Consider the following 143,368-nt stretch of genomic DNA (forward strand, 5'->3'; position numbering starts at 1 on the left):
ACTCCCGACCAGGTCCATGAAAACGCGTCGGCAAGAAGTGTGGAAAACACATGCCTGCGGTGGGACAACTGTGAAAAGAAAACAAGATGATGCCGTGATAACATGATGAGCCCACCGATGATAGCATGATGAAACTTTCCACCATATTCTGATGCCCCCAGTTCTGCTAAACGAATAATGAACGGCTCATGAAAATCGACTGCACCTTCTCGCTCTGTGGCAGTGACGCAGCCGAGGAGGGTTTTTTTAGGGACAATTCGGCAGTTATGTCCATAAGTCCTCTAAAACAGGAAAATAGGTCCCTGTTCAGCAAATGTTCGCCTGGCCGACTCGAGACCCCTTGTCGGCACATGACCTCCTGTTGAGCAATGTGAACCCCTGACCGACCCAGGGCCGCTCATTTTTTAAGGGGTGTCCCTGGTTCATCCCTCATCCCTGCTTGGGAAATGACCTCCAGTACTCAGATCGACACGGCACCAACTGTAGGGTGTTGGTGATCTCCGGCCGAAATAAGGACCCACATTGTGCCAGGGGTAGCCAAATGGTTTGAGAGGCACTGTAACCCTCACTGGAGGTCACAGAGTCACGGTCGATTTCTTAATGTGGCCTGCAGACAGCATTTCGGGCTCTTCGACCACCCAGGCAGACTCATGGCCTTTGGTTCCAAGTGGTCTTTTGGCCCCCTTCTCGCCTCTTCGAACACGGCCCCTGGACAACTGGGGGCTTTTGCGGTCACAGTGTCCCCTGTTAAGCACTGTGGGCCCTGGCTGACATATAGGCTTCTCGTTGTTTCAGGCAAATCGGGAGTCTAGCCCTGGCCCTGCTTGCTCCTGGAATATGAGTCGTCAGGGCTCAGACCAACATGGAGCCAACTGTTCGGCGCTGGTGACCTCTATCACAGTCCGCAATGTCTCGGGGCTTGCAGTCGCTACAAGAGGCCCTCTGGCTGTCATTCTTCGCGCCCTTCAGCACTCCAATCCCTTCATTGAATTAAAGGCCCCTTCATTGTCTTATGAGCTTTAATTGTCTAAGGGGCACTTCATTGCCTCGGAGGCCATTCATTGCCTTAGGGCCCTTCATTGCCCTGGGGGTCCTTCATTGCCTTAGGGGCCCTTCGGTGCTTCAGGGGACCTTCAATGCCTTAGGGGCGCGTCATTGCCCTAGGGGCCCTTACTGTTTTACGGCTGATTGATTAACGGGCACAGGTTAATATAACTTGCGGGCCCCGCCCTCGTCCCTGCCTGAGAAATGAGCCTTCAGGCCCAGACTACCACGGAGCTGACTGTTCCGTATTTGTTAAGGTTAAGGTTTTGTCCCGTATTTGTTAAGGCATCTGTAAGGACGTTTCCTTCCATTTGCAAGGTCCTTTCATTCCATTCAGACCGGCGATCACCGGTTATTCCCGGTTTTACTGGCCCGTTACACCGTCGCGCCCGGCAGCGTCCTATATTTCTCTTACGTCAGCTGTGCGGAAATCAAGGTCGTGAGAGCTCAGCTGATTTTTACTGACACTAGTTGGCAGTGAGAGCAGGCAATCAAGGGCTCTGCACCTAGCGTATATTTAGGAAACTCACAATTTACAATAAAAATTGACCTTAAAAAATATTTTTTGGATTTAAAACATTTAATTTATTTATAAAATAATTTTTTTGGAAAGAAATATTCAAAAAATTACCTCAAATGACCGTAAATTTAGTTTTAATATGGATATCGTTAGCATATTTTAGGATCACCGATATCCGACCGTGCTAGCTAACGTCTGCGCACGCACAGCACGGTGGTCCGAAGCTGTGGGGGCGGGCAGTGCTCAGCGTCGCGTTGCGTGGGGGGGCGCGTTCGCCGCGGGTTGTGTATAGTTCTCATCCGCTGATAAAACTGGCGGCGGCGAGTTCTCTCATTGGTATATTGGTTAGCCAGGACTGGAAATCGTGAGACTGAGCGGTGTCCAGTTTGTGTGGATCATCATTCTCATCATTTACCTGTAAAAGTTGACGTCAAGATGAGGGTCACAAGGTGTCTGAGGAACGTGAAGCAGATGTTAGAGTACTACTCAGGGTTTAACCCATCACCGTTATCCATCAAGCAATTTATTGACTTCGGTAAGAATTCTCAGCTGTCCGTGCAGAGATAAGCTACTGTCCTCTGGGCTCAGACTTCTAGTATGGTCAAAGCACATGTTTGCTGACGAGTCAATCAAATTTTGTATGCTGTAAAGATGATTTTTGTGCACTATGCATGTTTAAAGCAAGGTGTTCTCCTTTGTCTTCACCTGTAAAACGCATGGTGTTTCTGCACTTAGCATACATTCTCAGCACCTGTTTTGGAAGTATCTATGGAATGTTTTAAATCAAATATGGTGTGATGGTAAGTCCTGCTTTGATCACTTTTCCTGCAGGAAAAACAGCCACAGAACAGCAGAGTTTTATGTTTCTGCGGCAAGAAGTTCCTGTGCGCCTGGCCAACATCATGCGTGAGATCCAGCTACTGCCAGAAAGTCTTCTGTTACAACCTTCTTGCCGCATGGTTTGCGACTGGTACATGCAGAGCTTTGATGAAATTCTGGTGTTTGAGAAGATGGATCCACCTAATTCCACAGTACTTGATGAGTAAGTGTCTTTCATATGCAGGGATGTACATTAATCATGGTTTATCATTGTAATAATCTTGGCATAGTGACACATGCACAATGATGGCAAACCTAGGAAATTTAATGGAGCCAAGACCTGTTTCATTCCACTTAACTCTTGTCCTAAGATGTCATCCAACTTCCTTTGCATGTGCCCACCTATGTATCTTAAAAGACCATTTCAAATATGTTGCATGAATGTCCTTAGAATCAGAGCACATGCCAAGCAGAGCCTGTCGCTTGTACCCTGGCCCATCTCTCACTTTTGCCACCACTCTAGTCCAACAGATAATTTCAAATTGTGAAGTTGATGCAGCTATGTAGTCTTCATCAAAACATGGCCTTTGCAATATCAGTCATAACAGTCAGTCATCATGCACCACAACCTGTAATTTGGATGTAAGACCAGCTGTTAAAGAAAATGTTTCACATTTAAAAGTATTGAAGCGAGCATGAAATGTTATTAAACAAGCTCACTTATAACTATTGGTATGCATTTAAGGTGGAAAAGACTGACATAGACAACACAATTATCTGTTTAAAAAATGTGCTCCTCAATGTGTCATGGTTTGATTGCATCATTGTCCTTTGCACAACATTGGTTGAGAGCCAGTGGATGGCAGTGATATCTCAAAATCATGTTCACAAATCAGATGAAGACTGATGATCCCTCAACAATGATATTTTTCTCCTGGTCCTGATTGCTGTGTGGCTTATGGAATGACAAGATTTGAATGACATTATCATGAGGTCATGAATGCAAAGGTGACTTTGAAATACTCTCCTGGCTATACCTTTTCCATTTTCATGGGTGTGCTGCCCAGAAACTAGAGGGGCTTAGGTCTTAAGAAGGGCAGGATTGTGAACAGCATCAAAAGATTTTAAGATGGCCATTTCAGTTCAAAACCTGATATGAATGTTGAATGCTTCCTTTGGGTAGGTAAATAAATTGTATTTGCATCAGAGCACCTTAAAAAAACTTAGATATGTACTTAAGCATCACAATGGCCACACAGTCAACCATTTGTTAAGTGTCTTCCTGACTGAGGATGTGTGTGTCATTGGGGCTTTACAACACACACAGCTGCTGAAGCTACATGATGTCAGCTGCTGCTTACGCTGCTAGGAAGGGCAACGGCACTGGGATTCAAATCTGAAACCTCTGGTTTATTTTACTTGCAGCACAGGCATTACTCTGTTGGCATCCATGCAGTGTGAAAATTATTGGCTATGGCAATGTGTCTGAATTAATGTTCAATTAATTATGAAAACAGGTACCTGAGCAGGAGTTCCCAAATCAGTTTGTACAGTGGCAAGAACAAATTCCTTTGTGCTCTCACTAAAAATTTAAATTTCTCGGAACAGCTCGTTAGCAAAGGCTGTTATCAACATTGTATTGGCTCAGCTTGCTTTGCTGCTTGGTGGCAGATTAATTTGGCTGCTCCTTGCTGTAGCTTAGTTAGTGAAAGTAAAACATGTTAATACTCTGGATGCTTTTGACAGCTTCTGTGACACCCTGGTCAAGATCCGGAACCGCCACAGCAGTGTCGTGCAAACAATGGCAGAGGGCGTGATCGAAATGAAGCAGAGCGTCAAAGTTGACACATCCACTGAAAACAACATCCAATACTTCCTGGACAGGTTCTACATGAGCCGCATCAGCATTCGGATGCTGATCAACCAGCACAGTGAGTGGGCATTGGTCTCTGAGTGTTGTTCTGCACTTGCCTTCAGTTTGAGGTTGATGCTGACCTTCGCACCCATGCTGTTGGAAAAGTGTATTCAGGAAAAGGCCATGGCACAGTTTGAATCCTCCACAGCACTGGGAACACGTTTTTTACACGCATTTTGTTTGGTCCGTAGGTGATGAAGATCCATGACATCAAATACGTGCCATAAGAATAAGTCTGTGTTTGTCATGCCTCCTTTTTTGGCCCAACCATCCTGCAGATAAATCAAGCTATAGTTTGATTTACACAGCACATGTCAGAAAGCGACAGACACCTGTCACTGGCGCACAGTTGCCAAGTGCCACGGCAGTTTACATTATGTTCTGAGATGTGTCGTTCCGCTGCGACGTCCGTGTGCACGGCTTGTGTCTGTTTCCAGCGCTGCTGTTCGAAAAACAAGCCAGTAAGAAAAACCAAGAGCAGGTCGGCTGCATCGACCCGTACTGCGAGGTAGTGACGGTGATCGAGGACGCGGCGGCCAACGCACGCTTCCTCTGCGACCGCTACTACCTGGCCTCGCCCGAGATCAAGATCTCCGAGGCGAACGGTGAGTGGCCGCGCTCGCCGCCCCACACTGCGGCTCGGGCGACAGAGGTGAGCCGGGGGCGGTTCGTGGCCGTGGCCGCCGATCGCGTGCTCTGCCCCCCCCCCCCCCCCCTCCCGCTCGCGGGGAGCGCCGAAGTCGCCTCTCGCCCCCGTGGACAGGAGAGCGCCGTGTCGCCAGTGTCTCCGGCGCGCCGGCCGCGAGCCCTTCTTTGGGGTGTGGTAGGGGTGACAGCGGTGCAGGGGTCTCGCTGTCTGAGCGACGGACCGGAGATAGGTAAGCAGCAAGCGGAGCTCCACGCGTGTTGCGCCTCCGCTCTGAGCCGCGGACCGGAAGTAAGTAAGCGGCAGGCGGGGCTCCGCGCGTGTTCCGCTTCCGCTCTGAACCGCGGACCGGAAGTAAATAAGCGGCAGGCGGAGCTATACGCATGTTGCGCCTCCGCTGTGAGCCGCGGACCGGAAGTAAGTAAGCGGCAGACGGAGCTCCACGAGTTCCGCTTCCGCTCTGAACCGCGGACTGGAAGTAAGTAAGCGGCAGGCGGAGCTCCACGCGTGTTGCGCCTCCGGGGCGTGGACAGTCCTCCACAGTGCATCAGTCATCCCGTGGTCTGACTTAAGAGACGGACACTGGCCTTGGAACAAAATGTGAGATGTCGCTGGTGGGTACCATCTGCGCCTCGTAGATCTTACTTCATGTCCGTGCATGTTCTTCGGCCTGTGTTGTATTGTTCGTGGTGATTTTGCTTGCATTATTACTCTCCCACATTTAGCGAGCATGAACTCATAAGCAAACAGTGCATGTACTCGTGCTGGAATGGCACTATACGATTATGCTGCTAAAATGAACGTACTTAAAAAGAAGTCATCCAATAAAATCAATGTTTTTGTTACTGTATCCATGGAAAATGGGTAGGCTGGTTTGCATCGAACTAGACGGTTTATTCGTGCCGAATCGATCTCATTATCTCTATTTGCTTAACCTCAGTAGCCTGGTTTCGAGCAAAGATCTCCTTTTTCGCGTGTTTTGACTTGGCTAAGCTGAACTTCACATTTGTTAACCCATTCTGCGTCACTGCCATGGGATGAACATGGTTGAAAATTGTGGATACCACCTCGACATGAAATATGTTTCTCTGGGAGACCCGAGCGATCAACTCACCAGTCTCATTTAGCTCCGGATGGATAATCGTCATTTTCACAGCTTTGCACGTTCCACCGAGACAAACGGCTGTTCAAGGAGTCGAAGAAAGCGGGAGATCTGTTATAGGCGGGGCCACTGGGAGACCCTGGGAGGCAAGGTGTGACCTGACCAGAGCATGCTGACGAAAATTAATTTTCTGGCTAAGTCGAGAGCACTGCCCCTTAAATTGTACGTGGTCAGTAATAATTCAAGATTTGGCTAAATGCACTTCTCTAATTGCAGTATTATGCCATTTTTCCTGGGCTGATTTTTCTTCATAACAGGACGTTAACAAAATGTAATTGTTTCTTATACGCATGAGCACTGAGCGAGAGCTCACTGGTCATCTGCTTTTGGTCTCGTGGAAGTCAGCATGCAAATTGATTGGGTTTTCATTTTTTACCTTTGCACACCTGCAATCTTCAACATATTTGTTATTGATGTACTTATCCACATTTTTATACCACATATCACATATTTATAGCGTTACAGCATTGATTGGCTTAGCTTGACGTCATGTGCTTCAAAACCGTTCTGGTTCAACCAAAAGCTGGATGTGGTCTCGAACATCTCTGAGCAGCAGCGGTGCGATCGCTCTGTCCGGTACTAGCAGAAAGTTTTTAACTGGTCATCGCTAACTGGTATAGTGAGGACTTTTCAGCATTTGCTGTGTGCACTTAAATGAGCTTAGGGCGTGTGCTCAGCAATGCGGGTAGACGGACCAGTGAACCCAGATGGTTCGGAGTTCCAGAGCTTAGGGAGTGTGCTCAGCAATGTGGGTAGACGGACCGGTGAACCGAGATGGTTCGGAGTTCCAGTTGCTAGAATAACTAAATGATACCGTACAGAATGACATGCACTTAAATCGCGTCACGTGGTATACATTAGACACGAGCTTACCTTGGCTACTATACACGCTGTCGTCAGAGAGGTAGGCAGCGAAGCCAACGCCATCGGACAGGATCAGGAACCGAATTATCACATCAAGTTTCCTGGCTGGCGCTATAAACGGATTCGAAGTTCTCCACCTCTCTGTTTAGCGGAAGATGTATCAAAGTAGAGACTATTGCGCCCGTTTCACGGATATGTGTAGCTTCCACTTTCTATCCTCAGTTTCTTCGGTGGTTGTCAATCATGCAAGAATAGTGTATGTTCGGACTTGTGCCGGGTGACTGATCTGCATCACTGATTATAGTAGAAATTTTTTGCGTCCTGGTGAGAAGCAAAGACGAATTTACTGAACGGCCTTACAAAACTAGTTCGCACTGCAGGCTCCAGTGCAAAGGAGGAAACATGATTTCAGTTTGCGGCTTTCGCATGGCGGCTTTCTTGAGTCAGCTCGCATGTTCAACTGCCCATGCTACAGACTCTTGTTGTCGACAAAAGCCCGGTAGTGCGTGAAAATGGGCCGAATCATTGCCTGAGCAATGTGTTCACATCCGAATTTTGAACGCATAGTGCGTAAGAAACAACCACAAAATGGTGCCAACTAAAAAGTTCTTCGAGTGATTCAGTTGTGGCTCGCTTCAATTCGAATCGCTGAGTCACTCACTAAAAAAAAAACAACCAAAACTGTCGTGCCATTCCCTATCCCTCTAAACCCCAAAAGCACTGAAAGGCAGCACTGCGTCGCTGGGGCCCTGCTCGCCCCTGTATTCGTGCCACACTGGTGAGCGGTCCCGCGGGCCGGCGTGGCTCCCGCGCCGGCCAGTGGACCGCTCACCGTCGCTGGGGCCCTGCTCGCCCCTGCGTTAGTGTCACGCTGGTGAGCGGTCCCGCGGGCCGGCGTGGCTCCCGCGCCGGCCGGTGGACAGAGCCGTGCGCCGCTAACCCGGCGGCCCTGGTCTTCCATGGTGGCGCGCAGCGGTGGCGGCCGAGCCCAACCCCAGCGGCGCCGCGGGTGAGTGGCGGCCGCGGCAGGCCTCGGCAGGCCGGCCTACACCCCGAATGCCGCGCGCAGGCCCCCAGGCGCCGCGGCGACCGCGGTGCTGAGGCAGGAACGCCTGCCGCTTTGGATGCTGCGGTTATGTGTGTGCGCGTGTGTGTGTTTGTATGTGCTGTGGACCCTCCGGTCGCCGTCTTCTCAAAGAGAAGTTAGAACCTACTCGTTTTGGTATTCTTGCGGCATGATGATAAGGGCTTTAAACCAATTTGTTTTACTGAATTGCTGTATTCCTCAGTGACGCACAAATAACAACAGGGCACGTTTTTACTCATTTCCGTTTCACATGCTTTCATTAGTCACTTTAAAACCGCTCAAATGATGCATTCCGTGAAAACAGGCTCCTGGACGCAGTAGGCTGGGTTTCTGGCGTCAGAGCGTGGTACGATCATGGGTACCTTGGACGTGTTGCTTGTAGCTGGGGACCGCGGGCACTGCGCGACTGCAGGCTGCCCCTGCGCATCATGTGTGGCCACAATAGAGGGCCCAAGGGTGGCGCGCTTTTGTCGCTAGATTTCTCTGAGGTGGTCTGTGTGGCTACACCCGCTCGTGACGCCTTGCGTGTGGTCGTTTCCGTCGAGGTCAGTGGCGGCCTGCCCGCTGGGTCGTTCCGAGCCGCGGGGTGGGTGCGCCAGCGCTTGCTCACGCTTCGGTGCCGGCCCGTCTGCGTGCAGGCGGCGGTAAGAGCGCGCCCATCCAGCTGGTGTACGTGCCGTCCCATCTGTACCATATCTTGTTCGAGCTGCTGAAGAACGCCATGCGCGCTGTGGTGGAGCACCATCCGGACACGGGGGACTTCCCGCCCATCGAGCTGCTCGTGGCCAACGGACATGAGGACCTCACCATCAAGGTTAGTCACGTGATCAGCGGTCACGGGGTGGGCGTCTCAGCTGGCTCGGCCACTTCACGCCCGCCGGGGCTGAGTGGTGCACTCTGCACACCTCACTGGGTGCACCCTGCACTCCCAAGTAGTCACACGTCTTCTGACGCGTGGGGTTGCGAAATGACTCACCTAGTCATGGTGCTATTGGGTTAAGTCATTCATTCATTATGTAGCACTATTGGTCATTAGTCATGAGGTTCCAGTGGAGCTCATCGCAAAGCGTGCTTGAGGAAACTGCATGTGGCCGGGTTCGTTAGTCTCCGGACTGCTGGCAGCCAGCGGGCTCCCCGCGCGCAGTGCAGTAGTCTGTTCCGGACGGTCCTCATGGGCATTGTCATTCGCGCATCATACTGTCCGCGGTCTCGCCGACCGCGGCCGTCGCCAAGCAGCGGTGCTGCTGGGCTATGGACGACGCTGGCTTTTGAAATCATGCGTGAAATGAAAATTGTGTACTGACACTGTCTGTACACACTACACATGCTCATGCCTCAGTACACATGCTCAAACGCTGCCAGCCATGGGCGTATATTTCTTCTGTCTCACACCCAGTCGCTTGCCGTTGACTTTAGTTACACATCCGTTGCACTACCATCCAAGCTTTCTTCGCTTTTTGCACATCATGGATACGAAACACATCATATGCAACTCCATTAACAGTAAGTGTACGGAGTTTGGCACGTCAGTTTACTCTGCGCCCTTGAATGAAGATGATTGGGCCAGCAGTTTTTCGCTCGCGATGGTTTCCGGAAGGCCACGGCGGCGCAGTTCTGGAAACCAAGTACATCCATAATAAACACCACTTGGTGGAAGCTGTTCCTGCTGGAAGAAAGATTCCTGGACTCTGTCGTGGCGTTGTTTCCGTGTAGTTTATTCAGCAGCCACGCCATCACCATGGGCCGACCGGTAGCTGTACATAATTTATTGACCGCGTTCCACGCTCGACGACATGCCGTTTGCATGGCGATTACCGTGATAGCCGAGCCGATAAGTGGACAGCTGGCGCGCTGGTGCTGTGCTGGCGCTGCCCTCGGCGCCGCTGCTGGCGACAGCGACCGTTACACTACAAAAGCTGCCAACAGCAAACACGCCATGGCTCGACGTCGGCGCGGCGTGCCCTGCACCGTCAACACGTCTGCGGATAACACGCCCGCACGATGGGACCTCTGCATTCTGGTCTTCTGCGCTGCGTTATACTCGCACGACAACACTGCGGCGGGTGTAACTTACGCGACGTTACTCCCTGAGAGAACGCCTCCGGGACCAGAGTTTGTGCTCAGTCAAACTTTTCAGGGAAAGCTTTTACGCGATATTAGTCCTACATGGCGAGCATGCCGAGGACAAGTTGGCCATGCCATATTAGTTATGCTCACACAACTTCCAGTGAGAACAATTGCCTACAAAACCACAGACTTAAGTTTGTGCGCGACTCGAGCACTACGGATAAGAATTCTACGTGACGTCACTGCTGTGCATCAAAACTGCCACAGACAAGCCTTCCACGGCCGAAACTTGTGCCTGGTATGGCCACAAAAGTGCGTGGGAAGAAGTACAGAGGAATGCTAATCTTGCTGATCACAGAGCAAGATGAAATTTAGGCGAGACAAATGTTGCGGGCTGAGATGAATTTAGATGAATTTAGTGAGGCAGTGTGATGCGGGGATGGGACCAGGCCGCGTTGCGTTACGTAAGGTTAGACGGAGTTGGTTGACTGTCCCTCCCACGTTACGTTAGGTCAGTTGGGGTTAGTTGGCTGTCACCTCCAAGCCCTTGTCTCGTCATCGCTTGCAGTATAAAGAACTGGCCCATTCTCTTTGAACGTAAACTTACCTAAACAGGTGACCATTCCGTTGTTGAAGGAATCTGGTGCGGATTGGACAAGAGGCAATTTTTCATGGGTCACATTTGAAGTATTTCGCGCGGCAGTATGTAGGTTGCAATGATCCATGGTCTCGTTACCACTGAGGCGCTTGCCATCAGCCATCTGCTCGCGTGTTCGGCTGACTGACAGCCGGGGCAGCACCAGTACTGGCGTCGAGAGAGCAATCTTTGGATACCGGCCCGGCCCATCGGTCTATCATGACTCATATGAATGCGGCGCTTTACGTGGTATATATATATATATATATATATATATATATATATATATACATATATATGTATATAAGTTTACGTGATATGGAGAAAGTCGTTATTGGCTGTCCCATTTGACCAAGCCTTGAAACATTGTGGTTGCAGTCTACCGCGTCTGTCGCAGAATCTGCCCAGAGGCGTATACAATTATGGGGAGGAAGCGGGGAGCGAGCCAGCACACTAGCACGAACCCATGTCATAGGGAATGTGGGCCCACGCACCGGGGAAAAAAACAGGAGTGAAGAATGTCCAAAGGGTGCCCAATTTCATACCGTGTACCGCATCACACGGAATTATAACTATCATGATGCTGAGGAAAAGACAGGGGAACTTTGTACCTGTCTGCAGCTGCTGCTGTCCCCCAGAGTCTCATGAGAGCGCCCCCCCCCCCCCCCGGGCGAGTCTTTTGACCCGTCTGCAGCTGCCGCTGTCCCTCAAAGTCCATGAAAGCTCCCCTCGAGGGCGAGTCTTCTGACCCGTCTGCAGCTGCTGCCGTCCCTCAGAGGGCCCCGTGAGGGCTCCGTTCGAGGGCGAGTCTTCTGACCCGTCTGCAGCCGCTGCTGTCCCTCAGAGAGTCCCGTGAGGGCTCCCCTCCAGGGCGAGTCTTCTGACCCGTCTGCAGCTGCTGCTGTCCCTCAGAGAGTCCCGTGAGGGCTCCCCTGGAGGGCGAGTCTTCTGACCCGTCTGTAGCTGCTGCTGTCCCTCAGAGAGCCCCGTGAGGGCTCCCCTCCAGGGCGAGTCTTCTGACCCGTCTGCAGCTGCTGCTGTCCCTCAGAGAGTCCCGTGAGGGCTCCCCTCCAGGGCGAGTCTTCTGACCCGTCTGCAGCTGCTGCTGTCCCTCAGAGAGTCCCGTGAGGGCTCCCTGCGAGGGCGAGTCTTCTGACCCGTCTGTAGCAGCTGCTGTCCCTCAGAGTCCCGTGAGGGCTCCCCTGGAGGGCGAGTCTTCGGACCCGTCTGCAGTTGCTGCTGTCCCTCAGAGAGCCTCATGAGGGCTCCCTTTGAGGGCGAGTCTCCTCCGTACGGAAACAAAAGCGCATAAGCGTGTGACTTACACGATTATGAAAGCGGATGTGACGATACTAACAGTATGTTTGGTTAGGTCAGACCAGGCCAGGTCATACTAGGTCGTGACAGGTCTGCCTTGTTAAAATGATATGGGGTTAGGATGGGGCGGAAGTTTTAAGTGCAGCAGTTGTGGTTTGTCGTGTAGATGTTTTGCCCGTATCGCTTCTGTCGTGACTAAATTTTGGCCCTGCAAATTTTGCAGTGAAAGTAATGTCATGTCATAATTTAGTCCGTGACTCGTCTGATGTGTGGCTGATATTGCGGATGCATTTTTTGTCAGTCGTGCACCGTCACGTGCCTGTCCGTGACAGGTTTGCTGTGTAGGGGTGGTGCCTCGCATCAATATAGTTCTGTGGTAAACAGGGATAGATTACCTTTGTATGTAGCAATCACGTCCTCAAGTCTCATCTCGTAAGAGTTTGGGGCGCAGATATTCAGCTTGTGTATGTAGAAGCATGGTCGAGTGGAAGTTTTTCTCGTAGTAGTTTTGTGGTGCTGAAGCAGTGTCACGTGGCAGGAACGTCTGTAACAGCAATATAGAAGCTTTTTTCGAAGCCGTTTTGTCCGTGGCAGGCGCGGAATGCCCGGCGGCGGCGTCCGCGACCTTGTCGGGACACGCCTCCGCCTGGCGGCCAGGCGCTATGCTTGAGATGGATGGTTGGTGGTGGGTGATGTTTATCATTTGTACCCTTCCTGGCCATGACCTTCTGTGAGATGAGGAAACATGCCGGGTCTGCGCCATGTTAAGTGATAGGTTGTTTAGATCTCGCTGGAAATGTGGAAAGAAAGGAAGGACTCTGATGCAAGCAGTGCGCCATAAGCACCACTGCCATGTTGCCTGAATACATTCCTGTGGCATAACTCATCTATGCCGGGCTTTGTCATATCTCGAACGGTAAAATCGGCGTATGCCGGCTTGTCAGCTTATTGTCTTGGGAGAAAAGATGAATCAGTAAGCGAGAAAAGCTTTAGCTCAGAATGAGGTGGCGCAGTGAAACGCAATGCATAAAAACACATATATGTATATATATATATATATATATATATATATATATATATATATATATAGATATATATATATATATATATATATATATGTATGTATATATATATATATATGTATATATATATATATATATATATATATATATATCTATATCTATATATCTATATATCTATATATCTATATATGTGTATATCGGCATATATATATATATATATATATATATATATATATACATATGTGTGTGCGGAGGCACTGTAGGCATGAGAGTGGCTCCATGTACGCGATCACGTCCACACACTTTTCTTGTTTTGGCACCAGGGCTGCCAGACTTATGTATCTTTGACCATATGCCTTATCTTTGGCCATTCTCCAGACGTTTGGCCTAAAGATTGCCAATTCCACCTTTTAGAGATATGTAACTTATTTTTGTTTGTGTTTTTCCTTCGGGTATGCTATTCTGTGATTCTGCTATACATGTATTGTGTGATTGCTTATTGCTTTGTGATATCCATTTGAAAGTACACACGGAGCTGCAAACGTCAATAGTGACGTCGTATATTGGGTTTAATTTCTGCACTTAAAAACGATGACAGCAAAATTTCTGGAGTGCGCCACTTAATTCGTGACCGGTTGAGGGAAGATCGGATCCGACCTCCATCCTCCGTTTTGTAGCATTGATTGCAACCGTTGAATGGGGCAACCAAACTTACAGTGCCTGTAAAGTTACGAATTTGACGCGCTTAGACCGCATAACCAGCCTTGGTTCACCCAAGTCATGGAATGATGATGTGATTACGGTACTTACACGCAAATCTAATGTAAAGTTCCACGTCTTCCGAATGTGGTCTGAGGATCTCGGACGATCATCGCAGTAGAAATAAAAGTAGAATGACATACCTTCTTTAGATATTCGAATGCTTAGAAAGTTAGGCCATACTGGGCGGAACAATATACTTTATCTGGAATAGCCAGGAAAACCAAAGTCACAGATGATGTCTTTGTGCTAAGGGCACTGGTCGCATTAGAAATCGCTTGGAAAAGCTAGGTTATTTGGCTTAAAGCTGCCCTTCTTCTCACACCTGGCTGGTCTTTTTGACCTATTCTGATGGCTTGTTTGGCTCCTTACATCCACACAAATATGATAGCACTGTTGGGCACGCCTGGCAGGCTTGCGTCATACGTCATCGCATATCCCTCGTTGGCAATGTCAACAGCATTTCGTCACCCTGTTTCCGTCGCGCTACGTGAGCGGTAGTGCTGGCAGCCCTGGCGGTAAGATGGGCCGACTCGGCATCCGGCCACGACCGGCCGCCTGTCGGGCAGCCGTGCGGAGGGGTCGGCGGGCTGCTAGCCCGCTGCACCTGAATGCCGGCGGAAGCCTTCGACATGTGGGAGCCGCAATTATGCCAAGTCTCAGACTATGCAAACAGGGTGTCATTGTAGTTGACCTCTGCGGATGACACTGATGGTTTTAGGGGAACGCACCAACTAGCGCTCTAGGGACGAGATTCGCTATTTTGGGCAGTCTTCAAAGAAGTAGCATCGTCGATGCCGGCAGGGGAGTGCACAGTGCCTCGATGGGAGGGGGGAGGGGCACACGTCCACCGCCTCCATTGGCGACGCCCCCGTGCACAGGCATTTGAGAGGTTAAGACTAAGCCAGGGTTATTTCGGCTGTCAGCGGACGGCTTGGCAACACCCTGAAGTCGTGTGCTGCGGTCATCAAAAACGACCGCCGTCTGAAGGTCAGATTGGGCTGCCATCTGAAGGTCAGATTGGGCCAGCTTTGGCAGGGCATCCGCCGGCGGACGGAGCCGTTCCAGGAGCGCCCGCTGGTGTCTTCTGCTTCCGAAACGTCCTGGTATACAAACATTGTTACAACACGGGCTCCGATGCCCTGAAGTGGAAGTGGCATGAGAAACACGCTAGATACCCAAGCAGCTTTCGTTAAAGGCAAGCCAATTTCAGATATTTTAAAAATCTGCTATTGACGCCTGATTTATGGGTCCGTTACCAAGTTTCCGGACGTGATAATCGTCTTTTTGCTAAGTGAATATGGAAGATTTAAGTGGGTGATGGTACATTTTTATTCAGCTAATGACCCCAAGCTGTCAAAGTTAGTAGATCTGGAATTTTATGACCAATAGTAGATTCCAGAATTATTAAGGTGCTCCTGAGATATACTTGTTAACATGCATTTTAAGACAATGCCTTAAAAATCACATACTTTTTTAGCTTACGGGAGCATATGATGTTGCGTTCCCCGTCTCATTTTTGCCGCGTGGGGCTCGGCCCTGCCCACGGCGCGTCGATGTTTGCCTGGGACACGCTCGCCGCAAGTCAGCGCACTGTTCGCGCGCGGAGCCAGCGCCCTGGTGCCAGCGCTTGGAGGCGCAGGCAAGGCGCAGCAGTGGTCGCATCAAGGACCTGGGGTCATCGCGACGGCATGCCGATGACATCGCCCGGGGCTTATCAACGATGCCTCGATTGTTTCCTGGTCAAGGGCTGGCTGGAAGGTTTTGCGCGGTGGGCGCAGCAGAAGCAGCAGACTATTTGGGCCGTGTCTGCTTCTTTCCGCACACTTGTTGCTCCTGTGCGTAATCGTGCCCAGTGCAGCTGTAGCCGCGATGTATGTGCGCTCGGGCATATACTTTTTTTACCTACAGCTGTCAGTGGAAATGCTGCTCCGGTTTTTGCAAGTGTCTGTGTTTTATGGGTAAGGACAGGAGGCTGCGCAAACAAGTGTTTCGCCCATCTGAGAGACATCTGGCCTGCCAGGACACTTGTAGATGTTCTGGCAAGCAACGTTTCATATACTATACACACACACACACACACACACACACACACACACACACACACACACACACACACACACACACACACACACACACACACACACACACACACACACACACACATGCACGCACGCACGCACGCACGCACGCACGCACGCACGCACGCACGCACGCACGCACGCACGCACGCACGCACATATATATATATATATGTATATATATATACACATATGTATATATATATATATGATATTTTGATTCCCCATAGAAGGCAATGTGAGCTATTCTCTCAGCACATAGACTTAGCTACTTGGCTCCTAGTGAAGTCTGTAGAAATGGTATATAAGGTGCTCTATGTCTAGCGCAAGCCTTTGTTAGTTGCGTCTGTCAGTGGAACAGTGAGCACATGTGGCGGGATGCATCGTCATTACCACGCCTTTTCACCGATTGCTAATTCCAAACACGGTTGCGGAAGTCCGGTTTGGTCTGCCCCTGTGCTGGTAAGCCTGGTTCTGGACGCTGTCGGAGTGACAACACCCGCGGCGGTGCACCCTGTGACGGCGCTCCTCCACCGCCAGGTGTCGGACCAGGGCGGCGGTGTGCCGCGCAGCGTCAGCGACCTGCTCTTCCAGTACATGTATTCCACGGCGCCCAAGCCGTCCGTGGCCGGTGACGCCCCGCCGCTGGCAGGTAAGCCGCGCCGTCGGACCGCCGCCGTCCCCGTCCGTGGTCGGTGACGCCCCGCCGCTGGCAGATAAGCCACGCCGTCGCTACGCCGCCGTCCCCGTCCGTGGTCGGTGACGCCCCGCCGCTGGCAGGTAAGCCGCGCCGTCGGACCGCCGCCGTCCCCGTCCGTGGCCGGTGACGCCTCGCCGCTGGCAGGTAAGCCGCGCCGTCGGACCGCCGCTGTCCCCGTCCGTGGTCGGTGACGCCCCGCCGCTGGCAGATAAGCCACGCCGTCGCTACGCCGCCGTCCCCGTCCGTGGTCGGTGACGCCCCGCCGCTGGCAGGTAAGCCGCGCCGTCGGACCGCCGCCGTCCCCGTCCGTGGCCGGTGACGCCTCGCCGCTGGCAGATAAGCCACGCCGTCGGACCGCCGCCGTCCCCGTCCGTGGTCGGTGACGCCCCGCCGCTGGCAGGTAAGCCGCGCCGTCGGACCGCCGCCGTCCCCGTCCGTAGTCGGCACAGGACCACACTGGCTGCTGGGCGTGCGCGGGTCCACGTCCCCCGGCCACGTAGCGTGAGCTCGCGACAACAACGGAAACCGCTGAAAACGCGATATTGGCTGTCTGCTACTGGCAGCCAGCTGGTGTCTGTGTTACTTTTAATCTAGCATTTGAACACCTCTTTTCCCAGAAGAAACCGTGAATTGCTGCTAGGGGGTGTGCCCAGGTAGACTGCGTGGAGGGAACTGCGTAACTTAATATTGGCAGTTGTAACCATGATAGCGCATCAAACCGGATGGCTTTGGTGTGATGCTGTTTTTTGGGACATATGTTCCAGTAATGTGTGGAATAGAAATAAAATATGATGTGCGCCTTGAGTCAAACATGGCAAAGTGCTGCTTTTCAGACTTTTTCATGTTGGGGAAAATAATGTGTCAATATATGGGAAGGTTGGAAGCATCTAAATGCATTGTGGTCTGTTGTCTGACTGCAAGTGTTACTCACACTCAGCTGTTGATCATTGTCTGAATTTGAGGGCTTCATATTGTTTTTTTCGTGCTCCATCGGACTGTATGGTCCTTAGATCCATGGAATTGTAGTGTTGTTAGATTTACACCTAAAATAGTCGGAAACGGACTGAGCGCCCAGGCCAGCGAAGACATCAAAAACCGGAAAGGTTGTATTGGAATGACGTGATGTGATAACAAAGGCCGATTATCATAATGCAATCAAGATGTCACATGACAAAGAGTCAAGGTTTAACCTGAACGCTAAATATCGCCCAAGCTTATGTGCTCTATTTCACCACGCCACTAGACACGCGCAAGCATGAGCGTCCAGTAATTCGCACCACGGCCGGAACGTTTTCCCGCGCTTCGGACGAAATCAGTTGAATTTATTGTTGATAACATGAGGTATTTTTCCAAGTTACGGGGTACTTTTTTGACGTGTGTGCGGCAGCATCAACGTTTAAAAGAGAATGAGTAAGAGTGCCGTGTAAACTAAAAATGTAAACGTTTGTATAAATATTGCTCGTTAGAACGGCAGTTAACTGATCAACGCCACTTGTGTTTTGTGTGGGGGCGCAAATAACCATTGCCGTTGACACTCCCTTAAACCCCACGAACTTAACTGAGCACGCCATTCGTGGACGCGGTTCGCGGCTGAAAATGAGTGCTGATGCGGAGGGAAGTGGTTAGCTCGTACGTGCTTTGGGCACTTCCATGTTTTACGTTACGCGTGCAGGGAGAGGGGGCGCTGGAGCGTAGCCAAAGCATAGCACGGGAGAGGGCGGGGAGGCCTGCGAAGGTTGGACAGCGCATTGTTACGCTCGGGTGTGGTTTCAAATCATGCCTTGGTCTTACATAATGTTTTGCAACCACAAAGGCGGATACTATCGGGTGTTTGTAGTAAGTAATATGTCCATCTTCGTTTTGCACCTCTAGCTTAGGGGTCAAGCGGACGCTTCACTCAGCGTAACCAGGGGGAAGAGGGTTTTCATCCAGCATAACCAGTCCATGGCCAAGGGAGGGAGGTTGGAAGTGGTCAAAATGTGTAACATTCATGGATGGTTCCTGTCTTTTGTTTTTGGGGTACGCGCAATGTATGGCAAATGCTTGCCGTGGAGATAAATTCTCAGTATTTTCCCCATGCAATCAATTTTTTGCTGTAGTTAACGTTGAGGTCCGTTGAGTTTTGTGCTGTAATTAACGTTGAGGTCCGTGCTGTGCATTTGAGAGAGCTTGACATGTTTTGTCATTGGTTACTTCATGCTAAGAGAGGACTGCACTTTCGAGTGAGTTTCTTTTTGTGATTGTCATTGTGTGAATCAAAACAAATGTATGATTTAGAACAAAGGTGGCCCATGAAGACCACTTATATGCAGGTTGAATGTGTATCATAATATTGTTCGGAATGGTGCAACGAATGCTGGCCAACATGGAGTAACCGCGATCCAGAGATTGCGGGGAACAAAAATGGAGACAAACGTTGAGGTCGATATATGTTGAGCGAGCTCAAAATATGTTGAAGACAGCGTAGAGCGCAGGACACTTAACCAGTAAGGATCGGCACGCTATGTTGGTTGGCGACCCAGAAACTGCGCTTGATTATTGGTGTGGTCAGATGGCTAACTGATACCTGGTCATGATTTGGTTCGGCGGGCACGGGGCGGCCATGTGACGGCATTTCCAGGCAATTGGCACGTTAACGTCTTCTACGTCTAGCAAGTGCGCTTTTCACAAAGCTACCCCTGCAAAACATTTGATAAAATGAAAAAAAGATCTTAACAATTGCCAGATTGCGAAATACGTTTTGTCTGCGGACGATGATTGGGAAGCGATGATGGATGACGTTTGATATTTTGACATTTGGCAAGATGCATGTGCCCGAAGTCCTCTCATTGATAAGCCCCATGCCGTTCGGAAAGTTTGTAGCGAACGCTTCTCTATCCGCGACATCCACGCACGAAGGGTTTTCGAAGTCGGTTCGTCTTTCGCTGTGTTGTTGACGAAGAGGCGTCGGTATGTGGGTGACTAGACCACCATAGTTTGAAAGGGGTGTGTTTGAATCCATTCCTGATTGCGCTATCATCTTCGGCCCTATAGAGATACGTTGGTTCAGAAATTTTGTTTTCAATGTTCCAGACCTTAGATATGAATTCAGAATGAATTCAGCGCCTCAGATTTGTGGAATGGTCCCACCAAGCAAGCTCTTGGCATCACCTATTGATTGCTTAGAGCAAACACTTGAGCCAATTGATGTCTCTGAAACCTCAGAAGGCATATTCAAGGCCCCGACAACATGTTGTCTCCAGCTTTCCTTGGGCCAACGGCACAATGTCTGTCTGGGCAGATGCAACCAAAGCACATATTTTGACTTGTTTCTGAAGTGTAGGCAAGTTTATTTTTGCTGATAGGCGAAAGGCGAACGAAAAGGGGACTAATATCAGAGGTGTATTAAATTTTTCGTCCTTTGAGAAACATACTTAAAGCTTTGATGTCGATGCATGATGTACATGTTGACATCATTTACGAAATGTGTTGTTCTGTATGTCGCAATTTCAGAACCTTGTTCTCAATTTTCAAAGGACATAACCTGTTCGTAGGCACTGCAAATGGGTGCCGGTAGCGCAATGTTCTCGCTGGGCGTTGGGGGAAACATGAATACGTGGTAGAAGCTTTGTTCCTCCCACGGTGCTCGCCGTCCCGTTAGGAGTAGAGGCACGCGACACCAACAGCTGTCTCCGCTGCTGAGCGCGTGGTAAGTCCCCAATGACAAGAAACACTGCTAGACTTGTCTGATTCACCGGTGAGCTCGGTCACGCTTACATGGCAGACGTGGCCGCGATCTGTTGTATACTGTGCTACGGAGAGTCCTGCACGGGGCGGAGTCAGCGTTCCAACTACCGGGCCATTAGGCCTGCATCACAGCCGGCGGAAGAGTGTTTGGCAGCTATGAGCACCGATACGGAATGAGCCCACTTTTATTGAGAAACCTACTTTTTTATTTTGCATTCTATCCACGGCACGAGTTCCCGTTCCCTCCGTGTTCCGCCGCCACCGCGGCCATCGGCCCCATATGGTTCCATGACAGTTGCTTTGTTTTGTCATAGATGCAGAAATGGGGCGTAATGGAAAGACGAAGCGGTAAAAGTGGCGCTGTTTGATATGATTTTGCCATTGCGGGAAAAGTGACTGCACTTTTTAACTTCACCGACGGAGCACAGTCCCGCGCGTGTGCCATGCTGAAGCACTAGATTCCTAAATCCTGTTTTTGTTTTTGCCTGTAGGCATGCAAGGATCAAGGTTCCCCATCCGCGTTCCCAGTGTTGCCATCCGCCCCACGCGGAATGTGCGTGAGCCGGGCCGGCCGGCTGACGCAGCGCGGAACGCGTGCCAGAGCGGCGGTCTGGTCGGGCACCCGGCCCAGCGGTGCCGACGTCAGCTGTCACAGCTGCCGTGCCTCCGCGGCTGGTGACGAAAACGGCGCACCAAACATCGACCGAGGCGTATTTTCGCTATGGTGGCGCCACTGCAACACGCTTCGATTAAGATTATTTTGATCTGATTATTTCATTTCTATTTGTGTCTCAATCGATAACAGGGAGCATATTCACATATTTAAGCTTTACGTAAGCATGCACTCGGTGACAGTTCCCTGTTGGATGTTATGATATATGAGAGTAACCCAGTTTGTTCATGTTTCCCATGACGACAAATTGGCCCCGCGAATTTCCTATGTCACTGCCCATGTCCGCCAACAGGCATAACTAGTTACGACGTTAATGACTGACAGTGCGTGGACAGGCATGCTGTCATTGGTAAAATGCATCCCAGTTGCATCATTTGCCGTGAAAGAAAGTGAACAGTGTCCAGTGCGGAGAGGTAATGCGAAGAGATCAGCAGCTTCACCTGACCTGCTGGAGCGGAAGGTGTTGCGGGAGGTGCCAACGCCACTATATTTAGATACACAACACAGGAAGCATGGACGGTGTCGCGGTTGAACTCAGACTCGTTGTCGACGGCTCTGGTGCCCCTGCTCTGTTGGCTGGCGAGGGTTGAACTCAGACTCGTTGTCGACGGCTCTGGTGCTCCTGCTCTGTTGGCTGGCAAGGGTTGAACTGAGACTCGTTGTCGACGGCTCTGGTGCTCCTGCTCTGTTGGCTGGCGAGGGTTGAACTGAGACTCGTTGTCGACAGCTCTGGTGCTCCTGCTCTGTTGGCTGACGAGGGTTGAACTCAGACTCGTTGTCGACGGCTCTGGCGCTCCTGCTCTGTTGGCTGGCGAGAGTTGAACTCAGACTCGTTGTCGACGGCTCTGGTGCTACTGCTCTGTTGGCTGGCGAGGGTTGAACTGAGACTCGTTGTCGACGGCTCTGGTGCTCCTGCTCTGTTGGCTGGCGAGAGTTGAACTCAGACTCGTTATCTACGGCTCTGGTGCTCCTGCTCTGTTGGCTGGCAAGGGTTGAACTCAGACCCGTTGTCGACGGCTCTGGTGCTCCTGCTCTGTTGGCTGGCGAGGGTTGAAGTCAGACTCGTTGTCGACGGCTCTGGTGCTCCTGCTCTGTTGGCTGACGAGGGTTGAACTCAGACTCGTTGTCGACGGCTCTGGTGCTCCTGCTCTGTTGGCTGGCGAGGGTTGAACTCAGACTCGTTGTCTACGGCTCTGGTGCTCCTGCTCTGTTGGCTGGCGAGGGTTGAACTCAGACTCGTTGTCGACGGCTCTGGTGCTCCTGCTCTGTTGGCTGGCGAGGGTTGAAGTCAGACTCGTTGTCGACCGCTCTGGTGCTCCTGCTCTGTTGGCTGGCGAGGCTGACGATCGTTTGTTTATGCTGCGTTATGCGGGTAGGTGACCTCTGGCGTGCGTTCCAGGCGGTACACTCGCCTACACACACGGCGCAGTGCGCTTCACTTTTCACTTTTTGGGTCTGGCTCCGCTGCCGGGAGCCGAAATCAGGTCATAAAAACGCCCCAAAAACGGACGGGTTCATGATGGGCGCTGAAACGCGAGCGACCGGCTGTACCCATGAAAACAGAATTAGTCTCGAGGCTTCAAACTTTTTGATTGGATGGTATCCTGGGACCAAAGCCCACGTTGAGCAGTGGCGGTAGGTCAGCCCTGGTTTCACTGTTTGATCGTGAAGCTCCAGGTCAACGGTATAATTTTGTGGCCAGGTTTTAACGCGCTGCAATCCTTGGCACTTTCCGTTCCACCCTCTTACGTCATCTGACCTTAAGCGCTCCCGCTAGTACCGGTCACAGATCATCCCAGTCAGGGCCAAATCACGAGCACTTTACCCACCCACCGCGGTTTAGCGAATTCGAAAATAAAGGTATCTGTCGCTTCGTTCTGTATCTTTTGGACCGAAAGCCAGCCACCCCTTTTAAGAACAACTTTGCCTGTCTAGAATCAAAGTGTGATTGAAACAGGTGCTAGGCACGCCTGATTTGATTAATTCGGGTGACAAGGAGTGCTAGTTTAGTGTACGTTGACTTCCGTTTGGCAGCAAACTTGGGTCAAATGGTCTTTACGTTCCGATCTCACTGTACGCAACATTTTTCGTACCTTAACGTCATTCCGGGATCAACTGGCGAAGGTTCCACATCTGTCCTTCGTCTGGGCGTGCGTGATGAATATTTTCCTCCCAACGTGAGCTAATGGCTGTTGTCGTCATGCGTTGGGATGCACCGCCACGACCCCACTGAAATAATACGGATGGCTGTTGGCGGGCGAAGACTGTCGGCCTCCCCGCTGTGCTGAAGTTGATCCCTGTTGGCAGGCTATGGGTACGGCTTGCCCCTGTCTCGGCTGTACGCCCGCTATTTCCAAGGTGACCTGATCGTCAACTCGTACGAGGGCTACGGAACGGACGCCATCATTTACCTCAAGGTGCTGTCACGCTTGCTGCAGTTTTTGTGTCATGAAGGATTTGACACTAACTCGAATGGATTCCAATTTCTGTGGGAGGCTGATGACAGTGAACTAATCTGTGGTTTGGGACATCAGCTCTGTTACAGTAAACAGCTTAGGTGGAACTGTTGTGTTGAAACTCCTAAACTTCTGCAGCTCCATTCCGAACAGTGGCGGTTGGCTCGAGATGTAACGATTCGGCTTTGGCTTGTTTACTGATGACTAAGCAAAACTCACTGTGCAAATATTACGGCGTCTTGCTGCGCTATTTACGTCAACTGGTCATTGGTACGAGCGCGCATGGTGTCTTAAGGACATCTGATGGTGCGCTGATCTCTTCCGTGTCTTGATGTGCCTTATGTGTGCGCTATAGCGCCATTTCGAAAGCATTTCCTCGTAATTGGTCCTGGAGGACGGAGAAGCGGCGATGGCTAATGGGTGCAACGAAATCTTTGTGTTCTATTTCTTCTCGAGCACATTGTATGTGTTGCCACTGCGTCGTTTATTTTGCGGGCTGTTTTTCGTCAATGCGCCGGATGCTGTTGATGTGGCGGAGTTTCGGTCTAATTCGGGGCCACTCACCAACAGGCCCTGGCCAAGGACGCCAACGAGGTGTTGCCAGTGTTCAACAAGTCCTGCGAGCGTCACTACCAGAGCACGCAGCGCGCGCCCGACTGGTCGTCGCACGTGATCGGTGCCAACTCGGGGGGCGCCGGCGTCCGCAACCTCCGCACCTGGTCGGCCGGAGCGCATTGACGTCATGGTCCTAGCGAGCTGCTGATGTCACGGCCCTAGTGAGACGCTGGCGTCACTGACCTAGTGAACCGCTGACGTCGCGGTCCAAGTGAGCCACTGACGTCACTGTCGTAGTAAGCCGCTGGTGTCACGGCCCTAGTGAGCCACCGATGTCGCGGCTCTAGTGAGCCGCTGACATCACGGCCCTAGTGAACCGCTGACGTCACGGCCCTAGTGAGCCGCTGACATCACGGCCCTAGTGAACCGCTGACGTCACGGCCCTAGTGAACCGCTGACGTCGCGGCCCTAATGAGCCACTGACGTCACGGTCCTAGTGAGGCGCTGACGTCACGGCCCTAGTGAGCATATGACGTCCCCCGGACGGAGAGCCGGGACGCTGCGACTGCGGCTGCGGCTGGGGGGCGGCGGGACGTCTGGCCGCCGTAGCCAGGTGTGGGTCAGCCGGCGCCTCCTGGCGTGCCAGGGGCAGACCTGGTGTGGGGTGCGGACGGTGTGCGGGACAGCGGTGGAGTGTTGGGTGACCTCGGACGGCACGGCGGGACCGGCTGGCTGCTTGCGGCCGGCCGGACCGATGCCGGTAACGCGCCAAACGCAAGCCACGAGCGGAACAGCTGGCGGGGCTCGTGGAGAGGCCAGCTGGCCCGCACCCGAGAGGCGCCAGTTTTTCCTGGGCCAGTGTAGGCGGCGTCATCTTGTGCTACTGTGGTGACGTCAGAGTAGGTCAAGTTTTGTGTTGCCGAGTGGTTATTGATGTCGTTAGCTGAGGCATTGTCTCACGTTGTATAGTGAACACGGAGTACAAACTACTTCTGGACAGACCATAGGCGCTGTAATCTCGGCTCGCAAAAGACGTGCGAACAGGGTCAGTATTAGAGGAGAGCTCGTGCCCTGCTGTGGTCTGTTCATCACAAAACAGCGGTGTTACGGTCGCTGAAAGGCGACAAGTACCATTGGACAGGGCTAGTGGTAGATATCGTTACGTGGTGGTGGGCAGTGACCTGGAGCTCATGTACACGCCGCGGCATTGGGCAAGTGCTTATGTCGTGCAGTGGCAATGTTCTGTTGCGATACGGTAACGTCCCAGGCAGGACAGTCAGGATCATGTTCTCGCTCGATTTGGTTTTATTGTGTAAAGGGAAACCACTCGAACCTCCTCATGAAACATAGTCAGTTGTGTCCCTTCGTCGATTCGCTGTGTCGTATTCGCGGAGTTCTTGTGCTTCAGTGTCTGTTAGAGGGATGAGGAAAAACGATGGTTTGCTTGTCTTTGCATTGTGAAGCTATCGCTTGTAAAATTGCCAGACCTTTTCGAATGATCACTGTCAGAACATCAACTGCATCAAATCAAGTGCTTGTACTACAATTACGGGGCTCATTTTGAATTGAATGCTGCCGTGAGATTACTGCTTGGTTAAGCAAATGTTGCTGGCTACTTTCTATGGTGATTTGCTGCAGAAGCCCCAAAGCTGCCTTACATAATTTAACGAAACTTGGAATTGATTTCTCCCCACAAAAATGTGCGAACAATCATTGTAGCAAGTCGCTTTGGATGCCGAAGTACGGAATGTGTTTCATTGGAGTGCTTATCTAAATTTACATTGCTGATGGTTAGTGGCTATCTGAGGTTATGGTGACATCTCTATATTGTTGACGCAGATGTGCGGGCTTCCGGCGGCCTCCTGGGAAAGTTTTTTATTGTCAGCTCGGTTGGCCTTCAGTATTTACTAGGTTTGAGATGCGTTTTTTTATTTAAGGAAACTTTTAGTGCAAGAGGTGTATTTTTGCAGGGACGCGAAATGCATTTGACTGATATATAGTATACGACATGGTCCTAACGGCGAGTGTTCGATGGAAGTGCCTTGAGGCTATGTATTCGTAAATACCACTTCGATAATAGTGATACCCAACCTGAGGCCATGTACTTCTCTCATAGGTATTTTCTGAACTATCTTCACAAGGTTGTATCCTGTGCCATCTTTTTACCCCGCAAAGTGGTCACCATCGTGGAATTGCTTTTCGATGCTGGTGCTGTGAACGACATGGCTGACAAAACGAGGTGGCCGTATTACATTTGCGGGATGTGGCGGTGAACATTATGATGGGGCAGGGTGTTTGGAGAAGGCCACATTGTGACACACTGACTAGCAATGCAGATGACGTGTTTTCTTCCGTGTTATGTGTACAAGCTGTGTTACAATAAATATGAAATGTGAAATAGCTGCTGAAGTGGACGCTGGCCGATTTGCTCCATGGCATAGCACGATTACTTCAACGAAGCCTGTACAGGCCGACACCAAATGCAAGAGGCGTGTTTCCGCAACGGGTCATGATAAATTTGGTGCATACCCTGCTGGCTAATGAAAGATATCACTTATTTTCCGTCGCATCATTATCGACTCAGATTGTTTTTTTGTAGCACGGAACATGTCGACTCGTGATGACCTTATCGGCAATGGAAACAGAATCAGTGCGACCATGCATAGGACTTCCTCGAGCCTGCCACGGGAAGCATGAGTTCATGAGTTCGAAAATATCCAACACGGGCCCTCGAGGCATCCATATAAGATCCCGTGCCGAAGGGCTTCCCCGAAGTAAACACCAGGACTCCTATGGCCAGTGGCAAAGGCAGAGGGGCACAGGGGCCACGTGCGTCCCCCTGGGCTCCGAGTGTATATTCGGGAACCTCGGGACCTTCCATTAAGGGCCTAATTCGAGGCCAGAAAGGCCTACCGGAGATCGCCCCAGCGTCTGTCAGGGCCCTACAGCGCCTGGCAGTGGGCCCTGTGTTGGCAAGGGGCTACGAGTTGTCCAGAGGCAATGTTCGGGGAGGCCCGAAGAGCCTGCCCACTGAGACGATCAAAGGCAACGAAGGCACGAAGAGTTGGTCTTCCTGAGGGTACGAAGGGCCAGAGTCTTATTAAGAGGCCTCGGCCCATGGGGACGGGCCCTCAAATGACAGAGAGTCCTTTGCGCCGGTCGAGGACCCCCTGGGTCGATAAGCGCCTATATGTTGGTCAGGCAACCACATGAAGGTGCGGTGGTGGTGCCGTATTGGTACAGTACCGCACAGTCGGCTCCATGTCGGTAAAGGTCTAAGGGCTCACTTCCCAAGCAGCTAAAAAGCTGGGGCCAGCAGTTTACACTGGTCGGGGCCTCTGTATCTGTCTGGGACCGACAGTGTCTAGCTGGGGCTCAGTATTCGCAAGGGATCCCGAACCGACCAACGGCAGTGCTCGATGGGCTCGAAGAGGGGGCCCGGACAACTCGCCGGAGCCGACGGCAAAGGCCCGGTTGGAGGGCATAAAGCCTCGAAGGGCTGGCTGCAAGTCACGTGGAGAATCGCGGCTCGTGGGCCGTGACCTGAAATATCCCTTAGAGGGCCTCTTGCACCGTCTGAGGACCCCCTGAGACTGTGCGAATGTCTATGTCGGCCAGAGACCATCGAACCCGAACAGCTAGCTCCCTGTGTCATTCTGAACCCTGAGGGCACATTTTCCGAGCAGACGCAAGGACGGGGGCAACGATTTGCATCGGCATGGGGTCCTTGAAGCAATGATCGAGTCCCTGTGTCGATCAGGGGCCCACGGTGCCTAAGAGGGGCTCATGCGACGGCTGGTGGACCCGAGTCGATTGCGGGCCTTATTTGAGGATGTACAAAGAGGAGCCGAAGGGCCCTTCGGAACCAAAGATCAAGGGCCAAATTGGTAGGCTGAAGGGCCTGAAGAGCTGGCGGTGGGTCACATCAGGGACGACCCCACATCCCACCCGCAAAGCCGTGACCTCAAATGTCAGGGAGCCTCTTGCAGCGATTGAGGACACCTAGTACGGTGCGGGCCTCTTTTTTGGACAGAGACCACCAACACCGAACAGCCGGGTTCGTGTTGGTCTGAGCCCTGGGAGTGCATCTCCCAAGCACGAGCAAATCCGGACACGTGATTTGCATTAGTCAGGGTCACTAACCAATGAGGGCCCACATGCCTAACATGGGTTCCTGTGTCGGCAAGTGGACTGAGCCGCCAGGAGCCGTTTTCGCGGGGTCCAAAGAGGGGCCTGAAGGCCCTTGGGACCAAATATCACGGACCAGATTGGACTCGGGCCCGACCCCCCAATCTGTCGTGCGGTGACCTAAAATGTCAGAGGGCTTCTGTTGGGGCCTTCTTATCAGGCTCCTCTATGCCTATTGTATAGGGCCTCGACATGGAGCCAAATAGTCGGCTCCGCGCCCATTTGAGACCTTGGGCGCCCATTTCCCCAGCAAGAACAAGGCTGGAACCCGCGATTTGCAATGTTCGTGGTCCATGATAAAATGAGAGGTCCCTGCGTCCGTCAGGGACCACAGTCCTAAACGGGGTACGGTGGCGGTAGATGACTCCGAGCTGGCCAGGAGCCTTGTTTAAGGGACCCGAACAGGGGTCGAAAGGTATTCGATACTAGAGGTCAAGAGACCTATTACCCACTTTCACTGCTTGCTCTCGTTCCGTCCCACTGATCGCAAACAAAAAGCAGAGCGTCGACAAATATGGCGCAACCGCGACGGTTGACTCGCCGTTGCTTGCGTTGCTTCAGTTCTTGCTTCGGTCTGAGGATCCTAAACCGTTATCATATACGGATGGCCTGATTGTCGAAGCCTAGATATAGTTATTATATTGCGTTCGCCACACCCAGGGTTTTACTGGCTGTACGCAAGGCACTAGGTGCAAGAAAAGCTGTGTAGACTGCACAGGGAAGGGCTCTGAGGTAACGCGAAGCTGCTGAAGCTATGGTGAGTCGGTATACCGTGATTAACGAGAACTGATATAAAACTTCCCTGATAGCCTTGTTTAAGTAAATACTATAGTCACTGCTTAGTCACACACCAGACAGTGCCAGAGCTGACTGTTAGTCTTGTTTTGGATAGGTTTGCTTACATAATTTTGGAAGTGGAAACTCTTGGTGAGACCCTTTTGTTGGAAGATCATAACAACTTGTTTATTTTGTAAATCAAAGTGCCAGTTTGTTTTTTCTGCTTCAGAGTACAAAAACGGATGCTTTTCTGAACATGTGGAGTATATAGCAGCAGGATTGTAATAATGGCCTGACAGCAACAATATGCAATGTCAGCATTCATGCATGATGTCCTAGAAATCTCGCTGTGATTTACCAATGATCATCAGCTGACATTCAACCAGTAACCACACTTGTGTGGGGGTTGGTCTAGGGCCTTTGTGGCAAGCTATATTGTATCATGGATGTCCCCAAGCACCCAATTTGATAACTTGGCACCAACAAAGCCACAGGCAAGACACTGATTTAGAAGGTTGTTGTGCCAAAGCCAGTTTTGAAGTCCATTGTGTAAATGCATCACCATAGGGTTAATATTCAGCACTTTTCAAAGTGGGGTGCTGGGTGCTCTTGGCTGATTGTAATACCCAAGCACTGGCCAAAGGCTATATTGGTAGCACTGGAATATGTGGTCAGACCTTCAAATGTCCGTCAGAGAGCCTCTTGAACTGACTGAAGGCACTTTGTAACATTGTGGGCCTTCATGTTGGCTAAAGACTATCAGATCTGATTAATTGGCTCTGTGTCTGTCAGAGGATTGGGGCTCATGTCCCAGGGAGGGACAGCACCTGTGTGCTGATTGGACCCTGAATTAATAAGGGTCTCCCTGTTTCAGTCAGGGGTCCACAGTGCCTAACAGTGGGTCCTGTGCTTGCAAGATGTCCAGGCTGCCCAAAAACACATTTTCTAAACACAGATGGGGTTGGAACCCAGGATATCAGGGAACCTCTCTAATTGGTTCGGGCCTTCTGATACTGAAGGAAGACATGAGTAACTATAATGACAGTCTACAATGAGACATTAGAAGATCCCTGTTTTGAGTCAGGGTCCCAGTGTGGAATGGAATGGGGTCTTCACTTCATTTCACCCAGGGATCAATAATTCAAACTTAGTCCCCATGACAATGACTGGACACCCTGTGCCAGTAAGGGTTTTTTGCATGATTGAGGGCCCCTCACCCTGCATCAATCTGGGACCAAATACCACAGTCAGAAGGTCTCCGATTTCAGGAAGGTGACCAAGATATGATATATCCCTCAATGGGCCTCCAGATCAAACAGGGGGCCCCCAGTCCCACATCACCAAAATGACAGTTGGTAGGTACCCAGATCTGAAACAGCAGGACCCTTTCCTTCAGACTCTGTACTGGGAAAGACAATGTGTCCCCTAGTCATCTCCCACCAGCCCCAATCAGGAAAATGTATGGTGTCTTATTGTTCAGGATCAAAACAAGGTCAGAAATTCATATTGACATCAACTGGCTTAACCTATACCTGCCAAGAGACGTCCATGCTTTTCAGAATCAACATGTGAAACAAATAATATAAAACTAGTATTGGTGATATGTGCTCGTAATCTGCGGGAGCAAAACACCGATGCCTTTCGTTGCCGTCTCCCCGGACCGAGTGGCGTTGGCCGCTGCATCACCAGGCGACGTGCGCCGTGCGCACGAGAACAACCATGCGTCGCGGAATAACACTTCCGGAAACCGTTCGAATCAAAATTAGCACGTTTCAAATGTCAGACTGGGGCGTTTAGTTTATCTGCACAATCGGGTTGTCTGCTCAATGGATTATCAGTCCCAGCAACACCAAAAATAGAAGTCGCGCCATTGGTTCAGGAGTTTATGGTGCTGTAACGGCTAATCCGTTCGCATTATCAATCACAAGATCGCACGGCTGAAATTCACTGTCCGGACTACCCTCGAAGTCTGTCGTTGATTTTACAAAGCGCGCAAAGCTACTTCTTGCCGATGCGTGGTCGTTTTCGTCTGCTCGTTAGCTCCCACCTGGTGCTAGCTGCGGAGTCAACTCTGCGAGACCGTTGGAGACTGCAGCGCTGGACGGTGCGGTTTTTTTTTTTTGCTAAGGGGCCGCCCACTTAGTACGTTGTGCATGAAAGGACAGGTCGCTCAGCGTAACCAGTGCGTAAGCAGGGAGGGGGGCAGTTGAAAAAGACAGAAGATGTGTAACTTTATTCGTGTACAGCTTCTGCTGGCTGGTCCGCACACATGCCCAGAAATGAGTTATCCAGGTTAAAACAGCCGTGAACATTCCCAGACGAAGAAAGGTTGGCCATGTTATTACAAATTTTGGACCACGTTTCAATCGTCAATTTATGGTCGATGCAAACTGCTCCAAATCTCTAGAACCTCGGAAAAAATAGGGTAAAGCCCCTGATTTTAATACTAGAAATTTGAATAGAAAGAGCCCACTGAACCATTGTGAAATGGATAGCGCCGGCTGCTTATTCGATTCAGTCATGCAATACCTATTACCTTTAGTTATTGGCTTGCGTATGAAAGCATGAAAGCATAATTGCAAAATCCAGTGGATTCCGGCCCCTGGGTTAGATCAAATAGGTGGACGAATCAGCGTAACGGACGAGCCGCACTTTTGATGGTCAGGGCTCTGGATTTTAGGCAGGAAGGTAAAAGATGAAAATGAAACGAATAAATTCGGGTTCTCTCCCGGGAAATTAAGTGGGCCATATGCAGGGATTGTGTGGGTGAGCGATCTTTTCACCCGAGTAAGGGCCGTCCATCAACCCGGAGGCGTCCTGATCTTACCAAAATGGGCTACGACCCTGGAAGACAAATATTTCAATGCATTGGGAATACCTATTTGAATGGCTTCCCAGTTTGACGGGCTTGATTTGCTTCAAGTATGGTTGTGCTTTCTTATCATACAATGTATCATATACACCATATACTATCATTTTGTGTATTCTGTGGTAGGTTATGACATCATGTACATGGCGTCAATACTGGACCCGTGTTGTCACGCTGACCACCGCACTGCTTGCCGCGTCTAACTGGCCATAAAAGTAGACTTGGTCTTACAACCAATAGATTTACTTTTACATTGTTGTTTCAGGCCAGGTTCTTCAAGGAACAAGATATTGATGGTGAGGATCCTTTGTGTGCTCGAAAGGTGGTGCTGATTTGTCTTGACCGCAGATCGATGCTGTTGGTTGCTGCTTGTTCTAGAATTTTACTTCTCCAGTTGTGCCGCTTTGCATCTAGGACCCAGTTGTCCAATGTCATTACGTCTTCAAAGTGTGGCGAAATGAACTGAGATAAAGATAGTGCCACTCGAGTAGTTTGAGATTGGCAGCTCCAATGCCAGGGTCTGCACGTTTTGAACCGGCTGTTGTGATCTTACACTGAATGCAGCGTAATCCTTGGTATGAGCCGTTTTTCAGCTGTATAGAATTCAACGAGACAGACATAAACACGATATGCAAGTCAGCTATTAAATTGGCGTACCCATAATTCTCAACCAGGTCGGGGACTCAATCATGTTATCTGGCAGCGTTGATCGAAGCCGTTCCCATGCTATTTCCGTACCTAACCTCCTTTTTCTGTTAGAGTTTCGCGACTGCTTCCACCTGTTCGCTCGGCACGGCCAGATCACGACCATGGACGAGCTGACCGTCATCATGAGGTCCCTGGGAATGTCGCCCACCATAGCCGAGCTGCGCAACTACATGAAAGATAAGGGTAGGTACTGGATAACACGCCAGACTATGATATGTATGGGAAATATCAGAAGGAATGTTATGGTCGGAGTTTTATGGCGCGTCGCTGCAAGTGGTCATTTATTAAGAGTCAAGTTCATGGCAGTGTAGGGCTTAAAAAAACACCTAGAATGTAGTGTTATTAGACCTTCCATTGTATTGTCATCTTGAGAACTGTAATTGCGAGGTCGTCCTAGGTCAATGTCGTGGATTGTGATGACATTTTGGTTTAGGAACGCTTTTACTGCCTTGGTCCTTTTGCCGTCAATGTCGTGGAATGACCTCAGGTGACCCCATATGAGCCCCTGGAAGATAATGATGTCATGATTTGACTTATATCAACTTTATTTTGTGTACGCGTACAAAGCGAATTACAACCTATCAAGTTACGCGTTGACCTGGTTCGACCCAAGTTGGCAGGCCGACATCAAATATTATGTGGAATGATCAGAGCAAGTCTGAAATCATATGTAGCATAGTAATCAGTCTTTAGCAACTTCCTCAAACGCATTCAGTCAGGAATCAGCAGTGGAATTTCTAGCAACCCTTACGCCGTCAGGATGGCGAACCTAGCGAAGTCAAATATGATGATGTATAAGGACAATTATTGTGACCTGGGATCGTGCCTACTTTGTAACATGAAAACAAATAATCGCCGCAGTGTGTCGCTGCACGAATTTGTATCAGGTTGAGGACAGGGATGTTTTGAAATGCGATCCATCCTCGACCGGACCTTAATCTCACTTCACTAATGCTGCATGGCGTTCGATTTCAGGAGGAAAGATGTCTTTTGCGGAGTTCCTCGACATAATGCATCGACACACAAAGCAAGAGAAGATTCCGAAGGAGATCGTGCAGGCGTTCAAAGGGCACGACACTTCTCGCCGGGGTGTGATCTCGGCGCGTAACCTACGCCACATTCCTGCTGCGCTGGGGCGAGTGTCTGAGCCCGCGTGAAGGTGAGTGAAACTGAACCTGACACGTGCGTGATGGGGAAAGATGCTCTTGACGTTGTTGGCAGAAGTTGGACTTCAGTTAGCAGTTTGGAAAGCTTTTGTAAGTGTCGTGCCCTGCCGGACGTTATTTGTTGCACTTTTGCAAGCGCCATTGTCGACTCACAGGTCACGTTTATATCAGTAACTAGAAGCGCCGGTTTGACATTGACCGGATCCCATTAAAGAGAATTTTCGGATCCCATTAAAGGGAATTTTCGACTTTTGAAAATATTGAGGCAGGCATCAGATATTATGACCTAAGCCAATTTACAACTTTTGGCGTGCTTTTAAATGCAAAAGGCCGCTGCGGACAACACAATGTCTATGTTAAGTAGATATGCTGCTCAATACGTCACTGTTGATTGCGTCTTTTACGACATGGATTAAAGGCCCATTGACGTCCGTTATTTCTGGAAATCGTGCTCACGAATGCCATATGTGAACGACCCGACAAATATATTTTTATTTGCCGCGAGCGCCGCATGGCCAATGGAATGGCATGTTTCAATGACGCTATGATGGCGACATGGATGCCTGGATGACCCTGAAATGGTCCTCCTTCAAAAAAAAATGCACTTTTTGGCAGGCATGCATTTAGCTCAGAAACTAGATGGGCTCAGGCTTAAAGAATGGCAGGGCTGTGAACTGCACCGAATGGTGTTCAAGATGGCTATTTCGGTTAAAAACCTCCTACAAGTCTGGCACACACCCTTTAAGCAAAAAGCTTATTTTTGAAAGTATAGCACAACAGCAATGGCGGCAACGCAGATGCTTCATCGATTAGAAAGAACAGCACAGTGTTGTTGTGCCGATGTGTCTGGTGTGACCGGTGCCTCTGCCTCCCTCAGTTGACCAGATCTTCCGCGAGGCCAACATTCAGCCCAACGGGCTCGTCAAGTATGACGACTTCGTCAAGATTGTGTGCGCCCCGGTGCCGGACTACTATTAACTGCTGGACCGTCTTTACTCTTCACCTCTACGCCGTCCACTGGCTCCAAATGCGCAGCCGTCCGACCGGCCAGACGCCAGACATCGCCGGCAGCGAGACGCCCAGACTGCGAAATTGACATGGGGCGGGCCACATCCGGAGATCGATTCCAGACTGAAGTCACTCGGATGAGAGATGTCAACACCAAACCGTCCATGCACCTATACCCGTTTGTCGCCAAAAGATGGTCGGAGCACCGAACGGCGCAGGCAGGCTGTTAAGACAAGCGGGTCCTTGCATCATCCCGTTCATCTGGCAGGCACCGGCAGCAGGGCTTATAGAAACCGACCGTCCTTTAGCCAATTTCGGCCTGTTACTGCGCACGGAGTTGGGCCCGAAGAGCACTAAGAACAGCGTGCACGCGTTGCGATTGGTGTATGTTCTGTTGTCACGGTTGGCGACTGTTTATTGTTACGTCCGTCCTTCAAGTATTTATATTTTTGATGATAATCTACTCACGAGCGTGCTGTCTTTGTTCCTGCAGCAGTGTCATGTGAGTGCTGTCTACGTCGGTACGTGTACCTCAGAGTGCGTGCCGGACCGTTGTTCAATGATAAAACAATGCCTCGTCTGTACGACGCTTACTTAGTCAGGGTCGTAAAAGATCTGTATTATTCCGTCCCAGTCTTCCATGAATAAGTTGTGGTCGCATGCCTGCAGGAATGACACGCCGCCGTATTGCTGGTAATATGTATTCTGTCTTTACGATAGCGCAACCCATTGTGCCGGAGAAAGACCCTCGTGATGTTGCAATGCATTTTCGCGGCACTTGTTGGAAACCGTAGACCTCGCGTATTGTTTATGCAAGCACTGGAGCATTTACACACACGACTGACAGCTGGAATATTATAATACACTTTCTAGCAAGATGCGCGCTTATGTCGAAAGCTGCGAGCGGTGCGATTTTGTTGAACACGCGCCCGGGTGGCCGGTTGAGTGTCCTTCACTCGGGTGGGGGTTCAATTTGCCCCCCCCCCCCCCTGAGATCTCAGAAACTTAGAGAGCTAAAAACACCGAATTCACAGAGTGTGTTTGCTTATGCGTGAACTCACTTGTCAAAGTGCGATTCCTAGGGCATGGCCTTCCAATCAGGTAAGGTCAAACAGGGTCAAACTCCAGTTTGACGTCCAAAGTGCTCCAGAACCTAGATACCTGTTCTAAGCAAAAAACCACTGGTGCTCATTTAAGGTCATTGACATTGTTTGACTTTTCGTAGGCTATGATGACCAGAATCATACCAGACTGCACATAGTTTTGCATGTGATTAAGCGCCAAGGACTAGGTCAGGCAGTATGTTCCTGAAAACAAAATGTTGACCTGGATCATTTCACGTCAGTGACCTACGATCTTTAAGAAGTTCATGGAGGATGTATAGTGCGGTTTCTGTTGATAAATTCGAAATGACCACCAGAAACTACAGTACACGGCAAGCTATGCAGTGATACAACAGGTTGGTTTTGGCCTAGGTTTGGCCGTCCTTATTGACTCTAGGTCAATGGGATTTGTTCATTCAATTGTTACGTTGCCTAAGAAACTATCCTTGAGATTTATGGTTTCGCCAAACACGCCGTTGTTGCACCAGATTGAGAGATTCCCTAGAGATTGTCCGCTGAATCCATGGTCTGACTCTGACCTGCCATAGATCAGCGACCTTACAAGGTACATCTAATTTGTTGACATCCACATGATCCGCCATGCACTTGTCTACAGTTCGGCGCGGTCATGCCGTGCCGTTCGGAAACCATTTCGGAAAAGCCTTCGGGAGGATTCAAATTGACCCCCCCACCCGAGCGCGTGTTAAAGAACGTGCCGTGCAACAGAGAAGTACGCCAAGCGCTCAGACCTTGCCAGCCCATTTTGCCACTCGCGTCATCAGTCCGCAGCGGGATCGACGGGACTGTCCAGCCCTCCCCTCCCCCCCCCCCCCTTCTCCGTCTACAGGCCCTCGTGGTCCATCAGCTGCTCTTGCGAACCCCAACGGTTTGCGGCGCGGGCATCGAGAGTACCATTCTCCAGCGGACCTCCAACCGGCCTGAAACAGCGGGGCATCAGCAGGCCGATGTTCACAGGCAGTTTGCTGTGAACGACGGCAGGGACGCCCCATGATGACATGCCAATTACAGAGAGTGAGCGGCCGGACGACTGAACCGCGGCGGGCTAGAGAATAACAATGCTGAGCTGCCCGGCGCATAGCGAACGAGCGGGGCTGTTCCCGTTCCTGGCTGCACCACCGTCACATGAACCGTGCGTCTGAGCGGCAGGAGCGCATGCATTCATGAGTGAGGTGCACCTGTCTGCAATTAATCGAGGAACTTTTTTCAACCTGCTTGACAACGATGCCATGTCGCGACTACACAAACCTCACTTGATTTCAACGCCCGATTCCGACAACAACAGATCGGGAATAGACGGAGAGTGGGGACGCCGACAGGCCGCACCCTCGCTGAGCGCATTCCGTGTCTGCGGACACTGGACCGGCCGCGTCTGGCGCCGTACCTGTCTGAGGACAACGCGTCGTCACGCTGATTGTAGGCCAGGTTCTCGACCGAGTGGTGGGCGGCCGGGCGGCCGGCCGACAGCCTGCGCGGCAGCCAGGGGACGCGCTGCCGGCGCGCGTACCAGAGTCCAGCGCCGACCAGCGCCACCACCAGCACCAGCACCAGGCAAATGATGCCGAAGACGCCCCAGCCTCCGCCGCCGCCGCCGTCTACTGCAGGCGCAGAGAGCCGCTGGACGCGAGCGCGGCAGGGGACAACGTACCGCCCTGATGGGTACGACAGGGAACAACGTACCGCCCAGACGGATACGACAGGGAACAACGTACCGCCCAGACGGATGCGACAGGGGACAACGCACCGCCCTGACGGATACGGCAGGGGACAACGTACCGCCCAGACGGATACGACAGGGGACAACGTACCGCCCAGACGGATACGACAGGGGACAACGTACCGCCCAGACGGGTACGACAGGGGACAACGCACCGCTCTGACGGATACGGCAGGGGACAACGTACCGCCCAGACGGATACGACAAGGCGCAACGTACCGCCCAGACGGATACGACAGGGGACAACGTACCGCCTTGACGGGTACGACAGCGGACAACTTACCGCCCTGACGGGTAAGACAGGGGACAACATACCGCCCAAACGGATACGACAGGGAACAACGTACCGCCCAGACGGATGCGACAGGGGACAACGCACCGCCCAAACGGATGCGACAGGGAATAGCGCATCGCCCTGACGGATACGACAAGGAACAACGCACCGCCCTGACGGGTACGGCGGGGAACAGCACACCACCCTGACGGGTACGGCGGGAACAGCACACCACCCTGACGGGTACGGCGGGAACAGCGCACCGCCCTGACGGGTACGGCGGGGAACAGCACACCACCCTGACGGATACGGCGGGAATAGCGCACCGCCCTGACGAATACGGCGGGGAACAGCACACCACCCTGACGGGTACGGCGGGAACAGCGCACCGCCCTGACGAATACGGCGGGGAGCAGCGCACCGCCCTGACGGGTACGGCGGGAACAGCGCACCGCCCTGACGGGTACGGCGGGAACAGCGCACCGCCCTGACGGGTACGGTGGGAACAGCGCACCGCCCTGACGAATACAGGCGGGGAACAGCGCACCGCCCTGACGAATACGGCGGGGAACAGCACACCACCCTGACGGGTATGGCGGGAACAGCGCACCGCCCTGACGAATGTGCACCACTCTAGCGGGCACGTTAAGAGCAGCACTCGCCTCTACAGATACGGCACGGCCTCAGCACCACTTGGTACGACGGGCTAATCCGCAGTGTCGTTTGTCAGATACCAGGGGCGCAGCCAACGGAGTGGAGAGGGGTTCAGATTTGTCTTTTTTCGCCATAGATGGCTTCCGACGGAAAGACGAAAATCGGTGAGATGTGCACTAACCAATCCCCCCTCTAAAAAAACTTGCCCGCGCCTCACCAAAAGTTCAGTCACACTACTGGATAACATGGAATAGGAAACTGCATCCTCCATGCAGTGGTGCACACAACACTAAGTTACAAGGAGGACCTCACGATTGGTGCGCCAAGGCCTCTGCACTGCCCGACGCGACAGCGACTTTTCGATCACATCAACGGCGCGGTATGGTCAGGAAAAAAACGCAAGGATGATGCGCCCGCTGCGTCCAGGTATCTCGTCGCGCTGTGCTGTGCCCCACATGACTGGTTATTCGAATATTGGGATTGGAGCCCTTTCGACTAGCAATGATCATTTCAGGGCAATAGGATGAAGGAGACTGGATAACGGTGGGGCAGGACTACACGCGCCTGGGGGACCAGCCCGCCAACCTTAGCCCGCGCAGAGACCTCTCCGCGGGGTATGCGCCGGCCGCCCAGTCCGGGTCCCCCCCCCAGGGGCCTCTCGATCCATTCGTGGCTGGCGCCATGCGCATGCAGCATGCCCCGAACAAGCGAGACGTCGCGAGGATGTGGGATGAAACAAGAAAGAGGATTAGAGGGTCAGGTGTACCTCGCACGCACAAGTGCTAACGACAAGACGACGGTGGAGTCGTCGCATGACGCTGGACAGCCGCTGCAGAGGCCACCATACCAGTTGGCTCGACAGCTAGCGGTGGAGGCGACCTCTCGGACATGTGATGACGGAAGTGGGACGTCACGACGGCGTGCAAGCCACATGACATCACCGTCACCGACATCACGGGCGCGGAGTCTTAGCAGCAGGAAGGGAATACGTCGCTGCGAAGCATCGTAAGCTGAACTATGCATTGCTTTGCCACGACACCAGCCCGTTCGTTTGAGTGCAGAGCACGCATGACAAATGGGGGGGGGGGGGGGCGGGACATTTTTGATTGGCGTGGACGGATCCTGACGGCCGACTTACCGTTCATGAGGGTCCCGGCAATCGCTCCACCGCCGGAGGCCCCCTTTTTGTCTGTAAGCCACGAGCCATGTTTGTGAAGCACTGCCATGCTGCGTTTAAAAAAGGAAATACCACAACGCACAGGGGCAGCTACAAAATATTGATGACAGACACATCATTGCCTGTAGTTTATCCCTCCGTAAACGAAAGCGGCTCAATAGGAACTGAATCACAAACAGTTCTCAAGACTCCCTGTTTCGATAGTCAGACGCAGCTGCACAGCAGTCTAACGGGAACCAGAACACCACGACATGCGATGCGGCCCTCCTCATATCGACACATCCCTGTTTGCTCATGCCGTGGCGGCCGGCTTCCTCACTCACCTGTCATGCAGACAAATGGCAGGCGCTCGCTGCAGTCGACGTTCTCTCAGTCGCCCGCCCGGCTTGCCCACTCACCTGTCATGCAGACAAATGGCAGGCGTTTGCTGCAGTCGACGTTCTCTCAGTCGCCCGCCCGGCTTGCCCACTCACCTGTCATGCCGACAAACGGAAGACGCTTGCTGCAGTCGACGTTCTCTCAGTCGCCCGCCCGGCTTGCCTACTCACCTATCATGCAGGCAAACGGAGGGCGCTTGCTGCAGTCGACGTTCTCCCAGCGGCTGGCCGGCTTCCTCACTCACCTATCATGCAGGCAAACGGAGGGCGCTTGCTGCAGTCGACGTTCTCCCAGCGGCTGGCCGGCTTCCTCACTCACCCGTCATGCAGACAAACGGAAGGTGCTTGCTGCAGTCGACGTTCTCCCAGCGGCTGGCCGGCCTCCTCACTCACCTATCATGCAGACAAACGGAGGGCGCTTGCTGCAGTCGACGTTCTCCCAGCGGCTGGCCGGCCTCCTCACTCACCCGTCATGCAGACAAACGGAAGGTGCTTGCTGCAGTCGACGTTCTCCCAGCGGCCGGCGAAGAGCCGTGACGCCTGCGTGCAGCTGCCAAAGCGCAAGCTGGGGGTGGCGCTGAACCTCGGGTGCGCCAGGTGAGTGCCGTCCGCCCAGACAAATCCTGCAGTCAGAGACGGATGCTGACGGGCCGCGAGACGACCGGGGTGGTGGTCATAGTCCCGACCCCGTCACCCAGCTCTCTCAGCTCCAGTGCCGAGGTCAACGGCAGTGGCCATCAAGCAACACGTTGGAATACAATGCGCGATGACAAATAATTGTATCAGGGTCCGCATTTGGAACTGCGGTGCTTGATTCATTCGCAAAAGACCCATCTGTCTTTGTTCGCGAGTCATTCCTTTTCGCACCCATGACGCCAAAATTTGGAGTGGTGCCATCCGATCACATCGTTACTAGGTCGTTCGGCCACAAGCCACATCCGCGCCGTCATCAGCGTCCTCCCCCCCCCCCCCCCTCCCGCCAGTGGCTTCTGCTGCCTTATTCAGTCCACCTTCATCCAGCTGGTGGCGCAGTCCGATCCAGGTGGCTTGGTACCGCGTCTGGCCGAGCACCAGTCGGCGTACGGCGCGGAAATCGTCCAGCGTGCTGACGACGGCCAGCTGCTGGCCGAGCCGCTCACACCTGCGCCAGTCGGCGGCGGCCGTCAGCGCCGACACCAGAGGCGGCCGCGGCCGCGCGGAAGGGGCAGCGGGAGGGGGCACCTTCAGATGGCGGTCAGAGCTGCCTTCGCAAGAGACGGCGGTGGGTCCCCTGCGACCAGCGGACGGCAGAGCCCAGCCGCCAGGCAGTGCTGACGCTTGTGCGTACTCACCGCAGCACAGGCGGCTGAGCGGCTCATGCGCTGGGCTCATGAGGGCTGGCCTCCGCTTCACATGAAAGAAACTTCCACTGACGCTGCTTTCCGCGAGAACGTTGTCACACTAATGCCCTGGCCAGTTCCCTGTTGCTAAGAATAACCATGGGTTACCGCTGTCGGCGCCGGCTGCGGGCAGTCAGCAGGAACGCAGCAGCGGCGTGAGCAGGCTCTGCCGGACTGCAGTGCGCCGGGCGCCACCCACCTGTCCTTGGCTTCGTTCCAGACGAGGCCGTCTTTCGGCTCGTCGTAAAGCCGGTAGCAGCGGCTGGTGCCGGCCGCCCACTGCCCGTCGGTCGGACAGCCGTCGTTTCGCGGCGTCTCCGCCTCCCTCTCGGGCGCCCACATGCAGACAAACGAGCGCCGGTCGTCGGAGCAGGACTGGTGGCGCCAGAGGCCGGAGCTGGGTAGCAGCACGGCGCAGGTGCTGCGCACCGCCGCCCTCTGGCCGCTCGGGTCCCAGTTCTGGAACTTGGCAGCCCGCGGCCACGGGTGCATCCACTCCATCGTGCCGTACCGCTGCGGGGAGGGACGGAAGAAGGCTGTATAGGAGCGCATCTGAGTCATACCGGAGCTTTCCATTACCAGCCTTGAAATGGTCAGGCAGAATGTCAGCACGGCCGTATTTGCTGTGTTTACAACCCATCAAACGGCAGCGGTGCGTCATGGCTGCTTCAGGTTGGCCGGTCAGTAAAACCTTATTCTGGTCACAGTTCATTTTTAATTCAACAAGAGTGAGTGTTTGTAGGGGTGGGTTTGGGATCAACAGCTATTACTGTCACATATATCGTGCATTGAAAAAATCCTGTTGCGAAGACCCATAAGTGCACCATTCCCGGAGACCGAGTGCAGCCCAGTACATTATAGGCAAATCCTTGTAATGTGCGGCGCAGTGTGGTGATATGACCGCTTCCGTCGGTGAGCCCGGGTCCCTCGGTCAGCTGTCCACTGATCGTCGGGTGAGAGCCAGATGAGCATGGAATCGGGGACGCGAGCTATCAACCACGCCTGCCGCACGTCAACCAGTGTTCCACACTCCGTCGACCGAGCCGCTGGGACGCATTCTCCATCCAGCCCGGCCAAGGACGTCACTCGAAATCAAACCCACGGAACAATGCAAGCTGGAAGATCCTTACGACCATCCGCAACATCGCTTCACCCCCCCCCCCCCCCCCTTGTGACTATAGTTGAGTTTTTGTCACGACAGCAGTGTGCGGCGGCCAGGCTATCATGCCCACCTCGGTGTCACTGAGCCCCAGCCAGTACTGGTCGCGGCCGTCGCGGTACAGCAGCTTGACCAGCTCGGCGTTGTCGAACGCGTCGCCGACGTACGCCAGGCTGCTGTTGTCGGACTGGCAGCTGACGGCGGCGTCGCTCCACGTCATCGCCTGGTGGCTGATCTGCGAGAGACGAGCCGGTCGACTCAGCGGGAGGTCAGTCCCGGGGGAGGGACGAGTCGGAGGCCGGCGGTGGGGCAGCTGCTGGAGGCCGCTCGCAGTCGGGCCGTTCCACGGATGAAGCCGGCCGTCCGAGAGCCATCGGCCGTTCGCACTCAGACACGGAGCCACGCAGAAAATCTGGGAGGGAGGGGGGGAGACGACCGGCGGCCATGACAAGAAAGGACACTAAACGCGTCTGGCTCACCCAGTCCTGTCGGCAGTTCTTCAGCACCGAGCCCTGCGTCTGTCCCGGTCACCTATTGAAGATCGCTGACCCCAAGCCGGTCCCCCCGCCAGTCGCCGCGCCTCTGACGTCGCAAGCCCTCCGCGGTGCTCGCCTGACCGCGGCACGCGCGGAGGCCCGCTCACAGAGCCGCCCGTGACAGCGGCTGCTCACCTTATAGCAGACGCTGCCCACGTCGATGTAGTTGTCGAAGGGCGGCTGGCAAGGCGTTGGCGCGGCGGTGATCGAGTTGTTGGGCGTGGCGGGCCGCTGGCAGACGAAGCTGTACTGGTGCGAGCACTCGACGTCGCTCCACGCGCCCGGCGTGCGGCTCTGCCCGCCGTCCACCACGCCGCACGTTTTGGGACAGCTGGCGCACTGGGGACACGGTGACGGCGCGGTCAGTGGGCCCGGCCGGTGGCGGGGCTGGGGCGCGCTGTCACAGGCCGGAACGGCCCCCAGCGTGGAGGGCTGACCGAAGCACTGACCGAAGGATCGTCGTTCACCCCGGCCAGATCAACACGCAGTTTACGACGCTGGGAGCGCTGACACATTTCTTTCATGACACCGCTTCTTGCTCCGGCCAGACAGCGGGGCAGCTCGCCGCTCCGTGATAGTGGTGCGCGCCCGGTCAGTGGCCCGCACTCGGACACTTACCACGCTGGATGGCTGGCCCGGAGCCCAGGCGGTGAAGTTCAGGGGAGACTCGTCCGTCCAGGAGAGGAACCGGCGCTGGTCCAGCGTCGCGTACGTCAGCCCGATCCACAGGTTGTTGGGTGAGCCCCTCACAGCCGACGTCAAGAAGGCTGCCGACACACGGAAAACATCAGACAGATATCGTAGCCACTAGCTGGGTTCCACTAGGAACGCAACTGATGACCACGAGGGACCGACCACTGACCCTGCTGAACGGGACTGACCACTGACCCTGCTGGACAGGACTGACCATTGACCCTGCTGGACGGGACTGACCACTGACCCTGCTGGACGAGACTGGCAACCGACCCTGCTGAACGGGACCGACCACTGACCCTGCTGAACGGGACTGATCACTGACCCTGTTGGACAGGACTGACCATTGACCCTGCTGGACGGGACTGACCACTGACCATGCTGGAGGCGACTGACCACTGACTCTGCTGAACGGGACTGACCACCGACCCTGCTGAACGGGACCGACCACTGACCCCGGCTGGACAGGACTGACCATTGACCCTGCTGGACGGGACTGACCACTGACCATGCTGGAGGCGACTGACCACTGACTCTGCTGAACGGGACTGACCACCGACCCTGCTGAACGGGACCGACCACTGACCCTGCTGAACGGGACTGACCACTGACCCTGCTGGACAGGACTGACCATTAACCCTGCTGGACGGGACTGACCACTGACCATGCTGGAGGCGACTGACCACTGACTCTGCTGGACGGGACTGACCACTAACCCTGCTGAACGGGACTGACCGCTGACCCTGCTGAACGGGACTGACCACTGACCCTGCTGAACGGGACTGACCACTGACCCTGCTGAACGGGACTGACCACCAACCCTGTAGGACGGGACTGACCGCTGACTCTGCTGGACGAGACTGACCACTAACCCTGCTGGACGGGACTGACCACTGACCCTGCTGAACGGGACTGACCACTGACCTGCTGGACGGGACTGACCACCGACCCTGTAGGATGGGACTGACCGCTGACTCTGCTGGACGAGACTGACCACTAACCCTGCTGGACGGGACTGACCAATGACCCTGCTGAACGGGACTGACCACTGACCCTGCTGGACGAGACTGACCACCGACCCTGCTGGAGGCGACTGACCACTGACTCTGCTGAACGGGACTGGCCGCAGACCCTGCTGAACGGGACTGACCACTGACCCTGCTGGACGGGACTGACCGCTGGACGGGACCGACCACTGACCCTGCTGGACGGGACTGACCGCCGACCCTGCTGGACGGGACTGACCACCGACCCTGCTGGACGGGACTGACCACCGACCCTGTAGGACGGGACTGACCACTGACCCTGCTGGGCGGGATTGACCACTGACCCTGCTGGACGGGACTGACCACTGACCCTTCTGGACGGGACTGACCACTAGCCCTGCTGGACGGGGCTGATCACTGACCCTGCTGGATGGGGTTGGCGATGTTGAGCAGGTCGGCATCGGGCCCCTGACTGCGGCACACGCGTCGCGCGTCCTCCCAGGTCGACAGGTTCTGGTACACCCGCAGGCAGCGGTCCGGGCCGTAGGCGGACCAGTCGGGGGGACAGCTCGAGCGCAGCAGCGGCGGCGGCGGCGGCGGCAGCGCCGGTGCACCGCCCATCATTGGCCGCTCGCACACGTAGTGGTGCGGCGCGTTGCAGTTGACGGTCGACCAGTAGCCGCCGCTGCTGTCCAGCCTTACACAGCTGGCCATGTCTGCCGGTCAGAGTAAGGGGAGGCTCAGCAAACGACGCGCGGTTGTCCACACGTGCAACGATGGCTCAAGACCATAGAGACAGACAGCCTGCCGCCTGTTTGTGGGAGTCTGCTGCGTGCAGCAAAGACTAGCCTGCTCAGCGCCCTCTGCGGCGGCAACATAGAAGGCAGCATCGGCAGCAGGTGTTGCTGGGTTTTCAGTTCTGTTGCCGCAAGAGGCAGGTCTGATTACATTTTCGCAGAAACGAGAGCGTTCTGCTGGTAATAAGTCACGCGACAAGATTCTATATCAGGAGAAAGCTTCGCAAGCTTCTCAGAAGAAGGCTTCGTAAGCTTCTCAGAAAAGAGCTTCGCAGTTGTTCAGATATAACATTTGAACACCCCAAAAGGACTACGGTCGACGGGATTCTAGTCCTAATTCAGCTTAACTATGAACTCATCTGAGCCGTCCTCAGCCAGGCCGGGAATGAGAGGCTCCTGCACAGACCTTGGCCGACGGCGCGTCCGTCTGACGCCCAGTTGGAGTACTGGACGCCAGATCCATCAGTCCAGCGGAACTCGTGCGACGGCCGCAGCCGGTTCAAGCCGATCCACACCGGTTGCGGGACACCTCCCAGCTGTCGACACGGAGGGAGTGCTCAGTCCGCCCCCGAGCTCAGCCAGCGGGATGGGAGAGAGTGGGGGGGGGGGGGGGGGGGGGGGCTGACGGGCGGCCGGGAGTTGACCGGGGAGGTGCTCGGGAACGATGGGATACAGGACGCGGGGCGTTCGTCCAGCGCTGGCCCCTGCGCTGGACGGTCGCTGGCGTCGAGACGACAGTGTAGTGTTTACCGCGCGACACTCGGTGCTGTCAGTCCGGGTGTAGTGTAGGGCAGCTGACACTCGGCGGTGTTGGTCCGGGTGTGGTGTCGGGTGGCCGGCATTCGGCGGTATCGGGCCGGGTATAGTGTAGGGCAGCTGACACTCGGCGGTGTCGGGCCGGGTGTAGTGTAGGGCAGCTGACACTCGGCGGTGTTGGTCCGGGTGTAGTGTAGGGCAGCTGATACTCGGCGGTGTTTGCCCGGGTGTAGTGTAGGGCAGCTGACACTCGGCGGTGTTGGTCCGGGTGTAGAGTCGGGGGGCCGGCACTCGGTGGTGCCGGGCCGGGTGTAGTGTAGGGCAGCTGACACTCGGTGGTGCCGGGCCGGGTGTAGTGTCGGGTGGCCGGCACTCGGCGGTGTCGGGCCGGGTGTAGTGTAGGGCAGCTGACACTCGGCGGTGTCGGGCCGGGTGTGGAGTCGGACAACCAACCCGAGGATGACCAAAGGTCGAGGCAACATGCTTTGAAGCGCTGTCTTTTAGTTGTTATAGCTGGAGTGATTGGGGCTTTGCGAGAGCCCTTCAGACCGCTGACCACCAAGCGATGTCAGTCAGTCACAGAACTCACGTGCTGGACCACAGCGTCATTGAGCTCGAAGCTGGTGATCTTGGCGAGCGTGGCAGAGCGGTTGCGGCAGTCCTGCTGGGCGCGGTGCCAGCTGACTGGCGGGGTGTCGCTGACGACCAGGTAGCAGGTGGCGCCCGAGTGCCACCACCCGTCGGCACCACAGGCCAGCGCTGCATGACAGGCGGCGGCGCACCGGGTCAGACATCACCGGCGCGCACAACGGCCATCGATGGTGCGGCCCACAGGTGGGGCACCTCAAGGCGCTGAGCAAGGGCGGATCAAAGCCAGGCTCTGCCGACCTGTGCTGGCCACAGCGCCCGCACGGCATGGTCACGGCGGACAGCGGGGCGCGAGCGGCGCTGCCGCTCCCTGTGCAGGTTTACCCGACGAGTGCAGCTAATCACGGTGCAGTGTGGAGGCTGACCTGCCGTATCTACGGTGGGAGATACGGGCCGCGACGTCGCCGTCAAGGACCGGGTGCAGGCGAAGGGCTTGACTGATGCGCAGCTCTCCGACGACCAGCCACCCTGCGGAGAGCGGGCCCACACGGCGCTAGGGTCGGAGTCTGTCGCCCGACCAGCCGCATCCGCTGGCGCGACATCCGTGGGTGCGACTGACATTGGCGGCCTTGGGAACGCCGGCCGATAAATAATGCATTTAAAATGTTCTATGTTCCAGTGAATACCATTCACGCTATGATCTCTCAAGGCGGCAACACAGTCGGCCGATGGAAGCACGCAGTAGTCGAGACTTGAGCTCCTACCATGAGAAAAGTGCGCAACTGATCGCTATTCCCTTGTCGTGCCTTCCTGGATGCCGCTCATCCAGCAGGAGTCGAGCTCCGACCCCGTCCCCTCTCGCCCCCGGGCGGGCCTGCCCTCTGAGCCGGCGGACGCGCTGCTCGTACCGTGCGCAGGTTGAGTGTGGCGCAGTTGGTAGATTGGGACGGCTGGCCGGCGGTCCAGGCTGCGAAGCCGGGCGTCGTGCCGTCCTCGCGGCGGAAGGGACTCCGGGATGAGTCGCGCCGCAGGCCCAGCCAGACGGAGCCCGAGTTGTAGCCGTACTGACCGCTGCCGGAGCAGGCGCGGCTCAGTCAGCGGCCGCGATCGACAGACACGCCAGGTGACGTCGCCTATCGGCCCCCTGGGGCTCGGTGGGCGCCGCCTGTTGGCTTGCTGGGGCTCGGTGGGCGCCGCCTGTTGGCTCGCTGGGGCTCGGTGGGCGCCGCCTGTTGGCCCGCTGGGCCTCAGATGACGCGGCGATGAGGTCGTCGATAGAAGCACGCCAAATGAAAAGGTTTTACCAGCTTAAGGGAGATACGCGATTGACTGATCGTGCGGCACCTATTCTAGCGTCAGGTCGAAAGAAGCATTAGTTGGAGTTGCTTTGGTGTACATGTGATCAGAGATTTCGGATCAACCCAGACCAACCCACGATCAGTAGTTTCTTTTCAGCTGACGGAGGGACCTCAGATCCCTCCCCGGCCCCCCAATGGGTGGGCCAAATCAGGAAGAAGCCCTTTTTTGGCGTATTTTGAAGGTGGGCGGCCCCACAACCCCCTCTCATTTTGTGAAACTACGCCCTGGACCCAGGAGTTACCTATACTCACAGAAATGCGTTCTGATCATCCATGCTTGCAAAGGAGCTTAGATGCCCTCCTTGCTGCACACAGAATGCCTCGGCCGCGTCTCGGTTCTTTGGCTCAAGGAACAGCTGAAAGGCGTCGGGAGCGTTAGTAAATTATCCTTAATGAATACTACGGCATGACAATCGACTAGAAGCATGATGTTCGTTCGATTGGCTTGACAGGACGAGGCTGTCGAGGCAACACTTAAATATGTCCCAGTGCATTAAAGATGGCTTGAATCAACCTCAATGTAACGTGTTTTGACATAACTCCTTTCAAGGCACATAGGCGTTCGTTTAGAACCATAAAGCACGTGGCAACACGCACTTCACCATCCGACACGGAGCTGTGTCCACAGGTGACGACATGTCACAGGGGTTGGCGCGCGGAGCCAGCCGGTCCGTCGACGGCCTGGCCGACCGGCCGGCGCGCGGAGCCAGCCGGTCCGTCGGCGGTCTGACCGGCCGGCCGGCGCGCGGAGCCAGCCGGTCCGTCGGCGGTCTGACTGACGGGCCGGCGCGCGGAGCCAGCCGGTCCGTCGGCGGTCTGGCCGACCGGCCGGCGCGCTCAGCGTACGTGATGGCACCTGCCGCCGGCTGAAGCCCAGTTATCGCCGCGACAGGCGGGCGTGGTGGTGGCGGCAGAGCTCGGCGGCCCGACCGGCCCGGCCGGCAGCGTGACGCCGCCCGAACTCTGTGTCGACGTGGTCAGGGGGGTTGTCGTCGTCGGCGGCGGGATGGGCGTGGCCGTGGCGAGGTGCTCCGAGTACACGCCCTTCTCTTCGGTCATGGACGCGTTCATCTGGTGCGCCAGCTCCGCTTCGATGCGGGCCGCGTGCTGGGCGTACCACGAGTAGCTCGGCCGCTGCCGGTCTGGCGTCACCTGGCCGCGAGAGGGTGCCGTTGGCCTCCCAGCGGGTGCGAGCGCTCAGCGGTTCCGCGTCAGAGATGTGACGTCACAGACCTGCTCCTTCAGCCGGACAGCGCACAACACTGTGTTTTGGCTCTGGCAAGCGGGAAAAAGCACACGCCGACCAGTGGAGTCGGGACATCCTAACGGAACGAAGGGCAGTTCGGGTAGCTCGACACACCGCAGAGTTGTACTCTTCACTGACCAGGACGACGTGGACGCGGTCCACCTCGCGCTCGCAGACGTAGGTCATGGAGTTGTCGCAGGCGGACCAGTAAAACAGGCCGTCTTCCGAGGAGAGATACGCACATTGGCGGGGGCCGTTGGTACCTGGAAGATCGCACAGTTGTTCGAGTTGCCCCACGAACCAGTCGAAGTGTTTTTCTTGTCATCTCCAAGAGAGTGCCCGTCGTTGAATAAAAGAGAATACCTGTCGGCTGTCAAAGACAACTAAGACCAGTAAGACACCTTGTGCGGCACTGGACAGACGAACATCCGTGATGTCAGCTGTTTATTCACCGACAAGGTTTATTTTCAACCAAAATAAGTCATATGACGAGGAATCTCCACATCATCGAAATATTGCCGGCCAGTTTCGGGCGGACGCGCTGGTGGCCTGTTGAGTGCGACATGCTCGGTTGGCGGGGCTAATGTCATGCCTTGATATATAGAAATCTAAGAGAGCTAGAGTCACAGGACAGGCAGACCTGTGCATAAACTGTCTTGAGCAAATTTTGAGCTCCCTAGGCCGTGACTTTTGTCTCCAATTAGCCCAAACGAGGTCAAATTCCAGATCGGTGTCTGAAGGGCCGTCGTACCTCATGCAGCCAACTGCGGCCTAGATACCTGTTCTGAGCAAAAAGTCAAAGGTGTTAATTTCAGGTCGGTGACCTTAGTTGAGCTTCCGAAGGCCATGATGATTTGATTATACTGGATGCTATGGTGCTAAAAAACAAAAGGTTGATCGGGGTTGCTTTGGGTGGGTGATTTCTGACCTTCATTAAGTCCGCAATAACATTTCTGTTGACGTCCCCGTGATCAATAAATTTGAAATAAACGTCAAAACTAGTCCGCGAGGCAAGCTCACCAGTAAAAGAGCAGCTTGGTTTTGACCTCGGCTTGACCGGGGTCAAACTGTGTCGTCAATTCGCCATACTTGACACAGGGTCAATGGATTACTTGCGATGCTAAATTTAACTGCACTTGTGTTAAATAAGCTATCTCAAACATGTATGGTTTGGACTAGCACTGCGTTGTTGCATCAGATTGAACGATTCCCTAGACAGTGCCTTGCCTGACAGTTATGGCCTGACTTATTATTACGTTATTCACGTGTATGCGCTAGAGAGTATTCTAATATTTAGAAAAGACGCCATCTGTCTTTGGAACTTGTATTTGACATTGAACCCTCATCTTGGAGGGTTCCAACTGCTAAACAGACGCAAGTTTAAGCGCTGAAAAAATTGATAGCTCACTTTTGGGTGATGAGCTTCTCGTCTGAGCTCGGGTGCGGTTCAATTTCATCTAACCCCAAAGAGTTTTTCCAGAGGCATTTCCAGACGGCGTACCGTAGCCGCGCCAAACTTCGAATAGCTGGAGGGATTTGAATAAGGGATCTTTTGGCATAAAACATCGATATACCTTGTAGGGTCGCTGACCTAACTGGTTGGTCAAAGTCAGGCCCCGGTTGTCATTGAATACCAGTTCTAACCTATCGTTTACTGTGATCCAACAACGGAGCGTTAGACGAAGTTATACATATCTGAGATGGTATGTTAAGCAATGAACCGATCAAGCCTATAATTATAATAAATGTTATTGACCTAGGGTCAATGGAATTGGCGTGAAAGGCATAAAGAACAGACCGAGGTTAAAACTAGCCTGCTTTTTCACTCTAGAGACTGTTCGGTGAGGCAGTTTCCGGCGCTCATTTTGAATATGGACTTTTTAAATGTCAGATTTGGTCACTGATCTAAACTGACTAAGGCCAAGATATTGTTTTATAAACATACCACCTAGCGTAATCACTGACGTTTATATAAATGACAAAATAGGAGCAATCTTGTAGTATTTTGACACCTTGTCCTTCCAAAAAGTCAAACAAGGTCACTGACCTTAATTAACACCATTTACCTTTTGTTTGGAATAGGTACCTAGGTTCACAGAAGTTGTACGCGGAGTTCTGGGGTACTTGAAGCGCCAACCTAGAGTTTGACTTTGTTTGACCTTATTCGACCCCAAAACCTAGGATCTCAAATTTTGCACACGTGGATTCACGTACAGGCCATGCATCCGTGAATTTGGTATATCTAGCTATCTTAGTTTTTGAGACATCAGAGTGGATCAAATCGGCCCCCACCCGAGCAAAAGGCATTCAACCGGCCACTCGGGCGCGTGTTAAACTTGACTTTGACTTTGAAGCTTGATCTTGAGAGGTCAGAACTTGTCAAAGGACGCCATCGTATGTGTTGAAAAACTTGTATGAAAAACCGGAATAGGCCGGTAGCGCTTGGGTGATGTGAGGATCCATGCCATTTTATCTCGAATTTGACTTTCAAAGTCGCGAATGTCGATAAACAGCCATCAGTTTGTTGTTGCTCCAGGATTGACCATACCAAGCGATTCCATTGAAAACGCAGTTTGCCATTAAATAAAACGGAACTTCACGAACGTACAAAACAGGCGATGGAATAGATGACAATCGGATGTGTATTATTCTCAAAGAGCTGAGGGGACGGGGACGAGGTCGTAACCGACAAGGTTGAACTAGCCTACCCTAAAACCTCATTTCTCCCAGCATTTCCGCCTCTGTTAGTTGCGTGCCGCGATCTCTAAGAAATATTGCTAGGCGTTGATTCAAAAATAATTTTGCCGCGGAGGAAGTACAGCATTGCATTTTAAAATGGTATTTGCCTTTACCTAGCACATTGCGATTTACTTGCATCTGCATGCTCATTAAAAGCCGATGTAAAGTTGGAGCCGCGTGAGCGCCCCGCCATGAGCTGGAATCCATAGCAAAGTATATCAGTAACACGGCCTGAGATGATTTACGAAATGGAGCTTCCTCGTCGCTGATCGAATACGGCCCGAGACGCAAAAATTGAATTTTATTTAGAATGGTGTGGCTTGACACCTACAGATGGGAGGCTATGAAAATCGTTTTGTGTACATTGATATAAGGCACCAGTGTCTAAGATTGCAGCTGAATTCGCGTAACCTTAGCAGCTAAGTCAATATCTGTTTTTAAAAAAAAAACCAACGCGAGCAGTGATTTGCCGCGAGTTGGAAGTGTTTTTCCTGGAGCCGGACTTGTTGGGAATAGGAAGGTCACGTTCAGTAAAATGCAAAGCAAGCTTCAGCACGTGTGCCTTCAAAATTACCAGCGCTGCGGGCCGTCGAGTACCTCATGTGCTACACATTGTCAGAGCCCAAAATTTGCCATGGAAGCAGGACCGGACAGCTCACCCATAGCACGGTTTAGTTCTTTCTTCATACTCGTCTTTACACTCTCGCTCATCTGTAAAGCTCTGTTCCCCAGACTCACAATTACGCACAATGCACATCACATACCACATTAATTCACTTTTTCCAAATGTCATCTAGGACAGGCTTGGCATTAACATATGAAGTTGAACAAAATGCTTTATGCCCATGCATTGAGCGCACCGGCACGGAGACGGACGGTGACAGGTGGAAACAATGGACCTAAAAATTGTTTTCGTCGCCACAGAATTATAATACATTCCTTTAGCTTAAGACGGAAATATTAATTTCAAAAAGCCCCCCGGCCGTTCCACACCGCGAAACATACCTATTGCAATCTTGTCCTCCGCGTAGTTGTCGAAGGAGATATTTCTTGAAGTCACGTTGCCGGCTCCTGAGGTTATCTGTATGCCAATCCACCATTCAGTCGGACGGATGGCTGAAACGATGAGACATTTCTATTTACCTGTTCCTGAGGTATTTCGCTGCTTTCCAACACCGTTCGCACGTCTTTACTCGGTTTTAAGCCTTTCGGTCGCTCGGTCTTTCTCTGTCTCTGTGTCTCTGTCTCTGTGCCTCTCTTGCTCTGTGCCTCTCTTGCTCTGTGTCACTGTGTCACTGTGTCTCTGCGTCGCTGTTCCTCCGTGTCTGCCTGTCTGTCTGTCTGTCTGTCTGTCTGTCTGTCTGTCTGTCTGTCTGTCTGTCTGTCTGTCTGTCTGTCTGCCTGTCTGTCTGTCTCCCAAACACACATCACCGGCCCACCAGCAACTTCTTATGCGTGCTATGCTCTTACAACGAACCCACCAACAGGCTTTTCGTGCAATGCCGGTCTCAGCGCTGTGCTCGTTAACCTGTAACCAATGAGGTCTATCCGAGGTGCTGTTATTGCTAGTTGAAAACTTTACCCATCAACAGGCTTTTCGTGCAATGCCGGTCTCAGCGCTGTGCTCGTAAAGTTTCAACGAGTGGAAAACGAAACCAACACAGGAAGGTATTCTGCCCTACTATTAGATTAGACAAAGGCATGCTGCATTTTTCTTGTCTGAATGACCACTGTGGCAGTGGTACCTGTCGTGCTACATCAAGGTCCGTGCATATGCTTGGGACACTTCCCAGTCAAATTGTCGATAAGCTTGTCGATGCACAGCTTAGACGCCTGGCTCTGTCGCCACGAGCTCCGAATCCATGAGAGAGTACCATCGAATCCCATGCACTGTACATCTTCTTCGTCGAGTCTGGATATGCGTCCTTCACAGACTGCTACACACCTCGGGACACCTTCACAGACGGCCGTGCACCTCGGAACACCTTCACAGACTGCCGCACACCTCGGGACACCTCTTTCACAGACTGCCGCACGCCTCGGGACACCTCCTTCACAGACTGCCGCACGCCTCGGGACACCTCCTTCACAGACTGCCGCGCGCCTCGGGACACCTCCTTCACAGACTGCCGCACGCCTCGGGACACCTCCTTCACAGACGGCCGCGCACCTCGGGACACCTTCACAGACGGCGCTATCGGTACGGCGGCCTTGCTCTCCGGCCTCCTGCTCGCTCCTCAGCGCCGCCTGGTGCTTCCGTCGGTCCGGGGAGGTCTGCGCGGCGCGGCGCGGCCGGGTCGCCGGGTCGCCGACTCACCGCTGGCCGGGGACGCCTCGGGCGCCGGCTCGGCATCAGTGAGGGCCGTGGACAGGCTGGAGTACGTCGGCCGGTCGGGGACAAGCAGCAGGCGCGCAGGCGGCCGCCGCACGCGGCTGGAGCGGCGCAGGCTGACCGCCGGCGCCGGCACCTGCAGCGGCTGACCTGGCCGAGGGGCCAGAGCGCCGCGTGACTTCATCGGCGTGTCGGACGCGACGCCGCGGCAGCCGAGCTCGCGGCCGGGATGGGCGGGCGCGGTGCAGTACAGCAGCATGGCTTCCAGCGTCGCGACGATCATGGTGCGGTAGAGGAATTCAGACCCCCCCCCCCCCCCCCCAATATACACGCAACCAAATCCGCCGTCACCCCACTCTGCCGCCATCCTGTCATGCCTGTTGGAACGCACTGGACACAGCGCCGAGCTACGCGGAAAGTGATTACCTGTCAGCTTGCTTCGCCACACATTGCACGCGACACGGTGCCCTTCCAACGCCAAACTGGCGACAGCCTCACCCGGCAGGACGATACGTGAGAAATTGATCCTCGGAAATACCTCTCTCCTCATAACGAGCTCTCACGGCACCATTAGATAACCAGCTTTCTAGAAGGACGCCCTTCCAGTATCCCATGCAGTCGAGCACCCAATGACCCGTGAGGAGCCCGCATCTCTATAAAACGCACTCCTACAGAGCAGATCGCTCCCAGCCCGCGCGTGTAGCCATTCCGACAGCGCAGTCCATCTTTACGTCGAACGAAGCACCGCGTGGACTACAGACGCATCGTGCGCGGATAGAGGTCCGTTCGTCCGAGAATGACAATCGACAACAGATCGAGCGCCGTTTCTGCTAGACTGCAAACCAAACGCAAACGAAAAGAATGTTACGGACAGTCAAACGCGATGTTCGATGCGCACAGACGTGTGCAGTTGGTACACTCAAGTGGTACGTCCGTTGGATATCACGAAGGGCTTTTGATATACGTAGGCACACGTTGTTGTGCCGGACCATTTGGAGAGCGAAAGACACTCAGGTTTGTGCAGACGCCGATTGGTGAGGTGCTCTGGTAACTAACGAGCCGCCCGCTCACCAGTCCCAATCAAACTGCTAGCCTTGCTGGGCTCGGCCTCTTGCTCGTCACCTGTAGACTGACGGCTGACGTGGACTGACGTGGACTGACGGCTGACGTAGACTGACGTGGACTGACGTGGACTGACGGGTGACGTGGACTGACGTGGACTGACGTGGACTGACGTGGACTGACGGCTGACGTGGAACTGACGTGGACTGACGTGGACTGACGGCTGACGTAGCCTGACGTGGACTGACGGGTGGCGTGGACTGGCGTGGCTGACGGCTGACGTGGACTGACGTGGACTGACGTGGACTGACGGCTGGCGTAGCCTGACGTCGACTGACGGGTGGCGTGAACTGACGTGGACTGACGGCTGACGTGGACTGACGTGGACTGACGTGGACTGACAGCTGACGTAGCCTGACGTGGACTGACGGCTGACGTGGACTGACGTGGACTGACGGGTGATGTGGACTGACGTGGACTGACGGGTGACGTGGACTGACGTGGACTGACGGCTGACGTGGACTGACGTGGACTGACGTGGACTGACGGCTGACGTGGACTGACGTGGACTGACGGGCCGGCAATATTTTCGCCCTTCACGCGCGTCGGTTAGATTTACCTGAGGGCCAGTTTGCTTGGTGCTTAGGCAACTATACTGCAGACCAATTGCAAACTAAATTTCGTCAGGGTCCAATGATCTCTTTGATACCATAGCTGTACACGCCTTGGAGCAAGAAGCGCCGAGTTTCGGGAAAGCAAACTCTTGGAAATCGCCTTTGTAATTGACAGTGCCTGAAGGTGGAGTGACGCCGCAATTTTTGTGATATTTACAAGCGCCGTGCCGTATACGCTGTGCACCGTACCTTCCGATTCCAACTCCCCAGCCGACGGCGTTCGGTAAAAGACGACTTCATTGTGGTTTTGCATGATCGCTTGTTTTGCAGTTTGCAGTTCGTACTAGATGCAGCTTAAAGCGCAAAGTATCACCTTTAACTCGTCGCCCACTTCATCTAAGTTCCAAGAGAGGTCAACACCGGACAACTAAATATGCCGTGATTTTAAGTGGCTGTGGTACAGTCTCTGGGTTATCTCCCTAAGCCAAAGTGATAGCTTAGACAGGTGAACTAAGCCGCTGTGTAACTGCACGCTTTGCCAGCTGCCTGACCAGTTATTGACACAGAGTCATGGTAACGTCCGAGAAGAGCGTGCTCAGGTGCGAGCGCCGCAGACCATAGCGTCACCGCTGTGTCAATGGTTCACCGACTGACCTCTCAGCAGATCGACGACGTCCAGCAGTTTGCTGCGGGTTGTTGATGGTGGCGAGGGCGCCGCCATGCTCCTGTCGAAAGTCGTTCCAACACAACCGTCAGCCATTTAGAGACGACCGCTGTGTTATGCGGGCATCAAGCCCCGCGCAAAGCAGCTGACGTGCATCCTGTGACGACCAGCCGGTGTGTGCCGTGTTCGCGCAAGCGCACATAGGTCAGTTTCATTTTTCGTGTGGGCTCGATGATTGCATGTGTGTAGCTAGCATAGTAAGACTGTACAATAATGCAATCACCACTAAATGTGCTCGTATGGACGGTACCAGTATGCAAGAAGAAAAGAAGACGGTGGTCTTCATGTAAAAGGGAGAGAAACACGGCGTGATAGTAACAAAACACACAGACGTTAACCAAATGCACAGAGACATGCACCACACGTGACTTCGCCCGCAGAAGGCAGGTCACTCTGGTCTGACACGCCAGGGGGGAGGAACTCCAGCCCTCTAAACAGCGATGTTGCCTAGAGGAGGACCTCCAGCCCTCTTAAGAACAAAGTTCCTCAGACGAGGAACCACAAAACAGCGGCATTACCGAAACGAGGAGCCAAAGCCCTCCAAACAAAGTCACTCCCGCCACGAAACATGGGGCCAAAGGGCAGAGCTTGGCCAGCCCCACACCAGACCCCGCCGTCCCGAGGGTCCGGCGGCGAGGACGGCACACCTCACCAACCTGGCAGAGGGCGTTGGCTCCGGCCCAGCTCATCGAACTGGAGGAGTTGCTGAGGTAACACCAGGAGCCACTCTGACGCCAGTCGGCAGGACACGGCGAGCCTGCCGGGAAGGTGGGTCAGTGAGGCGACTGGAACGTCATCTATAGGCGGCAGCGCCCCACGAAGCCGTGTGTATAGCGCCACCTGTCGACCAACTCAGCCTCCCGAGAGTGTGATTGATCAGTGATTAGCGTGTATGGGTGCGTCCAATGCGTTGCCATTTCGCGCCTAGCGCCACCTATTGGTGAGGGAAACTGAGGTCATGCGCACAGCACCATCTATCGGGGTGCCTGGAACCTGAATGCTGAGAACGCTGTGCACAGATGTAGTGCAACAATGAACGATGTATCGCAGCACCGGCCGGTGACCGGTTTGTGATCTTCACATCTAGGCCAGTGCGAAGTAACAAAACACCGGGCAGAATGAATCTCAAGGAATGAATCTTCCGACCCGACTGCGATTTCGCCTGGGTATTAAAGGGTGAATCCAGGGGAGCAGTCGTGCTATGCTTCCCCCCCCCCCCCCCCCCTGCAAGATGGTCAAATCCGGTCAAAAACAACACATTTCGGGACTTTGCAGAAAATCTCAGCAAATTTTGCCAACAAAAGATTGTGAAAATATGCTCACAGAGAGACAAAAGAAAGCGACGCTCGCTCGGTTGTTTTTTAAAACCAGGACACTTTTTTGGCTTTTCCCCACCAAGCCGGCAATGTCTCCGTGTCCCAAGGTGGCGTTCTGGATCCGTCCTTTTGCGTAACTGTCTGCAAGTTCGACTTTCATGTGAAAAAACGGATGACATTGAGTTGCAGGCGATGTTTTCAACAATCCGCTTCAGTTGAGAGGCCATCTGGCTGGCGAGGCTGAGCACTTATGAGCTTCGACCAGTGCGTCACGGTTTATAAACACGGAGACAGCACCAGCCGTTCGATGCAGAGCCATCCCGAAGTAGGGCTTGCGCCTCGGCGTGGCCTGTGTCGCTCTCAGCAGCATGGCAGCGTACTGTTCCAGCTTACTTTCCTAACATCTGGGATAGTTTTTGCAACATCTCTGTTTTGCCTACTTGGTGAGTGCCTTTCTAGTGTTTATAGCACATCTTGAGCGCTGACCTCTATTTCAGTGCATATGTTTCAACCAAGTAGGCAGAATAGGCGGACATTTGACCCATCTCATTCCATAACATCGGCTGTCATTCAAGTCAGCGCATAGGATTCAAGACGAAAATAAAATCGTCGAGCTGACTTGCACATACCCCACTATATGGTTGAGGCCCACGTCCATTATTGCACCGTCACTGCACTGCACTGCACCGACGCCCATTACTACACCGGTCTTTGCTGCACGTTACTGCACCGTTTGTTATTTATGCCCAGCACTGAACCACTGAAAGATCACCATTCGGCTCTCGAGGGCAGTGCTGACACGGGGGGACCAGGGCGAGGACGCCAGAGCGCAGGCGGCCGGTGGTGAGCAAAGGTCACCGTCTGTTTACAGTGGCCGTCGTGCCTCCGCGGTCCCCGGTCTCCGCGGTCGCCAGCCTCCGCGGCTAACACGCAGCAGCCTGCATCCCCGAGCGAGGGGCCCGCCCGTCCGACGGGCGTGTTTGGTGGAATCAGGGGTCTCGTGTAACGACTGGACATCTGAAAATCCCGTCAAGAAAGGGGGCCCCCCTGTTTTCCATCCGCAAACTCCATTCCTTCCTTTGGTTACATCGCGTACATCCGTACGCAAACTGCCTCTGGTCACATCGCATACATCCGTACGCAAACTGCCTCTGGTCACATCGCGTACATCCGTAGGCAAACTTCCACTGGTCACCTTGCGTACTTTCGTAAGCAAACTTCCTCTGGTCACATCACGTACTTTCGTACGCAAGCTTCCTCTGGTCACATCGCGTACATCCGTACGTAAACTTCCCCTGGTCACCTCGCGTACTTTCGTACGCAAGCTTCCTCTGGTCACATCGCGTACATCTGCGTACCGCATCCTGAAAATGCAGAAGCTGCAAAGGTAATGGCTAATTTATATACGTGGCAGTTGCGGATCCCATCACATTTTTTGTTGTTTTTGCATTCAAAATGTGTTGGGAAGATTTTACTAGCAGGGTGTGACTCACCCTGTAAATTGGGGAAGAGACAAGGGTACGCGGTGCATATCAACGAAACGGGTATCAAAACGGGCCGAAAGTCGAAAAGAGCTTTTCACATAGTCATCATCCAGTCATTCCACCCTTTCTATCGCCCCACAGCCCGCTCAATCCAGCCACATCAGCAACCATGTACAATGCATAGCTCTCATTTTCTGAGGTCCCTTGATGTCCCTTAGAGATGTTTCCATTTAATTCTCACCTGAGCAGAACCTCGCGTACTTCTCAGTGTAGGTCACGAGCACTGGCGACCGAAAACCAGTGACCAAGAGCAATTCCGGACGATATATCCCGCTTACATCCGGGCAAACATGCACCATTTTAGGCACGTTAGACCAGTGGTGGGGCATCGAAAATTTCGGAAAGCGCGGCAAACATATTCCAACAGACCTCTCGTTCTCTCACGGTCCTTTGCAACTCAATGACCCCACTCATCCATATCATGAATTTGTGGCTCGGGAAAGGTGTCCTGATGAGCCGCCCTGGGCTCTCTCATTTGGTCCCGACGAGCCGCCCTAGGCCGTCTCAGTTGGTCCTGATGAGCCGTTCTGAGCCGTCTCAGATGACCCTCAGATGACTGCGCGTGGGTCGCATGTCTAGGCCAAGCTAAAGTACTGGGAGTTTTAAGATTTCGTCACCCATTACCAAAATCGTCTTGGAAGATTACGACGGTAATGGTAGTCAGATGCGACATGAAGTAAAATCACTGGTGCTGTTTTTTTCACTGCTTGATGATGACATACATGACACACATCTATGTCTATTCCGCTTACAGACCAATCTAACCTGTCCAAAATTTTGAACAGACTCGGGCTGACACACCAGCTTTTCTTTACTTGCAGAAGCTGCAATTCTCGTTGGCTATTTTAGTCAGTTACCAAGCATGAAACATTTTCCCATTGAACATTACTCAGGTCACGTCAGTTTTTTTCTTCTAGTTTTCAACGCTCTGAATCACCAGTCCGCAAAAATATTTTGTTTTATATTTTGAGAGATCTCGAAAACAAAACCATCCTGTTCTTATCACACGTCATGTGGTCCTCTTCACCGCGTAAGCTGTTCTGGTGGCGGATCGACTGAAGTGCTTACAAGAGCTTTGTCGACTGCTTGCCGGTCCCGGGACGACACCGCTGGTCGCGCTCTTGACGCACTTGACGCACTTGACGCAACGAAACATATCATAAAATCTTATTCGTGGGGTAAAATGTTAAAATGCATCCTGGACCCCACGGTCTCTTTTTTGGCAAAAATTGGGTGTGAAACCTGAATGCTAGATAGTCTAAGTGGCAGTCATTAGATCCCACAACAGCTGCATGGTCCTTGTTTGTATTGGACTGTAAATATAGACCCTTGGCAGTTTTGTGGTCCTTGGTTCTCTTGCGTCCCTTGACTATTCTCGGGATCTATGAGAGTTGAGGGAACCTTGCCTGTTGCAGGCTTTTCATTGTGAAAGGTCTCCCTCAACTGCACCTTTCGGCCGTATTAGCTCGGAGACGCCTGACAGTTCCAAGATTTGTAGCGTTTAGATTTGTTTTTCAGTCTAGTGTAGTGTTTGTGGTGTCTAAACCCCATTGATCGTTTTGAGATCAATGACTGTCCGGTCTCATTAGGCTTTCTTCATGTTCTTTGTGTGATGTCCCCGGGGGAAGTCTTGAGGTCCTCGGCTATCATGGTGATCCTTGACCTCTCGGAAGGTTGGTTCGGATAGTTTGGAAGGTTGGTTCGGATAGTTCGGACCATACAACACATGAGGGTTTTCCTCTCCTCGTAGTTCCTTCAAATTCTTAAGCTCTTGGCCATCCCGTAGTCCTTTGATGTTTTAGGGTCCCCAACAGCTTACGTATGTCTTGAATCGGAGTAGACCTTCAACGTCAGAGCACCACAACCTTTTCCGCAACTCAACCTGCGTTTGTCCGCCGATCCTTGAGCTCCTTACTCGAATCGGACTTCCATTTTCTAGAGGTCCTGCACTACGTCGGCGAACTCCTTCCCTTTGGCCCCTTGGCCGTTTGAGGGACCAGGTTGTCTTGGGTTTCCTTGGCTGTCTCGGGGCCTCTGGACTGCAAAAACTAGTTCCAGAGCTCACCTTTGTTTCTATGCTCTGTTTAGCCCTGGGTTTTGACATGCGTTGGAAACCATTGGCCATGCTCTCGCTCTCGACTGTCTTGGGTCCTGCTGACTGTCTAGTTTCTTGGGAATTTTAGGCACCTTTTGCGTTTAGCGCTCATTGACCGTTTCAGGACCTTCTGGTGTCCTGAGGCCGTGACCTATTTTTACTCTCATTATTACGGGACTCTGAACTTTGCCTGGGTCTTTGAGCGTCCCGGGACTCTTCACATCTTCGAGCGGTCCGTTGTCGCTAGAAACGGCTGTTTGGCTGATGGCCCCTTGACCATTCCCATGCATTCGCTCATACTGGCGCTCCTTGATCAGCTTGATGCACCAACAAGTTCTTGGGGCCTCCTCACGTTGTATTGCGATTTCTCTGTTTTGGGCACTTGTGCCTGTTTGAGATCCGTGACCATGGCATCCTTGTAACACATCGGAGACCTTGACAGCTTGAGTAAACACTGCCTTTCTCGGACCCTTTTGACCGCCCCAAAGCCTTCATCCGGGTAGAAGGCCCCTCATGGCATCCAGTGAACCTTCCAAGACCCGGAGGTGCTGTCCGAAGCCATGTAGCTGTGTCAGGATTTTTGACTGCAAAGGGACCGTTGACATCCTGAGCGCCTTTCGACTCTTTTGAACTCTGTTGAGCCCAGACCCCGGAGACTTTGACTTTGATCCCCAATGGTCCGAAGGACACTCTGAGCCCTTTTTCGGTCTCTTCCAAAAGCTTCCAGAAAAGCTTGCCTCTAGATGTGAGGGATCACTTGGAGCCTGTCTCTGCACCCGTGTCCCTGGATGTGCCGCCACTGCCTCGGACATTAGCACACGCACGCACGCACGCACGCACGCACGCCGCACGCATGCACGCACGCACGCACGCACGCACGCACGCACCACGCACGCACACACACACACACACACACACACACACACACACACACACATACACACACACACATACACACACACACATCGGACCACCTCATCCTTACCCGTCGCCAGCCAGCCTTCAATCCCTGCCAGAGGCGAGACACCACTTGACCACGACGGCAGCAGACCGTGGCTGTTCGAGCGCGGCGAGGGCCTCCTTCTCCCAGTGCCGGCTTCGCTTCACGAGACAACCCAGAGCACCTAATCACGCATTTGGACGTCGGAAGCCACGACGGCGAGGACCGCCACTCACCTGCCACCAGGACAGCCGTGGCCGGCAGCAGCACGGCAAGCAGGACCGTATTCATGACGTCGCTCCGAGGGTCCGACGGGTGGCGGCCGCCGCTCGGTACTGCCGGGACGCGGACTGACGAGGCGCCGCCGGCCACTCTGTTTACGTCCGCTGTGGAGGCGGCCGCGCGCTGGCCCTGTCCGTCTCCGCTCGGCGCGCGCTGCGGGCCCCCGCTACGGATGGACCGCGCCACGCCGACGGGGGCCGGCGCTCTTCCAGGCCAGACGCGCGTTCAGCTGGCTGGGAGGTGTGTGCGTGAATAAGGGGGGGGGGGGGGGAGATAACCTCTGGCGTCGGGTATGCTAGCGTCCGTCGTGCTGTTACAGCCCTCAGTCCCGACGTGGACAGCGACACCGCTGAGCGCGCCGTCACACGCTGTGCTGGGCTCGGACAGCTGAGGTTCAGCGGCCGGTGATCCCTCCCTCCGCTGTCACGCGCTGGGCTGGGCCCGGACAGCTGAGGCTCAGCGACTGGTGATCCCTGCCTCCGTCGTCACGCGCTGAGGTTCAGTGACTGGTGATCCCTCCCTCCGCTGTCACGCGCTGAGGTTAAGTGACTGGTGATCCCTGCCTCCGCCGTCACGCGCTGGGCTGGGCCCGGACAGTTGACGCTCAGTGACCGGTGATCCCTGCCTCCGCCGTCACGCGCAAGGTTAAGTGACTGGTGATCCCTGCCTCCGCCGTCACGCGCTGGGCTGGGCCCGGACAGTTGACGCTCAGTGACCGGTGATCCCTGCCTCCGCCGTCACGCGCTGAGGTTAAGTGACTGGTGATCTCCCTCTCCGCCGTCACGCGCTGGGCTGGGCCCGGACAGTTGACGCTCAGTGACCGGTGATCCCTGCCTCCACCATCACCATGCTCCAAAGCGGGATCGACGCCGCGCTATCGACAGGAAGCCATCAATTGTGGCAATCACCAGCCCCCCCCCCCCCCCCTCTCTCACACCGCCCAATAGCAGAACACGCTCCGAACAGCGCGACGACGTCACCGCCCCGGCGGCGCGATTGTTTCCGGGGAGGAGCGCCAGTGTCCGTAATCGCAGCAGACGGGCCCTCCGGAAGCGGCGGCGGATCCACGCTCGTTGAGTGGGGAGAATCGGTCCTCCGATGACGAATCCAGGGTTTATCACTGAGCTGACTGAGATAGACTACTTATAAGGATTACGGCTAACCGAGTCAGTGTTGGTGGCCTGGTGGCAGAACGCTGAGGTCGTCACCAAAATACCCAGGTTCAAAACCCATCAGTTCCGAGGAGAAAGTTCGGGGTGTGTCGCGCGCATGGCTGAAAGCCGAACACTTCACAGCCCAGCTCAGCACTCGATAACATTTGACGGCGGCCAGCAACTTACCTGGCCGAAATGTTGTGTGCACACTGACACATCAGACGAAAACGGTATCTCGAGCAGAGACTTCATCTGACTGGACGCGGCCGGCGTACTCATGGAGACAGTTGTGGTGAGGCCACATATCACATGAAACACAATCCAGCGCTGACGACCTTCAACATTGATGGAATTCTTAACACTTCTAATGATAAGCAACATCGTTTAAGGGGAAGGGGCGGTGTCATGCGGGCAAACACCACGGAGTTTGCATTTCCAAGAATAATAAAACATACATAAAGTCACGGTGTATTTCAACGCCTCCCAGTACCCAGTCACGTCCGATCAAATAGTCATCTGCAGCCAAAAAATCTGAAGACGAGTCCAGAACAGCAGAATTACCCGAACTTTACGCATAATGCAAACCGACGATGCATTCTGAGCCGGAACATTCCACAGTGGCGCACATCCAGTCTCCCGACTAGGCCTCCCCTACGTTACACGATGAGCGGGCTGCACCAATCACAGGGCACATGGGTATTGGTCTACCGCGGACCCCCTCTGGATGCCAGGCCGATGACGCCGGAGCCCCGCTCTGCACCCGACCGACGCCGACGGCGGGCGAACGACGACGTCCGGACGCAGCGCGATCCCAAAGCGTGACAGGACGTGACCCGTCCAGTCTGCCGTGACCCACCCCCAAGTCACGGCAGGCTCTCGGGGCTCGGGGCCATGGCCCGCAGGGACACACGTGGTCCGAGGTCCGGCCGCCCGACCCCGGCCGTGACAAGACCCGTCCCCGCTCACGGTGGCAGACTCCCGAGGCTTGTGGCCACGCTCCAAGCGGCACTCGTGGTCCAATGTCCGCCCAAACCCGACTGTTGACACCATAAAACAGGATTGCGTTCGACTGTTTCCGAGGTCCGAACAACGCAAAATCAAGTGAGCAAAATGCATCCCGCGGAAGTGGGACGTTAAAACCAGGGAGCGCGCGAGGTGACGGGCGGAGCTTGCAGCGCGGCGGGCGCTACGTAAGCGTAGTAACACTGCAACGAGCGCAGCACAATATAACGGCGCCAATACCTAGTTGTGGTCACTGTTGATGCTTCTACGACTAGCTCGAGAGCCCAATTAAAACGGCCTTGGTGGTCACCGCAGTAACACCAAAACGGTGTCGTAATGTTCCAGCTCGTGCACCGGATGAACAACGTCGCAACGGGCCCGGCAACACGCCAGTCGGCAGCTCAGGAACTCAAACAAAGTTCACCTGTTGACTTACACGGACGGGTGAATGGGTGAATAGCCACTAATAAATAAAACCAACAAATCCACTACTGGTTCCTCGGAGAGCGGACCTCCTGCTCCAATCAGAGTCAAATCACATCGGAGGCCTACACGTACCCATTCGACGCGCTCGCTGACGCCTCGAGCGGAGCCCACACCATCACAGGATTCGCACGTCTTCTTTCCTGGGGTCTACGCACCGACCTCTAGCTAACGCCAGCCCGACGAAGCTCTGCACCGTGGTTGCTCCTCCTCGGAGAGTCGGAAACTCTCTGCACTGAGCGCACGGTGGTCCTAACGACGCCGCATCTGCACCGCTGGGGACGACGGCCGTCGAGCCTCAGCCTCAGCTCAACACGCAGTCTACCCGTCAGAACGCCGGGGGACGAGCGTCAGCCCGCGGCGCGTGTCACAGGCACGGCGTCAGCTATAGCGCCTGAGTTATGTGTGACTACTGAGTGGCGGCGCCCGGCAGAGCGCCGACGTCGTTACCAGCGCACCAGCGGCTTCAGCTCGTCGTTGATGCTCAACCGCTTCACCGACTCGTAGCCGAGCACGACCATGAAGGAGAAGGTGATGGAGGAGACGAGACGCGCCGACAGGCCCTTGGTGAAGATGCCCCAGCGCTCCTCGGCCCAGAGTGCCTGCACCGTCTCGGGCAGCGAGCTGACGCGCTGGATCTGTGGCGCCGACGCAGACGGATGTTAGCGGCCGCCGCCGGCGTCCGGGGCTGACGCGGACGGGATACGGGGGGAGGGGGGAGGGGGCATTTGAGGGGCCGCGGCGTAGCACGGTTATCAGCGGAACTGGGGACTCACGTCAGGACAGCCAGCATCCTGTTTCACGGCACAAACACGCAGACGGCTGGATAGCCCTGCCGCCTATGCCCGGCACGCCGGCCTGACCCGTACGCCACCGTGCCAGGCTCTCTCAGCGCGGCGATAAACAGACAGTGGAGCATCGCCGGCGAGTGCGCAACACTAGCACGCCAGCAGGCCCCGGTTCCGTGAACAGACCCGCCCGCCCCCCCCCCCCCCCGCCACGGGCAGGACAGCAAGCGCGAAGCGCCGGCCGGCGTCCCTCCCGAGAACTCCCCCGACCCCGACCACCGAGGCACACTTTGCGGAGGCCCCACACGGCGAAAGAGGTGGCGATGCGGATTTGGAACTACAATCGTAGGTTATATAGCTGGAGCCATACAATTTACAACTGTAGCCCTTGGAGCCGTGCTCCACGGCGCTGAGGGTAGCAGAAATAGGACCGCATTGTTGGCAGTCTAACCGCAATGATTGGCCGCATAGATCGCTGAGCAGGCAACCAAAGATAATATCATTAGATATTTTTGAGTACCCCGATCTCTAAACCGAAAAAAATTCGGAAGAATTTAATCCCACGGATCATTCTGGCGATCTTAGCGCAAACCTACAACATTAGCGTGTTTTGCAAAACCACTAAGCACCTGCCAAAAATACCACCACAGCAGAGCCATATCGGAAATGAAAGTCACGTCAGCGACAGCTTGTCCCGACGGTTGACTCGGCGCGCCAGAGTGGCGCGTCTGACTCGGGACACTGACCTGGTAGCGGGCTCGCACGCAGTCCAGCGGGTTGGTCAGCACTGTGGTGGTGACGCCGCCCAGCGTGGCCGACAAGCTCTGCATCAGCAGTAGCGGACACAGGCTAGGTGGCAGCACCTTCACCAGCTGTTCTGTAGAACATGACATGGTCACCATCATCAGCAGACGCTGGCCAGGCAGCAGCACCTTCACCGGCCGACAAGCACATGAGAGCAATACCAAACACCTCTAGACAGCCATTACGCTGCTAAACATGAGTCTGAAGAACAAACTGATTGTTAGTCATTTTTAGTCAGAGACCACGTTTTAAACTTACTTCGAACATTTTGGATGAATGGATTTCTGGAACCACATATTACACTGCGCGGTGCATGTTGTCGCGTGGGCCCCGACCCCCCTCCACCATTCCACCATCTGATCGTGCAATTTCAAGTCGACGGCGGAATTTTGCGACGAAAGCTGAACATTCCTCATTGCTCCGGCCGGTCCGTCCTGCTCCTAACGCCCTTGACGTTCAGGTGCGGGGCTGCTACCACCGGCCGCAAGCCATCCTAGTCGGGGACCTACAGCAGACGCTTAAAGCGAGTCGAACTCACAACGCCACGAGTGTGTATGCTGAAAGGCGAGCGCTTTAGCCACGTGAGCCACCCGCACGGACCAAAAACCATACACAGGCCATGCCCTTTCCCTGCTCTGTCTTCTACTGCGTATCTTTTATCGTGAGATGAATTACTATAACCAATATTGACAACGTGATCATCAGGGTCAGTATGCACTTTGGCCTTCTTTGTGGAGAAAGGCGACAAGTGCCGCATTACTGGCACCAAAAAAAAAACATGTGTCGCACAAAATGGAAAATATACGCAATGGCTGATAAAATATACCTTGATAAAAGTGGTAGAATGACCACCACAACGCTGAGTTGGGTACATATGTGCAAATGGAGGCGAAGTATCCGCGATAAAAACCACGGACGCCGTCTTGTTTGTACACTTCTTTTATGATCTCCAACGCTATCTGAAAAAGACAACCATCCGTGAAGAATTGCTTCAGCAAGCAATGCGCCACTTATTTCGGCAAGCACCGTTTATCGGCCATCATTTTCATTCATAAATCTCCTCAGTTCATATCTTGAGCCTAATGTGAGTGCTAGCTACGCGCACAGGCATAATTCATATTGTATATGATCTCATATATAATGGCGTAGGATATCGCCCAGGAGGGGGCTAAAATTATGCCATTCAGGGTCAACTGACGCCAAGCGTGTAACATCCCTGGATGGACACCAACACACATGTGTCGTGTCCGTCCATCTGCCGGCGCGGCGTCACCCGTCCGCGGCCGAGTACGCACCCTCCGCCGCGGGATGCTCTCGTACTGGATGCGCAGCGGGTTGAGACGACGCGTGCCCTTGCCGGGCCGCAGCTCCACCTGGCCCAGCACCATCAGGTGCTGACTGATGACGTCAAACGGCACGATGATGGTCTGGCCGACCAGCGACGCGCCGCCGCCGCCTGCCAGCGCCCGCACGCGGCTGTCCTGGCGACATGGCAACACGGCGTCAGCGGTACCGTAATACGGCTGAACTGGCGACACGGCAACACGGCGTCAACAGCACCATGACACGGCTGGACTGGCGCCACGGCAACAGGGCGTCAACAGCACCATGACACGGCTGGACTGGCGCCACGGCAACAGGGCGTCAACAGCACCATGACACGGCTGACCGGCGACAAAGCAGCACGGCGTCAACGGCACCATGACACAACTGGACTGGCGACACGGCAACACGGCGTCAACAGCACCATAACACGGCTGGACTGGCGCCACGGCAACACGGCGTCAACAGCACCATAACACGGCTGGACTGGCGACAAAGCAGCACGGCGTCAACAGCACCGTGACACGGTAGGACTGGCGACAAGGCAACACAGCGTCAATACCACTGTAACACGGCCGGACTGGCAAGACATCATCACAACGCCTAACGGTCCCGACATCGTGGAACAGTAAGCTTTTATGTTAGGGTCAAAAATCAGTGTGAACAAATTTTAAGACGAAACATGCCCTTGCCAGTCCACCACCTCACCGTGTTTCTGAATACCACAGCTGAGCCGCGGATTAAATCATAAGCCCCGAGAGAGATGTACGGTCCGCCGCCATGCCACCCCACGCGCGCCCGCACCCCAACCCAAACAGCCCGCACACGAGCGTCCTCGTAACGCACATCTGTACATAACTGCGCCCCGCCACCTGTGTTGACCGAACTCTCAGACGCGTCGCGCGCCGGCCCACCTGGACGCCGCAGTTCTGCAGCACGTGCCGCACGGTCTCGTACGTGGTGATGTACGCAACGCCCGACACCAGCTGGAAGGCGCTGACCCAGAAGCCGCGGTACAGCCCGGCGAAGCCCTCGTTGGCGAATGTCTTGCGGAAGGCGTCGAACGTGCCGTTGTAGACGCTGTGGTGGCGCTGAACCTGACGGCCGTAGCGCGGCAGTAGCAGCGAGGCGGCGGAGGGATGGCGGGGCGGCGACGAGGCTTGTCACTGGCTTCGGCTGTGACGCCGTCGTTTCACCACACGACATAACGAACATAACAATGGGTGCATATGTATTGTAGTAATGCTGTAAATATCCTAGGTCACTAAATACGCAGCAAAATGTAAGAAATAGTCCGCAAAATGAAGGCACTCTGTAAACCATGTTTGGTTTCAGATAAAAAAACTTGTGACGCACACACTTCATAAGAAAATCAACACCACCATCATCAGATACATCATCGTAGCATTTTTTCTTACACGCTATCAGCAGACAAAAATGTTATGCATTAGTTGGCTGTGAGAGCTCATATTTCCCAGCTGGTGTCATGAAGCCAGATCCCGCTCCCAACACATGTTAAGTGGCGCAAAAAAATCCAAGATACCGCTGGCGTAGTGATAAGCGGCCCGTCCAAGAAAAACGGGACGTACTGAGTTCGACTTCCCGCACTACCCGACTTTCCCAGGGGGTGAGAGGCGGGCGGCGCCAAGTAGCCTCAGCTGAGTGCATCGTGAAGCACCAATGACGACGAATAGGATAGACACGATGACACGACTTGATCGGTCCTGTTTCCCGCAAGGGCTTCCCGTTTACCTGCATCCACTGCTCGAGGCAATGACCCCACAGGAACAGGACCGCCTGCGGATAACTTATCACGAGACGTCACCAGGAGCCCGTCCATTGGTCCCCAGCACACCACGCTCAACGCCGGACGTGCCGCGGAACCCGCTCACCTGCAGACGGGTTTTAATGACAGTGAAGGGGTACAGCATACAGCGGATGCTGAACGAGCTGGCGATCGACAGAGGGATGAACTTCCGCTTGTCCAGCATCTCCCACTCGATGGTCCTGATGTAGGGCTGCGTCTCCATGGACGACATCGGGAGTTACTGAAAACCACCAGACGTCACCAGAGATGACGGCGTGCCCTCACAGATCCGAGCGCGCTAACTCAGAACAGGACAACGGCCAGCAGCGGCGAGCAGGGTAGCAACATACACCATGCATACTCATGCACATATAAAATTCAGATTGGTAGCTCTTACAGATTCTTTTTAAATTGGCGTCAAGCTAGAGCCTGTTCCGGCCAACCTTTTATTCCCCCACAATTTACTCAAAAAATATCCGGCTGCTACTCTCAGTTCCCTTGTCCGGGGAGGGAAAAACATATTGCGTCCCAACTTCTTCGCACCACACTTCTATATGTTTGGTTTTTCCGGGCGTCTGCTCCGACCAGATGGCCGCGCCGCTCATACGGCTCAGCCGCTCTGGGGCTGGTGGCTCGCCGCTCATACGGCTCAGTCGCTCTGAAGCTGGTGGCTCGCCGCTCATACGGCTCAGCCGCTCTGGAGCTGGTGGCTCGCCGCTCATACGGCTCAGCCGCTCTGGAGCTGGTGGCTCAGCCGCTCTGGAGCTGGTGGCTCAGCCGCTCTGGAGCTGGTGGCTCAGCCGCTCTGGAGCTGGTGGCTTAGCCGCTCTGGAGCTGGTGGCTCAGCTGCTCTGGAGCCGGTGGCTCAGCCGTTCTGGAGCTGGTGGCCGCGCCGCTCATACGGCTCAGCCGCTCTGGAGCTGGTGGCTCGCCGCCGTGAGCGTCCAGCTCCTGAGCCCGGAGCCGGGGCGGCGGCGGCCCGGCCGGCGGGCGCCACTCGATGCGTCTGAGCCCTCGCACGGTCAGCGACATGGGTCACCGACGAGGTTGGCACGCCTCACGCAAATACGGCGATAAGACCCAGGCGCGGGTGACCTTCGAAGACCACACTTCGCCTCCGATGGCCTTGTGATAAACGGAAGGGCCATGGCCAGTAGCGGCGCAACCTGACCAGACGACCAAAGTGGGGAGGCGAAACAAATCCAGTGGCTCGTCCTGTGCCCGTGACCTACTCATCACAATATGAACAATTCACCAATGAACTAATGAGTCAGCCATTATTTTGGTTAACCATTGTGTTTTCATAACATATCTTATTTCAGTCATGTGGATAAATTGTACAATTTCATATTCCTGCCCAATTTTGAGACAGTGTTCCTATTGCTGGAACTACAAAATTATGTCCACGTATATACATACATATATATATATATATATATATATATATATATATATATATATATATATATATAGATGCAGATTTTGAATGAGCATGAGAGCAGCACATGCCACTTCCAGAAGATAGTCTCATTACCTCGTTATGCTAGATATGGCTGAATGTTTCACACATAATCAAAAGGTTACTCTCCACAATTGGTTGGGCATCAGCCAAAACTGCTGACCTAGCCCACCCCAAAACCTGATTTTTCCACAGACTTTGGTTACTTAATGCTGCATCCTCAATGACATAATCAAATTTAAAACAAATTTTGTAGCTTCAAAATTGCTTTCCTGCAGAGGAATGACTTTCCATGTGGAGTTAATGTAAGCTGCCTTTTGTGAAAAGCTTAAAATTCAGTTAAGATTTCAGAAAAGCATTCAAGGAAACCTTAGTAAGGGATCACATAAGTAAGGCATCATTTCCAAACTAACCTGACATCAGAGCAGTAAAGCATAAGGATAGAATGACAATCATTTCACTTGAACTCAGTTTCAAATTTTAATTTTTAATCAGATTCAAATGATAAATTTGGGACTTTGCTGGTGAATCATGGTCACTCAGCTGCCCACACATCCAGAAGAAGATGCCTCAAAGCCTGGTAGCTTGTGATCATCCCAAATGTCATACCAGATATTAAGCTCTGAAGTAAATAACTGCAAATTTGTATTTTGTATCAATTACTGCAATCTGTTCAGATCATAACCCCGGAAACACAAATGCCTAAGAGCCAGCTACTTATTTCAGATCTTATCTTGGCATTGACAAGATAGCAGGTCACAAGGCCTGTAAGTTCTGATCTAATTGATCCCAATATCAATACAGATTACTTTCTAAATTCAGAAGGGAGATCTTCCTTCCCTTCAGAACCCCTCAATGCTGGACCTAACCTGGGTGACAGAAAGTCAAGCCTATCGACATTGGAGGGTGACTGTCAGTCATTTACTCCAGTCACTGTGTTGGTTTTGAGACCACAGTGGATGTGGACTTAAATGTGGATGTGATGTTTTCAGTGAATGAATTACGGTTCAGAAATACAGTGGATGGATGTTTTCCCCAGTGGATGTTTTATGGTGCACTGACTACATTAGCCACACTGCAACTATGACAATATATTTACCTAATTAGTGAAGATGAAATAAAGCCTGGTGAAGATTAAAAGGTAAGGATTCATGAGCAACTTTTGTTAAACATCCTCTGTCTAATGATTACTATCACAGCATCCACCAGATCTCTCAACCCATAATCTGATTCCCTGGGCTTGTGAAATTGGCCTGGATTGTTTGGATGCTGATGAGTGATTTTTGTTAAGGGACATATGTATATAGCCACATACCCTTGGTCTGAGCACCAGCAACTGCAGAGGCCATGGCACAACCACAGGTTGAACGAGTGACCTTTCCTGCCCCATGTGGGAGCTGAGTGCATTAACCACTTGGCATCTGGCCTGATGAGGAATGACAAATGAGATTTGTACATGGCAGATACACTTGATTCCCTATCACTAACTGCATAGCTAAATCCACCTGTTATAAACAAATGAATGGCATTTGCTTAATATGTACCAAACTCATGTGAGGCCAAAATTTACTGACTTGTTAAGTGTTTTGCTTGAAAAGATTTTGAGAACATTTAGATCTGAAATACTTTCAAAAATCATTATTCTTTGAACCATCAACTCTCCAAGATCTGAAATCAGTGGTGACCATGTAACAAACTCCTGAGAGTTTGAATTCAAGGTGTGCACATACTGAAAATATTGCCAAAATGTTTCCAGATATGGTGAAACATACATTTTCAACAACCCGGGCAGAACATATACAAACACACAAATCATTTTGGCATGGTACAGTGTATAGAGATTCATGGTACACACAAAAACATGACTATTTATATCTCAAATCCAAATACCAACTAGCTACTTTGTGACAGTGGGGTATACAAACATCCTCACAGAAGTGAGAAGAGCATGGGTGCCCTCTGAAACATATTCATGATCATTACTTTTAGGCTTGGCAACTGGTCAATTCACTGTGTTGGAGGCAACATTGTTTGCTGAACAACTGTGCCTTACCAACAATGTTGCATTAAAACAGCCAATGTCAATCAGAACTTACGCATGTTTTAGCAAGCATTTCCCGATGAAGGTACGCTAAAACATGTAAATGTTAATCAGGCTTTGCAAACCATGCTGGGGAATCGCGGCACTGCCTTTTCCTGGCAAACATTAGCATACACACAAATAGCAATACCATGTTGAGCCACCAGGAGCGCAACCAGAAAAAAACGCCCTCCAGTATGGTGACGTTCAGTACCTTAAACACCCAGCCCCGTTCCAAGAACAGATACTGATATCAGTCGATGTTCGGTCTCCAATCGGTCTATAAGACCTACACGGTCCTGCAATGTCCACACACACGGAAATTCGCTTTAAGGCAGGATGAAAGTTATATGTCACTCCCTCGCTGCATTTGCCTAACAACTATTAAAGGCTGGGTCTAAAAAACCGGTATATGACGCAGCCACGCCAGTTTTCCAAAATGGCTCGTCCGATCGCCTTGCAATCTTCATCGATCGATTTCGTGCAATGAGGTGAGTTATCGAGATCTGACCTGAGGTCAGACACCTCGAAAACGCGAAAGGAAAATTATGCATGCAAACGCAGACAGCTCAGATCTCAGAACCTACTGGACTGATCACTATGAAGCCTTCACCATTGGATGCCCCATACCTGATCCCGTTCGGCGGTTCCAAATTTGATGACCCGAGGTCAGGTTAAAAGTCGTAAAATTTCACGAAGTACAAAGTTCTTGCTTGCAGACAACTTAGAGCTCAGAACCTACCGAACCGGTCTCAGGTAAACATTCACCATTGGATACCCCATACCTAATTCTCTCTTGCAGTTCCAAATTTGATGACCCTAGGTCCGGTCAAAAGTGGTCAAATTTCACAAAGTTTGAAATTCTTGCTTGAAAATAACTTATAGATAAGAATCTACCACACCGATAGGTGCCAAACCTTACTATTCAGCATGCCATCTACCCTGGATTGATAATTCTTTGTTGAAGCTGCAAGAATGGTGACATTTATCGTTATGTCCTTTACTTTATGCCTGTTCTCAAGAAAAAGTGCAACTTAGTTAGGCCAGCCTTAGGAGGTTAAATTTCTCCTCAACGGAGGTGCTGTGCTGAAAATCATGCGCTGAACTGTGCATGGTATCGCCACGATCAACACCGCCGCATCAAAAATTTAGATCCACCTTGTAAGGCCGCCGACCTATGGTAAGTCAAAGTTAGGCCATGGTGTCAGCGAAGTCAATTTGTAGGAAATCGTTCAATCTGATGCAACGACAGAGTGTTATACTAAGCCATACATCTCTGAGATGCTTTCTCAGGCAACACAACAACTGAATGAGCAAATGACGTTGACTTAAGTTCAGGTTTGAAGGTCAGTCCAAGGTCAAAACCAATCTGTTTTATTACTCTAGGGCTTGCTGTATGGAATAGTTTTGGTGCTCATTTCGAATTTTGATAGCAGGAACCGCATTATACATCTTCCACGGACTTTTTAGAGGTCGGAATAGGTCATTGACTTATAGTGACCCGAGGTCAACATTTTGTTTTGGAAACATGCTGCCTAGTGTTATCTTTGTCGCTTATTCAAATGCAAAACTCAGAGCGGTCTTCTATGATTTTGGTCACCATGACCTTCGTAACGTCAAACAACGTCACTGATCTTAAATGAGCATGTGACCTTTTGCTCAGACACAGTTATCTAGGTTCTGAGGGTACTTTGGGGACCAACCTAAAATTTGATCTTTTTGACCTTATTTAACCCGAAGGTCATGACCTAGGAAGCTCAAACTCTGACCTAAGGGAGTTCACGTACATGCCAACGCACCCTGTGAATTTGGCGTCCCTAGCTTTGTTAGTTCCCAAGATCTCGGCGTGTCAAATTGACCGCCGCCCCCACCCTACCCAGCCGAAGGGTATCTAGCCACCCACCCGGACGTGTGTAATTGCATAGCAAGTGGTGGTAGGAATTTTGCAAGAATCAGTAACTCACAAATGCTGCTGTGATACAAATAGGCTAGACAGTATGGGATAACGTACGGCTTTTTAGGTTAGGCTTAGTTAAGTCACTTTCATGGAAATAAGCCTTGGTGTTTTTGCAAGAAGCAGTGGCATGATCAGTGCCAACTTGAAATGTAAGTATTTGCTTGCTGTAGCATCTCTCACTGACTTATGAGGTCTAGTTTTTGTAACTTGAATTTTTCACTCCTGTGCAGTCTTTTTGTGGTGAAATTGAGTAATTTCTCTCTCACCCTGGTTCAAAAGCGATTCTAGCTCACTGCATCCAACTGTCAGCCAGCTTTTGTTCATAGGTGTAAGTTGCGGACTGTAAGATACGGATTCCATTCGTTAGCACATAAATTACTTTTTCTCGAATGGTCAAAATCCGGACAGACAATGGACCATTCACTTGGGAGGACATAACGTTATTTCAGACACTGATGGACAGTTTATCTCGTTCGCCCACGCGTCCATTCGTGATGCATTTAACACGCTGTGGTCAGAGACGCGATGCGTCTTGTAGTGTGCTACTACTCGCGCGTCATTCGCATGGTTACAGAGGACCGGCTTGTGCGTGACCCAAGAACATGGGTGCGGATGTCTTCCTCGCTCAAAATAATTGCGTGTTCCTTGATGTCGGATAACACCACGTTACCGTAATTGGCCTGCAGCCCAGCCGGCGCTGGCAGTGCGATAGTGGAACCGGTGCCTTGCGCCAGCGGTCGCTAGTTGCCGCCCTGACTGGACGCCACCAGTCGCTGGGACAGGTGAGGATACCACCACAATCTGGCCAACCATCGCGTGCTCTGACATCGATTACGGCCGCGGCCACGCGAGGGCAGGTGTGGCGCGTCGACCTTGCCGACCTGCCGCCGGCAGGGGCCGGCCGGCGGCGCCAGGCCTGCGGTGGTGAGCGGCGCCGGTGCAGTGTGGTGACGGCCCGCTGTGATGGGGGGCTGCGGCAGCCGGGACAGCCGGCGGGTCCGGCCCGGCTCCGCGCTCTCCAGCACGGCGCTGTTCCGCGCCCGGCCGCTGCCGGTCGCCTGGAGCCAGGTGCGGGTCAAGGGTCACCACCTTCGCAAGTCGCCACCGTCGGAGCCGCCGGTGGACGGGGACGACGGCGCGCCACCAGTGCTGTTTCACGTGCCGGATGCCGGGGAGGAGGACGCGTCCGTCCCCGGGCGCTCAACGCCGCCCGGCTCCGGTGGCGCCACTCAGCGGGAGTTTGACGAGATGTCCACGATGGTGCTGCAAGAGGGAAGCTTGCTGATGGACAGCCTGTCGCTGGAGGCGCTGCCGCCACCCACGCCGTACGTCCGCGGGGAGGATACCATTAGCGTAGTCGATGAACCCAGGCCCGACTCGGACACAACTACCATCTGTTTGGCAGACAGTGCATGTGAACTTCCCGGGCGGCCCGCTACGCGTCCGGGCAGCCCGAAGGTAAATGTTCGCTTTCATTGACCGTTTGAAACGAAGCAGAGTTGCCTCTGACGTGCGACGTATGGAACTGACTACTGCTAAGACCCACTGTGGCTGAGCTGTATTCTCCCGTCTATGCAGACAAAAGCTAAATGGCCACCGGGACATGCAAACAAAGTGATTTAAGGAGGTCACGGGGACAGAACGCATGCAACTTAACAGGCGACCGAGCCTGCGTGATAGGTGATTGATAGCAGTGTGAATGCTGGCGCTGGCAGATAATTGAATCTTATAGTGTTTTCCATATACAGGTGAAATAATGCCCGTCGTCGCAAGAAGTTGTTTATTTTGAAGTTTGCTATAGTGGTGGTCGATTACCGTTACTGACCGAAAGCGTCTGGTGCCGCACGTTTTCGCTGGTAGGTTGCTGGACGAGCCGGATGTAGTTTTCCAGGTACGCTGGTCGTCTGTAGCGGGGTCACGCGCAATGTCTTGGCTACGCGGGCCGGTCCCAACCCGACTGGATGCAGGCAATGGAATCCGTTCCGACTCCGAGTCATGTGGCGTGGTCGGGATATCCATCACCGTCGAAACGTTGTCATATGAAATATGTGGTGCACGCCACGCACCGTATCTGCGACAGCCAAGTGCCTGGTGCGTGCTGGGTGTGGACGGGCAAGCTCTCTCAGCCAACCACGTCCGGTCGTGGGTCTGTGATACAACCGTGGCGAGAACTACCTGAACCACCATCTTGGAACACATCGCTGTCGTGACTGGTGTTTTGTGCGGGTACCTTCCAGGCAGGCCTTACTTGGTGCGGTTAAAGGTATTTGATAATGAAAGTCACATGGGTTTTAACTATTTTGTGATGTTTTAGTTTGCTATTTTTACTATCTGAGACATCGTTTGGCCTGAAGGTATTATCTGTGCATTGTTGCATGTTCTGCTCGTTGATCATCTACGGCCATACCTATTTGTGAGCTCGGCGTTATATTCTAACGCACAACGCTGCGTCGTTAATGCACCAGACAGCAGAGAGTGGGGAGGGGAAGGGGTTAGCGGTGCCACAAATGACCTGGTATTACACGACCCGACCGGTCGTATCCTATGTCGGCTTCAGTGCACCTGGTATCACACGACCCGACCGGTCGTATCCTATGTGCCGCCTTCAGTGCACCTGGTATCACACAACCGGACCGGTCGTATCCCATGTGCCGCCTTCAGTGCACCTGGTATCACACGACCCGACCGGTCGTATCCCATGTGCCGCCTTCAGTGCACCTGGTATCACACGACCGGACCGGTCGTATCCTATGTGCCGCCTTCAGTGCACCTGGTATCACACGACCGGACCGGTCGTATCCTATGTGCCGCCTTCAGTGCACCTGGTACCACACGACCCGACCGGTCGTATCACACGACCCGACCGGTCATGTGTCGCCTTCAGCGCGCCTGTTGCAACAGTCTGTGGGAGAGTTCGGTGACAGTGGCAGACTCCACGGACAGGTACTCGCAAAATGATGTAACGGTCGTGACGAAACGTCCTTCCCGTTGGATCAGTTGATTATAACGCCTGCATTCCGATCTGTGCGGCCGTAGCGAGGCGGGCTCGAGTCGACTCAAGCCCTTGACTGGGATAGCCAGCGGTGAGTGTCTTCGAGAGCGCTGAAGGTCAGGTGTCGTCAGAGGGCAGGGCGGACCGTGCCAAACGCACGTTAAACGGTCGCCACCAAGTTCTGCCATTGACTTGGAACTTCCTGATCTTATAGTGCAGGCCAGGACTCACACAAATGATGCTTAGCGTGAGCTCAGAAAATCCGTCTGGAAAGATGAATTTTCTACCCGGAAAGTGAAAGATGCAATCCATCACGAATAGAAAACTGTTTTCCGTCGACTGCCTGTGGGCGATTACGTTGTTTTGGGTGCCCTGAGGCACCGACATTGCCGGCATTATCAGATGTCACATATGCACTACCACGACGCTCACTGCACTTGATTGATATTCAAGTAAACGACATGATTAAGCCATATAATCCATAGTGGTCATAGTCTATGAATTCGTGTGGTCTAAGTGCGCTAGTGATTTAATGTGATTGTGAAGTGACTCACACGCTGAATTAGCGATTAAGTTTTGGTATCGAGAGAGAAGCGGCCTCCGCTATGCCTCGGTTATGATACTTTAACAAATTTGCCCACGTAAAAGTCCTACTTGTATTGACCGAATCGTAAAAGTTAAAACTCGTAGGATAGTAAAGCTACTGTATGTAGGCCACTGCCGACCTCCGCTACCGTAGAAGTGGTCAAATATATACGAATGACTATAAATAGGGTGTATGAACCCGAGAGATCCAACATAACAACTCATGAAGGACGAGACGCAGGAAGTCGAGGAAGCAATGAAGCGTCTCGAAGAGCTAAAGAATGATAGTGAACAACAAACTGTAAGCAACTTGCCCAGGTGTGAAAAAGTTCATTGAGCAACTAAACATGAGCTTTGCAGCTTTGAGACCATCCCACCACGACAACAAGATTTGCGGTTAGGACATTTTTCAGGGATGTCAGGAAACAAAAAAGGGATGCTGTGGAAGTGTCAACTGTCAGCAGTGCTTATCCCTGCATTGAACGCTCCTCACGCCAGGCGGGATATCAACAACTATATCGGTGTCGGTACGATTCCCATTATTATCGCAACTGAATTGGCGATGTTGAAAATTGCGCAAGAGAGCGGAAAGGAAGACGGGTCGAATAAGGCCTCTCCATCAAGGGAAGTGTTCCACATTTATGTGGGGTTTTGAACTAAAATGGCCATATTGAAGACCTTTCGGCGCTGTTCACAATCATGCCGTTGTTAAGACACAAGCCCATCTAGTTTCTGAGCCGCACGCCCGCGAAGATGGGGAAAGGTACATTGAGGAGAATATTGCAAAGTTGGTTTGGCATAAATGACGTCATGATAACTCCATTCAAGTCCTGGCATTCCAAAAGCCATGCGGCGATCAAGGCCAAGCAAAATGTAATTGTCGAGGCGTCCATATCTGCCGTTCGTAAGCGTGATTTCCGGATATAGTGGCCGTCAATTGGCTCCCAATCAATGTGATGCAAGGTGCGATGACGTAGTCAAACCATGACGCATTGAAGAGCATATCTTCTGAACAGAGAATTGTGCTAGCTAGAGCAGTCTTCCACTTTAAAAGTACACCAATAGTTGTAAATGAGCTTCTTTCATCATGTCTGATGTTTGCTCCAATATCTTCACATGTGAAGCATTCCCTTCAACCACGACGGCGAGAACTCTATATAGAGATGCGGTGCACTGGGAATCCATGACCCAGTTGCCACTGCGGCCAAGCTGTGGTCGGTTTTCACCAACAGCCTTGGTGTGCTTAGTCGGCGTGACGTCATGCAGATGCCGCAGCAGGATGTGGCGCTGCAAATAGACGGCAACAACACGTAGCTTCGGCAGCTGTCTGGACGACTAAAAACACGGCGTGTGAGCAGCTGAGTCAGGGCGTTTATGTCGAGGCCGCGGAAGAATCCCAACAGATTGCGCTGTCCAGTCGACTAACAATGCCGCGGCAGCGACAGTATCAGGGCAAAAACAAACCGACAAAATCAGCGGGAGGCAGGGTTATCATTGCAGTCAACCCTGCGACGCACGGGGGCTGTTGCGGTAAGACCGGCGCCGTGCCGGACCCATTCAAGCGATTCAAGTAACAACCAAGAGAGGGAAAAAAGATCACGGCCCATGTCTGATGCTGCCGATAGAGCAGGTGTGACGACGCGAATGGTAAGCTACAGCCGCAGAACACAGTCCTGTTCAAAGGCTGCTTGACACTGGAAAGCCTTCATGCAGTGTATTCCACCTGACCGGTCATAAAAAGGCAAATCCGATCCGAAGTCCCACATGACCTTTTCCAAAGCGGCTATCGCGGCGCAAAAGAAATGTCAGCAACACTGACCAGCTATGCTGTGTCCGAAGCCACACTGTCAGCACACGCCACAGGTACCGAGCTGATAGGACCCGAGATACACACACACACACACACATCTGGAAGCAGGAGTAATGAACCAGCCAGCGTACATCAACAGCAGTGCCCACCGCAGTGTGCACGCATGCAAGAAGGAAATGAACCGACCTTTGGATGCCAGTCACCAGTATGCTTGCATATGTAAAATGCAGTGCTCACATTTTCGGTGTCATTGGTTTCAGTGTCACAGTGACAAGACTGCTAGCTGCCCATTAACCTGCTGGCCGATCACGGTGGTCGTGTAGAGCGTATGTGCATGCGCAAGTATCACTAATTTGATGGTGCATATCGGTCATTGCCAACTCATTCACATTCGTACGTTGAGTTATGGAATCTCACACGCGCCTATGCCTCTGATGTACGACCGTGCTAAAGGTTCAGGGTGGTTACCGTCGAATGTTTCTGCGATGACGTGGTGCTGTCAAAAATGGACGGCATGGATTGATTGATGACGTGGACTGGCTAGATGGATTAGTAACACTTGGGGTGCAGCATCGATTGTACTAACTGACAGGCCGTGTGGAGGGGTGCTTCCTGAAAGCAGTAAATACTGATAAATGTCTGTTGAAATGCTTTAGTCAACCTTGTTTTGTGTTGCGTGGTTTTAGGCGATGATCGCAATTCTTCTTTTACTGGCATATTGACCTTGATGTGAGCGCCGATGCATTGAAACAGCCAGTCTTTATCCATATCCACGGCACATATTACAACACGTGATGTGGAATGTACAGAGCGGCGCTCAAGTTGAGGTCGGCGTGGGGGGGAGGAGGGGGCGTAATGACCGAGTGGTTAGCACCGTCGGCTCCGTGGCTGGTCCTCGCTTCGGTCCCTAACAGCGCTCAGGCTCACGGACGCCATTACGCCGCCGCCACATGCGCTGGCGTTGCGTGAAAGGATGCGAGACGCATGTCAAGTTTGCTGAATAAACGACATTATTGATGGGAAAGCAATGCACCACGGCTGAACGCCTGCCCAGTAGTCCGATACATGGCTCAATACATACGATTGAGTGCTCTTATCATGGGCAGTTAGGCTGACACGAAGAGATGGAGACTTGAACGTACGCATTGGTTCCTCACCGAACCTGCGGTGTGCACCTGTGGTGGACCACGCACTCGGAGACTATTCCCTTACATAATGTTCTTACTGTTCTAGGTGGTTAGACAACCGCCCGCATGGCCACGGACGTAACAGTCCAGGACTTGATTGATATATAGCTGGTTCCGTCGTATTGCGAATTTCACCCACGTTACTTACGTAACGCGCTAGTGTCGATACACGCCGACCATGCGCCGCGCGTGCGTTTTTTTTACTGAACTGCAGGTCCTACAGAACCGGCTTCGAACCGCCAATGCGGAACCATGAATCCGTATGACTTTGTAAAAATGACGTTAGCTTCGGCGACGTGCACTGCGTAATAGACAGTGCAGCGTACGCATCTGACCCGAATCGCGACAAACCATGCCCTGTCGTTGCCCTGTTGAGTGGATGTAGGGTAACGCACGCACTTCATTCCTGCGTCCAGATTCAAGTCAAGATTGTTATGCCCATTTATACTTGGAGGGGATGTTTACGCGATTTTATCACTCCCACTTAAGGGGGTAGCCCAAAATTCCAATAATTATCTCGATTACTGCCCATGGCAAAGGAGAACAGCTTTGGAACAGCGCGGGAGATTGATTCAGCAAACATCTGGTACGGAAGGCATTCCACTAAAAATTGGCATTCCACGGTTCTTTCTTCCTGATTTGTTCAACTACACTGCACCAGAAGAACTGCGCAGATCGCGGATCGTTGCCTTGGTGCACGTTAAGTCACAGAGTAATCGAGCTGAGGTTCGAAAAGTTTGCAATGCAACTGGGCAATTCCTAACATAAAATCAACAAGGGTCATTCGGCGCTTCTAGTTTTCGTGCAAGCGATCAACTGATTTTCAGGTGTCTCTGAGACGCAATGATGCACCGAACGAAACCAAGATTACCGTGGTTTCCTGGACACCTTGGTATCCTGGGTATAACTCGAGGGAAATACATTCCATATGCATCACACCAAAAACCAACACGAACGGAATGGGTCGATTGGTCAGACGAACACATGACGCCGGAAGAATAGGACGAACGATCTCCGAGTGTAGCTATTGAAGAATGAGATAGGATATAGGGTGGACTGGGCCGTTTGCACGCAGTAAGGTACATGATATTTGTGCTCCTTGGAGAGGCCACATGCAGACACAGAGGCGAACTTCGAACACTAGGCAGGACATGTTTTACTTTCCACGAAATCAGCAGGACAAAGGAAAGATATGCCCATTCTGCAAACAGGCAAGCAGCTATCAACCTGATAAAGTAAAAAACACGTACAAAATTTTGGGGGGATACCAGCAGAGGTGAAAAAACTTTTGATTTGCCGGATATGGTAGATGACAAAAACTGAGACTTTTGCGAGCCAGTTGGTGGCGAAATTTTGAACTGAAAACAACTCTTAACAGACCAGAACATATTACAACAGACCATCCCAGCTAGACGAAACTCAAAGCTAGGTAATGGTTTATACTCGCTGACGCTTACAGCGTTAGCATGTGTAGAGCACATGTCGAAACGTTGACGTTTTACAGTACGAGCAAGATGAGACATAAGATGCTGCCGAACGGAGTAGCTTTAACCAGGATCGTTTTCAGCGGGCGACAGAGATATACTGCAAAGTAGCCTTTATCAGTGCTGATGTCACAGATCAGCGGTGACATAGTGTTTTTCAAATGCCCCTCAGATGAGTGCTTTTCACATATTTTTTAGCCAAGATTCACTGCACATACTAAATAGTATAAATTACCAAATGACTCGGCTTATTACTAGTCGTAAAAATTGTAGCTGGCCCCAGCATCTTGAGGCGAATGTTGTCAATTTTCTACGCAGCGTTTTAAAGCGTGTGCCATTGCACATGTCGTGAGAAGCTGACTGGCTAGAAGAGCATAGCTAATCATCATTTGTTATTTGAGGTAATAACGTTAAAAAAAACCCTGCTGATCTAGGATGATTGCAGTAAGTGGATAACTGAGCTGTAGCTGCACAGGTAAACGGAGGACGTTGGAGCGACATATGTCGAGGAGTCATCCGGGGCTTCCTGCTGCTGGGAGGAACAGCGGCTTCGAAATAAAAGGCCAAGCATCGCTGGTGCAGGCCCCTCACATTGCCCGTTGCACCTCATAGTTAGCGCACTTATCGATGGACAGGCGGGAGATAAAACACTTTCATTATCATCATATCGCATGCAAAGCTGAATGAAGGTGTTGCGCTGTTCGAACGTGGTTTCTACCTTTTGATACCAATTTCGCATGGGTTTTGCTCTTAACAGTTGGAAGGATGTTAGGAAGGGCGGGTTCTGTACCGGCAATGATTATGCCAAGATAAGGAGGGTCGCCAACGCTTTCAGCTGATTGGATGATCACGTCACAAAACCAAAAGTGATGCTGTCTCCAGGTGCTGCCAGAACAATTGTATCGGTAAATGTACGGATACAGGGATAAAAATTTTCAAAGTACGCAGGGTGAAAGATGGAGGGGGAGGAGGGTGTATAAGAAAAAATGACTGAGCCTGTCTCCGAAATGCACTTCAAGCAGTTTTCTCCCCAGATTTGACGCGCTTTCCCTTCATAGTTAGGAGCAGTGGTGTAGTTCTCAAAATTTGTTTTAGGGGGTTAAACCCTGGAATTATGAATAATTAAAATTATGGATACAAGTGACAATTGCAAATAGGAAGCTTCATCCTTGGTAAGGAGAAACAAAGTCCCCCCCCCCCTTCTCAACTGAAAAGGAAACTAAAAGCCTCTGGACGGGTTATGTTAAGTATGCCTTTGTCTGATGATTTTATTGGTTTAGTCTCAATCATCATTCAGTGTTTGATGGCCAGTAAATGATACTTTACTGCAAATGTACTCACGAAGCGAAAATAGTAGGTGGCTATTCCTCATTTCATTCAATTTGTCTTTGTTTTTGTGGTTTATCGCATTTAGAGTTGTATCGCACCGGTTTCTGAAAAACGTTGGCTCCAGGTGACCACTAAGACGGTTCCAAATTTGTCGGCGACAGAAATTACACCTTTTGCACCCCTGGATGCCAGTACCATATCAGGCAGCGATCGCAACTCGTGCAATGAGCCTCTCTCGAGGCACGAGCTGTACAGCGCGTTGTGTGGTTTAAGGCCGGACGCCTTTCCCGGATCCTATGGATGGGCATTTTACTTTTTAGCTGTGTTTTCAAACGAGAAGTTGAGGGATAGGTAAATGTTAGTTGCGTGCGTGTGACCCGAATGTTCCTCAGTGGGGGAGGATGAGAGGGGGGCCAAGTGCTATTCTTTCTTCATTAAAACTTTTGTTTTAAAAAAGACATTAGCAAGCTCCTTTCCTCAAAGCTTTACGACGCTCATCCACAATACACATCGACAGCGCGTGAGCTGTTTGATCCGGATCAACCCGAGCTTATCAAGGTGCGGTACAGAGGCGAAAACGGGCTTTTCAAATACATGGGGGCCAGCGACATCCCTAAGTTGCTGATGCAGCGTCATTACTGTGAGATGCATTATTGCGTAGAGTGAGAAGTCTGCAACTACCGATGCATAAAATCGGCTTCGGCCCTAATTCCTTGCATTTGTTTCAGGTTCTCTGCCCACAACAACGATCACGCAGCACAAGCAGCAATGCATCATTTTTAAATTGACAGCTATAATACCAGGCGAGAAATAAGGCAGGAACGCCTATTCAATTGACTGCTTTAGGCCAGTTGTGGAGGACCTTTGGGGAATATGCTCCACAAGGCCGATCCACAACAACCAGCCTGTTCTCGGAATTACGGTACCTGGAACTGAGCTTAAGCCGTCACTTGATGTCGACGATAAGACCGAAATCCTGGGCCGTTCAGCGGCGTGCCGAGCGAACACGCCGACCACTATGTATAGCTCAGTTTGGCGGCGGCAACGGCCTAAAACGGAGTTAGGAGAAAACCGTTTATCTGTGGATCGTTGCACAGCGGAGCTCAGCAGAAAGACTAGGTGAAGAACACCGGCTGTTTTGGACCAATGAGCCGGTTATGGTACTAAGAAATCGAATTACAGCTGACACCTAAATGATGCCTGAAATAGCCTCCCAGGAATCATCATCAATCACACCTCAAATCATCTAAAATCGTCAGCCACATCTCAATAAAATCCTGTCGTTGTGGATGCAGGGCACTTGACGGCCGCACGGCCGTTGACTTTTGGTTAAGACCCGGCTCGTCTGAGCCTGACGTTAAAGGCGCTGGTTGCCGTCGTTGTTTTGTGTTGAGCGCCACCACCTCAAGAGCGTTCAGAAATCGTCAGTGCTGATAGACATTGCTGTGTTATGGTGACATTTGTGTGACATACCATATATATATTAGGGTGTGTCATCGAGGGGGTGAACCTCTTGGGAACAGCTGAGACTAAGTTTTTCTTTGGCACACGGATAAGTGATAAGCTTCCAGGTCTGTCGCACCGCATGAATGTTGATGTTCGCGGGCGAGAGCAGCTTTCCTTTGATAGGCCTTGAAAACCGCATTCGATATTAGCGCCACCTAGTTTACGCACTGGGATCACCCTCCAACAACCCTCAAAGCTGTCGCTTTCCACCCTACTGGTACTTGGTGGATTAAATATGAAATAAATATCATGAAGAGCACCAGCAAAACATTGCTAAACAGTTTTTAGACTGGCTTTTTAGTAAAGAACATTATTTTTTGGTAAAACCCAAAGCTGCGCAGCTATGTGAATGCCCCAGCAGACTGGGTTAGGCTCAAGTTTGTTATTGCTAACGCATCATTGTGATGTTGATTTGCGATTTGTTTTTTGCGTGGGAGATAAAGGTTTATTAGTTTAGTTTTTGGTACTGAAGCATTTCTTTCGAACAATAATTTGCATTAGCATGCCGAAGGCCTTACGGTCACGCACAAAACATTTTGTGATAGGCCACCCAGCTCTACCGTCCCACCACCAACTGCCGACTATGGGAAAGCATTGAGCTACATCAGGTGGCTGAGCGAATCGAAGAAGAATCTCACTAATACCATCTTCAAGACCGCGAAGGTAGGAATCCGGGCACTGTGGACTAACAAAGCGATCCCTGTTCATGATCCAAAATACGTGACAAAATTGATCGAGAGGGATTCATATCATACCGACAGAGCTATCAGCAAGAAATCAAAGAAGGAAAGAGAGTGACACAGCAACGCCGTCACCGCAAAATTCAACAAGCTTCTTGATGTCGCGAAATGCAAGTGCAAGCCTCGGTGCAGCTTTCCATGCCCAGATGCCTGCACAGTGTATCAGGAGGAGGTTGCCAGGAAGGACCAGTGCAGACACCGGAAGCTTACCCTGAGGTCATATGACCGCGATACGATTGTGATTAAGGAGGCTCGCGAGGTGCGAAGGATGGTCAAACAACTTCAAGGGCGTCGTGGCTCGGCCGCCAGCGAGGCGGTGTCTGCTGCTGAACCTGAGCCGCCTTCCCCGCCGACTGCTGGGCCCGCGCTGGCTGCTAGTGCTGACCCCGAGCCTGCTCCGGGACCAAGTGGTCTCAGCGCTGGCGAGCCAGCCGAGAGCACGGATTCTTACACGGTTCCGCACATGGAAGAAGGTGGCGGCGACGCCGATCGTTCGTTCCGGTTGAGACCACTGTCATTGTAAACTATAACGTCAATGATTTGACTGACACCGCTCTAGCGGTTGAGAGCTACGGTGGCTTGAACCGGGCCTCTGCTGCTATCATCAACGCCTTTCAACAAGACAGCAGTGACGGACTGGCTACTTGAAATCAAATCTCGTAGATCCTAAGAAGATCTGCTGCGTAAGAGACAGAGCGGGAAAGGAGACGGCTCGTTAAAATTTTGAGGCAATCCACGAGCCAGGTTTGATCATCCTTTACTCAGACGGCCGCGAACGCAGGGGCTATATGAGCCACAAGGAGCCAGACGAATGCCGTCGAGAAACACGTGGTTGTCATCACTGAGCCAGGCAGCCGCTACGTGACTCATTTTACGTCGAGTTCGGCCGCGCAGTGCACTTGTTCAACGAGCTACACTCCGTGAGCTCGCAGTGCGACGGTCACATCAATGTGCTTGGCTGCAATGGCACTTCCGTCAACACCGAAACCATAGGCGACGTGTTCCGGCTGTTTGAGCCGGCCACTATGTCACCCGTACACTGGTTCATCTGCCAGCTGCACGGCAACGAGCTGAACCTCCTCCATCTGTTGCTGAGCTTGGACGGCACGAACACGGGATGACAATTTGTCTTGACCCACCAGCAAGACCTGTGCCGGAGAGGTTTGAGAGAGGGGCGTTGTGGCATTCAAGCCTAGGTCGGGGCGCGCGCCAAACCTGCCGGTCGACCTGATTCAGCAGCTGAGCACCAACCAGCAGCTGCTGTACCTTCTGGCCTCCGACATTCAAAACGGCTCTGTCCGAAACGTGGCAGCCCAGCGGCGAATCGGAGCATCGAACCATGTCAGGAAATATGAAAAGGCATTATATTCGAGTTTACAGCAATGAGTGTTAAAAGATCATCAATTATCGGTTGACATTTTATGTGCTCACTGTTAAGCATTTACTTATCATACCTCGTGCCGTAGTATGTCGCATCATTTGCTGGCTGGTTCATGCTTACTAGCATATCTTTGATATGCATTCCATCACATTTGAGGACTATGGACATCGGCATAATTACGTGCTAAAGAGTCGCAGTTAGTTTTGTATGATCTAACGCTCAGTTCGTAGCGAATTGTTCTAATATATTCGCTTTTGTTTTCAGATGGTTGACACTGGCCGCTCGTCTGCTGCTAGTTCACATCCCTACCGAGACCTCTAGCAGCGCTCTCAAGGACCTCGTCCAGTGCGTGGTCGGCCACTATGTGTCGGTATGGTCCGTCATACGGCAAAACAGCGGCTGCGACGTTGGTTTACGCAACTTGTTCCAGAGCATCGCGCTACTCCGCGACTTGCCTCAGCACACATACGCCACGGTGCAGCCTGTCCTCCAGTGTAACGGGTACTGGGTCCGTCCGGAACAGCTGCTGCTTGACATGGTGTAGGATGAGAACCGCATGGTCCGCGAACTGGCGGTTCCGATCGTCGCGCCGCTCGTGAGCAGCAAAGCAAGGATCTTCTTCAGCCCAGGGTTTTCGCCATCTCAGCGGTAAACTTCGAGGCCGTGAGGTACACCGAACTGATTCCGTGGCACGGACCGGTCACAAAGCCTCCACTGTGAGACCTCAGCGACTGCGAGCTGCGGAACAAAGTGCAGATACCGCTGGCCATCTCGCCCTATCTGGTTCACACTAGGAGTGTGACGCAGCGCTACACTGCCGGGGACGTCTGAGACTGGAGCTGGAGCTTCGGCAATATGTGGAGCCCAGCCGCTAAGGTATTTCTGCTACCGTGCAACCTCTGCCAACACGCGTTTTGGGTTTCCCGCCTGTAAGCAGCTGCTGTTTGGGCCGTAGCATCGAAAACATGTGATTCGGACAAAGTGTGGGAAATTCGTTCAAATTTTCGGAAGAAACCCTCAAGTTAGAAGATCGCCACATTCTGGCTGCAGGCGACAGACCGTCAAACAAGCGGAGTGTGCCCCTGCATTGACCGTGACGCTGATCACTGGGTCACTGTCGCAGAGTTACACTGCTTTCAGCACTCGGTGCTTCCGTCTGTCAGCGCAACGGGTGGGGATGTAACGTATTGCTCATAATCTGTCTATTCAGTTGACTGATGTAGGCACCACCCTGACGCCATCCTTGAGATGGCGGTTAGGGCCTCCATCTTGCAGGTGCATTGTGATACGCCTGCGGGGGTCGTGGTTGTGAGGCCGATGTAAGGACTACTGGGACGGTGCACACAGTGACCGGTATCGCAGCGAAACTGGTGCACTATATTGGTCATTTTCCGCAGAGACCGGTCTTCTGGTCACTCTAGGGCTCCGTTAGACGATGATTAGCTTAACTTTGTCTTGGGTCTGGACAGGCTGGCAGGTTTGGGACACGATGCTTCGGATAATCCTTTCGTCCTTTTTATAGGTTGTTGTGCGATTCTCATGGATACGGGAGAGTGTCAACCCCGATAGTGTTTCACTCTTGGGGTCAGGCTATAACTGAACGCACTGCTGCATTTCGAACTGCATTTTCCCTTTCCGACCATGTAGATGCTGAGCTCGTGTCAGTGAGGAGTTGGCGCACTCGCTGGAGTTCGTGATGGACAAGTGGCCATCACCAACAGTGTTTGAACGCTCCGTGAACGTAGGCCCTTACGACACCTTGCTTGTATCTTTCGGGACATTCGCTCCTTCCGTTCAAACAATGCCGAGAATTTGTCGGCCTACGGTAGACTCCAGTCTCATACTATTGTTCAGTCGATGCATCCATATCTACGTCCACGAGTGGCAGCGTGTTGCCTGCGCTTCTCGCAGTGGTGAAGCTGAGGACGGAGGCATCTTTCAGTTCGCGTCCCAGGCGCTGGAGATGCTCGTCGTCACGTACATCAACACAAATGTCGTCGATATAAGTGCAGGGCGTGAATGGCTACTGCTCTGTCTTGGACAAAACTTGTGTCTTGATGTGTAACATGCAAGCATTTCTGACAGGCAGAGCGAATATTTATAGGCAAAAACATTGGACAACAAATATGCTGTCATTTACAGGAATATTTGCGTAAAAGAGAAGCAGCTCTCCGAGTGCACACACAATACGCATTTACATATATATATATATATATATATATATATATATATATATATATCCATTAAAGAGGTATTGTGTTTACTATAAGGCATTAGTTAAACTTACAGACGGGTAATCAAGGTAGTTGAAGTCCAAAGGCTGCAACTTTTTTCGACAAATGGTTTGGTTCGCATGAAATACCGCTCCAAACTGTGCAATCATGCCACGGTCTGGTTTTTGCAGAACTTGCTAACGCAGTGCTGTCCATCTCTTAGGCGCAAATACGAATAGCTCATGTATGGAATCTAACGTGTAAAAACATGGCTTCTTTCCTGTCGCATTGCTATTATATTCTGTTGCCATTATACTTTGGATACGCAACGATTGACCATTTGGCGATTTTCCCTAAAGCGATTTGCTCTTATAGCTTATGACGAAGCAATTGTTCATACTGAAGTATTGTGCGATAGCCTTAATAAAACACACATTGTCGTCGACATGCATTGAAAACTGAGTTCCAACATTGGTCATTATTACCTAGCTAGCTGATTTTGTAAGTGGTGGCATAGCTCTAAATGTGCTTTTGATTTGCAACTGACCCCAGTACGTTTTTGCTCCAATCACAAGAAACTAGCTAACGCCTGATTTGCAAATGCGACGCCCTTTAACGTTCGTTCAGGTGGGGGTCAAATTGACCTCCCAGTGTTTTTTTCCGGAATGGTTTTCGAACGGCGCGGCGCAGCCGCACCAAATTTTGCTTAGCTGTAGACAACTGAATAGCGGGTCGTGTGATATCAAAACATTAATGTTCCTTGTAAGGTCGCGGACCTATGGCAAGTCAGTCAGACCATGGATTCAGCGAAGTCAGCTTCTAGGGAAGCGTTCAATCTGATGGAACAGCGGAGTGTAAAGCAGAGTTGTACTTTGTTTGGCAGCACAACAATTGAATGGCCAAATTCCATTCACCTAGGTTCAGGTATGAAAGTCAAGCCGAGGTCAAAACCAACCTGTTTTATACCTTGGGACTTGCTGTATGAGGTTGTTTGTACTTACTTCGAATTTATTGACAATAAGAATCGCATAAGACATCTTCCATGAACTTCTTCAATGTCCGAATAGGTGGCTGACCTAAAATGAGCCAGGTCAACATTTCGCTTTTAATAGTATACCTAGCTTAATAGCTATAATAGTATACTTTTAATAGCATACCTAGCTAATCTCTGCCGCTTATTTAAATGCAAAACTCAAAGCAATCTTCTATTATTTTGGTCGCCATGACCTTCGAAAGGTCAAACAAGGTAAATGACCTTAAATGAGCACGTGAACTTTTGTTTAGAACAGCTCAAAGTTTGTTTAGAACAGTGCCTAGGTTCTGGAGATGCTGTAGACCAACTTGAAATTCAACCTTTGTTGATCTTATTTGACCCAAATGTCATGAACTAGGATCCTCAAAATTTGACCTTAATGAGTTTACGTACAGGCCAATAAACTCTGTGAATTTGGTGTCTCTAGCTCTCTCAATCCCTGAGATCTTAGCGGGGTCAAATTGACCCCCAACCGAGCGGAGCGTGTCCAGCCGGCCACCCGAGCGCATGTCAGATCTTTCAAGTCAGGTCAAGTCTGATCTTTATATGACTCGGCCCACGTTCATTAAATATTCATGCCTTAAACCAGTGATAACCGAGAACCTACAGCACACATGTCAGTTATGTGCGTGCTCCGTACCGACACGCGTACTATGTGTACAGCGTAAAGATGCATGCTGATGAGACACAGGAAGCATGAGCATTAATTGTCACTAAACTCAATGTGCGCTGACCTCTATTGCCAGTGGAGATTTGAGCATTGACATTTCCCCTTTTGTTTTGGTCGCTCACTTATTTGTCAGCAGACTGGATGTGCGCTTACCTTTGCTGCCAGTGGAAATTGGGGCAGTGGAATTTTCCCCTTTGATTTTGGTTACCCGCCCGAGTAATTACCTGGCTATGCAAGGCGGTGCAACGGAGGGCCACTGATTACACAACCCCTGTCGGTATAGTAGACACTGACTACACAACTCCTGCCGACATAGTAGATTTTGACTACGCAACTCCTGCCGACATAGTACATACTGGCTACACAACTCCTGCCGGCATAGTAGATACTGACTACACAACTCCTGCCGGCATAGTAGACACTGACTACACAACTCCTGCCGGCATAGTAGACACTGACTACACAACGCCTGCCGGCATAGTACATACTGACTACACAGCGCCTGGCAGCATAGTAGACAGACTCAAAACCGCGACAAGACGCTCAACGAAGGTTACGAAACTCACTGAGCTAATCACTCCTAGAAAATGTTATTACTCGAACATGATGCCGTGTTGGTGAAATGTAAGGCATGACAAGTATCTAAGTGAGCTAAGATGACCTTACAGTAATTATATACCTGATATTCGTTAAGTAAGTTACATTTTAGAAATAAAGTTCCGGTGACGGACCTTGGTCACAGAATCGAAAAATTTAAATTCAAAACCTGACCCCTTCATACTTCGATTGTGTGAGCAGGGTCCGTGAACAAAAAGTCATTCAAAATATAACTTGCTTAACGAATAACACGTTCGCAATAATTGTAACGAGCTCATCTTCATTCCCTTCAAATGTAACTACATTATGCCAGAGATCTTTCATCAGTCCCTGCCAGATCGCGGAACAAATTGCCGATCCTTCGGAGCGTCAAGGAATGTTTAAGTATAGTATCATCAACCAGCTTGGTATAAACCAGATATCTCCACCACTGCACCGCTCATCAGGCGCTAAAATTAGTAATATTCTCAGTTATCCACTCCAAATTGAAACTTGGACTTTCTTATATACGCCTCTCCACGACTAAAAACTAAACCCGCCTCCGCCCTTCGGAAGTGCAGAAGCAGCCTGAAAACCTCCAAATACTATGCACCGCAATACCCACTGCATGTTCGCATTTGAATCAAAACTTTCTTAGGCACCCAGGTACCCTATCCTTAACTGGACGTTTATCATGGCAGCGACATCGCAACCAAAGGGAGCCGTACAGAGTTGCCAACATGTTCCAATAGTTTCTTGTCGTCATCATGCTGTAGATGAACACGGAGCCAAAAAGGAGAGCTGTCCGAATTCATTTTCAGACAACAGCTATCATTTTTACCACACAAAAAATTTCAAGAATACTTGAACCCGGGTTTGTCCGAGTAGGAAAACGATATTCGAGCTCACGGGAAGGTTTGTGGCTCACAGTTATGTGGTAAACCGACGTAAGGGGCCATCTGGTTGGTCCACCGCTGTCTCGGGCCGGAAATGGTTCGAAACGGATCCCCATGGCAGCATCAATGAGACTTAATAAAACCTTGGTTGTCCTCGGCCAGTTGCCTGGGCAACCCTAATTGGGCAGCCCAAATGATTGTAAAGAAGCTTCATCTGATTTCCTAAAAAAAAATACAAAAATCACCAGACGCCAAATTTATCTGGTCAAGAAAGGCTGAACCTGCACCCCTGGTTGAGAGAGAAGGCTGCTGCTTTTGCAGTCTTATTTTGCAGTTCCACAACCGTCAGGAAAACACCATAACCCAGGGTAATAGAACACTGGGAACCCCAAAGTTTTGACTAGCAGGTATCGACACATACTATAAGTATATCAGAATCGGATTAACGCCAGACTGATTGACTTTGGACCCCCGACCACAGCCATCATTGCAGAGCAATATGTGGTAGTGCTCATTCGGTTTTGGGAGCAGCTGAAGCGGAAGTACGTCGAGACAGTCCACCTCCAGTGGCTGCAGTGGGGTGGGTACACCTTCTCGCACGTCTCGTGTGGCTCTGAGACGGCTTCAGGACCGCTTCAGGATTCTCTCCGAGAAGGTGGCGATTTCCTGTCCTGCGCCTCCCCGGATTTAGTATCCCTTTATTTCCCCTGGGTTCCCTACACTTTCGTGAAAAAGCTCAAGAGGTGTCGTTCACGGGTCGTAAAGACCTGAAATTAAAAATGGAAGGGGCGCGCACAAATATTCAGCGTGACCCGTGAGTTCGAGCCATGAGACAGGGGCTGTGCTCTGCAAAGCGCTGGGGGAAGGGGGGGGGGGCGGTTGGATTGCGCACTGCATTTCGAGGCGTGCGTGCACTGACTGTAACATTTTGTTTCGGTAAAAATACCCCATAAACACAGCATCGTGTGCTCACAGGGTGAGTGACGTCACAAATTATCACATCTATCGACTTTCAATATTTGGTATCTTTTTGGGCACCCTTTACCATGTTAAGCAGCCTCAAATGGCACGAGATGGCTCACGCTTTTGGCTAAGGCGGTAGTCGACACTTCTGTGGTGGCGGTCGGGCATTGCAAGTGGCTGCGCGCGTGTTTGTGTGTGCGATCCTTTCGCTAAACGTGTCTTGGTGGGAGGTGCTTCGTTGCAGGCAAATACATTTGTATCAACGGTATGGCCTGCTCATAACATTCTCTATCATTATGACATTGCTTGTTTTTTTATTTGATCTGATGCGCTTGTACCGACAACATGGGTAGCATGGAACATGAATACCCGTCCTCACAGTTCAACGGTTGCGCTGTAGAGTCCGTTGATCCGTTTCTGCAGCGGTGTCAAGCGCGACACTAACGGAGTCAAGATCGGGTAGCGCCAAACGGGGACCGCCAGTTATATTTTCCAGGTCATGTTTTGTTGCAGGCCCGTCGCCGGCTTCGCGATATTTGGGTGACCTCCTGGGCCGCTTTCCCCATCACCAACAGCTGTCTATAAGTTACAGCCTATGAGGTCGAAGATAAGTGTGTCACAACAGCTGCTCCAGCTGGAGGATAGCCGCTTATGTATGACGCAGGTACTTGCGACGTAATAGGTAGCATTTCAGGCAGGTACTTTGCCAATGGGGAAGGCAGTCCTGGTGTTCTCTGGCTGTGGTGCTTGAGGGTTATGGCCGCAAACCGGTTGGCCCCGACCCCAGTGCGCTGCTGCGGCGGTGTGCCCGGTACACGTGACCCAGCCCGAATCGATGGCCCTTCCGGCGCCTTTGGCAAGTGGGGCTGGTCCCTTGGAGGGCTGCCGGCTGCACTGGATTGCAGTGTATTGGTGCATGAGAGGTATACGTGGCTGTCTTACAAACTGGCGGCATGCCACCAGGAGAGTGGCGGGGTTTGATCCTGTGCTAATGACATGCCGTGGCTGATGGTGGTGCAGAGGTCTGTTTTGTGCTGCTCTTCAGGGTACGGTGATTAATGTCGAACAGCTTGCATCATGCTCTGTGCCGATTCTCACGTTACGGTGTAGAAGGGTGCAATGACACTATTTGTTACGGTGTTACAGCCTGGCCTGTGCCAACGCCACAACGCATCCTGTTCCGGTACCTGCGCCTCCCTCTGCGGCGTGATCAGCCGGCAGTGTGCCGGTCTCAGCCTCAGTCCGGCCGCTCCGCTTCCAGTGTCCTGCCGACATCGGCGGCACAGACGACACAGTCCCCGACCGCTAGCGCTTCCCGAGGCCCCGGTCGACGCAGCCGGCGCCGCTGGCCGGGCCGGCGTGCGCTGCCGCCGCCGGGCCGGCACGGCAGCCGGCGGGCACCGGGCCGCCGTGTGATTGTTTGCCGGTCGCCCGGAGACGACGACCCGACCGGCTCGGCGGCCACGGCGGCAGGCCGGCGGCGGCGGCCGGCGCACTCGCTGGCGGCCGGCGGCACCATGGGGGCGGACGGGACGGCCGCCGATGATGACGGCATGTTCTGCGAGCCCTGGATGAACAACTGCGTGCAGCAGGTCAACCTGCCAAACAAGGGATGCCAGAAGGTGAGTGGCTCGAGCGGCGGCGCTGCGGCAGGCTAGCCCCCGCCGGACTGGCCGTGACAGCGGTGCAGGCGGCACCGGACGTATTGACGCGTCGATCATGATCAGCGCGTGGCTTAGTGACAGTGCGTCAGCGACATGATGGCCTACCTAACGAATCCGCATTGAAGGCACAATGGGATGCCGCCTCGTCCACAGCTGTCCGCGCGGAGATGTGCTGTTGCCAGCAATGCAACGCTCCGTTGAAACCTGGCACCGGTACGGGAACCGGTATCGGCCCTGGTGGTACAAATACCAGTCCTGAACCCGGAAGCTCAGCTCGTGTGGGACCTCTGGCCAGGATTTATGGGTTTTTATAAGGAGCATCGCGCCTCTCCTATTTTTCACTTATTGTTACATTAGACGCGAACGAGGTGATCAGTAATGCCAGTTTTTCGAAATGCTTTTGACTAGCTCAGAATTTCGGTTTGAATTACTCACTCGGACGAGAGAAATACAACTGGACTCCCTGCCATCCACTGTGAAAATAATGCCTTGCGTCTGCTTTTTCAGCGTGTGTTCTACTTAATATTTGCAAGATGCCAATGACAGTGTTTGTGCCCTAAATGACAGGAAAGCTTGGCACACTATTTAGAAACAGATACGCATATATTATGTCGTTTTCACGTGTGTTCAACGAAACATACCATGGCTTGGATTTCTATGGTTTTATGATGTATTGTTGTCGCTGTTGCTGCAATGACACTATCTAGTTATGTTAACAAGCGCTCGGGTGGGGGTCAAATTGACCCCCCAAAGGTTTTTTTTCCAAAATGGTTTCCGAACGGCGCGGCGTAGCCACGCCAAATCTCGCATAGTTGTAGACAATTGAATAGCGGATCGTTTGACATCAAAAATTTAGATATACCTTGCAAGGTCGCTGACCTATAGCAGGTAAAAGTCAGTTCATGGTTTCAGCGAAGGCAATTTCTAGGGAATCGTCCAATCTGATACAATAACGGAGTGCTTGACGAAGCCATTCATCTCTGAGATGCTTTCTTAGGCATCACAAATATTGAATGAGCAAGTTATGTTGACCTAAGGTCAGGTATGAAGGTCAGGCAAAGGTCACAACCAACCTGATTTATTGCTCTAGGGCTTGCTGTACAGGATAGTTTGTCGTGCTCAATTTCGCATTTATTGACAGCAAGAACCGCACTATACATCTTACATTGACTTCTTAGAGGTCGGAAAAGGCCATTGACCTAAGATGACCCGGGTTGACGTTTTGTTTTCGGAAGATACTGCCTAGCGTCATATTTGTCGTTTGTCCAAAAGCAAAACTCAGAGCAGTCTTTTATTATTTTGGTCACCATGACCTTCAAAAGGTCAAACTTGGTCACTGACCTCAAATGGGTTTTTGACCTTTTACTTCGAAACGGTTGCCTAGGTTCTGGGGGCACTTTGGAGACCGACCTGGACTTTGACCTTGTTTGACATTATTTGACCTGAAAGCCATGACCTAAGAAGCTCAAACTGTGACCTGAGTGAATTTCACATACAGGTCAAGACACCCTGTAAGTTTGGTGTCTCTAGCTTTCTTATTTATCGGGATCTCAAAGGAGTCAAATTGACCCCCCACCCGGGCGAAGGGTATCTAGGCCGGCCACCCCGGCGCGTGTTAATCATCTCGTTCTGCAAACAAACCATTGGAGAACCCCATTCTGCACCCCCTTCGGTACAAGGATGTTTCCCTTGCCCCCACACCCCTAAAGATCATTACATAACGCATCCGGTTTTTCCTGCATTCATTGCGTTGAGTCTCTGGGACAGGTTGTGCGTATTTTTCGATTCACATATTTTTTCCTCGCGCCTGAGTACTGCATGACCAGTTATTTCTTTTGTACTAGGAAACTCCAAATACGTTTGGAGGTCCGAACTACACATCACACTCCCCATGCGCAATGCTTATTTCTGGAATTTGGGATATAACGGGGGGTACGTGCTGGGCGATTTGCGTACAGTTCAAATAAAGAAACGACATGCGAGGAGGAGACTAATGTGCGCGTGGCGTATATTGCCGTGACGTCCACCATTCACCTCCCACTCAGTGGAGGTGGGGCAGAGGACCTCTGCGAATTGAAGGCGATGGCCAACCTAACTATGGGCAGGAACAGAGAACAATCGCTAAATAACAGGTACCTGTAAACTGCAGACTACGGAACTCGGTGTTTCATTAACATTAAATTATTGTGTTGACCGTTTCGTGGCCTACGCCGCTTCTTTGACCCAGATGAGTCAGACTTCGATGCTCTCAGGACCACATGGAGATCAACGAAACTGCGACTGGATAAAGAAGTCGTAAAAGCGGACACCACGCTCGCAAAACTACGGTTCCGCTCGTCTCGCAGATAATCCAAAGCATCTCTGTTAATTACGACCAGGCACAAAGACAAAGGTATAATGTCTTGTCATTTCCCCGTCTATGAAGCCGACAGGACCGCTCTTTACAAGCAGGAAACGGACTCACGTGGGAGTTACGTGGACCGCCGAGTTTGTTCCAAACTAAGTTTCGAACGGCGTGACGCAGCGGCGCCAAATGTTGTATAGCTGCAGGCAACTGAATAGCAGATAGTCTGGCACGACAAATTAGATGTACCTTGAAAGGTCGCTGACATATGAAAGGTCAAAGTCAGACCATGGCTGCCCACGAAACATTTCCTAGAAACAATATGATGCAACAAATAAGTGTTAGGCGGAATCATGCAACTTTGAGATAGCTTTGTAGACGGTAAGGCCATTGAAAGCAGGATTGCGACCAATTCCAGTGACCTTGGGTCAGGTATGAAGGCCATATAAGGCCAAAATCAAACAGCTTTATTACTGGCAACTTGTCTGATGTAGTGGTGGCTTTTGGCGATCATTTTGAATTCCTGGATCACTACGATGTGAAAATATTTTGACTCAATCAAGGTCAGGGCAGGTCACTGCGCTAAAATGATATTGAACAACCTTTTGCTTTGAGGAGCATGCCATCAATGGTACGACCTGACGCCGCTGTATATTAAAACATTTATAAAATCCCGAATTTTTGGGTCAGTTTATCTTCTTGAGTTTAAATAATATCACTCGCCTGACTTGAACACCGATAGGATTATGCATATAAGAGGTATGTAGGTTAAAACTGGTTGCATGAGGACATCTGAGAGCACTGCGGACACTAACCTGGAGTTTGACATTACTTGACATTATTCGATCTGGAGATCATGACTTAGTAACCTTAAAATTTGACTCAAGTGAGCCCTGATAGAAGCCTACCTAACCCGTGAATTTCATAAGTCTGGCTTTCTTAGTTTCTTGCTTCTAAGGGGTAGGTCAAATTGGGCCCCGACCCCCATCAGAGCGCATTACACTCAACCCGCCGCCTGTAAGCGTATTAACAGGGCGTCGACCATCAAAAAGGTCAGAGCGACGGATGCAAACCTGTGTGTTTCGCAAAACGCTGAGGTCAACGCAAACTTCCGGTGTGTTGGGCTTAGCCATGAGCATACTTGGGTGAGTGCAAACAAAAGATAGGCGACTTAGACAGAGCCAGTTCGTTCTCATAATCAGATTTTACCGCGGTTATGCAGCCGCAGGATGGTGGTCACAGAAGCAGACCAAGGATGGTGGTCACAGAAGCAAAACAAACGAGCAGACGACAACGGTAGAAGCAGACGGGCGACAGACGAGCGGCTGCAGCGGCAGTCAAGCGGCAGACGAGCAGCCGCAGCGGCGGACGAGAGGCCGCAGCGGCAGACGAGCGGCGGACGTGCAGCCGCAGTGGCAGACGAGTGACATTAGCGGCCGCAGCGGCAGTCAAGCGGCAGACGAGCGGCCGCAGCGGCAGTCAAGTGGCAGACGAGCAGTCGTAGCGGCAGATGGGCGGCAGACGAGCAGCCACAGCGGCAGACGAGCGGCAGACGTGCAGCTGCAGTGGCAAACGAGTGACATGAGCGGCCGCAGCGGCAGTCAAGCGGCAGACAAGCGGCCGCAGCGGCAGTCAAGCGGCAGACGAGCAGTCGCAGCGGCAGACGGGCGGCAGACGAGCAGCCACAGCGGCAGACGAGCGGTCGCAGCCGCGGACGTGCGGCAGACGAGCGGTCGCAGTGGTAGACGAGCAGCCGCAGCCGCACGCAAGCAGCCGCAGCAACTGCAGCGGCAGACGAGCGGCATATGGGTGGTCACAGCAGCGGCGGCGGCGGACTGCACCGGGACAATCGTTTTGGGGGGGATTCATGTTTATCCCCAATGTCACCCATGTGGACCACTCCTCAGCCCGCGCTACCTTCCCTTGGTGTCCTCGTCCGCCTGCGGTCACGATAAATTCAGAAATGATACGCGAATGCGTTTCAGCTTTTGCGCGTAAGATCACGTCCGCACACGTTCACACCACCAGGCCGGCTCCCAGAGGCGGCGGCGGGCCAGGACAAGGAGAACAGCGCTCATATGACAAATCAGGCCAAACGCATTTCAGGCTCAAACATTTTCCTAGCAACGAACAGAGAGAATTACCTCGGCACCAAAGTACCTGCTACGAATTCCACCGCACCGACCCACAGAGCTCAAACCCTTGCTTATACGGTACAGCACGGTGCATCGACAAAAAGTTAAATGGAGAAAGTCAGGTAGAGAAAGTCGGGCGGCAAAAGATTGGCAAGGATAGAAGTCGAAAACGATTAAAGCCGGCAGTGATAAAAGATTGAAAAGAACACTTTACCAACGGGAACCAACACACCAGTGGAAAAAAATGAGCCAGGGCCTCGTGTCTGAAAAAAAAACTGCTGGCGGACAGGGAAACCAGGATCTGGTGTCTATGAAAAGCCAATGGGAGCCAAGTACTAGCTTCTCGTGTTTGTAAAAAAGGGAAACCAGGAACGCATCATTTTATTTGCGAAAGAATAACAGGACCAGGAACCACGATGCTGTATTTGCGGAACAATCAGTAGGATCCAGGGACCAAGGATGGCGTTTATAATATGACTACCCAGAACCAAGGATCCAAGATCTCGTTCTCAGAAGGGGTAGTTGGAAACTAGGAACCAACGTTGGGAGCCAGGCGCATATCTGTTCAGCACCAGAACTAACGAATAAGGAACATGGTTCTCGACAGACGACGTCACTGTGTGTCGCATCCTGCCGTGGGTCCCGTGTTGCTTGCGACCGTCTCCAAAAATGCCTAGAAACGGAATTTTCATGGATGTCTGATTTCCGTCATGTTTAATGGAGGCTAGCAGCGTACTCCAAGGAGATCGGCCGCCTGACAGCCGTAGGACGCGTTCCGTGTGGTTCAGTCGTGAAGGCGCGAAGGCCAGTTTGGTGGGTTTGGTAGTGGTGGGAGTGGGGAAATGGGGGCGGGGAGAGATGGGCTGATAAAGTTCGCCTAACCTGCCCATGAATCCTTCTGTCTGCCGGGACTTCGGCCACCGTGATTTGCGTTCCAGACATCAGAATTAAAGTAAAAAGAAACATTTGGACGTTTTCAAAATTGTTTTGATATTGAGAAATGACTTTCCATTCGAAGCCGATGAGACATTGGTAATGATGGTATATGACAATGATGATATTAACAGCGATACGCTTTGGTACCCAGTGCACCACTGGTCGCATTTCATTACACAGTGTTCCCTTTTTGCTCATATGCATGGACGGGACTCAGGAGAGCATTGAGGCGGGGGGGGGGGGGGGAGCTCAAGTCAGCATTGAGGGAGGGGGAGGGGACTGGCTCAGCATCACCGAAAGCATTTAAAGGGATATTTCCGACTCTATGAACCTGCTTATTGACTTTTTCCCCCTGTCGAAGTATGTCCGTGCGAAATTGTTGTGTGAATGGACTCCTCTTCAATCTGACTTTTAGCATCTGTCAACTGTTATCCCTCACGACGTTTTCCGATTTGAGTCTATGCCCATCGACTTTTTGTCCCTTAAAGCGTTAGCAATCTTTTACCAACGTCGGTTTTCATCCCTTTTACTTTTTCCGATTTGAATTTTATTCCTGTCGATTTTATCCTCTTTGACCTTTTCTCTCGATTTTGTTGGATTCATCCAACTATTTTCATTTGGCTTTTTCAGGCCCTTTCTCATTCGACTTTTCGGCCGTCCCGAACCGCACACAACTTTTGTTAACGTAGATTAACAGGTGGACTTAAGGTGGTCAGGTGGGCTTAAGGGATCATTCAATGCAACAATTATTCATCGTGGGCGATATTTAGCTCCGTATACCGCCCATGAACAGGGACACAGTCAAGCAAATGTAACTTGTTTTGTTGCGTATGCGTCAGAATGTCATCGAATGTTTTGAAAAAGTTCCGAAGAATTTCGATAGGAAGAGAATGTGGCATTGTAACTGCCTGAACAAGCACGAGCGTGCTTATAGCCAGTAACTCACAATGTCGTTAATATACACGTTTTTAAAAACATGTCAAATCTGTACACAGCATTTCTAGCCGAAAATCGTTCATAACATTCGTCTCGTTAGACAGGAAACACTGAGAATGTTTCAAAAAGCTTTGAAACGTTTCGCACCGTAATTCTTCTTGAAAACGGTTCGTATATATAATACACATCACGCTGAACTCAAAATACGCTCCGCCCTTATTTATTCCTCGTATCTGCCCAATCAACTTCATGTGGCATTCACGAACTGAACACACGTTATCCTCGTTGTACATAATTCATGCACTTCCGCCAACACCCGGTGGTCGTGCCTCGCAAAACACTGCCCTCATGTTTGGAGTACCGCCTTCGTCGGGTGTGTCGGCACGCAGAACATTATGTGCGTCTAGTGTGCAAGTGTGTGGTGCGCACATACTGACGCACCAGACTAGGTCGCCAGTTCAAACAAATCCACCTGATGAATGCCTCCTATCAGTCATTTCGTGAAACAGTGCCATACTTCAGTAAATGGTCTGATGTTTGTCATTTCTTGTGTCGCAAATTACTGCCCGTTCAATATAATATGTACAAACCCGTTTGTGACTGTTTAAAGGTTGTACCTGGGGAAAAGGCTCTAATGCGAAACTTGTGTGCTAATGGGCTATCCTAAAACTTAAAAAATGCCGACATTGGACAGTTTCGCCCTGGCATAACGTGATAACCTGGAATGTAAACTATCCGCGATGTGTCAACATATTGCCTTAATTGCATAGCCAAACACATGACACCTGCATGCATATTTCCCCCGATCCAACGCATCTATTCGGCTATAACGTTTTGCACATGTCTAAATGAATATCTGTGCAACTTTCCTAAGGTTAAGTAAGGAACAGTGTGGCATGACGACCTACCTGCAGAAAAAAACATTTCGCAGCAAGTACGCTCTGCTGTTAAGCCTTCATACTTATCCCGGTGTGGAGTGCTTGACACATTCTGGGAAAAGTGTATAAAAAACCTAAAAACGAGTATAAAAATCTCAACCGATTTGCCTCAATAACAGGTTCTGACAGTCTGGGGATAGCTGAGTCAACCAACAATGTTTTGGAGCCGTTTATCTTTGATGAAATCCTCATTTCTGACTGCAGATCGTATTTAAGTGCAGGAATCTCTAATCAAGATAAACAGTTTGAGAAAACCGAAACAACATCAGAACAGCTTGATGAGTGTTTGCCATAGCTATAGGCGAAATTCGGTCCTACTGCATGTTCTTGCACCCGCGAGTGATATAAAATGTGTGATACGTGCTGTTTAATGCTTCGTACGGATGCTTGGATGAATTATGTTGTTTAGGTGTGGTTTGGGAACTCGGAAATTGCGACAATTCAAACGTTGTTTTTCTGACTGTTTTCTTTTTACAAAGAACCATGGATGCAAATTTTGAAATCTGCTCTTGTCAAAAGTGGCTAGGATTTCAGCGATCAACTTCCTCCCTTCTCCCCCCCCCCCCCGCCGCGTAAAAGTTAGAGGAAATTCACTGTATAAAAACCGACATAGGGCACATACTACTGATGTATGCTTGCGAAAAAAAATAGTTTACTGCATGGAGTTCAGTTTGTCTGTCGTCATTTGATGTGTCCTGTTATTATTCCCCAGGTTCAAACATGTGTTCCAAAAATCCTCTTAATTGACGTGATATTTTGAAAGTTTCGTGTCTGCGTAGGATGGCGGGTATTTTGCATTCCAAAATTCATGCCTTTCATGATATTGAAGTACAAGTCATTATTTTGCAGTCAGCTGACTGAAATTGGCATGATTTGGAAGGCCCATGTGAGATTTCAAATACAAGTCGACTTATATGTTGACCTTTGGATACTTAAAAAACGCCTTTGGATACTTGAACCTAAAACATTTGTACACCTAAAAAATGCCTTCCGGTCCGAAACCTTCATTGAGTTAGGCATGGAGGAACTCAGGGCGATATGGAATACGGTTAAGTGAATATGAAACACGCTTAACACGCGCCCGTCTGAGGAGAAAGTTGACTCCTTCCTACGGTTTTGCGAACACAGGTCAAAAATGAAGGCTTGCTGCGATACGAAATTTTCAGTGCCTGTTTATCTATCAGATAGGCATTTGTTGTGTAAATTTAAAGCTTTGGTTAGCCTGGATCATTGACCGAGGCCGGGTCAAAGAGGTATACAAAACTTCTAACCTCTAAAACTCTAAACCCACTAAAAAGTTTTTATCATACACAACTTTCTGTGGATCATTTGCCATCATCCCAACCTGCTATACTAATAGAACATCATAGTGCCAACAGTTTGCATATTTCAGTTATTTTGGGAAACGCGAAGTGAATGGCCTGAAGTCGGGCCAACCTTTTCTATTCGCTGTTGGGCTTATGGCAGAGATATTTTGAACAGTTACCTGATTCGACCTGACCCATTTGGGAACAGAAATGGTCGGAGTGCACTCCCAGCAGTCCTAACATGTATTTTCGTGCTTTCAATATCCGTCTTGACGTCTTAACATAGTAACTTTATGCATCGGAACGACCATTTTTGATATTTTGTGACCTCTGATGACCTCCCATTTGACCTCACGTCCAAGATTTGGTGTGCATTTTTCATGATTTGCCGGAACGTTCAAGACAGGATCTTTCTTTCTGATACAGCGTCTGGAAATTGGGAATCCCAGGGGAAGTCATCTTTCCCCGCCCCATGGCCTGGGCGATTGCCTTAGACACCCGGCTGGATACGGGTTAAAGAAAGTGTCACGCCGTCGCGGCACATTTTAAAATTATACTCTAGTGAGGCTTCAGGACCACTCACGTCTAATGATAGCGCTTGGTAGTGCCACTTAAGCACGTTCAAAACATAAAGAACACATATATTGTTATTATCATATATGCGAAATTACACTGTCAACGCTACGTCACAGCACTATGCTTCTTCCCTGCAATTACGCCCACCGTCGTCATGACAACCACCGTGCGCCCTTGTGCCGGTGCGAATAAAAAAGGTTGTGATTGGCCTAACGGGTAATGACCTGTTGCCGATATGTAGGTTGGTTTAAGTTTGCACCAGTCCGTCACATGTATCATGTGACACTCCCATTTCATAGTCAAAATGCGCCGCGAAAAGAGCCACTGTGGTAAACGCCTTAGGGGAAAAATCGATGCCATAGCATAACGCTTCGTTGGATTCGCGGAACAAAAGCTTCACATTCGCATATCATTCTATCTCAACAGCTTGTTTCAAGCTTTCGCAGCATTTATTACACAAACATTTTGGCACATTAGTGTTTTGCAAACATAGCAGAGCACACCCGTTGGAAAAAGCAAAGGAAATGAAATGTATTGCCTTCATGGTCGCGAGCAGGGAGTCTAATGGGGTATCTGACGCAAGGAAGGCTACTTCAAATAGAAACTCTGAGCTATTCAGAAAGATTTCAAGAGAACTGATATCACTGATTAGATGGTACGCGTCTGATGTAGCAATACGTGAAAAGTATCAAAACGATGGGATACTTCCTTTAAGGGAAACGTCGCACACATCGTTTCTGGCAATGGCACGTTTCCTGCACTCAACTGTACTCGTCCCTTCCATCGGCAAAGATGTCCGATCGGAAAAATGACCAGTCTATCAGAAAGAAGCATTTTTTGGAGGAGACGAACATCAGATGCTAGATGCCCTGCCTCTTAGAGCAAGTATGACTGGGTTATTGACTTAAACGAAGATCAGACATGGCCAAGAGGTTTTTTTCTAAGACCAAAATGCATAATTTAGCGTACGTTCCTCAACGAATTTGACCCGCAGCTGCGTACAAGCGCCTTCAGAAAACGACGCTGTTGCCACTGCATATTATTTTGTCGGAAGGTATGTAACTGCTTGACCATGTTCCGTCTTTCTGCTCTATTCTTTATGCGTCGTCCTGTAAAAAGATGTTGCTGGCGAAGCCGCATGGTATTAGTGCTACCGACGTGTAAGGTGCACGAGAATAAGTGCTGTCCGAAGCACCAACAGCCAGCATCTGGACCAGCAGGTCATCAAACTGGCAAAGACGTTGATGTTTTACCGTGTAAACGCTGCTCAAACCATGGGCGTAGGAACAGGGGGAGGAGGGGGTCATGGCCCCTCCACTTTTCATGGTGGGGGGGGGGCAGCAATGTTAACTCCCCCCCCCCACACACACTTCTCAGATTAATGTTGCATTTCGCTCACTTTTGCACTACATTAAACATGCATGCCGATTTACCTATTTCACCAGCCATCTCCCTCAAAATGCGTTATATTTTTCGTTTGCTCGTTGGCCATCGCTTAGTGTAGCAGCCGCAAGGCCGACGCCGCACGGCCTGGGGACTGCAACGCCGGGAGTCGAGGCTGTTATTGCCGTGACTCGTGAGCACGCATGTTCAACACCATGTTACGTAGTTTCATTATCAGCAATCAGCTCTGACAGGAACTTGAGCATTTTAAGACCAACATGGGTTAGCCTTGTTAATACAAATTAGGAACCCCATTTCATCTACAATCTACAGTCAGGGACAACTCAATAGCTCTGAACGACGCATATAAACATGGAACTGGAGTCTGTGTGACAACTATCGGACTGCCTGCAGTGATCAGAGATGTTGTTGGGTCAATGAGGGTTCCTATGCTGATCCGGGGCTAACTGCGCGGGTCAGAAGGCCTTTCGTGTCGGGGATGGGAACAATGTGATATGATATATCCTTCTAATTGCCTCCGGATCGACCAGGAGATCCCACCCTGTGCTATCAGAATGATAGCCAGAAGACACTTTACAATGGGACGGAATGGCCCTCCAGCCCTTGACCGGAAACGGTAATGTACCCCCTGGTGTTCTTCTCAAGAGGCCCCTTGCCCGGAATGAAATAAAGGCTCTCATTATTGTTGAGTAGAGTGGGCTCTCCTTATTGTTCAACAGCACGGATCGAGATGAATTAAAAAACGAGCACGGTCATGTCATGCTTGCCTGAGAACGTTCATTTTTTAAGAACGCATTATTGAAGCAAATTACATCAAAAGGCTTGAGCATGCCCGCCCGCAATCTCGACGGCAAGGACAAGGATGGTCTGGGTTGCAACTTCCGTAAAACCGAAAAGTTTCGGCCAGTGCAAGTGCTACCAGACGGCGGGCACCATGTTTATCTGTCTTCTGGGCAGATCAATAGCCGCGAAAACACGAAAATAGATATTTTGCCTTCACTCTTCCAGTTCAACCACCAGATTCCAGCCCCACTTCGCGGTGCTTTAGATGTCAATCCGTTCTTTCATCAGTCTAAAAATTGCACACGTCAGATAAGCGCTCAGACTGCCTTCTTAATACAAGATCTGGTGTCATGAAGCGTCCAAGGATACTTTTTCAGGAGCGTTGAGCATTGACCCACCCGTTGGCCACAACTTAATATTAGCAGCTAGGCTGACGCTGCGCGTCCTACGGAGACTGCAACGCCTGGGGTCGAGGCTCGTGCTTCTAAAATTTTTCGAGTGCACATGCTCAAAATTACCTCGCGTAACTTGCATTACTAGCTGACTTAAGTGTTTTAAGATAATCAGTTCAGAAGCGGCATCATTTTCGTCCACGGGTGGGCCACGGCTAAATATTATCTACTGGGCTAACGCTCCGCGGACTGTGGAAACTGCAACGCCTGGTTTCGAGGTTTTTGTTGCAAAATTTGCGAGCGCGCATGTTAAAGAACACGTTGCATGAATTGTATCACTAATTGATTCTGACTGAATGGTGAACATTTTCAGAAAAAAACATGGCTTTGGCATGTAAATGCACATTGTTGACCACTCGACCTGCAATCGACTTTTCATCTTCAAATTTAGATCAAACATATCGATCTACAATCTAGCTTCGCGATGTCCTCATGTCTGTAGAACCCAGATAAAAAGCTGACAAAGCTTCTGAATCCTATCGGTTTGGAAAGAACCAACTAACCACTGTAAATTAAGAGCGCCGGTGATTTCTTCCATGTAGTCGTACAACGCCTGATTTCTGCAGTTTATTGATCTCAAAATGTAAACAGAATTGAGCTCACGGTAGCTCCTGGCTGCTGTTTTGGTTACCAGGTGAAAGTAACAATAAAAAGAAGAAAACCGTGTCACTCGTTAACAAGCAAGCTACATCCGGGATTTTTGGGGGGTCACCATAGGATGGGTTTTTGTCAACCTTGTGTTCCTCCTCGACAAGATCCTGGCTACACCCCTGCCTACACACAAAAGCACAGCATGTCGTTTACGTTGCATGATGGGCAATGAAGTGTCCGTTGGGCCAATTCATATCTAATGCAGACAGCTTCCTAGAGGCCACTTTTCTGCGATGGTGTGGTGTGAGGGAAGATAATTCAGAAAATCATGCTGTTGCAGGTGTCCAACACGGGTTTCATACACCATGTAGTAGTAACCCTGATAGGAAAGTATGCAACAAAGCAGCCATACGATCAGTTCGCAGTCAGTCATGCGGGAGATATCCGGGCCAGGGCAGTGGCCACCGACAGCGGACAGGAGCGGTGCCCAGATAAGGAACACATGACAGACGGGCCTCGTTATGTGGCCTGATTCTTAAAAGAGAATCTCCATTTTATGGTTTTTGTCACCTTGTTTCTAGCAGTTTCAAGTTCCCGAATTTGTTTCCGCCTAAAACGCTGCGACAATTCTTATCTCTTGAAGCGCAGCCAGCGAAATGAAGGCGCATACAAAATATGTCGCGCTGTGAGACATCGATCCACTTTCAAAGTTTTCACCAGCCCATATCCAGGCCGTATTTTGTCATCTACACTGTGGAGGCAGATGCTTCCTTAATGGCCCAAAATGCCCTCTCGTGGAATTCCCCCCCCCCCCCAAGGAAAGATAGCGTTAAAATGGACGAATAATCTAGGGAAGCTGGATAGCCTTCTTTGCCAAATGTCATATGAGTCGAATAGGCAAGATTGTGCACCAGTGATAAACAGCTCTAGATGCATGTCTAGCATAGCAGCCATGATATTTGAAAAAGAGCGATAAAAGTCTTCATCCTTCCCCCCCCCCCCCCCCCCGGTCATTGGGTTCCAGAAAAAGTCCTAAAGTACACCCTGAGCTGGCCCCCCCCCCCCCTCTTTTTAAAACGTTCCTACGCCTATGCCTAAAACTGTCTAGTTTCTGAGCTAAGATGTGCAGACTATTTCGGATAGACTATGTCCAGGTCACCCAAGCATTCATGACGCCATAATGAGGTTATTCAAATTCTGCCATTCCTTTGGCCATACGACGACCAAGGTCAAGAAAAATACCGTTGTCGGGTTGTTCATATTTACCATTCCTGAGCGCGAGTTTCGCATGTAACGGCCGTCAGTTGTCTCAATCAATACGATAACGTTGAAAAACAATGACGCGTCGAAGATCATGCTTACTTAACAGAGAAATTGTGTTGTCTAGAGCAGGCTCTTTCAATTGAAAGTATACGAATAGTTATACACAGCTTATTTCATCATGTCCTCTGCTTTATTAATATCTTCAAATGAGGAACATGTCCTTTAAGATACGCGAGTGGTAGTGCAGACAGAGGGGGCAGAGGCCACGTGTCCTCCCCCCCCCCCTCCGTTAGGTTCCGAGTGCCTTGCGGCCCCTTGGGACCTAGGATTAAGGGCTCGACTTGAGGAGCCGAAGGGCCAGAAAGGCTGGCTGGAGGTCGTACTCAGGGGCACCAGCCCGCAAAGCCGGGTAGTCCAACATCAGCCAGAGGGCCCTGCGCGCTGATCAGGGGCCCCTGAGTCGATAAGGGCCTATATGTCGCCAGACACCACCAGTAACGTACGGCCCGCTCCGTATCGGTATGGGCATGTCGGTCCCGTGGTGGTATGGACCTGGGGTCCATTTCCTTAGCAGGAGCAAAGCCGGAGTCAGCGATTTACATTGGTCCGGTACCCACAGCGCACAACGGAGCCCTGTGTTGGCAAGGGGCCCCGAGTCGGCCAGAGGCAGTGATACCCTTTATTTCTTCCCGGAAACAAATAAGCGGTCTCATAAGTGTTATATAGAGTGGGTTGAAATGAGCTCCAAAAAGATCGTGTCAATTCCATGTCCGCTTGAGACTGTGCATTCTTTTGCGGAAGTGACGTGTGAAACAAATTATTAAAAGGTTTGGGCCGGCGCGCCCACAGTCTCGGAAGCAAGGACGACGGCGGCCTAGGTTGTTGCTTCCCTAAATCCAAACGACGTTGGCCACTGCAAGTAGCACCAGGCGGCGGTTGCCGTGCGCGCGAGCGCGACCGTCGTGAAATAATGTTTCCAAAAGGACTTCCGAAAAATGTAGCTCATTTCGTGCAAAGATTAGGCTGGGCTTATCCTTTTACGACATTGATTTTTCTTTCGATATTTTAACAGCCACAGTAACACGAAAAATGGAGATTCTACCTTTCCTCCTCCAGTTCTACCACCAGATTCAGCACCACTTCGCGGTGCTGTAAAGGCCAATCCGTTCAATTCATCAATCTACAAATCGCACAGATGAAATATGCGCCCGGCTATCTTTCAAATGCACGGTTTAATGTCCTAAAACATTCAAAGGCACTTCTTCCAAATGCGTCATCATTTTCGTCCACCCGTTGGCCAAGCTTTGTGTTAGCCGCAGGCCGGCTCTGCGCGACTTACAGAGACTTTAATGCCTAAAATGGAGGTTTTGTCGCGAATAGTTGCGAGCGCGCACGCTCAAAGCTTCGTTACATAACTTATATTTTAATCAATGCTGATTGAACGTTGAACATTTCCAGACAAACCTGGCTTCGCAACGTTAATACAAATTGCTGACCCATTCTGATCAACGTTCGCGGGGTCCTTAATGTCTCCGTGCAGCCCAGACAAAGATTCTGACAACGCTTCGAAGTTCAATCAGCTTAAAAAGAGACCGCTGGACCATTGCAAACTGTAGGGCTTAAGTGATTCATACCATGCAGTCGTGTAACTCATGATTTCTTCACTTGATGGACAATAAAATTCAGTCAGAATTGGCCTCGCGGTAGCTTCTGGTGTACTCCAGTCACAAAACATGGTGACGACAAATATCCAAGAAAAACATGCTTTCATTGCAAAAGGCATATTCAGCGATATTTGTGGAGGCCCATTTACTACCAGTTGCCGTTCGTAAACTTAGTGTCACTCCCTTGCCAACGCTCTGGCTGCGCGTCTGTCCACGAAGAACCGATCAGAGGTATTCTCACGAGTTGTTCCCACTCTTTCCCAAGGCTACTTTCCCAGAAATGCCGACCGCAAGCCCAGTGGATGCTTAGTTCTAGGTATGGTCTGTATGCAGCGCCAGTGTAAGGTTAAGCATCGCCCAAGTTCACAATGTCTTCCGTGCTTTTTTAGGATAAGACAACATTTTTCAAGGGTGGAAAAGAGAGAATAATGCCCAGTGGGAACAAAAATAGCATTCTCTTGTGCATAGCCGCGTAGCGGTACTGATATGTCATGCCTGGCTGGCGCGATAGGAAGCAATGATCAAGATAGTGGGCTTGAAATTTCATTGGTCCGCTTGTTACTACGTTGTGAACATTATTCCAAGCGTTCATCACGGCATGTGAGGTGTCATCATGTGAGGTGTCACTCGACGTCGTTGGCCACGTGAGACAATCTGATCCTCCTTTCCGAGAGTCCTTGAGCCGAGTCAAGATCTATTAGCTAAAATAAACTTGAGTGAATTTCGTCGAGATCTTGTTCTGCCTGACCTTTTTCTGGCCTCATCAAAATTATCCACAAATATAGAAGCCATTTAAAAGGTCTTTGTTTTCTCTTACCAAGATCACGATGAGCCTAGATTTAGTGATGCATGCGTTGGCCATCACCGCGTAAGAAACCCGCCCTCAGACAGCACACCTCGGCCTGACCACACCGGACATGGGGCTCCGCAGCACCGCGTAAGAACCCCGCCTCCAGACAGCACAGCTCGGCCTGACCACGCCGGACATGGGGCTCCGCAGCACCGCGTAAGAACCCCGTCCCCAGACAGCACACCTCGGCCTGACCACGCCGGACATGGGGCTCCGCAGCAGCGCGTAAGAATCCCGTCCTCATACAGCAATCCTCGTCCTGACCACGTCGGACATGGGGTTCCGCGATTCCATGAGACCGGTGTCCCATGAATTCCTGGACGAACTCCTCAGTAACAATGAAATTTGTCGGGCTCCTTGTGAAGGGCCTAGCCTCCTACATGCTCCGCGCAGCACTGCCCGCCTTATGCCTTTCATGGGCTTGCAGGTGACCTAGCCGTTGTTGGCCTTTTTATCTGATTTAGCGTCAGTCGTGCTTTTTTAGCTGATCTATTGATGTTCCCTTAACTTCCTTGGGAACCTTGCTTGCTTTGGTGACCCCTCAGCCGGCTAAAGGAATGTAGGATACCGGTACACGTGGAAGTTTTATCTCTTTATGGCATGCTTTCACTTTTATGGCCATGGCCTTGGAGTTTCGTCTCCGGCGACGCTGCAGCAACGATCGGTCAGCTACAGCCAAAAATCAGTCTGGTACCAAGGTCTTCTCTGCACGTGCAATTTGTGAATGGCACAGAAGTCCGCCAGGCGATGACGTCGGGCAAATGTTAAATGCATATACATGAAAAAACATAATACGGAACGTCGAGCATAATGGAAAAGAAAAGGGACAACAGCATTGGTGCATAGTGACGAAACAACAAAATGCGTGTGCTCCGTGTATTGTATGACACGCTGGCCTGCATTATGAGAACGACGACACTTCCCAAGAGCACACGCAAGTAGCGACATATGTCACAGTGGCCATTGGAGGCGCTCACATGTAATAGCTTGCACTCTGTCTGTCAACTGGATGGCGCCCGACTGCCTGTCGGCAGGGCACGACACAGCCAGCGAAGCGATCAGGCCAGTTCCGGGAGGTACGGGCGGGCGGCGGCGCTCAGTCGATGTCGATCCTGATCACACTGCGTTGTAGCTGGTGTCCGGCGCGGCCGGAGAGGATCACGGTGTCGCGCGGGCAGGGCGCTCTCAGCATCCCGTAGGGCCCGCCGCCGGCGGCCCGCCTCGCGGGGATCACGGGCGGACCCTCCCGCGCTGCCGCCAGCCGGCACAGGGGAGCGCCGTTGTTCCGCGGCGAGGGGCACACGGTCGGGTCGGCGACGGGCGGTGACGGGACCGGCGGATACGTCCTCTCGCCAGCGAGGGGGACGGGCGGCAGGGGGCTGCGCCGCTCCGCCGCGGCGCGCACGGCCGGGTACGGCCGACTGGCGGCGTCGGCTCGGTGTGGCGCCCGGCCAGCGCTGCGGCCGCAGCCCGCCCAGCCGCGGCCGGCGACGGCGTCACCGGCGGCCAGCGCGCCCGGCGGCACCTGCTGGTCCCACAGCCGTGTGAGCATCGTCACCGCCTGGCCCACGTCGCCGCCCGGCAGCGGCAGGCCAGGCACCCTGTTCCACTCGACGCCGTCGGCCGGGGTTGGTCGGAAGAGAATCGGTACGAGGGCAGGCGGGCCGCGCCGCGAGCGGTCTCGCGCCGCCGGCGGCTTCGGCGTGGCAGGCGAGTGGCTCAGTTCCGCAGATTCCACTCGCCGCCCGACCGTCTTGGGTGCCACTACCTGACGCTGTCGGCTCGCCGGCCGCTGTGGGAGGCGTTCCGCTGTCTTCTCAACTGTGTCCAGCTTGTCCAGAGTAGGGGAGAGCCTCGCAACCGCCTTACCTCCCGGCACATCGCTGGCGGCGTGTTGCAGCTCACTCAGATCCTCGGTGGTGATCACCCGGTGTAGCAGCTCAAAGTAGCGACACTTCCAGCGCGGCAGGCGGCCGCGGCACACGTTGCGGTACACGCACAGCAGGTTGTGCACCTTGTTCTTACACTGCTCGCCACTTCGTACGAACCCGCGGTGCCACAGTTGGTCGGCCACGTGCTCCCAGATCCAGCGATTGCGCACATTACTCCGCAGCGCCATCTGCATATGCGCCTGGCGCCATATGTCGAGCAGCTCCAGCGTCTCGAGCTCTTCCCAGATCGGCGAGCCGCCCATCGTGCCGCCTCGCTCGCGCCTCGCGTCGCCCGATCGCCGCCTCGCCTCGCCTCACTGGCCGCTCGCGCCCGGTTCTCGCCCGGCTCGAGCCGCGCCGCCGCTCGAGGACCGCCTCGGCCGGGCGCTGCGGGCCGGATGAGACGGGCCTAGGACGCGCGGACGCTAGCTCACCGGGCCGGCACGGGGAGGGAAACCAGTTGTGCGCTGCAGCAAGGCGGGCGTCTTGAAACCGGTGGTCATTGGTCGCGCCGCTCAGAAAGCTGAACGAGGCAAGTACGCAGTGCAACCAGACTGACGGTGCGCGCAATCTCCTTCCTGTCTTTCACCTGCCGATCTGTCAGTGATGGTCCTCACAGCTCCTGGACCTGCTTCAGCTTCCTGGGTTTCACCCGCCGGTCTGACGACCAACGAAACTATACCTAGGACAGTGGTCGAGAAGTCTTTTCACGAGCATCTTATTCCAGACAAACCGCACAGGGGTCGGGGTATCAATTCAGTTTTGAGACGCCGGGACATAACACATCGGTAACAAACAAACGCCAGAATATTACACGTAGGTAAAAGACACTGGAATAAAAGACATCGGTAACAAACAAACACCGTAATATTACATGTCCGTAACAAGCAAATACCTTGATATTACACATTGGTAACGAACACCGGAATATTACACAGTGGTAACAAACATCGGAATAATAGACATCGGTAACAAATACACACCGGAATGTTACACATCGGTAACAAGCAAACACCTGAATATTTCACATCGGTAACAAACACCGGAATTTTACATATCGGTAACAAACACCAGAATATTACACATCGGTAACAACCATACACCGCAATATTCCACGACGGTGGTGGGTGACACCATGGTCGGTTGTGGAGCCGGTGGTAGGCCGCTGAGAGGGATGGGATTGACAGAAGACGCGGGGCAATGGCTCTGATACGGATTCATTGCGGTCATTCATGATCCATTACAGTGCAGGGGCTGTGATCACTTGCCGATCAATGATTGCTACATTACCATGCTTCGGGAGAAGGACCTCATGACGTGGTGGCTGAGAGGCGAATCTGGTGGTTGTCACGATCGTACGTTTGCAGAGTCCTACCGACTTCTTCAAAAACTCCACCAACTGCATGCAACGCTACAGCAGCATACAAAGATGGCATAGTATATATATATATATATATATATATATATATATATATATATATATATATATATATATATATACTTGTCATTGAGACAACAATTTTAGGCAAGTTCTTGCGGGGGCGAGTTTGTACCGATGCCTGGCAAAGCATGGTTCCTCAAACACTTTAGATCGAGGCACAGTCTCCGGCTGATTAGAATGAGCTATTCGAGGAATCGCTCTTGAATCCAATGGGTAGAAAGTTGCGTTTTATTAGCTGTGATGACTTTGTAGATCTCTGGTCGTAGAATAAGTCTTATGAGTGGCGACCACCTAGTAGCGGTACTTTATCATGACAGCGTTCTTGCCAACGTTGCAGTGACGGGTAGTTGCAGTGTCAGGTAAGACCCAAAAGTGGCAATATGTCGATTGTTGTGATTTATTTTAGTTGAGATGCAGACTTTGCGAATAAGCAGCTTTTGCCTTTCATGTGTAAAATGAATCACAGAACTTGTGGTCTAAAAACATCGGAGAACATTTACCCATCCCTGAGGCATTTTGCCGAGCGGCCATGGAAACATGTTTGGCTGAAATGAGATGCAAAATTCGGTGTTGTCAGGGATTACGCAGAGGATCATCAAATTAATATTAATTGGCAGGGGTGGACTGGCTTTGTCATGTTGCAGGAGTGTCGAATAGCAAATATGTTGAATGCCACCAACTCTTCCAATGGTTGGATCGCCTTTTCAAGACGCAAGTCACCGTCATGTAATTGTATCCCAGTCTTACGCTATACGCTGTGAAAAATGAGAAAAAACTTGGACACTAACGACGAAGTATCGTGCCACGTGTCTTCAATGATGAAGACTTGTCTATTTAAGGAATGCTACGAAATCATTCAAACCATGTTTTCTCCCACAACCACTGGATGTAAACAACGTTGTTGGCATTACTTGGTTCTTGCCTCTGTATTTGATGCAGAGGATTACATCGCACGAATTGATAGCATACATATGCACCATATAACACGTGTGGCGGAACGCAGTGGATGCACTGAAGATGGAGGCTCAAATCATGAAGCCAAATCGGGGACATTTTCCTTTTTTGCCTGATAACGCTTTCGGTGTAATAAGACAACAAAAGGTATTATGATGTAGAGACTTTTATAAACAACATAAAACAAAAACACAAACATAAGCAATTGTATAGTAATAACATAAAATAAACAAACGATGCAAATTATCAAACTCTTTTTGCGAGGCTCACTGTCAGTTGAGCACCGTACTCTCAGGAGCGTTGTCCTAATCAGCAATTAATAATGTATTTTTAGTATTGATCTTACAGCAACGTCTTGTTTGTAACACATTACACTTGCTGTTTCATATGTCTATGCCCGACTGACTGTTCAACTTTTCGCATCATGCTGTCAGTGTTGTCCGTTTGTAATTATATGTGCCCGAAAAAAACGGCCTAAAAAGGCCGCATTTTTTTTGCAGAGGGGTCAATGGCCCCATTTAGCTGGTTTTGTAAGAGCATCCTCGTTCTCTGAGTCAGCCGTGGAACCCATCCAATTGAATTCCTATGCAAACGAGTTTTCTGCCGTCACCATACCACGGAACATGCTGTCATCCGCTATTTACGAAAAGCAAACACAATTGCATGCGGTCTTGGCGATTACTGATATGTACGCGGGTCCATTTGCGATCGCTATCTGTATGCCCACCGGTTTCCTGGCAGAGCAGGCATGTATTGTGGGCAAGTCGACGGCCGGTGCGCTTCGCGCCAAGCGACCGGTCGACAGGGACTGCGCAGTTTCCGTTGGCCTGTGCTTGACAGTCTTGATGGGCCCACATTCGCAGAGAAGAGTGGCGGTTTCACGCAAAGGAGTTGGCATTCGAGGCAGATTTTATCAATCACTAAATGTGTGGATTGCTGTGGAACCCCGGAAATGTCTTGGTTAAAGCAGGTATCATTTTCTGTCTTTTTTTGCAACAAGATGTCGCGCTGCATTTTACCACCCGAAGCGAGTCACGTAACAGTAAAGCAGGTATCGATTAAAGGGAATCTTTCATATTTGAATTTATTCAAGCAGCACCAGGTATGATGGAACAATCTCACTTATAACATGGGCACGCTTCTATTTCAGTAGAAAGCGGTTTTAGACAGCACAATTCTCCATTTAGTAAACATGCTCCTCAATGCATCATGGTTTGATTGCGTCATCGTACCCCGCACAACATTGATTGAGAGCCAATTAACGCCCTTTATAATTGTAAATCGTGCTCATGAACGCTACATATAAACGTCTCGACAATTATGTTTTTTCTTGGCCTTGATCGCCGTATGGCTTATGGAATGGCCAAATTTGGATGGTCTCCGGAGTGTGTGGACAAATCTGTACACTTTTCGTCTACCTGCAAATGAAACCCTAGCGCGTTGTTAAAAGTAATGGAAAAAATCTACCGGCAAATTGCGAAGTTACACGCTGAAAATTCATTAGCGCAGCCAGCGTCCAAGCGTGAGAATAAACGCTAATGTATTCCCGGTACGTCTGCAGCAATGGATTTTTACTGACCACACGGCGACATTTTTGTGCATGCTGTTGTGCTTTATAATGCAAAGGTTATGCTGGGTCACAGAGGTCCGTTCAAGTCGAGTTCACAATAGCTCAATAGGACCAATCTTGGTCAACCCCACGTTTGTCACGAACACGAATACTGATAGGTGAATCATGCCATTTTGCTAAATTGCTCCTACACACAGCGACAATTGGTGCATTTTGCACTTGTGAAGCAGAACGTTTGTATTTTTCATCCATTACACCGTTGACGCACTTCAGCTGTTGCTTCAGAAACTCTATTGCGCCCGGCCGCCCTCCCGCACGGCCGGTCAGCCAATTGGCCAACTATCTGTCCCACTCTGGAATCGGGTGGCGCCCGATCCGTTTCACCGCGAAAATGTTGGCTTGGGGTCACCAGCTTTAAGCAAAACGTATTTTTCCTGTAGTACCCAACCACTGGAAGTTTCATCATGCGTTTTCTGACGGTTCTTGAGATAGCGGGGCGGTGTGATCTGCCCCCCCCTCCCCCCTCTCCCTCCACCGCGCACAATTTCCGGAGGCCTTCCGCTGCATGTGTTAAACGCATCGACGCTCCTGACGCGTGGCCCGAGTGGCAGCGGAGGGCCTGACCCGGGCGTGCGCCTCCTCTGCCCTGCAGGTCATGGAAAGGGTGAACCGGACGCTGGCCTCCCGTGTGAGGGGTCAGCTCAGCTCGGAGGCCAAGCAGCAGGCGCTCTTCAGCCTGTTGGGCAAGGAGTTTGTGCGACAGCACTTCCCGCACCACAAGTACAGCCCGCAACTGCTGGTGAGACCGCCTACGACATAGGCGTGATTCAACCATTGTATGCCTTCTTATGATACAGTCCAAGCATTCTGATCGCGTATATTTCTGGGATCAGTGTTCATGCTAAGCGGTGCTTGTTGCGTGAGCCATGACCCCACCACCGAAAACCAAATACAGGTCAACGACAGAATTTTGCAAAGAAAGCGTACCGTACCACAACGCTCGGCCCGGCCCGTCCTGCCCTCTGACGTCACCCAGCCACGGGCACGACCATGAGCAGGGCCGCTGCCACCGGCCGCAGGCGATTCCAGTCAATGGTAAAAAGTTATCGTCTGAGGGGGCTTGAACACACCCCGCTTTAGAATCAGAAGGCGAGTCCCCTGATCAACTCAACCATCTGCGCGGTCTTTTCTGATCCATTTTGGATGGAAGCTTCTCCAGATGATATAGTTAACATCTTGACTTTGCCTTGGCTTAGAGCATACGCAGATGCCAGTTAGGGAGTATCAACTCTACGATTTTGTACACGCTTCGTAAGGAGTAGTTTCCTGGTGTAACTTGTCATAGCCATGTGTCGTCCTTCTCCCTTCTGTAAGTGGTTTAGGGTTGCGCCATTTACTTCCCGTGATTGATTACTGGCATAGGCAAAGAACACCTATCTAGCACTCATTTTATGATGAACTATATTATGTGCTTACGATGTCGTGGCGAGCTATTATGTGTTTCCCTTTAATGGTGCTACGTATGTACAGGTCACGGAGTTCTAACCATACTAACGCGATTGTTATGCAATCAGTACGCGTCGCATCTGGCGCTGTAAGTTGGAGTACCAATGTCGGCATTGGCTCGTTTCGACTTGGATAAAAACGGTAGTCGGACTGGCGAAAGCGCAAATGGATGTGTGCGATGTATGCGCACTTGTGCAAACGAACCGACCCGGCGTTTTTGGGGCGCTCTTCAAAACTGACGTCGGGTCTCAGCGGCCCGGTTCGGTAACGGCGTGAAATCGACTCGGCTTTGTGAGCCGTCTTGAATACAGCACGTTCGCGTCAAACCGAGTAAGCTGGGGCAATGCAGATAACGCAGGCCCAATTCACCCAAGTACAGAATGTACCCAAAATATTTGCGTATTTCGGAGACCTTGATCCACAATTACCTGAAGCATCAATCGCTTCAGACTAATTTCATCAGCGCAAAAGGCCTCGCCAGCACAGTGTTCTGCCGCTGACCTTGCGTTGGCATTGAAGTGGCGTATTTCTGCAAGCAGCTCCCCGAGCGGTGGACATTCAGGCGGTTGGATGGGCATTCGGCAGCCGGGCCCCGTAGATACACGGGACCAAAACAGCTCTACTGAGATAAAAACATGCAGTCGTGCTAGCACACGCATGTTGTCACAAGTGCGAGTGGCTATACGCTGTCAAGCGCAATATATGGAGTGGTCAGTCCTCTTGCATATCGTGTGGGATGTCAGAAGCGGTGTGAGATAGGAATGCCAGTTTTCGGTGTGAGGTAGCAGACCATGAACGTCGCTCGAAACTGGTTAAAGGAAATGTTCCATATTTATATGAGGCTTTGAAATTAATTGGCGATATTGAAGAACTTTCAGTGCTGTTCACAATCCTGCCCTTCTTAAGACCTAAGCCCCTCTAGTTTCTGTGCTACACGCTCGCGAAAATGAGGAAAGTTATATCGGAGGGAGTATCTTACAAAGTCACACTGGCATTCATGACGTGACAATAACGTTATTCATGTCATGTCATTCCATAAGACGGGTGATGATCAAGGCCAAGAAACATATAATCGTCAAGTCGCTCATATTTGGCGTTCGTGAGCTTGAATTCCAGACATACTAGTCGTGAATAACTAGCCGTCAATTGGCTCTCAATCAATGTTGTGAAAGGTACGATGACGTCATCAAACGATGACGTTTCGAAAGCATATTTACTAAACAGAGAAACTGTGTTGTCTAGAGCAGTGTTCTCTACTTAAAATATACCAATAGTTATAAGTTAGCTGTTTCCATCATATCTGATGCTTGCCTGGATATCTTTAAATGTGAAACATTCCTTTTAAGTCTGCCGTTTTATGTTAGTGAGCGTACGTGGGCGCGACACCGTTTACACGAAGTCGGATCTATAGTGTTACCTTCGACGTGATGTCATTACAGAAATCGACCAGGCGTTAAGAAACATTGCACAGCAAACACCTAAACTGTAACTGACGTTCCCAATCCCACGCTAAAAACAACCCTAGAGTTTAAGCATATGGGCGGAAGGCGTATGAGGAGCGTACACTTATTGCAAGTTAATACAATACTACAATGAAGAATGGGCGGGTAAGAACAATTAACTCAGCTGTTTTTGGCTGTATTGCATTTTCTCACAGTCCATCCACGGGGTGACTTCAGTCTCTGGTTCTTTACAACGTCCGGAACTTTCGGTCCGGGACAACACCATGGTGTGATTGTATTTAAATACGCACGATGTGGAAACAATAAACCTAGAACGACGATAACCAAATTTGAAACAAAAGAAAGTGGTCAAGCGCATGCACATAAATAAATGAATACAAAGTGCAAGTGCATGGGGACCACATTGACATACAGAACTGCACCTACACGAGCGTACAGTAGCTCAGCTCTCTAGCACGGGCTCTTGACCCTTGTGCACATGTAGCGGTTATCGGAGGCAGGTGGTTCGAGTTGCCCCGGCATGACAAGGAGAGGCCCGGTTGATGACCTCCAGTCGGCAGCTAGGCAGGTAAAGAGACATCGCCATGGAGGGCCGCATCTCCCCTAAAGGGACAGGGGGCTGAACAGGGATGGAGCACCAGGTGGTCATTTCTCGTATCTGAACGCTTTAAACAGTTTGAGCACGTCTGTTCCCTCCATCAAGTTCAGTACGCAGTGGAACATCGGGTATAAAGTGAATCCGGGGTCAGCCTAGAGATTCTCGATACGGTGGCATGTGTTGGCCACGTCTGTTGCCAAAGACAATCCTGGTGGCAAAACTCATAAATTTTGAATTTTCTACATATGTAACTTGGGACAGCATGTTATATGCGGCAAGACGATAATCTTGAGAACATTAGGTGTAACGTAATGTACGAGGCGGTACAACAAGGCTAGATTCTCGTTGCATTCTTGCGCGACTCTGGCGACGTTCGTATCCCACGAAAGCGTTGAGTCCACGATCACACCGATAAATGTTATGTGCTGTGAAAGTGTGACAGTCTCCATCTTCCATGTTAAGTGGAAATCACAGCTTTTCTTTCAATTGTGTTTAAAATATTTGAGAACATAGGTGCATTTCTTTGCTCATTTTAGGAGATTTTGCGCTGACGAGGCCTGGCAGTTGGCAAATTGACAATCCGGGCGGCTTTGTAGTGCACGGAGAGTCAGCTTATTGGAGAGCATGGAGCTTGTTTGAAGAGCATGGTCCAAGAGCTGGCTGTCATCTGCATATGAGATGAGCCGGTCATGTGACACGTGACTGTACAAGTCATTTGTGAACTAGGTAAACAAGAACAGACCGACTACGAATCCCTGGGGCACTCCGTTGGCTTCCGTAAGGCCATCGGTCCTCCACGCACCACCTGCCTCCGACCACTCAAATAGCTCTCAACTAGTCAGGGTCCACGCCGTGCCCCTAAAGCTTTGTTTTCAGCAGATCATAATCAACACTGTCAGAGGCTTTCGACAGGTCGACGGCTGTTATGAGCAATATTTCTTCGCTATCGATGTACCTCACTAGCTCGGCGATAACGTTGAGCACAGTGTCCCCAGTGCCGCAACCTTTTCCGTAGGCGTATTAGGCATGGCTGAGAATACCACTGCAATGACAATGCGAGCTGAAATGGTCACAAAGGACTTTTTCATGACTTTTGTATAGTACATTTATGAGAGACGTGGATTTGTAGTTAACTCATACAGTCGAATCACCTGGTTCCAGGATGAGCACACTGTCCGCGATTTTCCACTCGTCGGTAAGACCTGAGTCGCAAGTGAGCAATTGATGATCTGCATATGGTCCGCAAATCACTACCATCGGTGATCCGCGAATGATTACGACACCTACCGCTCCCGAACTGCTCACGCGTCGGATCTACGAGGATAGTTCAGGGAAAGCTATGAACTTGAAAGTGCATTAGGTCGCGCAGACCTCGGCGGTCCGGGGGACTGCCGCGTGCTGTCCCTCACCGTGACAGCTATTCGGACCCCAACCGTCGCAAAGTGACGGTTGAATTCGTCAGCCAGGTCAGAGTTTCCTCCTCACGTATCGTCCCGGATTATTGGTGACGTCATGGCGAATCCATTCAAGGTAGACATAATAATTGCGCTGGCCACCAGAAGTCACCACACCTCAGAGAGAATCGCGTCTGGCACCTATCATGGCACACTTCACGCTGTTCGAAGTCGCGTGAAGTCCGAACAATACTCTGGGGCGCGCAGAGCCAGCCAGGCATCCCTCGCCGCCCCTCGCTCGGCCATCAGGGTCTAGAGATGCGGGTGATCACGCAGCCGCCTAGGACAGCTGGGGCGTCTCGCGCGACCTGTTGTGTACGAGGCAGTGACGAGCCGTAGCACCTTTCCTTCTTTATGGATGATTTTCTCTCTTGCATTCATATCATTGGTATCGTGCAGCTCCCCAATCAGCGGCCAGCAGGTCCAGACAGATGTCGTCCCAGTCAGTCCGTTGCCGGCTGCCGGTGGTGTGCTCGAGGTATTGAGGGACGTATGTCTATTGAGCTACATGTATTTTTGCAACAGAGGCAGTCTATGTGGGTTAGTCTACAACTCAAAGGCCATTCAATAAAGCTGCTGAAATATGGGAGTATGGTACCGCATCTAGGTTTTGTCTTTCAAAATTTTACACCCAAGAATCTTTGAAAAGAAAGACCATTGGCGGACTTGCGAAATGAGAACAACCGGCCGGCATAAAGAAACTTTCAAGGAATTTAGTAGCCCTGCTATTCCTGTTTGCATGCATGCATACCAGTAAAATTTGTGTTAATGTCATGTGCACAAATGTCTTGGTAGGAAATTCCACTGCACCACCACACTCATGCTAGCCTGTGAGCAGGTTTTCCACGGAAAATAGTGCACAGAGCACGTCATTTTCAATCTCTTAAACATGTTGGATAAGTTTACTAGAATTGCTACTAATTTTTCCTAAGAAAAATGAGGCACATGTCTATCTGTCTGTCTATTTGCATATATATGTCGATATGATATACATATACACACATATATATATACATATATATATATATATATATATATATATATATATATATTGGAATATTTTGGCAGAATCCTTTCTTTGATACAGGTTTGATTAAAAATAACTGCTGACTCAGCATTGACGAGCTTTTTGATGCACCGTTCTAGTTCCGGCTCTTTGATTTGGCGTCATCGCTTAGACTAAAGATGGTTCGCACAAAATTACTTATACATTCATCACTCCTTCCATTCTAACGTTTCGAGATCCTATCTCATCGTCGGAGAAGACTAAATTGCACAAGAAATAAGCTTTGGGTTTTAAAGGATGAAAAATTGTGCACTTCTGTTGGAAAGCATCTTTTGGTACGTAGAGCATAAATGAAGCATAATTAATAATTGAATAACAGCTAATTGAAGTAAGACGGAATCCTATTTTTACTTTCATACATGTAAGAAACACTCATAATGGGAACACCACAAATACAAAATGGGAACACTATTGCCACAAGCGCATCAGAAGTGCTCACCGCCCACCACCTAGTAGTTCAAGAGTTCTGCAAGAATTTGTCTGTCTGTTTAAGGCCGGAGAGAGTTCGTTAATGAATATGCTTTCCCAAATTTGAAGGCGTCTTCTGTCACCGCACGTCCGTAAAATGCCAGTGCTGTCTGTCAGTTGTTGTCGTGTCAATGTCATGTCGTGTTCCTGTCGCATGTGGTCCAGAGGTGCCCCGTCACGTAAGTGCATTGTCAGGCGTCGTGAGAGTGTCGTTGTGGTCACACCAATGTAGTGTATGGAACGAAGTTTGTAGCCTTCGATGTTGCACTGGAATTGATACACTACATTGGTGCATTTTAGTTTGTCGGGTTTGTCTGAGATGTTTCTCATAAAAAAGTTCGATATTTTCGTATTACAATAGTAAATGACGATGTCTATTTTGCGGCCGTTTTTGCCTTTAACATGTCGTAAAGCTTTGTCATCTTGTTTGTGAGCAAATGTCATTTGATTTTTATAATACAGTTTGACGGTTGGCTGGTGTCGACATATTGACATATCATTTATAATCATATCATATATATGTCGATATATATGTATAGGTGGGCTCACAGTAAGCATCTCTTGTCGAACACGGCGTCGTGTTGTGCATGTTGTAATATTTCTACTTGGTTTCGCTCGATCGCTGTACCAAGCGTTTTACGTCATGATCTAGCTAAAAAAGAACTTGCCCAAAATTGGCCATTACGTTCCGAATTGCCACATACTTAACGTTAAGTCAAGCATGTGACATTCCGAAAGTGGAAATGACGTGACGCGCATGCGATAGCATCTATGATGCATATCGCTCATGATGATCGTTCGTTAGTTCGCATTCACTCGTGTGTATACACTCGTTGCATGATATACGCGAAACGGAAGTTAAAAACCCCAAGGCTGACCTCGCTTTAAATTTCGAATTATAAGTTCATGGAAGGATTAGATGGCTAGTGTCTTCAAACAAGGTCAGGGAGAATGAGATAACGAGCGCATATTACGCCGACGTGTTCGGCGTAATATGCGTAATATAAAAAATATATATAATATATGACGTAATTTAACCGGCGAATACTCTAAGAACCTAAATCTCATAAATGTATAAATGTTAACTCACATGTGGTTTTTGTGAATTAAACTATTTGAATTGAAGCGAAATGCCAGAACGGGGTCATCAATCAGCTATACTGGTGGAATGCAGGAGCACAATCAGTAACTATGAACTGCAGTGGCACATCGCCAGGGGTCCTGGCAATATGAATGGCCGCGATTACTTGTCTGTAATGTATTGAACCACATTTATCTTGAGCCCAATTGGGCATCACACAAACGGTCGATTCTAGTTTGATTAAATTCAAAATGATACTCGCTGGTGTTGGGTCGGCCGCTCACAGAACCGAAACCGGCTATCCGCAGCCAACCTCGGGAGCATCACAAAATGCTCTTGGAGTTATACGGCTCGCCGATAAAACAAGCTTCTCATTTGATGTTGCTGAAACGAACGGAAACACTGATAAAAAACGTATTACTCAGCCCACCAAATCACTTACACTGGAAATGTAATTCTGTTTTGTTTTTTCAGTTCGGCAGGAATGCTGCATATAAAACGCTGCCATAAAGCGGTTTTTTACCAAGCAGTGTATTTGCCTCCCGCTGGGCCCGCGTAACGGTCAAAACATTGCAGGATTATGGATGCGCGGAAGACAAACTCGTGCAAAAACGTCATCGATCATTCGGGAGAATGTGCTCCAATTTCTGCATATTCAGCCACACAGATTTTTGGTTGTCAAATCCCTTTAAAATCCAGTTATGCATGCGTTCTATGCCTCACCAGACTGGCAAGAGCTGCATCCCCAGGCCGGTTATGGTCGTGACCCACAATACGGAACCTGAGTCTCTCGCAACCTCTCTTAGTGTGACACCGTCCGCCCAAAGATTATACATCGGGAAGTCTACCGAATGCCGCAGCGCGCCTGCGGAACAGGTACGGCATCGGCGTGCTTCCGACACCGCGGCTGAGGGCCGGCAGGGCCGGTCTGAGAAGGTATACCGGAGGGGCCTCCGCCTCAGAGACTCGTTCGTTCTGAAGTGGCACATCCGCATTCGGTGAATGGAAGCTGACCGCTGCAGAGGGAAGGGCCGGAGGACCTGATGACAGCTTGAACCCGACACCAGATGAGCCGGTGGCCATGTGGTCATGCACTGGGGGACCCTGTTGATCCATGCTGCAATCCAGTCGTGTCGATGACCTCTTAAGCCATAGCTTAGATTTTTAGATGCTTCAGCTTTAGTTTTAGATGCTTTTGCTAGAATGCGTTAGGGTGCGTTTTTCGTAAACAAACCATGTAAGCTGCTTTTACTTCCTTTAGCATATTTGCTTAACATAAATAACAACAATATTCTTGACAGAATATTTCTCTTTATACATCAGTGTATATGCATTATACACATACTTTCCTTCATTCAGTATGTGTTATCGCAACTTTCAAGAACGGTCTGGATAAAAATTCGCCAGAGAATGAGAGTCAGAAATGTAAGACCCTTTCCTGACGCGGCCGCTGATACACGGAGGCAGCGACTTATGACTTCTGTTCACTGGAAGCAAACTAACAACGGATTGGCCCACTTTCCTCTCAAAGGGGGCCCTAGTTCGAGTTGGGAGGTTTAAGTCCCCGCCTCCCCCCCCCCGCCCCCAGCTGAATAGAACACTACATCCCTGACTTGCAATTATACCAGTTATTTCATCCTTATTGCGAAATGTGAGAATGTCACATAAGTGGCTGTGCCGAACTGCTCTCTGCACTTTTTTAGCAATTATATGAGACTTCTGGCCGCATTGAACACTACTCCAACCAAGATCACATTAGATCAAGGGCCTGACGGTGTATTCTAAAAATCACACGTTTGAATGAGTGCAACATGTTTTGTAAACAAATCACAGAAGCGTTTGCAGAACGCAATACTGAAGCAAGTGGAATGGACAGTTACATGGAAACTAGGAACCGTGACTGATGTTCGGACATGGTTTTGATGGCAGGCATAATTACGCGCCATGCGTGTCAATCTCGTCCAGAATTTATCCGTGCTAAGTTACGTTTCTCATTTCTCCTCGCCTTCATTCAGTTTGCATTCAACTCTTTTACCAGCTGTCAATGCATGACGTATATATTCACTTCTGGAGCTCCAAATAATCTTAAATAAGCAGCAGTTCGAGCGCATCGGGATATGTGGTGTTCACAACCTTCCAATCAGGTCTGGGCCTGGTCATCTTTAGCCGTGATGACAATGTCCCAGAGTGTCGAAGACGGACAGCGCACCGTCGCTCATAGCTGAACAGTGGTGATCATGGCACTTGATAATCCGCGGTCACTCGTGTGAAGGGCGCCGATGAAAGCGTCACCAACTTGCCTGATGTTCATTCCAACACTAGCGCTTAGCATAACACAGGAAGTAACCGTCACCCCGGTACTCATGCGTGATGGGTGGTGATATGGCCGTTCATGCGGCAGTCCGCTGGCTCCGGCCGTCTGCGCCACAGCCCGTGCTGGCGGGCGCGCTCACTCGCCAGGCGTGCTCGTCGCTGGCTCCGGCCGTCTGCGGTACAGCCCGTGTTGGCGGGCGAGCTCAGTCGCCAGGCGTGCTCGTCGCTGGCTCCGGCCGTCTGCGGTACAGCCTGTGCTGGCGGGCGCGCTCAGTCGCCGGGCCGTCCTCGTCACACATCACGGTGCGGTTCTGGACGAGCACTTTCACCAGGCCGGTTGTGACGCTGAGCCGCGGCATGGACGTGCGTCACACGACGAACGGATGGAGGACACCGGGCCGCGACGGCTCGCCGGCCGGGCGCCGCAGACGCCGGCGCGCTCCGAGTCATGCTGTACCTGCAGCGTATCGAGGTGGTGGCGCAGCAGGCACTGGCACACCTCGCCCGTGCTTCGGCCGCCGCACACCAAGTCCAAGGCAGCAGCGGCAACAGCAGTCTAAAGCCGCTACGCCGCTACCGAGGCGACGGGCAGCAGCCGGTCGGCCAGACAGCTGCGGCGGCGGCCAGCCGGCGTCAGTGGGGCGCACCAGCTGCGCGAGCACGGGGGGCCCACCGTGCGCTGGTACTGCACGTTGGTGAACGGCTTCCAATGGCTAGCGTTGAACTGGTTTTACCAGTGCCAGACCGGCGACGGTGCACCTGGTGCTCATGCTCCCGCAACCAGCCGCTCGCTGACCCTTGAACGCCGACGAGAGCACGAACTAATCCACGCCCCTGCTTGTCCTTTTAAACATTCATGCTCATTTTCAACACGCTCACGAAATAGATGGATTGCCACATTTCCAGGCCGTGACCAGGGGTGCACAACGGATTTTCGTGAGGAGCGGTCCGACCTGGCGTCGAAGGCCTTAGCACGCAGATTGCATGCACAAACCTTCTGTAATCGTCAACCTTGTGATCTTGATCTTGTAGTCTTTATCTTGTGATCTTGTGATCTTGATCTTGTGATCTCGATCTTGTGATCTTGATCTTGTGATCTTGATCTTGTGATCTTGATCATGTGATTTGGATCTTGCGATTTGGGTCTTGTGCTTTGGATCTTGTGATTTTGATCTTGTGCAATCTTGAGTGTTCTTTTTTGTAATGTTACCCAAGCTGGTGCCTTGAAAGCATCAATGGGTATACACTGCACTCTTTATAATGAATGCAAAATGTGAGCATGGTTATATGGATTACTACTTAAAATTACCTGGGCATAAATGATCAAAGATAGCAATAACTCAATACGGACGCAACCCTTGCCACTTGTCATAATAAGTGGGCACCATGATCAAACACTGGCAAGTTATGCCTTCAAGCCTTATTAATGTCTTCGAGCCTCATTATTTGAAACTATGCCCCGTAATCCAAAGCATGTGGCAGAATGTTGTGGATACTGGGAAAAATAAGTACACAAAGTAACATTTTCATGCTTCCATAACACGCTAAATGCTTACTGATGTGATGTCGACCGTGGCTGCATGATAGCCATGATAATGTTTATATTAAGCTTGCATGATACAATTAACAGCACTTGGTATGCTGCCCCTTTTATGGTGGTGTCCATTGGTATTGGAGTGGAGCCGGATTTCAGTCTAGACAGGTGCGCACCAAGAATAAGGCATTCCAAGTTAATAATCCAGCATTTGAAACAATAAATAATATTTCAATAATCTGCATCATCAGCAAGCTTGGGTACAGCAGTGTCTCTGAAATTGGAAGGCGGTTATGAAATTGCGAGGGAGATAAACAAAGGTTGGACGGCAAACTGAGCTATGTAGGGGACAAGTTTGCTCGCCAATCACATGTTGAAAGGGCGAACATAATACACATGTATTCTACGGATACAATTTGAGTGGACAACATGGCAGTGAAAGTTGGAGCAGAACCGTGCGAACCCTATCCCACCAGCGGTTACACAAATGGCAACAGAGATCTTATTCCCACAATACCATTGTCACAACCGGTGAGGCAGGTCCAGCCAAACCGGCCTGAACATTCACAGCACAGATTCAGAGCTTCATCCGTATCCCTGTACATGGTACTGGCTCAATAGCCCTCTGATTTACACAGTTCGCTGTCACAACTATGTAATAATTTGTACCTATTTGATTAACTAATTACTGGCGAACATTTCAACAGTTTGGCGATAACAAAACCAGCACAATCGTTGCCGGGACTCTATGCACCTTGCCCTTTATAGGCTAATACGCTATCTATGTCGGGTGCTATATGTGTCGGGCGCTTGCTATATGGCTTCAGAGCCATTACAGGGGTCATGTTTTCTCCGAGAAGGCGGCGAGACCTTCGCCTCTGTTGCCAGCCCACAATCCTTCCGAGTTCCGATTTCCACGGATCCTGGAAAACGTTAAGCTGATGTTGGTTTATGTACGTCGTTGGGGAAAACCAACTACTCCGCTTCTTTTGCTGCCCCACCTGCACTTGAACATCAGGAACAGATTTCATTTTTCCATTAACCCGCTAAGTCGTGTTCTATTCTTTGTTAGTTTTAAGCACTGCTTTTTGTGTTAAAGTAAGCTTCCGCAAGAGCGTTCAGGTGATTTAAACATAAGCTTTTTGGCACACATTCTGCCTCGGGTATCTCTTCCACTCTGCTTGATACACTCGGCCATTCGCTTCAAAGCTGCAATCCATCCCCACGATTGACTGTCATTGTCTAGAGCTAGCAGATGACATTCAATAAGCGTATTTTAAAACTCTTTGAAAGACGCTAATTGAGAATAAGTACGCAGTTCTTTGTTTCGTCCACCACTGCATTCTCGGTGCCGACACTTGCCTTGAGATCAGTCATTTTACCTTGCATTTTTGAAATGGCAGTAAGGAAATAAAACCCATGAATACTGTCGGCGGAAAGGTGGGAATCTGGAAAGCTTCAGTCACAAATTTGGAAACCCTCTTACACTGCTCTTGCACAAATTTAAGCATGCCTTGGACGTTTTCTTAAGATTTTTTGTGTCCCGGACGCTGGATGTACCATCACATGTTTGTGTCGAGCTATTCGTGGTTGGACACATCTAGCTGGCCTGTTGCATGTTAATGAACTTGCATGAAAACAGTCTTTTTCTGATCAGAGTGTCTATTATATACTAAAACCAAACAGAAACATTTAAGATAAACCTTTCAAACTTTTCGCTGCATTCATCCATTGTGAAAGTGGCTAACACGTGCGTTAGTGGTTTGGCGCAGACCACTGTGTTTATCCCAAAATACATATCCAATCCTGGTTTTCCTTGATTAAACTCAGTACTGGGCCTATCCTTTTTGAACGGGAGTGTTGCCGTACAGATTTGCTACATTCATGACGAAAGCGATACTACCCGTGTGAGGTTCGGTCGGAATCGCATTCTTCTCTTTCTTCGGGCACGACTCTGTGTTAGGCAGGTGAGCAGGAATCAGAGCCAAAGTCTGAATTAAAATCCTGCTGGGAAACTATGGCAGTTTGCCTTAAGGGTCACCGCATGCGGATACGATAGGACGAAGTGGAATGTTCCTCTTAAGGGTCACCACATGCGGATACGATAGGACGAAGTGGAATGTTCCCTTTAAGGGTCACCACATGCGGATACGATAGGACGGAGTGGAATGTTCCCCTTAAGGGTCACCACATGCGGATACGATAGGACCAAGTGGAATGTTCCCCTTATGGTTTTTGGGATATGCGGAACGGTGTTGGGAGCTTGGATGCTTTTTAAAAACCTTTCTTTGATGTTTTAGTGACACTGTCTGCACAGATGGGGGAGGTTTTTCTGGATTCACGTGTTTTATTGTTCAAATGTTGTATTTGTTTAACCTTTCTGAACCCTTTTCGCCCCTTTGAGATGAGCACACATCTAGCTCTGTGGCACCGCGTAACCAGCATCTCCTGGTAACATGAAGCTTGTTAACTCTACATAACAATTTTAAACTGGTAATGTGTCGGTGAAACCGATTAGGAAGGGGTAGAAAGATGTTATGCGCACAGCCCCATGGGTAGCGGATGGATTGGGTATAGAAAATTGTGCCCTTGAAGGTCCTTGATGTGCACCGACCGTCGTCCTCTGGGATAGGAAAAGTGCCCCAGTCCCCTAGTTCCCCCAAAACACAGTTTTAGTTGAATCCGGGTCTAATGCTGTAGTTGATAATTAATGGAATCTGCTAATTTAAAAATGTGATACCTTCCTTCAAATGTCGTCCTCTTTTGCCACTTTTTTGCCATCCCAGACGCAGTCTTCTTCAGTGTGTAACGCAAATATTAGGTTCCAGTTTCAATCAATTTTCGCACCGATACCATACACGCATCAATGTACGAAATAAGCATCAACACCGGGGACGATCGGATGCTGGCGACGTGCTTCCAGTATTACATCATGAAAGCATTAGAACTGCAGCAGGAGACGGAGGCAGTGGCGATGGTAGCGCCTGGCGCTGTGGAGGAGGCTCTTTATTAGTGTCATGCCCGGTGGCTGGCTTCTGTTTTGTTTCCTCCTTTGGAAGGGTACCCGAATTTAAGTCTTATGACACGCAGCAATTTTTGGTAATATTTATGTTAGCGTACCGTTTATCGCCTTTTACAATAAAGCGAAAAAATGATAAAATTTTGCTCCATTACATACACATATACACACACACACACACATATATATATATATATATATATATATATATATATATATATATGATGGAACAAGATAGAATGAAATAATATATACTGGAATGATATATGTGTGCATGTATATATAAGTGTCTATTTTTGAAACATTGTGTCTAGTCAATTCAACCAATTAAACTCACCATTAATCAGATCTATTAAATGTGGCTTCATTTAGTTTACGCTGCAACCCACTCGTGTCGATGACCGCTGCAATTGTTTAGCGAAAATGTGTTATGCTGCGACACATTACATAAAAAAACAACGTACCGCCGAACAGGAGGATAGAAAGGAGCAGTCCACGATAGGCTTTTTGAATTGCTCATGGGTCTGTCCCATGTAAAAACTGCTTGAGCTGGTCCGCTGGGTATACGTTACAGGTGTGTAACACCATCCAAAACGCGCAATCTCCTTTTTCGATTAGCTTTCGGCTCCACCAGCCCCAAATCAGCGCCGTGGTTCTCAAGATCTGTACTGTGCCCAACACTGTCCATCACCTTGCCAGGAGCCGCCCAAGATGCCGCCGGCAAGCAAGGAGAAGCACCTGCGCGACATGCGCGAGTACCTGACAACGGAGCTGCACGGCGCCATGCGGGAGTGCGGATATCCGGATGACCTGGGCGACTACAAGGCCGAAGACGAGCTGGGCAGCTTCGTCAGAGAGGTCAAAGCCATCTTCAGCGCCGGCTTGCAGACGGAGATCGGCCGCGTCATGGATGACGAGGTACGGGTGCCGTCTTTTCAGCATACGCCGTAACTGCCCGATCGGTACTTTGTAAAAGTGCGCTGACTGCTTTCTAAAGGAAAGGAAAGCAGGTTTCGAAACATGAAGGAAGGTGTGCATGTTCATGCCAGCAACTCGTATCCAACGCCACACAGTTATCATTCGACTTTGTCGCACCTCCTTTGACCGGCTCCGACTCCACAGAAACTGCAGTCGGCCAAGATCCGCAAGGAGAAGGACGAGTTCCGCGACCGTGAGGATGACGCCGATTCGTCCGACACTGACGAGGATGAGGAGCTAGGCAAGCGGAAGAAGAAGCACACCAAGCTGCGACCCAGTGATGTGGCCGGGCGCGCCCTGCTGACGGTCCTTGCTCGTGACCCCGGCCAGGCAGTGGCCCTCCCCAGCAGGTTAGCAGCTCGTCAGGTCAGGTTGGCCGCTGCGGGTGTCACAGGCGTGTCGCCTCGGGCCGTGCAAGTGACTTCCTTAGTGGGTCAGCACGCAGTAAAGTCAGGACGAGGCTGGTTCGACGCCCCGGTCGCATGACACATCGCCCGAACACGAACGGATCAGCAGGCCATGAGTCATGCTGGTTGCCTCTGAAGGAGGGCCTGGTCAGTTGAGTTAGCATACCATCTCAATCACCACACCATCAAATACTCGTCACTAGACGCAGTCGCGTTGGACATCAACAATGGCGCTGGTAAGACCATGGTGCTAATCATATTTGTATATCTTTGACTGGCTTGCTGGATGCTATACTCTTCATGAGCCTTAATTGGTCCGCATTTTCATGCCGTCCCCTGACGCAACAGCAGACCAATCAGAAGCTTTGAGTCACCGTTGAGCGCACGGTGGCGACAGGTTCTCGCTGTCCGCAGGCTACAGGGCCAGTATCCGCTGCTGTCGCGGCCCGTACGTCGCCACGTCTGGCTGACACACCTGCTCCAGGAGGAGAACAAGCGGCACGTCAGCGTGGCCGACGCCGAGCCCAAGCTGCTGGACGGCTTCAAGAAGACCCTGACCAAGAGGACCAAGGAACAGAAGGGACAGAGGGCGAACCGCAGCCCGCAGTGGAAGCTCATCGATAACGTGCTTATCGAAGTAAGATTAGACCCGGTGGTGCGAAACGAGGCGTTAGTTAGCGGGGCTTGTCAGGGCAACACAAAGCAATGAGAAATGGTCTTAACCCTCGCACTGACGGGGTTCTGCGCCAGCTTAGAACTGGCGGGGAATGAGTACCTGCCCTGCCCCCTCCTGTTAGTTTGGGACGAAATGGAGGTATACAGACAAGTGAAACGTCGTTATGTATTTCATGTAGCTCTAAACATATTAGCTTGGATCTTTTCTTGATCTGAGGTCAACATGAAAGTGATGTTTTGCCATGTACCACCTTGACATTATTTACAACCAAGCCGGAAATTTTGCACTAGCAATCGGGCAGAAGTTCAGTGACCTATGATCGATTATCTTTCGTGATAAGGGCCACATGCGAATAAGGAACGACACCACCAAGCGTAATGCCGAATACACACCGACAAGTCGTGCTGGTTGGCCCATACCACAAAATTATGAGGCAGGATTACACAGGTAAAAAAGGATTTTCACCTGTCTAAGATTTAGTTAAACCTTTACGTCGCACAGCTGGTGGGTGTTTCACGAAATCCAGAAGCAAAGGTCAACTGATGCCAATGACCTTTGCTGACGCAGAGTGCAATTCGAAGACCACATTGCACAGAAGAGTTAACGAGCAAAAACACATTACTAGCGAATGTCTCATTCAACGGCTTGATTCGACATGGCCAAGCCAATACCTACCTAGATCATTGAAATGACCTGATCTGGGGCAGGAGGGTCACTTTTCGAAATCGATTGAGGGTGGGGCGACTGAGCCGATAAGGCTCATCTAACGTGTCCCAAACCTGAGTTGTCCTCGGAAATTTACACTTTCATTTGCGTGCCCTGTGTGATAAAAGGATATTTTGTCGATTCCAAAGCTGTTTTGCTGCAGAGGAATGGCTTACCATTTTAAGGCTGTTTAAAGCTGCATTTGTATGAGCTTAGAATGCTTGTAGTGGAGTTTAATCTGCAGAAGAAAGCTTACTTATTCGAGCCTTTGTGACTACGGAAACAGGTACCGTTCGTCGTTCGTCGAAAGCGGCTCGAGGCGAACAAAACGATTTTATGAAAAATGGCGTGGTCTGGCACGTACGAACGATATTGTGTGGCAAAGTTTTGAGTGCACTGTTACGACATGCCCTGATATAAAAGTATTTCTGAGCTTGTGCGAACTTCTCAACAGACGTGCCGATAACTGAACGAACGGATTAGGTGATTGAATGTCGGAACGAAAGGACTGGTGACGGAATAGCCTGAGCAGCATTTTGACGCGTGTTTGAAGTTAATGCAACAACAAAGGTCTTAAATCTTGGGCCTTTGCGGTGATCAGTTGGCAGTTCTCATGGTGAAAGTAATCGGCTCTTAATATATGGGGAGGTGGTGGTAAAACGACGTTTTCAAAAAAACATGGGTTATATCGAGGAAACCGATTCACAGACCTGTGGCGGGGTGGGTTCGAGCCGCTCTAGGGGTTCGCTATTTGTGCCCGACTGGAATAGTCTGCGGCCGGTGACAGTGGCCGCGCTGATGGTCAAATAATATCAGAGGGCAAGGTGGACCGTCCCGAGTATTGCGGCACGTGATACTTTCGCCGTACGCTTCTGACTTTGACCCGAAATATCACGATCGGGTTAGGGCTTACCAGGCAAGCAGTAACTACTAGCGTGCGTGCGTGCAGTTGCACTAGCGTGAGTGCTTATCCCAGAAGAGCATCCAGTTAAAAGGTTCGGAGTGTAAGTCTTTAAAAGTCCATGGCCGTCCCAATCACACTGCATTGCTATTCCGCAGGGCTTCTAAGAAAGCAGTTCGTCTATCACGAATGGGAAGAGCGGTGTGTGTATTTCATGATTCCTAGCTGCATGAACACAAACATGCTAAAGTGTCCCTTTATTTTTAGTGAGAACGGATAAATGAAACACTGAGTGAGGTCTCCCGATCATGTTGGAAATTATCGGTTTACTGTGTCTTTGTGAAACTACAGTTTGTACAATGTGGCTCACATACAACTTAACACACGTTTTACTCAACAGCGTCAAGTTTATTTCTCGCACAAAATTGGACTGCAGTGGCATTTGAATTATCATTCAAAACAAAATGGCAAAACACACGGTGTGCGCTCCACTGGATTAGTTCGAGAATCATTTCGTTGGAATTCACATCGGCTTGAAGGGAATGTTTCACATTTGAAGACCTTGAAGCAATCGTCAGATGTGGCGAAATAAGCTCTGGTATACCTTTGAAGTTGAAAAGACTGCACCAGATAGCACAAATACGTTTAATTAGTATATTCCTCAATGCGTCATGGTTTGATTACGTCCTCGCCCCGTGCACACATTGACTGAGGGCCGATTGGTGGCCGTTAGATCTGGAAATCGCGCTCACACACGCCAGATACGAACGCCTCGACAATTGTGTGGCTTGGTCTTGGTAGCCACGTGGGTTTAAGTCGGGCCGCACCACCGTGGCCACTTGGCCGGACGTTCAATTACCTTTAGCAGGTTCAGCTGTCGTGCATCCTGGACCACCAGGACATGTGGAGACCCTTTGATGTCACGTTTGGGCGGGCGTGGAGTCACTGATGACCTCACTGCCGCTGATCGTTTTTTTACCGTCTAATTGGCAGGCGAAGACTGCCACAAGCACGATTGTGCGACTGATACGCTTGTCACTGTTAGCAAAACATGAGCTTACTTTTATGTGGGCCATCATGCTATTCATTATTTCCTTTTTGCTCATATGCGTTCGGGCTCAAATGAACCCGAATGAGGGGGGGGGGGGGGGGGGGCTCAAGTCAGCATTGAGGGTGCTCAGCCCCTCCCTGTGAAACCATATAAAGAGACGCTCCTGACATGAACCAGAAATGCCATGGCATATCCGAAATTCATGTGGCATGATCTACTAAAAGCATTAGGAAGATAGCTCTCGAGCTGTTCTAGAGCTATTCCAGACATGATGGATCGCGGTGGCTGCCCTACCCTCGCCCCGTCAGTGTAAGGGTAAGAGGGTGACGACGTGCCTTGAGGGCCTGCTCAGCTTGACGCAGATTCAAATGCGTGCCGTTTCTCACGCGATGCAACCGTCGTCACCTCGCGCAGGCTTATGACCGCTCGCTGCCGCTTCGGCCTCTCGACTGCGACGATCACTTGATCCTGGCGGCTCAGGCTCTGAACGTCCTCAACACCTTCAACAAGAACTTCACCCACACGCAGCCGTACTGGCTGTGTCCGCTGCAGCTGACGATGGAGCCGGAGGCGGACTCTGGTACGTCAGCGACACTCAACGGGATTTTGTCGATGCGAAACCGCCTTGTGACGAGTATACCGTACGTTATCTTTTTGTCAATATCAGACAGATGGTTCTGTATTCATATCTAGGGTTATAATTGGTCTGAGCGAAATATTCATTCACTGCGCTTGCTATGTGTCTAGTGAACATGTTTTTGTTTCAGGTATACAAAAATCATACCTATGGCTTTAATCAGCATCCAGGCCAGAAACAATGCTACATAAGGCGTCTAGTCGAGCAGTTGAAAGGCCAATGCCCGTTTCTTCATCCGTAACTTTTTGCTGACAGGGAATACGCCACCTTTTTGTACCTTTTCATTTATTGTTATATAAGACATGTGCGATTTGAGAAGCATTACAAGTATTCTCAAAATTCCCTTGAATAACCCAGAATTTTTGTTTGAAGCAGCGATTCCTGCGGGAGAAACCTCTTTCGACTCCCCGCTCACCGCGATTGAAGTGATGCATTACATGCGCCTTGCTTTTCCAACGTGTGTATTTTGTAATGTTTGCCACACACTTATTTGTCAAAATGCTTGTGTACTGAATACTACGAAATGTTGAATCGCGCTGTTAAGACAAAAGGGTATGGGAACATGAAGTTACTTTCCCGCGAATTTAACGAAGCCTTATACTGTGATTTTGATTTCTCCCCATTGGCGTTTACCACAATGTTTCTCTACGAGGCGCACTTTGGCTTTGGGAATGGGAGCATCACATGGTCTATGGTAACGCACTGGTCCAAATGTTTACCAATACATTTCATGGTAATAGGCTCTTGTTGCCCGCTGGGCAAATCACAAGCATTCTTATATTCGCACCAGTAGAGTGTCACTGCGTTGTCATACGACGGTGATCGCGACCACTGCAGGGAACAAGCGTAGTGCTGTTACAAGGCGTGGACGCTGTAATTTGGACCCTAAAATGATTAAAATTGATGTGCTTATCATGTCTTGACGTTGCTGCAGTGGCACTACCCAGTGCTGATATTAGACGTAACTGCTCCTGAGGTTTCGCTAGGGTATATTTTTGAAATACCATCCAAAGGTGGGACACTGTTTAACCCACAACGTTGAGCTGTTACACTGCTAACCTAGCGGCGGACCTATCACTCGCCTACTGCAGAGGAGTACGTCATCAAGCTGGCTGTTTACCTGGACCTGCTGCTGCGCCACTGCAAGCCGCCGACAGAGCAGCTTTTCAAAATCGCCGACCGCGTCATGGACAATGTGAAAGCGAAGGATCCGGAGTATCACAAACACCTGCAGGAGATCTGCAAAAACCGGCCAAAGGTCGTCATTCAGGTAGGGTGGAAATCCTGCATCGCGTCTCGAATGTCTCCAGATATCGGCATTCAATCGCGTCTGGAAAGTTGGATGTAAATGCCTTTACACAGGTTTCTTGATGTTCTCTGTTCCCGCGATCAAATGTAAAGATAGACTTATGTCATTCCGTGAATGTCATTTGTGATCCGCCGTGAAATTTTGAACTTTTGTCTGCGGCTCCGGGTCCCGTACTGGTTTTCATTCTGTAAAAGAACCTAGTGAGGCATAGCGTGCACAAAATCCAACACGCCCAATCGTGTTCGGTGGGCGAAATGGACAACTGCGTGTCCCATCGCACGAACACCATAAATTATTCGTGTTACATGATGTACAACGGCCCATGTACATGTTGTTGTCAACTGCCCATGTCCATGTTTATAATAAGCAACCGTCAACTGCGTAGCACGAATGCATTATGTTATTCGTGCAAACGCAGCACTTGCACTCGCGATTGATACACAATCATGCGATGGAAATGCTGGTGCTCACAGCTGAGTGCGGTCAAAGCATGAAATGCATGAGAGAAAAAAAACTGAAAAATGCCGCAATAGTTAGGAGGGCGTGCCACAACCTTCGACATTGATGGAGGACTCAACGTAAACGATATATTTTGGCACACCCGATCCTGTCAGTTCGTTGACAATATTTTGACACGCGTTGTAACGTTGTCCACGAAGGACTTCATTCCGGAGCTGTTGAACAAGGATCACAAGGCTGGAGTGAAACAGTATAACGAGATGCTGGAGCTGTTGAAGAAAGGCAAAGAACTGAGCAGTAAGCAGGCGGAGCAATTTGCGGATCCCAAGATCTTCCTGCGCAAGTGGCTGGTCCAGGTAAGAAGCTTCCGTCATCGGAGCGGGTTGAATCGGTAGGCACAGGTATGCCAACGGTCATGATTTGCCAGTTGCAGCTGCCAGTATTTGAAGGTTTTGGTACCAGACACTGTTTGTGCTAGCCGCCGGTACAGACCAATCAGTTTTTTTGTTGTTGTAGGGCAAGACCTAAGAGGATTACTGTCCTTGTTAATCTAGCCTGTTGATTTTGACGCCGACGTTTGGCCTTCTCGCTGGATTGTTGCGTTGATCTTCGGTGGTTGAAGCATGAATCTGTCATTCTTCATTCAGGCGTAACTATGGTGCAGGTGTAATGATCTGGCGATATATCTATTTTGTCATCAATCGTGAAAAATCAGTCCCACCAACAAATGCATATTTATTTTCCTAAGGCTGGGACGACATTGTCAATCAAAACGTGGCTTTCCATCCAGTGCTTGTGCAACAGCGGGAGTCTCGCTTTCGTGAGCAATTTTTGGTCGTTGTACCTTTATGACGCAAAGTACCAATATATTCTGGAGTTAACATATGGGGAATTTGCCCCCCCCCCCCCCTCTCCCCCCGGCCCCCGTCTTAAAGTCGCAACTTTGCAGAAATACTACAGCATAAAGAGTGAATGCCAGACAAAAAGAAAAACAGGATATGTCTCACAAGACAATGCCGCAACTTATGTTCAACTATAACAATCATTTTTGTTGGTGATCCCGATCTCTTCCGCAACCTTCCTTTTGCATCGACACCTGTAACGGCTGCGGTCACAACCCTGACAGTCTCTCCGTCGATCACCTTACCGTGACAAACCCGTGCTGACCTGACGAGAGCCCCAGTCGGTGCCTCCGGTGCCGTCCTGTACCGATGCGACCGGCGGATCCGTCTGTGACCGGTTCCGCGCCCCGGCGGCCTGCAGGGGTTCGTCGGCATACTGAGCGTGACCGGACTGCAGCTCATGTGGGACCAGCTGTTCCTGCGCGACTGGAACCGGGAGCTGCTCTACCACATAGCTGTGGGCGTGCTGCATCTCATCCGGCCCTGGATGATGAGGGCGACCTCCTACAGCGGTGCCAAAAAGGTCCGACAACGCCCGCCCATGCCGTCCTATCCGGCGCCAATTGTTAAAGGCTATGGGAGCGGAGGCGCGTACAGCGGGAAGTTTACCGGGTAACGCCAGTTCACATTGCCAGGGCTGACGTCATGTGCAAGAGAGAGAGAGAGAGATATAGAGAGAGAGAGAGAGAGAGAGAGAGGAGAGAGAGAGAGAGAGAGAGAGAGAGAGAGAGAGAGAGAGAGAGAGAGAGAGAGAGAGAGAGAGAGAGAGAGAGAGAGAGAGAGAGAGAGAGAGAGAGAGAGAGAGAGAGAGAGAGAGAGAGAGAGAGAGAGAGAGAGAGAGAGGAGAGAGAGAGAGAGAGAGAGAGAGAGAGATATATATATATATATATATATATATATATATATATATATATATATATATACAGGGATAGCTGTGTTATTGGCTTCAACGAGTCATGAACGGTGACATTCCACTGCATTTGAGGGCTGCATTTGAACGTGCTGCCGGCTGCGATGCGACATATCTGAGAGGCATACGCTCAGTTGCGTTATAACGGCGGACACCGCGGGGCCCGGCTTTTGTTGCGCGCCGGGCGCGGCTGCGCGTGGCCATCACCACACTGTCTTCGATGCTCAGCCCTATCCTGCGACAGGTGTTCCTGGAGGAGCCGGGGAAGCTGTACACGATGGACCTGCGCAAGGCGTTCATCCACCTGGTGGGCGGCGGCAAGTACGGCGACCTGCCAGAGAACAAGAACTACATCCGGCCGCCGACGCCGGTGCCCCCGCCCCGCGAGCCCACCCCGCCGCCACGCGAGCGGAAGACCATCCTGCCGCCCGGTAAGGACCTGGGTGTATCGTCAATCACGAAATTGCGTTGGAATAGAAAAAACGGCGGCGCTTCTGATAAAGGACATCAAATCTGAATAACTTTTCGAATAAAAGCCAATAATTGTTGAGCGCAAGACAATTTACTAAAGAACCATTTTCCCTACCTGCAGATAGTGGCCCCAGCTACACATAACATTTCCAAAGCGAGTTAACATCGTTTTGTGAGTGATAGGGGCTGTGCACGATCATTAGACCAAACGTTAGGGTAGACAGTGAAGTTAGATGAAGAAAAGCACAAAAGTGTGAGGTAAAGCTG

At 51.1% G+C, this 143,368-nt stretch overlaps 5 protein-coding genes across 10 annotated transcripts in view; 3 read left to right on the forward strand and 2 right to left on the reverse strand.

Annotated features, from left to right (window-relative positions):
• The first annotated feature begins 1,788 nt into the window (after positions 1-1,788).
• LOC119108943 (pyruvate dehydrogenase (acetyl-transferring) kinase, mitochondrial) lies at positions 1,789-26,450 on the forward strand. 2 transcript variants are annotated; one of them, XM_037232484.1, is made up of 9 exons: positions 1,789-2,099; positions 2,396-2,606; positions 4,130-4,314; positions 4,736-4,903; positions 7,944-7,979; positions 8,696-8,871; positions 16,481-16,592; positions 23,347-23,456; positions 24,066-26,450. In XM_037232484.1, exons 1-9 carry the CDS (start codon positions 2,000-2,002, stop codon positions 24,231-24,233), a joined length of 1,266 nt encoding a protein of 421 aa, XP_037088379.1. In that variant the 5' UTR covers positions 1,789-1,999; the 3' UTR covers positions 24,234-26,450. The 2 variants fall into 2 exon arrangements, with proteins under 2 accessions (XP_037088379.1, XP_037088380.1); XM_037232485.1 differs by lacking the exon at positions 7,944-7,979.
• Positions 26,451-28,801: 2,351 nt separating this feature from the next.
• LOC119108948 (calmodulin-like protein 4) lies at positions 28,802-35,644 on the forward strand. The gene is given in 6 exon segments (XM_037232494.1): positions 28,802-28,995; positions 32,150-32,180; positions 32,644-32,775; positions 33,568-33,710; positions 33,712-33,751; positions 34,636-35,644. Coding segments are annotated over 6 exon segments (450 nt in total). The 5' UTR covers positions 28,802-28,992; the 3' UTR covers positions 34,737-35,644.
• LOC119108947 (macrophage mannose receptor 1) lies at positions 35,452-63,294 on the reverse strand. 3 transcript variants are annotated; one of them, XM_037232491.1, is made up of 22 exons: positions 63,187-63,294; positions 57,712-57,812; positions 56,986-57,056; positions 54,641-54,805; positions 53,329-53,439; positions 49,723-49,847; positions 49,185-49,490; positions 48,591-48,694; positions 47,889-48,051; positions 47,406-47,508; positions 46,982-47,151; positions 46,043-46,172; positions 45,262-45,555; positions 43,779-43,927; positions 43,296-43,499; positions 42,698-42,859; positions 41,665-41,978; positions 41,097-41,227; positions 40,554-40,709; positions 39,671-39,721; positions 37,272-37,485; positions 35,452-36,807 (listed from the first exon to the last, which is right to left on the reverse strand). In XM_037232491.1, exons 3-22 carry the CDS (start codon positions 57,050-57,052, stop codon positions 36,711-36,713), a joined length of 3,216 nt encoding a protein of 1,071 aa, XP_037088386.1. In that variant the 5' UTR covers positions 57,053-57,056; positions 57,712-57,812; positions 63,187-63,294; the 3' UTR covers positions 35,452-36,710. The 3 variants fall into 3 exon arrangements, with proteins under 3 accessions (XP_037088386.1, XP_037088387.1, XP_037088388.1); XM_037232492.1 differs by lacking the exon at positions 54,641-54,805; XM_037232493.1 differs by lacking the exons at positions 54,641-54,805; positions 56,986-57,056; positions 57,712-57,812; positions 63,187-63,294 and having other exon boundaries at positions 49,723-49,954; positions 53,329-53,441.
• Positions 63,295-64,849: 1,555 nt separating this feature from the next.
• Positions 64,850-74,453, reverse strand: LOC119108945 (solute carrier family 25 member 44). 3 transcript variants are annotated; one of them, XM_037232486.1, is made up of 7 exons: positions 74,347-74,453; positions 70,679-70,834; positions 69,701-69,883; positions 68,759-68,944; positions 68,290-68,422; positions 67,406-67,536; positions 64,850-66,509 (listed from the first exon to the last, which is right to left on the reverse strand). In XM_037232486.1, the coding sequence occupies exons 2-7, from the start codon at positions 70,823-70,825 to the stop codon at positions 66,318-66,320; spliced, it is 972 nt and encodes a 323-aa protein (XP_037088381.1). In that variant the 5' UTR covers positions 70,826-70,834; positions 74,347-74,453; the 3' UTR covers positions 64,850-66,317. The 3 variants fall into 3 exon arrangements, with proteins under 3 accessions (XP_037088381.1, XP_037088383.1, XP_037088384.1); XM_037232488.1 differs by lacking the exon at positions 74,347-74,453 and adding an exon at positions 71,037-71,479; XM_037232489.1 differs by lacking the exon at positions 74,347-74,453 and adding an exon at positions 70,991-71,010.
• Positions 74,454-97,003: 22,550 nt separating this feature from the next.
• Positions 97,004-143,368, forward strand: part of LOC119108940 (uncharacterized) — a 73,294-nt gene continuing 26,929 nt past the window's right edge. Inside the window, exons 1-11 of the mRNA XM_037232481.1 lie at positions 97,004-97,076; positions 119,846-119,992; positions 134,395-134,613; positions 134,818-135,023; positions 135,495-135,717; positions 138,828-138,993; positions 140,142-140,320; positions 141,019-141,174; positions 142,082-142,243; positions 142,875-143,000; positions 143,040-143,061. Coding sequence (XP_037088376.1) covers positions 97,008-97,076; positions 119,846-119,992; positions 134,395-134,613; positions 134,818-135,023; positions 135,495-135,717; positions 138,828-138,993; positions 140,142-140,320; positions 141,019-141,174; positions 142,082-142,243; positions 142,875-143,000; positions 143,040-143,061 — 1,675 coding nt within the window. The 5' untranslated portion in view covers positions 97,004-97,007. The remainder of the gene's footprint in view (positions 97,077-119,845; positions 119,993-134,394; positions 134,614-134,817; positions 135,024-135,494; positions 135,718-138,827; positions 138,994-140,141; positions 140,321-141,018; positions 141,175-142,081; positions 142,244-142,874; positions 143,001-143,039; positions 143,062-143,368) is intronic.

Source organism: Pollicipes pollicipes, unplaced genomic scaffold (genome assembly GCF_011947565.3).
Source record: "Pollicipes pollicipes isolate AB1234 unplaced genomic scaffold, Ppol_2.1 Scaffold_7097;HRSCAF=8413_pilon_pilon_pilon, whole genome shotgun sequence".
Classification (NCBI taxonomy): domain Eukaryota; kingdom Metazoa; phylum Arthropoda; class Thecostraca; order Pollicipedomorpha; family Pollicipedidae; genus Pollicipes; species Pollicipes pollicipes.

Coding starts and splice junctions, on each gene's coding strand:
- LOC119108943 (XM_037232484.1), top strand. CDS start 2,000: ATGAGGGTCACAAGGTGTCTGAGGAACGTGAAGCAGATGTTAGAGTAC. Junction 2,100..2,395: donor CAAGCAATTTATTGACTTCG/GTAAGAATTCTC, acceptor CTTTTCCTGCAG/GAAAAACAGCCACAGAACAG. Junction 7,980..8,695: donor CAACCCCAGCGGCGCCGCGG/GTGAGTGGCGGC, acceptor GTCTGCGTGCAG/GCGGCGGTAAGAGCGCGCCC.
- LOC119108945 (XM_037232486.1), bottom strand. CDS start 70,825: ATGTCGTCCATGGAGACGCAGCCCTACATCAGGACCATCGAGTGGGAG. Junction 69,884..70,678: donor TCATTAAAACCCGTCTGCAG/GTGAGCGGGTTC, acceptor TACGGCCGTCAG/GTTCAGCGCCACCACAGCGT. Junction 67,537..68,289: donor ATTCTACCACTTTTATCAAG/GTATATTTTATC, acceptor CATGTTCTACAG/AACAGCTGGTGAAGGTGCTG.
- LOC119108947 (XM_037232491.1), bottom strand. CDS start 57,052: ATGGCGGCGCCCTCGCCACCATCAACAACCCGCAGCAAACTGCTGGAC. Junction 53,440..54,640: donor CGAGGCGTCCCCGGCCAGCG/GTGAGTCGGCGA, acceptor TCATCGTTTCAG/CCATCCGTCCGACTGAATGG. Junction 42,860..43,295: donor TGGGCAGCGTCTGCTATAAG/GTGAGCAGCCGC, acceptor CGTCTCTCGCAG/ATCAGCCACCAGGCGATGAC.